The following is a 141,985-nucleotide window of genomic DNA, read 5'->3' as shown; positions in this document are numbered from 1 at the left end:
CGAAACCCTGCCAAGAACCGCGTTCCTGGGGCTGTTTCAAAGCTGTGGAACGCTCGCCTCAGAGAACACCTTAGTTCCCGGCCCTTCCAACTGCATAGGGAGGGATGTGCCCAGAGCTGTGTATTCCTTGCTTGTGCTCAGAAGGCTTTGGGTACGCAGTGTACTTCCTTGGAAAGAAGTGTCCACGTGAGAGTCTTGAGCGCTGTGAGGCATACTAAAGCTAAAGCCGTCCACTGACTAAGACCTCCTGGAAACCGGGGCGCCCCTATCTCTGGGAATGGGAAAATGTGCACCTTACCTCGAGACTAGAGGTCACATTTAGTGGGCACCTTAGCTATAGTATGCTCCTGGGGGTGAGCTCCCCGGAAGGAATCGCAAGCACCTGGTTTCTTTTGGAAAAACTCACTGCTCCTCAGAGGAATCTGTGGAGTGAATAGTAGCAGGCATCTTGGAAGCTGCAACGAAGTGGCTTTCCAAAGGGGGAAAGTCGGGCTTCTCCCACATTCTCCCAGTGCCAACTTGAGCCCACGATGCATTTGCCAGCACTCGCTGACTGACACCTGGAGACTTTCAGCAACACTGGGCCTTTCTAGGATCCCACTTCGTTGGACGGGGGGTGTTCTGCGTGCCACGAGGAGCAGCACCCGCTTAATGACTTAGTCAGGCCGAGGGGACCTTGCCTCGTCCAAATGCCTCAGAGTCGTACCGGCTTTTCTGTACTTTCTGTCAGGCTGCACCTGCAGTGTACCTTGCGTCAAAATAGTGAGATGACAGGTTACGGGTTGCCAGGATGCACTTTAGGCTCAGGGATTCTCTCAGTGCCGTTCGGAGGGCCTCCACAGAGGGAGAGCCACGCTGAATGTAATACTGGCCAAAACTTTGTCCCGGGGCTGCCTTACAGCTGTAGACATCAAGCTCTGCAAGCGAGAAGCAGTTCACTGCCCTTCGCTCTGCGTAGCAAGAGCTGACCCCAGCAGTCTGTCCTGTGTTGTGTGGCTCGGAAAACAAAACGGGGACTCCCAGCGCACATGCTCTCCCTCAGAAGGAATTCACACGCGACTCTCTTAGGCCTACGCAAAGCCGCAGAGGAGTTAAAGCACTCTATGGAGTCAGGGTTCATGGAGGTGGCTGCCCACCCAACTTGGCTGATAGGAAGCGCTCGCACTTCCCTTGAGGCTAGGGGTCACTTTGACTTCACACTTTAGCTAGGGCAAGCGTGGGATGAGCTCCCAGCAAGGCACTGGAGACCACCTGGATTCATAGGAGAAAACTCACTGTCTTCACTGAGGCACTCCTGGAGGTGACTAGAAGACGGGTAAGGGCAGTGTCTTTCAGTCAGCCTTGAGGCCGCCACTATCGACCTTTCAAATGGGGAAAAGACTGCCCTCTGCCAGGCTTCTCAATTACCAACTGGATCACCCAGCACATACACCTATCTTCTCTGACAATCCAAGGGAGACCCGTGGAACACAGTTCGGCCTTCTGCGATGAAACTTTTGGATGCAGTGTGTGCTGCATGTGGTGAAAGGCACAAACCCCGAACTGCCCTCAGCAGGCCTACCTGGGTGACTTTGGATGTTCCCAATGCCTAGCAATGCTCGGGGTTACTCTCTGCATTACTTCGGGCTGGACCTAATGTCCAGTTTCCGCATCACCTAGAGAGACGTCGAGCAGGAGTCCCCAAACCGAATTGGAGCCCCGGTGGTTTCTTTCAGGGCCGCTTAGTTTTCCTCAACGTGGCAGACCCTCAGGGAACGAAACCCTGCCAAGAACCACGTTCCTGGGGCTGTTTCAAAGCTGTGGAACGCTCGCCTCAGAGAACACCTTAGTTCCCGGCCCTTCCAACTGCATAGGGAGGGATGTGCCCAGAGCTGTGTATCCCTTGCTTGTGCTCAGAAGGCTTTGGTTACGCAGTGTACTTCCTTGGAAAGAAGTGCCCACGTGAGAGTCTTGAGCGCTGTGAGGCATACTAAAGCTAAAGCCGTCCACTGACTAAGACCTCCTGGAAACCGGGGCACCCCTATCTCTGGGAATGGGAAAATGTGCACCTTACCTCGAGACTAGAGGTCACATTTAGTGGGCACCTTAGCTACAGTATGCTCCTGGGGGTGAGCTCCCCGGAAGGAATCGCAAGCACCTGGTTTCTTTTGGAAAAACTCACTGCTCCTCAGAGGAATCTGTGGAGTGAATAGTAGCAGGCGGCTTGGAAGCTGCAACGAAGTGGCTTTCCAAAGGGGGAAAGTCGGGCTTCTCCCACATTCTCCCAGTGCCAACTTGAGCCCATGACGCATTTGCCAGCACTCGCTGACTGACACCTGGAGACTTTCAGCAACACTGGGCCTTTCTAGGATCCCACTTCGTTGGACGGGGGGTGTTCTGCGTGCCACGAGGAGCAGCACCCGCTTAATGACTTAGTCAGGCCGAGGGGACCTTGCCTCGTCCAAATGCCTCAGAGTCGTACCGGCTTTTCTGTACTTTCTGTCAGGCTGCACCTGCAGTGTACCTTGCGTCACAATAGTGAGATGACAGGTTACGGGTTGCCAGGATGCACTTTAGGCTCAGGGATTCTCTCAGTGCCGTTCGGAGGGCCTCCACAGAGGGAGAGCCACGCTGAATGTAATACTGGCCAAAACTTTGTCCCGGGGCTGCCTTACAGCTGTAGACATCAAGCTCTGCAAGCGAGAAGCAGTTCACTGCCCTTCGCTCTGCGTAGCAAGAGCTGACCCCAGCAGTCTGTCCTGTGTTGTGTGGCTCGGAAAACAAAACGGGGACTCCCAGCGCACATGCTCTCCCTCAGAAGGAATTCACACGCGACTCTCTTAGGCCTACGCAAAGCCGCAGAGGAGTTAAAGCACTCTATGGAGTCAGGGTTCATGGAGGTGGCTGCCCACCCAACTTGGCTGATAGGAAGCGCTCGCGCTTCCCTTGAGGCTAGGGGTCACTTTGACTTCACACTTTAGCTAGGGCAAGCGTGGGATGAGCTCCCAGCAAGGCACTGGAGACCACCTGGATTCGTAGGAGAAAACTCACTGTCTTCACTGAGGCACTCCTGGAGGTGACTAGAAGACGGGTAAGGGCAGTGTCTTTCAGTCAGCCTTGAGGCCGCCACTATCGACCTTTCAAATGGGGAAAAGACTGCCTTCTGCCAGGCTTCTCAATTACCAACTGGATCACCCAGCACATACACCTATCTTCTCTGACAATCCAAGGGAGACCCTTGGAACACAGTTCGGCCTTCTGCGATGAAACTTTTGGATGCAGTGTTTGCTGCATGTGGTGAACGGCACAAACCCCGAACTGCCCTCAGCAGGCCTACCTGGGTGACTTCGGATGTTCCCAATGCCTAGCAATGCTCGGGGTTACTCTCTGCATTACTTCGGGCTGGACCTAAAGTCCAGTTTCCGCATCACCTAGAGAGACGTCGAGCAGGAGTCCCCAAACCGAATTGGAGCCCCGGTGGTTTCTTTCAGGGCCGCTTAGTTTTCCTCAACGTGGCAGACCTGCAGGGAACGAAAACCTGCCAAGAACCGCGTTCCTGGGGCTGTTTCAAAGCTGTGGAACGCTCGCCTCAGAGAACACCTTAGTTCCCGGCCCTTCCAACTGCATAGGGAGGGATGTGCCCAGAGCTGTGTATTCCTTGCTTGTGCTCAGAAGGCTTTGCGTACGCAGTGTACTTCCTTGGAAAGAAGTGCCCACGTGAGAGTCTTGAGCGCTGTGAGGCATACTAAAGCTAAAGCCGTCCACTGACTAAGACCTCCTGGAAACCGGGGCGCCCCTATCTCTGGGAATGGGAAAATGTGCACCTTACCTCGAGACTAGAGGTCACATTTAGTGGGCACCTTAGCTACAGTATGCTCCTGGGGGTGAGCTCCCCGGAAGGAATCGCAAGCACCTGGTTTCTTTTGGAAAAACTCACTGCTCCTCAGAGGAATCTGTGGAGTGAATAGTAGCAGGCGGCTTGGAAGCTGCAACGAAGTGGCTTTCCAAAGGGGGAAAGTCGGGCTTCTCCCACATTCTCCCAGTGCCAACTTGAGCCCACGACGCATTTGCCAGCACTCGCTGACTGACACCTCGAGACTTTCAGCAACACTGGGCCTTTCTAGGATCCCACTTCGTTGGACGGGGGGTGTTTTGCGTGCCACGAGGAGCAGCACCCGCTTAATGACTTAGTCAGGCCGAGGGGACCTTGCCTCGTCCAAATGCCTCAGAGTCGTACCGGCTTTTCTGTACTTTCTGTCAGGCTGCACCTGCAGTGTACCTTGCGTCACAATAGTGAGATGACAGGTTAAGAGTTGCCAGGATGCACTTTAGGCTCAGGGATTCTCTCAGTGCCGTTCGGAGGGCCTCCACAGAGGGAGAGCCACGCTGAATGTAATACTGGCCAAAACTTTGTCCCGGGGCTGCCTTACAGCTGTAGACATCAAGCTCTGCAAGCGAGAAGCAGTTCACTGCCCTTCGCTCTGCGTAGCAAGAGCTGACCCCAGCAGTCTGTCCTGTGTTGTGTGGCTCGGAAAACAAAACGGGGACTCCCAGCACACATGCTCTCCCTCAGAAGGAATTCACACGTGACTCTCTTACTCCTATGCAAAGCCGCAGAGGAGTTAAAGCACTCTATGGAGTCAGGGTTCATGGAGGTGGCTGCCCACCCAACTTGGCTGATAGGAAGCGCTCACGCTTCCCTTGAGGCTAGGGGTCACTTTGACTTCACACTTTAGCTAGGGCAAGCGTGGGATGAGCTCCCAGCAAGGCACTGGAGACCACCTGGATTCGTAGGAGAAAACTCACTGTCTTCACTGAGGCACTCCTGGAGGTGACTAGAAGACGGGTAAGGGCAGTGTCTTTCAGTCAGCCTTGAGGCCGCCACTATCGACCTTTCAAATGGGGAAAAGACTGCCCTCTGCCAGGCTTCTCAGTTACCAACTGGATCACCCAGCACATACACCTATCTTCTCTGACAATCCAAGGGAGACCCGTGGAACACAGTTCGGCCTTCTGCGATGAAACTTTTGGATGCAGTGTGTGCTGCATGTGGTGAACGGCACAAACCCCGAACTGCCCTCAGCAGGCCTACCTGGGTGACTTTGGATGTTCCCAATGCCTAGCAATGCTCGGGGTTACTCTCTGCATTACTTCGGGCTGGACATAAAGTCCAGTTTCCGCATCACTTAGAGAGACGTCGAGCAGGAGTCCCCAAACCGAATTGGAGCCCCGGTGGTTTCTTTCAGGGCCGCTTAGTTTTCCTCAACGTGGCAGACCCGCAGGGAACGAAACCCTGCCAAGAACCGCGTTCCTGAGGCTGTTTCAAAGCTGTGGAACGCTCGCCTCAGAGAACACCTTAGTTCCCGGCCCTTCCAACTGCATAGGGAGGGATGTGCCCAGAGCTGTGTATCCCTTGCTTGTGCTCAGAAGGCTTTGGGTACGCAGTGTACTTCCTTGGAAAGAAGTGCCCACGTGAGAGTCTTGAGCGCTGTGAGGCATACTAAAGCTAAAGCCGTCCACTGACTAAGACCTCCTGGAAACCGGGGCGCCCCTATCTCTGGGAATGGGAAAATGTGCACCTTACCTCGAGACTAGAGGTCACATTTAGTGGGCACCTTAGCTACAGTATGCTCCTGGGGGTGAGCTCCCCGGAAGGAATCGCAAGCACCTGGTTTCTTTTGGAAAAACTCACTGCTCCTCAGAGGAATCTGTGGAGTGAATAGTAGCAGGCGGCTTGGAAGCTGCACCAAAGTGGCTTTCCAAAGGGGGAATGTCGGGCTTCTCCCACATTCTCCCAGTGCCAACTTGAGCCCACGACGCATTTGCCAGCACTCGCTGACTGACACCTGGAGACTTTCAGCAACACTGGGCCTTTCTAGGATCCCACTTCGTTGGACGGGGGGTGTTTTGCGTGCCACGAGGAGCAGCACCCGCTTAATGACTTAGTCAGGCCGAGGGGACCTTGCCTCGTCCAAATGCCTCAGAGTCGTACCGGCTTTTCTGTACTTTCTGTCAGGCTGCACCTGCAGTGTACCTTGCGTCACAATAGTGAGATGACAGGTTAAGGGTTGCCAGGATGCACTTTAGGCTCAGGGATTCTCTCAGTGCCGTTCGGAGGGCCTCCACAGAGGGAGAGCCACGCTGAATGTAATACTGGCCAAAACTTTGTCCCGGGGCTGCCTTACAGCTGTAGACATCAAGCTCTGCAAGCGAGAAGCAGTTCACTGCCCTTCGCTCTGCGTAGCAAGAGCTGACCCCAGCAGTCTGTCCTGTGTTGTGTGGCTCGGAAAACAAAACGGGGACTCCCAGCGCACATGCTCTCCCTCAGAAGGAATTCACACGCGACTCTCTTAGGCCTACGCAAAGCCGCAGAGGAGTTAAAGCACTCTATGGAGTCAGGGTTCATGGAGGTGGCTGCCCACCCAACTTGGCTGATAGGAAGCGCTCGCGCTTCCCTTGAGGCTAGGGGTCACTTTGACTTCACACTTTAGCTAGGGCAAGCGTGGGATGAGCTCCTAGCAAGGCACTGGAGACCACCTGGATTCGTAGGAGAAAACTCACTGTCTTCACTGAGGCACTCCTGGAGGTGACTAGAAGACGGGTAAGGGCAGTGTCTTTCAGTCAGCCTTGAGGCCGCCACTATCGACCTTTCAAATGGGGAAAAGACTGCCTTCTGCCAGGCTTCTCAATTACCAACTGGATCACCCAGCACATACACCTATCTTCTCTGACAATCCAAGGGAGACCCTTGGAACACAGTTCGGCCTTCTGCGATGAAACTTTTGGATGCAGTGTGTGCTGCATGTGGTGAACGGCACAAACCCCGAACTGCCCTCAGCAGGCCTACCTGGGTGACTTCGGATGTTCCCAATGCCTAGCAATGCTCGGGGTTACTCTCTGCATTACTTCGGGCTGGACCTAAAGTCCAGTGTCCGCATCACCTAGAGAGACGTCGAGCAGGAGTCCCCAAACCGAATTGGAGCCCCGGTGGTTTCTTTCAGGGCCGCTTAGTTTTCCTCAACGTGGCAGACCCTCAGGGAACGAAACCCTGCCAAGAACCACGTTCCTGGGGCTGTTTCAAAGCTGTGGAACGCTCGCCTCGGAGAACACCTTAGTTCCCGGCCCTTCCAACTGCATAGGGAGGGATGTGCCCAGAGCTGTGTATCCCTTGCTTGTGCTCAGAAGGCTTTGGGTACGCAGTGTACTTCCTTGGAAAGAAGTGCCCACGTGAGAGTCTTGAGCGCTGTGAGGCATACTAAAGCTAAAGCCGTCCACTGACTAAGACCTCCTGGAAACCGGGGCGCCCCTATCTCTGGGAATGGGAAAATGTGCACCTTACCTCGAGACTAGAGGTCACATTTAGTGGGCACCTTAGCTACAGTATGCTCCTGGGGGTGAGCTCCCCGGAAGGAATCGCAAGCACCTGGTTTCTTTTGGAAAAACTCACTGCTCCTCAGAGGAATCTGTGGAGTGAATAGTAGCAGGCGGCTTGGAAGCTGCAACGAAGTGGCTTTCCAAAGGGGGAAAGTCGGGCTTCTCCCACATTCTCCCAGTGCCAACTTGAGCCCACGACGCATTTGCCAGCACTCGCTGACTGACACCTGGAGACTTTCAGCAACACTGGGCCTTTCTAGGATCCCACTTCGTTGGACGGGGGGTGTTCTGCGTGCCACGAGGAGCAGCACCCGCTTAATGACTTAGTCAGGCCGAGGGGACCTTGCCTCGTCCAAATGCCTCAGAGTCGTACCGGCTTTTCTGTACTTTCTGTCAGGCTGCACCTGCAGTGTACCTTGCGTCACAATAGTGAGATGACAGGTTAAGAGTTGCCAGGATGCACTTTAGGCTCAGGGATTCTCTCAGTGCCGTTCGGAGGGCCTCCACAGAGGGAGAGCCACGCTGAATGTAATACTGGCCAAAACTTTGTCCCGGGGCTGCCTTACAGCTGTAGACATCAAGCTCTGCAAGCGAGAAGCAGTTCACTGCCCTTCGCTCTGCGTAGCAAGAGCTGACCCCAGCAGTCTGTCCTGTGTTGTGTGGCTCGGAAAACAAAACGGGGACTCCCAGCGCACATGCTCTCCCTCAGAAGGAATTCACACGTGACTCTCTTAGGCCTACGCAAAGCCGCAGAGGAGTTAAAGCACTCTATAGAGTCAGGGTTCATGGAGGTGGCTGCCCACCCAACTTGGCTGATAGGAAGCGCTCACGCTTCCCTTGAGGCTAGGGGTCACTTTGACTTCACACTTTAGCTAGGGCAAGCATGGGATGAGCTCCCAGCAAGGCACTGGAGACCACCTGGATTCGTAGGAGAAAACTCACTGTCTTCACTGAGGCACTCCTGGAGGTGACTAGAAGACGGGTAAGGGCAGTGTCTTTCAGTCAGCCTTGAGGCCGCCACTATCAACCTTTCAAATGGGGAAAAGACTGCCCTCTGCCAGGCTTCTCAATTACCAACTGGATCACCCAGCACATACACCTATCTTCTCTGACAATCCAAGGGAGACCCGTGGAACACAGTTCGGCCTTCTGCGATGAAACTTTTGGATGCAGTGTGTGCTGCATGTGGTGAATGGCACAAACCCCGAACTGCCCTCAGCAGGCCTACCTGGGTGACTTTGGATGTTCCCAATGCCTAGCAATGCTCGGGGTTACTCTCTGCATTACTTCGGGCTGGACCTAAAGTCCAGTTTCCGCATCACTTAGAGAGACGTCGAGCAGGAGTCCCCAAACCGAATTGGAGCCCCGGTGGTTTCTTTCAGGGCCGCTTAGTTTTCCTCAACGTGGCAGACCCGCAGGGAACGAAACCCTGCCAAGAACCGCGTTCCTGAGGCTGTTTCAAAGCTGTGGAACGCTCGCCTCAGAGAACACCTTAGTTCCCGGCCCTTCCAACTGCATAGGGAGGGATGTGCCCAGAGCTGTGTATCCCTTGCTTGTGCTCAGAAGGCTTTGGGTACGCAGTGTACTTCCTTGGAAAGAAGTGCCCACGTGAGAGTCTTGAGCGCTGTGAGGCATACTAAAGCTAAAGCCGTCCACTGACTAAGACCTCCTGGAAACCGGGGCGCCCCTATCTCTGGGAATGGGAAAATGTGCACCTTACCTCGAGACTAGAGGTCACATTTAGTGGGCACCTTAGCTACAGTATGCTCCTGGGGGTGAGCTCCCCGGAAGGAATCGCAAGCACCTGGTTTCTTTTGGAAAAACTCACTGCTCCTCAGAGGAATCTGTGGAGTGAATAGTAGCAGGCGGCTTGGAAGCTGCAACGAAGTGGCTTTCCAAAGGGGGAAAGTCGGGCTTCTCCCACATTCTCCCAGTGCCAACTTGAGCCCACGACGCATTTGCCAGCACTCTCTGACTGACACCTGGAGACTTTCAGCAACACTGGGCCTTTCTAGGATCCGACTTCGTTGGACGGGGGGTGTTCTGCGTGCCACGAGGAGCAGCACCCGCTTAATGACTTAGTCAGGCCGAGGGGACCTTGCCTCGTCCAAATGCCTCAGAGTCGTACCGGCTTTTCTGTACTTTCTGTCAGGCTGCACCTGCAGTGTACCTTGCGTCACAATAGTGAGATGACAGGTTACGGGTTGCCAGGATGCACTTTAGGCTCAGGGATTCTCTCAGTGCCGTTCGGAGGGCCTCCACAGAGGGAGAGCCACGCTGAATGTAATACTGGCCAAAACTTTGTCCCGGGGCTGCCTTACAGCTGTAGACATCAAGCTCTGCAAGCGAGAAGCAGTTCACTGCCCTTCGCTCTGCGTAGCAAGAGCTGACCCCAGCAGTCTGTCCTGTGTTGTGTGGCTCGGAAAACAAAACGGGGACTCCCAGCGCATATGCTCTCCCTCAGAAGGAATTCACACGCGACTCTCTTAGGCCTACGCAAAGCCGCAGAGGAGTTAAAGCACTCTATGGAGTCAGGGTTCATGGAGGTGGCTGCCCACCCAACTTGGCTGATAGGAAGCGCTCGCGCTTCCCTTGAGGCTAGGGGTCACTTTGACTTCACACTTTAGCTAGGGCAAGCGTGGGATGAGCTCCCAGCAAGGCACTGGAGACCACCTGGATTCGTAGGAGAAAACTCACTGTCTTCACTGAGGCACTCCTGGAGGTGACTAGAAGACGGGTAAGGGCAGTGTCTTTCAGTCAGCCTTGAGGCCGCCACTATCGACCTTTCAAATGGGGAAAAGACTGCCCTCTGCCAGGCTTCTCAATTACCAACTGGATCACCCAGCACATACACCTATCTTCTCTGACAATCCAAGGGAGACCCTTGGAACACAGTTCGGCCTTCTGCGATGAAACTTTTGGATGCAGTGTGTGCTGCATGTGGTGAACGGCACAAACCCCGAACTGCCCTCAGCAGGCCTACCTGGGTGACTTCGGATGTTCCCAATGCCTAGCAATGCTCGGGGTTACTCTCTGCATTACTTCGGGCTGGACCTAAAGTCCAGTTTCCGCATCACTTAGAGAGACGTCGAGCAGGAGTCCCCAAACCGAATTGGAGCCCCGGTGGTTTCTTTCAGGGCCGCTTAGTTTTCCTCAACGTGGCAGACCTGCAGGGAACGAAACCCTGCCAAGAACAACGTTCCTGGGGCTGTTTCAAAGCTGTGGAATGCTCGCCTCAGAGAACACCTTAGTTCCCGGCCCTTCCAACTGCATAGGGAGGGATGTGCCCAGAGCTGTGTATCCCTTGCTTGTGCTCAGAAGGCTTTGGGTACGCAGTGTACTTCCTTGGAAAGAAGTGCCCACGTGAGAGTCTTGAGCGCTGTGAGGCATACTAAAGCTAAAGCCGTCCACTGACTAAGACCTCCTGGAAACCGGGGCGCCCCTATCTCTGGGAATGGGAAAATGTGCACCTTACCTCGAGACTAGAGGTCACATTTAGTGGGCACCTTAGCTACAGTATGCTCCTGGGGGTGAGCTCCCCGGAAGGAATCGCAAGCACCTGGTTTCTTTTGGAAAAACTCACTGCTCCTCAGAGGAATCTGTGGAGTGAATAGTAGCAGGCGGCTTGGAAGCTGCAACGAAGTGGCTTTCCAAAGGGGGAAAGTCGGGCTTCTCCCACATTCTCCCAGTGCCAACTTGAGCCCACGACGCATTTGCCAGCACTCTCTGACTGACACCTGGAGACTTTCAGCAACACTGGGCCTTTCTAGGATCCCACTTCGTTGGACGGGGGGTGTTCTGCGTGCCACGAGGAGCAGCACCCGCTTAATGACTTAGTCAGGCCGAGGGGACCTTGCCTCGTCCAAATGCCTCAGAGTCGTACCGGCTTTTCTGTACTTTCTGTCAGGCTGCACCTGCAGTGTACCTTGCGTCACAATAGTGAGATGACAGGTTAAGGGTTGCCAGGATGCACTTTAGGCTCAGGGATTCTCTCAGTGCCGTTCGGAGGGCCTCCACAGAGGGAGAGCCACGCTGAATGTAATACTGGCCAAAACTTTGTCCCGGGGCTGCCTTACAGCTGTAGACATCAAGCTCTGCAAGCGAGAAGCAGTTCACTGCCCTTCGCTCTGCGTAGCAAGAGCTGACCCCAGCAGTCTGTCCTGTGTTGTGTGGCTCGGAAAACAAAACGGGGACTCCCAGCGCACATGCTCTCCCTCAGAAGGAATTCACACGCGACTCTCTTAGGCCTACGCAAAGCCGCAGAGGAGTTAAAGCACTCTATGGAGTCAGGGTTCATGGAGGTGGCTGCCCACCCAACTTGGCTGATAGGAAGCGCTCGCGCTTCCCTTGAGGCTAGGGGTCACTTTGACTTCACACTTTAGCTAGGGCAAGCGTGGGATGAGCACCCAGCAAGGCACTGGAGACCACCTGGATTCGTAGGAGAAAACTCACTGTCTTCACTGAGGCACTCCTGGAGGTGACTAGAAGATGGGTAAGGGCAATGTCTTTCAGTCAGCCTTGAGGCCGCCACTATCGACCTTTCAAATGGGGAAAAGACTGCCCTCTGCCAGGCTTCTCAATTACCAACTGGATCACCCAGCACATACACCTATCTTCTCTGACAATCCAAGGGAGACCCGTGGAACACAGTTCGGCCTTCTGCGATGAAACTTTTGGATGCAGTGTGTGCTGCATGTGGTGAACGGCACAAACCCCGAACTGCCCTCAGCAGGCCTACCTGGGTGACTTTGGATGTTCCCAATGCCTAGCAATGCTCGGGGTTACTCTCTGCATTACTTCGGGCTGGACCTAAAGTCCAGTTTCCGCATCACCTAGAGAGACGTCGAGCAGGAGTCCCCAAACCGAATTGGAGCCCCGGTGGTTTCTTTCAGGGCCGCTTAGTTTTCCTCAACGTGGCAGACCTGCAGGGAACGAAACCTTGCCAAGAACAACGTTCCTGGGGCTGTTTCAAAGCTGTGGAACGCTCGCCTCAGAGAACACCTTAGTTCCCGGCCCTTCCAACTGCATAGGGAGGGATGTGCCCAGAGCTGTGTATCCCTTGCTTGTGCTCAGAAGGCTTTGGGTACGCAGTGTACTTCCTTGGAAAGAAGTGCCCACGTGAGAGTCTTGAGTGCTGTGAGGCATACTAAAGCTAAAGCCGTCCACTGACTAAGACCTCCTGGAAACCGGGGCGCCCCTATCTCTGGGAATGGGAAAATGTGCACCTTACCTCGAGACTAGACGTCACATTTAGTGGGCACCTTAGCTACAGTATGCTCCTGGGGGTGAGCTCCCCGGAAGGAATCGCAAGCACCTGGTATCTTTTGGAAAAACTCACCGCTCCTCAGAGGAATCTGTGGAGTGAATAGTAGCAGGCGGCTTGGAAGCTGCAACGAAGTGGCTTTCCAAAGGGGGAAAGTCGGGCTTCTCCCACATTCTCCCAGTGCCAACTTGAGCCCACGACGCATTTGCCAGCACTCTCTGACTGACACCTGGAGACTTTCAGCAACACTGGGCCTTTCTAGGATCCCACTTCGTTGGACGGGGGGTGTTTTGCGTGCCACGAGGAGCAGCACCCGCTTAATGACTTAGTCAGGCCGAGCTGACCTTGCCTCGTCCAAATGCCTCAGAGTCGTACCGGCTTTTCTGTACTTTCTGTCAGGCTGCACCTGCAGTGTACCTTGCATCACAATAGTGAGATGACAGGTTAAGGGTTGCCAGGATGCACTTTAGGCTCAGGGATTCTCTCAGTGCCGTTCGGAGGGCCTCCACAGAGGGAGAGCCACGCTGAATGTAATACTGGCCAAAACTTTGTCCCGGGGCTGCCTTACAGCTGTAGACATCAAGCTCTGCAAGCGAGAAGCAGTTCACTGCCCTTCGCTCTGCGTAGCAAAAGCTGAACCCAGCAGTCTGTCCTGTGTTGTGTGGCTCGGAAAACAAAACGGGGACTCCCAGCGCACATGCTCTCCCTCAGAAGGAATTCACACGCGACTCTCTTAGGCCTACGCAAAGCCGCAGAGGAGTTAAAGCACCCTATGGAGTCAGGGTTCATGGAGGTGGCTGCCCACCCAACTTGGCTGATAGGAAGCGCTCGCGCTTCCCTTGAGGCTAGGGGACACTTTGACTTCACACTTTAGCTAGGGCAAGCGTGGGATGAGCTCCCAGCAAGGCACTGGAGACCACCTGGATTCGTAGGAGAAAACTCACTGTCTTCACTGAGGCACTCCTGGAGGTGACTAGAAGACGGGTAAGGGCAGTGTCTTTCAGTCAGCCTTGAGGCCGCCACTATCGACCTTTCAAATGGGGAAAAGACTGCCCTCTGCCAGGCTTCTCAATTACCAACTGGATCACCCAGCACATACACCTATCTTCTCTGACAATCCAAGGGAGACCCGTGGAACACAGTTCGGCCTTCTGCGATGAAACTTTTGGATGCAGTGTGTGCTGCATGTGGTGAACAGCACAAACCCCGAACTGCCCTCAGCAGGCCTACCTGGGTGACTTTGGATGTTCCCAATGCCTAGCAATGCTCGGGGTTACTCTCTGCATTACTTCTGGCTGGACCTAAAGTCCAGTTTCCGCATCACCTAGAGAGACGTCGAGCAGGAGTCCCCAAACCGAATTGGAGCCCCGGTGGTTTCTTTCAGGGCCGCTTAGTTTTCCTCAACGTGGCAGACCCGCAGGGAACGAAACCCTGCCAAGAACCACGTTCCTGGGTCTGTTTCAAAGCTGTGGAACGCTCGCCTCAGAGAACACCTTAGTTCCCGGCCCTTCCAACTGCATAGGGAGGGATGTGCCCAGAGCTGTGTATCCCTTGCTTGTGCTCAGAAGGCTTTGGGTACGCAGTGTACTTCCTTGGAAAGAAGTGCCCACGTGAGAGTCTTGAGCGCTGTGAGGCATACTAAAGCTAAAGCCGTCCACTGACTAAGACCTCCTGGAAACCGGGGCGCCCCTATCTCTGGGAATGGGAAAATGTGCACCTTACCTCGAGACTAGAGGTCACATTTAGTGGGCACCTTAGCTACAGTATGCTCCTGGGGGTGAGCTCCCCGGAAGGAATCGCAAGCACCTGGTTTCTTTTGGAAAAACTCACTGCTCCTCAGAGGAATCTGTGCAGTGAATAGTAGCAGGCGGCTTGGAAGCTGCAACGAAGTGGCTTTCCAAAGGGGGAAAGTCGGGCTTCTCCCACATTCTCCCAGTGCCAACTTGAGCCCACGACGCATTTGCCAGCACTCTCTGACTGACACCTGGAGACTTTCAGCAACACTGGGCCTTTCTAGGATCCCACTTCGTTGGACGGGGGGTGTTTTGCGTGCCACGAGGAGCAGCACCCGCTTAATGACTTAGTCAGGCCGAGCTGACCTTGCCTCGTCCAAATGCCTCAGAGTCGTACCGGCTTTTCTGTACTTTCTGTCAGGCTGCACCTGCAGTGTACCTTGCATCACAATAGTGAGATGACAGGTTAAGGGTTGCCAGGATGCACTTTAGGCTCAGGGATTCTCTCAGTGCCGTTCGGAGGGCCTCCACAGAGGGAGAGCCACGCTGAATGTAATACTGGCCAAAACTTTGTCCCGGGGCTGCCTTACAGCTGTAGACATCAAGCTCTGCAAGCGAGAAGCAGTTCACTGCCCTTCGCTCTGCGTAGCAAAAGCTGAACCCAGCAGTCTGTCCTGTGTTGTGTGGCTCGGAAAACAAAACGGGGACTCCCAGCGCACATGCTCTCCCTCAGAAGGAATTCACACGCGACTCTCTTAGGCCTACGCAAAGCCGCAGAGGAGTTAAAGCACCCTATGGAGTCAGGGTTCATGGAGGTGGCTGCCCACCCAACTTGGCTGATAGGAAGCGCTCGCGCTTCCCTTGAGGCTAGGGGACACTTTGACTTCACACTTTAGCTAGGGCAAGCGTGGGATGAGCTCCCAGCAAGGCACTGGAGACCACCTGGATTCGTAGGAGAAAACTCACTGTCTTCACTGAGGCACTCCTGGAGGTGACTAGAAGACGGGTAAGGGCAGTGTCTTTCAGTCAGCCTTGAGGCCGCCACTATCGACCTTTCAAATGGGGAAAAGACTGCCCTCTGCCAGGCTTCTCAATTACCAACTGGATCACCCAGCACATACACCTATCTTCTCTGACAATCCAAGGGAGACCCGTGGAACACAGTTCGGCCTTCTGCGATGAAACTTTTGGATGCAGTGTGTGCTGCATGTGGTGAACAGCACAAACCCCGAACTGCCCTCAGCAGGCCTACCTGGGTGACTTTGGATGTTCCCAATGCCTAGCAATGCTCGGGGTTACTCTCTGCATTACTTCTGGCTGGACCTAAAGTCCAGTTTCCGCATCACCTAGAGAGACGTCGAGCAGGAGTCCCCAAACCGAATTGGAGCCCCGGTGGTTTCTTTCAGGGCCGCTTAGTTTTCCTCAACGTGGCAGACCCGCAGGGAACGAAACCCTGCCAAGAACCACGTTCCTGGGTCTGTTTCAAAGCTGTGGAACGCTCGCCTCAGAGAACACCTTAGTTCCCGGCCCTTCCAACTGCATAGGGAGGGATGTGCCCAGAGCTGTGTATCCCTTGCTTGTGCTCAGAAGGCTTTGGGTACGCAGTGTACTTCCTTGGAAAGAAGTGCCCACGTGAGAGTCTTGAGCGCTGTGAGGCATACTAAAGCTAAAGCCGTCCACTGACTAAGACCTCCTGGAAACCGGGGCGCCCCTATCTCTGGGAATGGGAAAATGTGCACCTTACCTCGAGACTAGAGGTCACATTTAGTGGGCACCTTAGCTACAGTATGCTCCTGGGGGTGAGCTCCCCGGAAGGAATCGCAAGCACCTGGTTTCTTTTGGAAAAACTCACTGCTCCTCAGAGGAATCTGTGCAGTGAATAGTAGCAGGCGGCTTGGAAGCTGCAACGAAGTGGCTTTCCAAAGGGGGAAAGTCGGGCTTCTCCCACATTCTCCCAGTGCCAACTTGAGCCCACGACGCATTTGCCAGCACTCTCTGACTGACACCTGGAGACTTTCAGCAACACTGGGCCTTTCTAGGATCCCACTTCGTTGGACGGGCGGTGTTCTGCGTGCCACGAGGAGCAGCACCCGCTTAATGACTTAGTCAGGCCGAGGGGACCTTGCCTCGTCCAAATGCCTCAGAGTCGTACCGGCTTTTCTGTACTTTCTGTCAGGCTGCACCTGCAGTGTACCTTGCGTCACAATAGTGAGATGACAGGTTAAGGGTTGCCAGGATGCACTTTAGGCTCAGGGATTCTCTCAGTGCCGTTCGGAGGGCCTCCACAGAGGGAGAGCCACGCTGAATGTAATACTGGCCAAAACTTTGTCCCGGGGCTGCCTTACAGCTGTAGACATCAAGCTCTGCAAGCGAGAAGCAGTTCACTGCCCTTCGCTCTGCGTAGCAAGAGCTGACCCCAGCAGTCTGTCCTGTGTTGTGTGGCTCGGAAAACAAAACGGGGACTCCCAGCGCACATGCTCTCCCTCAGAAGGAATTCACACGCGACTCTCTTAGGCCTACGCAAAGCCGCAGAGGAGTTAAAGCACTCTATGGAGTCAGGGTTCATGGAGGTGGCTGCCCACCCAACTTGGCTGATAGGAAGCGCTCGCGCTTCCCTTGAGGCTAGGGGTCACTTTGACTTCACACTTTAGCTAGGGCAAGCGTGGGATGAGCTCCCAGCAAGGCACTGGAGACCACCTGGATTCGTAGGAGAAAACTCACTGTCTTCACTGAGGCACTCCTGGAGGTGACTAGAAGACGGGTAAGGGCAGTGTCTTTCAGTCAGCCTTGAGGCCGCCACTATCGACCTTTCAAATGGGGAAAAGACTGCCTTCTGCCAGGCTTCTCAATTACCAACTGGATCACCCAGCACATACACCTATCTTCTCTGACAATCCAAGGGAGACCCTTGTAACACAGTTCGGCCTTCTGCGATGAAACTTTTGGATGCAGTGTTTGCTGCATGTGGTGAACGGCACAAACCCCGAACTGCCCTCAGCAGGCCTACCTGGGTGACTTCGGATGTTCCCAATGCCTAGCAATGCTCGGGGTTACTCTCTGCATTACTTCGGGCTGGACCTAAAGTCCAGTTTCCGCATCACCTAGAGAGACGTCGAGCAGGAGTCCCCAAACCGAATTGGAGCCCCGGTGGTTTCTTTCAGGGCCGCTTAGTTTTCCTCAACGTGGCAGACCCGCAGGGAACGAAACCCTGCCAAGAACCGCGTTCCTGGGGCTGTTTCAAAGCTGTGGAACGCTCGCCTCAGAGAACACCTTAGTTCCCGGCCCTTCCAACTGCATAGGGAGGGATGTGCCCAGAGCTGTGTATCCCTTGCTTGTGCTCAGAAGGCTTTGGGTACGCAGTGTACTTCCTTGGAAAGAAGTGCCCACGTGAGAGTCTTGAGCGCTGTGAGGCATACTAAAGCTAAAGCCGTCCACTGACTAAGACCTCCTGGAAACCGGGGCGCCCCTATCTCTGGGAATGGGAAAATGTGCACCTTACCTCGAGACTAGAGGTCACATTTAGTGGGCACCTTAGCTACAGTATGCTCCTGGGGGTGAGCTCCCCGGAAGGAATCGCAAGCACCTGGTTTCTTTTGGAAAAACTCACTGCTCCTCAGAGGAATCTGTGGAGTGAATAGTAGCAGGCGGCTTGGAAGCTGCACCAAAGTGGCTTTCCAAAGGGGGAAAGTCGGGCTTCTCCCACATTCTCCCAGTGCCAACTTGAGCCCACGACGCATTTGCCAGCACTCGCTGACTGACACCTCGAGACTTTCAGCAACACTGGGCCTTTCTAGGATCCCACTTCGTTGGACGGGCGGTGTTCTGCGTGCCACGAGGAGCAGCACCCGCTTAATGACTTAGTCAGGCCGAGGGGACCTTGCCTCGTCCAAATGCCTCAGAGTCGTACCGGCTTTTCTGTACTTTCTGTCAGGCTGCACCTGCAGTGTACCTTGCGTCACAATAGTGAGATGACAGGTTAAGGGTTGCCAGGATGCACTTTAGGCTCACGGATTCTCTCAGTGCCGTTCGGAGGGCCTCCACAGAGGGAGAGCCACGCTGAATGTAATACTGGCCAAAACTTTGTCCCGGGGCTGCCTTACAGCTGTAGACATCAAGCTCTGCAAGCGAGAAGCAGTTCACTGCCCTTCGCTCTGCGTAGCAAGAGCTGACCCCAGCAGTCTGTCCTGTGTTGTGTGGCTCGGAAAACAAAACGGGGACTCCCAGCGCACATGCTCTCCCTCAGAAGGAATTCACACGCGACTCTCTTAGGCCTACGCAAAGCCGCAGAGGAGTTAAAGCACTCTATGGAGTCAGGGTTCATGGAGGTGGCTGCCCACCCAACTTGGCTGATAGGAAGCACTCGCGCTTCCCTTGAGGCTAGGGGTCACTTTGACTTCACACTTTAGCTAGGGCAAGCGTGGGATGAGCTCCCAGCAAGGCACTGGAGACCACCTGGATTCGTAGGAGAAAACTCACTGTCTTCACTGAGGCACTCCTGGAGGTGACTAGAAGACGGGTAAGGGCAGTGTCTTTCAGTCAGCCTTGAGGCCGCCACTATCGACCTTTCAAATGGGGAAAAGACTGCCTTCTGCCAGGCTTCTCAATTACCAACTGGATCACCCAGCACATACACCTATCTTCTCTGACAATCCAAGGGAGACCCTTGGAACACAGTTCGGCCTTCTGCGATGAAACTTTTGGATGCAGTGTTTGCTGCATGTGGTGAATGGCACAAAACACGAACTGCCCTCAGCAGGCCTACCTGGGTGACTTCGGATGTTCCCAATGCCTAGCAATGCTCGGGGTTACTCTCTGCATTACTTCAGGCTGGACCTAAAGTCCAGTTTCTGCATCACCTAGAGAGACGTCGAGCAGGAGTCCCCAAACCGAATTGGAGCCCCGGTGGTTTCTTTCAGGGCCGCTTAGTTTTCTTCAACGTGGCAGACCCGCAGGGAACGAAACCCTGCCAAGAACCGCGTTCCTGGGGCTGTTTCAAAGCTGTGGAACGCTCGGCTCAGAGAACACCTTAGTTCCCGGCCCTTCCAACTGCATAGGGAGGGATGTGCCCAGAGCTGTGTATCCCTTGCTTGTGCTCAGAAGGCTTTGGGTACGCAGTGTACTTCCTTGGAAAGAAGTGCCCACGTGAGAGTCTTGAGCGCTGTGAGGCATACTAAAGCTAAAGCCGTCCACTGACTAAGACCTCCTGGAAACCGGGGCGCCCCTATCTCTGGGAATGGGAAAATGTGCACCTTACCTCGAGACTAGAGGTCACATTTAGTGGGCACCTTAGCTACAGTATGCTCCTGGGGGTGAGCTCCCCGGAAGGAATCGCAAGCACCTGGTTTCTTTTGGAAAAACTCACTGCTCCTCAGAGGAATCTGTGGAGTGAATAGTAGCAGGCAGCTTGGAAGCTGCAACGAAGTGGCTTTCCAAAGGGGGAAAGTCGGGCTTCTCCCACATTCTCCCAGTGCCAACTTGAGCCCACGACGCATTTGCCAGCACTCTCTGACTGACACCTCGAGACTTTCAGCAACACTGGGCCTTTCTAGGATCCCACTTCGTTGGACGGGGGGTGTTTTGCGTGCCACGAGGAGCAGCACCCGCTTAATGACTTAGTCAGGCCGAGGGGACCTTGCCTCGTCCAAATGCCTCAGAGTCGTACCGGCTTTTCTATACTTTCTGTCAGGCTGCACCTGCAGTGTACCTTGCGTCACAATAGTGAGATGACAGGTTAATGGTTGCCAGGATGCACTTTAGGCTCAGGGATTCTCTCAGTGCCGTTCGGAGGGCCTCCACAGAGGGAGAGCCACGCTGAATGTAATACTGGCCAAAACTTTGTCCCGGGGCTGCCTTACAGCTGTAGACATCAAGCTCTGCAAGCGAGAAGCAGTTCACTGCCCTTCGCTCTGCGTAGCAAGAGCTGACCCCAGCAGTCTGTCCTGTGTTGTGTGGCTCGGAAAACAAAACGGGGACTCCCAGCGCACATGCTCTCCCTCAGAAGGAATTCACACGCGACTCTCTTAGGCCTACGCAAAGCCGCAGAGGATTTAAAGCACTCTATGGAGTCAGGGTTCATGGAGGTGGCTGCCCACCCAACTTGGCTGATAGGAAGCGCTCGCGCTTCCCTTGAGGCTAGGGGTCACTTTGACTTCACACTTTAGCTAGGGCAAGCGTGGGATGAGCTCCCAGCAAGGCACTGGAGACCACCTGGATTCGTAGGAGAAAACTCACTGTCTTCACTGAGGCACTCCTGGAGGTGACTAGAAGACGGGTAAGGGCAGTGTCTTTCAGTCAGCCTTGAGGCCGCCACTATCGACCTTTCAAATGGGGAAAAGACTGCCCTCTGCCAGGCTTCTCAATTACCAACTGGATCACCCAGCACATACACCTATCTTCTCTGACCATCCAAGGGAGACCCTTGGAACACAGTTCGGCCTTCTGCGATGAAACTTTTGGATGCAGTGTGTGCTGCATGTGGTGAACGGCACAAACCCCGAACTGCCCTCAGCAGGCCTACCTGGGTGACTTCGGATGTTCCCAATGCCTAGCAATGCTCGGGGTTACTCTCTGCATTACTTCGGGCTGGACCTAAAGTCCAGTTTCCGCATCACCTAGAGAGACGTCGAGCAGGAGTCCCCAAACCGAATTGGAGCCCCGGTGGTTTCTTTCAGGGCCGCTTAGTTTTCCTCAACGTGGCAGACCCGCAGGGAACGAAACCCTGCCAAGAACCACGTTCCTGGGGTTGTTTCAAAGCTGTGGAACGCTCGCCTCAGAGAACACCTTAGTTCCCGGCCCTTCCAACTGCATAGGGAGGGATGTGCCCAGAGCTGTGTATCCCTTGCTTGTGCTCAGAAGGCTTTGGGTACGCAGTGTACTTCCTTGGAAAGAAGTGCCCACGTGAGAGTCTTGAGCGCTGTGAGGCATACTAAAGCTAAAGCCGTCCACTGACTAAGACCTCCTGGAAACCTGGGCGCCCCTATCTCTGGGAATGGGAAAATGTGCACCTTACCTCGAGACTAGAGGTCACATTTAGTGGGCACCTTAGCTACAGTATGCTCCTGGGGGTGAGCTCCCCGGAAGGAATCGCAAGCACCTGGTTTCTTTTGGAAAAACTCACTGCTCCTCAGAGGAATCTGTGGAGTGAATAGTAGCAGGCGGCTTGGAAGCTGCAACGAAGTGGCTTTCCAAAGGGGGAAAGTCGGGCTTCTCCCACATTCTCCCAGTGCCAACTTGAGCCCACGACGCATTTGCCAGCACTCGCTGACTGACACCTGGAGACTTTCAGCAACACTGGGCCTTTCTAGGATCCCACTTCGTTGGACGGGCGGTGTTCTGCGTGCCACGAGGAGCAGCACCCGCTTAATGACTTAGTCAGGCCGAGGGGACCTTGCCTCGTCCAAATGCCTCAGAGTCGTACCGGCTTTTCTGTACTTTCTGTCAGGCTGCACCTGCAGTGTACCTTGCGTCACAATAGTGAGATGACAGGTTAAGGGTTGCCAGGATGCACTTTAGGCTCAGGGATTCTCTCAGTGCCGTTCGGAGGGCCTCCACAGAGGGAGAGCCACGCTGAATGTAATACTGGCCAAAACTTTGTCCCGGGGCTGCCTTACAGCTGTAGACATCAAGCTCTGCAAGCGAGAAGCAGTTCACTGCCCTTCGCTCTGCGTAGCAAGAGCTGACCCCAGCAGTCTGTCCTGTGTTGTGTGGCTCGGAAAACAAAACGGGGACTCCCAGCGCACATGCTCTCCCTCAGAAGGAATTCACACGCGACTCTCTTAGGCCTACGCAAAGCCGCAGAGGAGTTAAAGCACTCTATGGAGTCAGGGTTCATGGAGGTGGCTGCCCACCCAACTTGGCTGATAGGAAGCGCTCGCGCTTCCCTTGAGGCTAGGGTTCACTTTGACTTCACACTTTAGCTAGGGCAAGCGTGGGATGAGCTCCCAGCAAGGCACTGGATACCACCTGGATTCGTAGGAGAAAACTCACTGTCTTCACTGAGGCACTCCTGGAGGTGACTAGAAGACGGGTAAGGGCAGTGTCTTTCAGTCAGCCTTGAGGCCGCCACTATCGACCTTTCAAATGGGGAAAAGACTGCCCTCTGCCAGGCTTCTCAATTACCAACTGGATCACCCAGCACATACACCTATCTTCTCTGACAATCCAAGGGAGACCCTTGGAACACAGTTCGGCCTTCTGCGATGAAACTTTTGGATGCAGTGTGTGCTGCATGTGGTGAACGGCACAAACCCCGAACTGCCCTCAGCAGGCCTACCTGGGTGACTTCGGATGTTCCCAATGCCTAGCAATGCTCGGGGTTACTCTCTGCATTACTTCGGGCTGGACCTAAAGTCCAGTTTCCGCATCACCTAGAGAGACGTCGAGCAGGAGTCCCCAAACCGAATTGGAGCCCCGGGGGTTTCTTTAAGGGCCGCTTAGTTTTCCTCAACGTGGCAGACCCGCAGGGAACAAAACCCTGCCAAGAACCGCGTTCCTGAGGCTGTTTCAAAGCTGTGGAACGCTCGCCTCAGAGAACACCTTAGTTCCCGGCCCTTCCAACTGCAAAGGGAGGGATGTGCCCAGAGCTGTGTATCCCTTGCTTGTGCTCAGAAGGCTTTGGGTATGCAGTGTACTTCCTTGGAAAGAAGTGCCCACGTGAGAGTCTTGAGCGCTGTGAGGCATACTAAAGCTAAAGCCGTCCACTGACTAAGACCTCCTGGAAACCGGGGCGCCCCTATCTCTGGGAATGGGAAAATGTGCACCTTACCTCGAGACTAGAGGTCACATTTAGTGGGCACCTTAGCTACAGTATGCTCCTGGGGGTGAGCTCCCCGGAAGGAATCGCAAGCACCTGGTTTCTTTTGGAAAAACTCACTGCTCCTCAGAGGAATCTGTGGAGTGAATAGTAGCAGGCGGCTTGGAAGCTGCAACGAAGTGGCTTTCCAAAGGGGGAAAGTCGGGCTTCTCCCACATTCTCCCAGTGCCAACTTGAGCCCACGACGCATTTGCCAGCACTCGCTGACTGACACCTGGAGACTTTCAGCAACACTGGGCCTTTCTAGGATCCCACTTCGTTGGACGGGGGGTGTTCTGCGTGCCACGAGGAGCAGCACCCGCTTAATGACTTAGTCAGGCCGAGGGGACCTTGCCTCGTCCAAATGCCTCAGAGTCGTACCGGCTTTTCTGTACTTTCTGTCAGGCTGCACCTGCAGTGTACCTTGCGTCACAATAGTGAGATGACAGGTTAAGGGTTGCCAGGATGCACTTTAGGCTCAGGGATTCTCTCAGTGCCGTTCGGAGGGCCTCCACAGAGGGAGAGCCACGCTGAATGTAATACTGGCCAAAACTTTGTCCCGGGGCTGCCTTACAGCTGTAGACATCAAGCTCTGCAAGCGAGAAGCAGTTCACTGCCCTTCGCTCTGCGTAGCAAGAGCTGACCCCAGCAGTCTGTCCTGTGTTGTGTGGCTCGGAAAACAAAACGGGGACTCCCAGCGCACATGCTCTCCCTCAGAAGGAATTCACACGTGACTCTCTTAGGCCTACGCAAAGCCGCAGAGGAGTTAAAGCACTCTATGGAGTCAGGGTTCATGGAGGTGGCTGCCCACCCAACTTGGCTGATAGGAAGCGCTCGCGCTTCCCTTGAGGCTAGGGGTCACTTTGACTTCACACTTTAGCTAGGGCAAGCGTGGGATGAGCTCCCAGCAAGGCACTGGAGACCACCTGGATTCGTAGGAGAAAACTCACTGTCTTCACTGAGGCACTCCTGGAGGTGACTAGAAGACGGGTAAGGGCAGTGTCTTTCAGTCAGCCTTGAGGCCGCCACTATCGACCTTTCAAATGGGGAAAAGACTGCCCTCTGCCAGGCTTCTCAATTACCAACTGGATCACCCAGCACATACACCTATCTTCTCTGACAATCCAAGGGAGACCCGTGGAACACAGTTCGGCCTTCTGCGATGAAACTTTTGGATGCAGTGTGTGCTGCATGTGGTGAACGGCACAAACCCCGAACTGCCCTCAGCAGGCCTACCTGGGTGACTTTGGATGTTCCCAATGCCTAGCAATGCTCGGGGTTACTCTCTGCATTACTTCGGGCTGGACCTAAAGTCCAGTTTCCGCATCACCTAGAGAGACGTCGAGCAGGAGTCCCCAAACCGAATTGGAGCCCCGGTGGTTTCTTTCAGGGCCGCTTAGTTTTCCTCAACGTGGCAGACCCGCAGGGAACGAAACCCTGCCAAGAACCGCGTTCCTGGGGCTGTTTCAAAGCTGTGGAACGCTCGCCTCAGAGAACACCTTAGTTCCCGGCCCTTCCAACTGCATAGGGAGGGATGTGCCCAGAGCTGTGTATCCCTTGCTTGTGCTCAGAAGGCTTTGGGTACGCAGTGTACTTCCTTGGAAAGAAGTGCCCACGTGAGAGTCTTGAGCGCTGTGAGGCATACTAAAGCTAAAGCCGTCCACTGACTAAGACCTCCTGGAAACCGGGGCGCCCCTATCTCTGGGAATGGGAAAATGTGCACCTTACCTCGAGACTAGAGGTCACATTTAGTGGGCACCTTAGCTACAGTATGCTCCTGGGGGTGAGCTCCCCGGAAGGAATCGCAAGCACCTGGTTTCTTTTGGAAAAACTCACTGCTCCTCAGAGGAATCTGTGGAGTGAATAGTAGCAGGCGGCTTGGAAGCTGCACCAAAGTGGCTTTCCAAAGGGGGAAAGTCGGGCTTCTCCCACATTCTCCCAGTGCCAACTTGAGCCCTCGACGCATTTGCCAGCACTCGCTGACTGACACCTGGAGACTTTCAGCAACACTGGGCCTTTCTAGGATCCCACTTCGTTGGACGGGGGGTGTTCTGCGTGCCACGAGGAGCAGCACCCGCTTAATGACTTAGTCAGGCCGAGGGGACCTTGCCTCGTCCAAATGCCTCAGAGTCGTACCGGCTTTTCTGTACTTTCTGTCAGGCTGCACCTGCAGTGTACCTTGCGTCACAATAGTGAGATGACAGGTTAAGGGTTGCCAGGATGCACTTTAGGCTCAGGGATTCTCTCAGTGCCGTTCGGAGGGCCTCCACAGAGGGAGAGCCACGCTGAATGTAATACTGGCCAAAACTTTGTCCCGGGGCTGCCTTACAGCTGTAGACATCAAGCTCTGCAAGCGAGAAGCAGTTCACTGCCCTTCGCTCTGCGTAGCAAGAGCTGACCCCAGCAGTCTGTCCTGTGTTGTGTGGCTCGGAAAACAAAACGGGGACTCCCAGCGCACATGCTCTCCCTCAGAAGGAATTCACACGCGACTCTCTTAGGCCTACGCAAAGCCGCAGAGGAGTTAAAGCACTCTATGGAGTCAGGGTTCATGGAGGTGGCTGCCCACCCAACTTGGCTGATAGGAAGCGCTCGCGCTTCCCTTGAGGCTAGGGGTCACTTTGACTTCACACTTTAGCTAGGGCAAGCGTGGGATGAGCTCCCAGCAAGGCACTGGAGACCACCTGGATTCGTAGGAGAAAACTCACTGTCTTCACTGAGGCACTCCTGGAGGTGACTAGAAGACGGGTAAGGGCAGTGTCTTTCAGTCAGCCTTGAGGCCGCCACTATCGACCTTTCAAATGGGGAAAAGACTGCCCTCTGCCAGGCTTCTCAATTACCAACTGGATCACCCAGCACATACACCTATCTTCTCTGACAATCCAAGGGAGACCCTTGGAACACGGTTCGGCCTTCTGCGATGAAACTTTTGGATGCAGTGTGTGCTGCATGTGGTGAACGGCACAAACCCCGAACTGCCCTCAGCAGGCCTACCTGGGTGACTTCGGATGTTCCCAATGCCTAGCAATGCTCGGGGTTACTCTCTGCATTACTTCGGGCTGGACCTAAAGTCCAGTTTCCGCATCACCTAGAGAGACGTCGAGCAGGAGTCCCCAAACCGAATTGGAGCCCCGGTGGTTTCTTTCAGGGCCGCTTAGTTTTCCTCAACGTGGCAGACCCGCAGGGAACGAAACCCTGCCAAGAACCGCGTTCCTGAGGCTGTTTCAAAGCTGTGGAACGCTCGCCTCAGAGAACACCTTAGTTCCCGGCCCTTCCAACTGCATAGGGAGGGATGTGCCCAGAGCTGTGTATCCCTTGCTTGTGCTCAGAAGGCTTTGGGTACGCAGTGTACTTCCTTGGAAAGAAGTGCCCACGTGAGAGTCTTGAGCGCTGTGAGGCATACTAAAGCTAAAGCCGTCCACTGACTAAGACCTCCTGGAAACCGGGGCGCCCCTATCTCTGGGAATGGGAAAATGTGCACCTTACCTCGAGACTAGAGGTCACATTTAGTGGGCACCTTAGCTACAGTATGCTCCTGGGGGTGAGCTCCCCGGAAGGAATCGCAAGCACCTGGTTTCTTTTGGAAAAACTCACTGCTCCTCAGAGGAATCTGTGGAGTGAATAGTAGCAGGCGGCTTGGAAGCTGCAACGAAGTGGCTTTCCAAAGGGGGAAAGTCGGGCTTCTCCCACATTCTCCCAGTGCCAACTTGAGCCCACGACGCATTTGCCAGCACTCGCTGACTGACACCTGGAGACTTTCAGCAACACTGGGCCTTTCTAGGATCCCACTTCGTTGGACGGGGGGTGTTCTGCGTGCCACGAGGAGCAGCACCCGCTTAATGACTTAGTCAGGCCGAGGGGACCTTGCCTCGTCCAAATGCCTCAGAGTCATACCGGCTTTTCTGTACTTTCTGTCAGGCTGCACCTGCAGTGTACCTTGCGTCACAATAGTGAGATGACAGGTTAAGGGTTGCCAGGATGCACTTTAGGCTCAGGGATTCTCTCAGTGCCGTTCGGAGGGCCTCCACAGAGGGAGAGCCACGCTGAATGTAATACTGGCCAAAACTTTGTCCCGGGGCTGCCTTACAGCTGTAGACATCAAGCTCTGCAAGCGAGAAGCAGTTCACTGCCCTTCGCTCTGCGTAGCAAGAGCTGACCCCAGCAGTCTGTCCTGTGTTGTGTGGCTCGGAAAACAAAACGGGGACTCCCAGCGCACATGCTCTCCCTCAGAAGGAATTCACACGCGACTCTCTTAGGCCTACGCAAAGCCGCAGAGGAGTTAAAGCACTCTATGGAGTCAGGGTTCATGGAGGTGGCTGCCCACCCAACTTGGCTGATAGGAAGCGCTCGCGCTTCCCTTGAGGCTAGGGGTCACTTTGACTTCACACTTTAGCTAGGGCAAGCGTGGGATGAGCTCCCAGCAAGGCACTGGAGACCACCTGGATTCGTAGGAGAAAACTCACTGTCTTCACTGAGGCACTCCTGGAGGTGACTAGAAGACGGGTAAGGGCAGTGTCTTTCAGTCAGCCTTGAGGCCGCCACTATCGACCTTTCAAATGGGGAAAAGACTGCCCTCTGCCAGGCTTCTCAATTACCAACTGGATCACCCAGCACATACACCTATCTTCTCTGACAATCCAAGGGAGACCCGTGGAACACAGTTCGGCCTTCTGCGATGAAACTTTTGGATGCAGTGTGTGCTGCATGTGGTGAACAGCACAAACCCCGAACTGCCCTCAGCAGGCCTACCTGGGTGACTTTGGATGTTCCCAATGCCTAGCAATGCTCGGGGTTACTCTCTGCATTACTTCGGGCTGGACCTAAAGTCCAGTTTCCGCATCACTTAGAGAGACGTCGAGCAGGAGTCCCGAAACCGAATTGGAGCCCCGGTGGTTTCATTCAGGGCCGCTTAGTTTTCCTCAACGTGGCAGACCCGCAGGGAACGAAACCCTGCCAAGAACCGCGTTCCTGAGGCTGTTTCAAAGCTGTGGAACGCTCGCCTCAGAGAACACCTTAGTTCCCGGCCCTTCCAACTGCATAGGGAGGGATGTGCCCAGAGCTGTGTATCCCTTGCTTGTGCTCAGAAGGCTTTGGGAACGCAGTGTACTTCCTTGGAAAGAAGTGCCCACGTGAGAGTCTTGAGCGCTGTGAGGCATACTAAAGCTAAAGCTGTCCACTGACTAAGACCTCCTGGAAACCGGGGCGCCCCTATCTCTGGGAATGGGAAAATGTGCACCTTACCTCTTGACTAGAGGTCACATTTAGTGGGCACCTTAGCTACAGTATGCTCCTGGGGGTGAGCTCCCCGGAAGGAATCGCAAGCACCTGGTTTCTTTTGGAAAAACTCACTGCTCCTCAGAGGAATCTGTGGAGTGAATAGTAGCAGGCGGCTTGGAAGCTGCAACGAAGTGGCTTTCCAACGGGGGAAAGTTGGGCTTCTCCCACATTCTCCCAGTGCCAACTTGAGCCCACGACGCATTTGCCAGCACTCTCTGACTGACACCTGGAGACTTTCAGCAACACTGGGCCTTTCTAGGATCCCACTTCGTTGGACGGGGGGTGTTTTGCGTGCCACGAGGAGCAGCACCCGCTTAATGACTTAGTCAGGCCGAGGGGACCTTGCCTCGTCCAAATGCCTCAGAGTCGTACCGGCTTTTCTGTACTTTCTGTCAGGCTGCACCTGCAGTGTACCTTGCGTCACAATAGTTAGATGACAGGTTAAGAGTTGCCAGGATGCACTTTAGGCTCAGGGATTCTCTCAGTGCCGTTCGGAGGGCCTCCACAGAGGGAGAGCCACGCTGAATGTAATACTGGCCAAAACTTTGTCCCGGGGCTGCCTTACAGCTGTAGACATCAAGCTCTGCAAGCGAGAAGCAGTTCACTGCCCTTCGCTCTGCGTAGCAAGAGCTGACCCCAGCAGTCTGTCCTGTGTTGTGTGGCTCGGAAAACAAAACGGGGACTCCCAGCGCACATGCTCTCCCTCAGAAGGAATTCACACGCGACTCTCTTAGGCCTACGCAAAGCCGCAGAGGAGTTAAAGCACTCTATGGAGTCAGGGTTCATGGAGGTGGCTGCCCACCCAACTTGGCTGATAGGAAGCGCTCGCGCTTCCCTTGAGGCTAGGGGTCACTTTGACTTCACACTTTAGCTAGGGCAAGCGTGGGATGAGCTCCCAGCAAGGCACTGGAGACCACCTGGATTCGTAGGAGAAAACTCACTGTCTTCACTGAGGCACTCCTGGAGGTGACTAGAAGACGGGTAAGGGCAGTGTCTTTCAGTCAGCCTTGAGGCCGCCACTATCGACCTTTCAAATGGGGAAAAGACTGCCTTCTGCCAGGCTTCTCAATTACCAACTGGATCACCCAGCACATACACCTATCTTCTCTGACAATCCAAGGGAGACCCTTGGAACACAGTTCGGCCTTCTGCGATGAAACTTTTGGATGCAGTGTGTGCTGCATGTGGTGAACGGCACAAACCCCGAACTGCCCTCAGCAGGCCTACCTGGGTGACTTCGGATGTTCCCAATGCCTAGCAATGCTCGGGGTTACTCTCTGCATTACTTCGGGCTGGACCTAAAGTCCAGTTTCCGCATTACCTAGAGAGACGTCGAGCAGGAGTCCCCAAACCGAATTGGAGCCCCGGTGGTTTCTTTCAGGGCCGCTTAGTTTTCCTCAACGTGGCAGACCCGCAGGGAACGAAACCCTGCCAAGAACCACGTTCCTGGGGCTGTTTCAAAGCTGTGGAACGCTCGCCTCAGAGAACACCTTAGTTCCCGGCCCTTCCAACTGCATAGGGAGGGATGTGCCCAGAGCTGTGTATCCCTTGCTTGTGCTCAGAAGGCTTTGGGTACGCAGTGTACTTCCTTGGAAAGAAGTGCCCACGTGAGAGTCTTGAGCGCTGTGAGGCATACTAAAGCTAAAGCCGTCCACTGACTAAGACCTCCTGGAAACCGGGGCGCCCCTATCTCTGGGAATGGGAAAATGTGCACCTTACCTCGAGACTAGAGGTCACATTTAGTGGGCACCTTAGCTACAGTATGCTCCTGGGGGTGAGCTCCCCGGAAGGAATCGCAAGCACCTGGTTTCTTTTGGAAAAACTCACTGCTCCTCAGAGGAATCTGTGGAGTGAATAGTAGCAGGCGGCTTGGAAGCTGCAACGAAGTGGCTTTCCAACGGGGGAAAGTTGGGCTTCTCCCACATTCTCCCAGTGCCAACTTGAGCCCACGACGCATTTGCCAGCACTCTCTGACTGACACCTGGAGACTTTCAGCAACACTGGGCCTTTCTAGGATCCCACTTCGTTGGACGGGGGGTGTTCTGCGTGCCACGAGGAGCAGCACCCGCTTAATGACTTAGTCAGGCCGAGGGGACCTTGCCTCGTCCAAATGCCTCAGAGTCGTACCGGCTTTTCTGTACTTTCTGTCAGGCTGCACCTGCAGTGTACCTTGCGTCAAAATAGTGAGATGACAGGTTACGGGTTGCCAGGATGCACTTTAGGCTCAGGGATTCTCTCAGTGCCGTTCGGAGGGCCTCCACAGAGGGAGAGCCACGCTGAATGTAATACTGGCCAAAACTTTGTCCCGGGGCTGCCTTACAGCTGTAGACATCAAGCTCTGCAAGCGAGAAGCAGTTCACTGCCCTTCGCTCTGCGTAGCAAGAGCTGACCCCAGCAGTCTGTCCTGTGTTGTGTGGCTCGGAAAACAAAACGGGGACTCCCAGCGCACATGCTCTCCCTCAGAAGGAATTCACACGCGACTCTCTTAGGCCTACGCAAAGCCGCAGAGGAGTTAAAGCACTCTATGGAGTCAGGGTTCATGGAGGTGGCTGCCCACCCAACTTGGCTGATAGGAAGCGCTCGCGCTTCCCTTGAGGCTAGGGGTCACTTTGACTTCACACTTTAGCTAGGGCAAGCGTGGGATGAGCTCCCAGCAAGGCACTGGAGACCACCTGGATTCGTAGGAGAAAACTCACTGTCTTCACTGAGGCACTCCTGGAGGTGACTAGAAGACGGGTAAGGGCAGTGTCTTTCAGTCAGCCTTGAGGCCGCCACTATCGACCTTTCAAATGGGGAAAAGACTGCCTTCTGCCAGGCTTCTCAATTACCAACTGGATCACCCAGCACATACACCTATCTTCTCTGACAATCCAAGGGAGACCCTTGGAACACAGTTCGGCCTTCTGCGATGAAACTTTTGGATGCAGTGTGTGCTGCATGTGGTGAACGGCACAAACCCCGAACTGCCCTCAGCAGGCCTACCTGGGTGACTTCGGATGTTCCCAATGCCTAGCAATGCTCGGGGTTACTCTCTGCATTACTTCGGGCTGGACCTAAAGTCCAGTTTCCGCATCACCTAGAGAGACGTCGAGCAGGAGTCCCCAAACCGAATTGGAGCCCCGGTGGTTTCTTTCAGGGCCGCTTAGTTTTCCTCAACGTGGCAGACCCGCAGGGAACGAAACCCTGCCAAGAACCACGTTCCTGGGGCTGTTTCAAAGCTGTGGAACGCTCGCCTCAGAGAACACCTTAGTTCCCGGCCCTTCCAACTGCATAGGGAGGGATGTGCCCAGAGCTGTGTATCCCTTGCTTGTGCTCAGAAGGCTTTGGGTACGCAGTGTACTTCCTTGGAAAGAAGTGCCCACGTGAGAGTCTTGAGCGCTGTGAGGCATACTAAAGCTAAAGCCGTCCACTGACTAAGACCTCCTGGAAACCGGGGCGCCCCTATCTCTGGGAATGGGAAAATGTGCACCTTACCTCGAGACTAGAGGTCACATTTAGTGGGCACCTTAGCTACAGTATGCTCCTGGGGGTGAGCTCCCCGGAAGGAATCGCAAGCACCTGGTTTCTTTTGGAAAAACTCACTGCTCCTCAGAGGAATCTGTGGAGTGAATAGTAGCAGGCGGCTTGGAAGCTGCAACGAAGTGGCTTTCCAAAGGGGGAAAGTCGGGCTTCTCCCACATTCTCCCAGTGCCAACTTGAGCCCACGACGCATTTGCCAGCACTCGCTGACTGACACCTGGAGACTTTCAGCAACACTGGGCCTTTCTAGGATCCCACTTCGTTGGACGGGGGGTGTTCTGCGTGCCACGAGGAGCAGCACCCGCTTAATGACTTAGTCAGGCCGAGGGGACCTTGCCTCGTCCAAATGCCTCAGAGTCGTACCGGCTTTTCTGTACTTTCTGTCAGGCTGCACCTGCAGTGTACCTTGCGTCACAATAGTGAGATGACAGGTTAAGGGTTGCCAGGATGCACTTTAGGCTCAGGGATTCTCTCAGTGCCGTTCGGAGGGCCTCCACAGAGGGAGAGCCACGCTGAATGTAATACTGGCCAAAACTTTGTCCCGGGGCTGCCTTACAGCTGTAGACATCAAGCTCTGCAAGCGAGAAGCAGTTCACTGCCCTTCGCTCTGCGTAGCAAGAGCTGACCCCAGCAGTCTGTCCTGTGTTGTGTGGCTCGGAAAACAAAACGGGGACTCACAGCGCACATGCTCTCCCTCAGAAAGAATTCACACGCGACTCTCTTAGGCCTACGCAAAGCCGCAGAGGAGTCAAAGCACTCTATGGAGTCAGGGTTCATGGAGGTGGCGGCCCACCCAACTTGGCTGATAGGAAGCGCTCGCGCTTCCCTTGAGGCTAGGGGTCACTTTGACTTCACACTTTAGCTAGGGCAAGCGTGGGATGAGCTCCCAGCAAGGCACTGGAGACCACCTGGATTCGTAGGAGAAAACTCACTGTCTTCACTGAGGCACTCCTGGAGGTGACTAGAAGACGGGTAAGGGCAGTGTCTTTCAGTCAGCCTTGAGGCCGCCACTATCGACCTTTCAAATGGGGAAAAGACTGCCCTCTGCCAGGCTTCTCAATTACCAACTGGATCACCCAGCACATACACCTATCTTCTCTGACCATCCAAGGGAGACCCTTGGAACACAGTTCGGCCTTCTGCGATGAAACTTTTGGATGCAGTGTGTGCTGCATGTGGTGAACGGCACAAACCCCGAACTGCCCTCAGCACCCTACCTGGGTGACTTTGGATGTTCCCAATGCCTAGCAATGCTCGGGGTTACTCTCTGCATTACTTCGGGCTGGACCTAAAATCCAGTTTCCGCATCACCTAGAGAGACGTCGAGCAGGAGTCCCCAAACCGAATTGGAGCCCCGGTGGTTTCTTTCAGGGCCACTTAGTTTTCCTCAACGTGGCAGACCCGCAGGGAACGAAACCCTGCCAAGAACCACGTTCCTGGGGCTGTTTCAAAGCTGTGGAACGCTCGCCTCAGAGAACACCTTAGTTCCCGGCCCTTCCAACTGCATAGGGAGGGATGTGCCCAGAGCTGTGTATCCCTTGCTTGTGCTCAGAAGGCTTTGGGTACGCAGTGTACTTCCTTGGAAAGAAGTGCCCACGTGAGAGTCTTGAGCGCTGTGAGGCATACTAAAGCTAAAGCCGTCCACTGACTAAGACCTCCTGGAAACCGGGGCGCCCCTATCTCTGGGAATGGGAAAATGTGCACCTTACCTCGAGACTAGAGGTCACATTTAGTGGGCACCTTAGCTACAGTATGCTCCTGGGGGTGAGCTCCCCGGAAGGAATCGCAAGCACCTGGTTTCGTTTGGAAAAACTCACTGCTCCTCAGAGGAATCTGTGGAGTGAATAGTAGCAGGCGGCTTGGAAGCTGCAACGAAGTGGCTTTCCAAAGGGGGAAAGTCGGGCTTCTCCCACATACTCCCAGTGCCAACTTGAGCCCACGACGCATTTGCCAGCACTCTCTGACTGACACCTGGAGACTTTCAGCAACACTGGGCCTTTCTAGGATCCCACTTCATTGGACGGGGGGTGTTCTGCGTGCCACGAGGAGCAGCACCTGCTTAATGACTTAGTCAGGCCGAGGGGACCTTGCCTCGTCCGAATGCATCAGAGTCGTACCGGCTTTTCTGTACTTTCTGTCAGGCAGCACCTGCAGTGTACCTTGCGTCACAATAGTGAGATGACAGGTTAAGGGTTGCCAGGATGCACTTTAGGCTCAGGGATTCTCTCAGTGCCTTTCGGAGGGCCTCCACAGAGGGAGAGCCACGCTGAATGTAATACTGGCCAAAACTTTGTCCCGGGGCTGCCTTACAGCTGTAGACATCAAGCTCTGCAAGCGAGAAGCAGTTCACTGCCCTTCGCTCTGCGTAGCAAGAGCTGACCCCAGCAGTCTGCCCTGTGTTGTGTGGCTCGGAAAACAAAACGGGGACTCCCAGCGCACATGCTCTCCCTCAGAAGGAATTCACACGCCACTCTCTTAGGCCTACGCAAAGCCGCAGAGGAGTTAAAGCACTCTATGGAGTCAGGGTTCATGGAGGTGGCTGCCCACCCAACTTGGCTGATAGGAAGCGCTCGCGCTTCCCTTGAGGCTAGGGGTCACTTTGACTTCACACTTTAGCTAGGGCAAGCGTGGGATGAGCTCCCAGCAAGGCACTGGAGACCACCTGGATTCGTAGGAGAAAACTCACTGTCTTCACTGAGGCACTCCTGGAGGTGACTAGAAGACGGGTAAGGGCAGTGTCTTTCAGTCAGCCTTGAGGCCGCCACTATCGACCTTTCAAATGGGGAAAAGACTGCCCTCTGCCAGGCTTCTCAATTACCAACTGGATCACCCAGCACATACACCTATCTTCTCTGACAATCCAAGGGAGACCCGTGGAACACAGTTCGGCCTTCTGCGATGAAACTTTTGGATGCAGTGTGTGCTGCATGTGGTGAACGGCACAAACCCCGAACTGCCCTCAGCAGGCCTACCTGGGTGACTTTGGATGTTCCCAATGCCTAGCAATGCTCGGGGTTACTCTCTGCATTACTTCGGGCTGGACCTAAAGTCCAGTTTCCGCATCACTTAGAGAGACGTCGAGCAGGAGTCCCCAAACCGAATTGGAGCCCCGGTGGTTTCTTTCAGGGCCGCTTAGTTTTCCTCAACGTGGCAGACCCGCAGGGAACGAAACCCTGCCAAGAACCGCGTTCCTGAGGCTGTTTCAAAGCTGTGGAACGCTCGCCTCAGAGAACACCTTAGTTCCCGGCCCTTCCAACTGCATAGGGAGGGATGTGCCCAGAGCTGTGTATCCCTTGCTTGTGCTCAGAAAGCTTTGGGTACGCAGTGTACTTCCTTGGAAAGAAGTGCCCACGTGAGAGTCTTGAGCGCTGTGAGGCATACTAAAGCTAAAGCCGTCCACTGACTAAGACCTCCTGGAAACCGGGGCGCCCCTATCTCTGGGAATGGGAAAATGTGCACCTTACCTCGAGACTAGAGGTCACATTTAGTGGGCACCTTAGCTACAGTATGCTCCTGGGGTGAGCTCCCCGGAAGGAATCGCAAGCTCCTGGTTTCTTTTGGAAAAACTCACTGCTCCTCAGAGGAATCTGTGGAGTGAATAGTAGCAGGCGGCTTGGAAGCTGCAACGAAGTGGCTTTCCAAAGGGGGAAAGTCGGGCTTCTCCCACATTCTCCCAGTGCCAACTTGAGCCCACGACGCATTTGCCAGCACTCTCTGACTGACACCTGGAGACTTTCAGCAACACTGGGCCTTTCTAGGATCCCACTTCGTTGGACGGGGGGTGTTTTGCGTGCCACGAGGAGCAGCACCCGCTTAATGACTTAGTCAGGCCGAGGGGACCTTGCCTCGTCCAAATGCCTCAGAGTCGTACCGGCTTTTCTGTACTTTCTGTCAGGCTGCACCTGCAGTGTACCTTGCGTCACAATAGTGAGATGACAGGTTAAGGGTTGCCAGGATGCACTTTAGGCTCAGGGATTCTCTCAGTGCCGTTCGGAGGGCCTCCACAGAGGGAGAGCCACGCTGAATGTAATACTGGCCAAAACTTTGTCCCGGGGCTGCCTTCCAGCTGTAGACATCAAGCTCTGCAAGCGAGAAGCAGTTCACTGCCCTTCGCTCTGCGTAGCAAGAGCTGAACCCAGCAGTCTGCCCTGTGTTGTGTGGCTCGGAAAACAAAACGGGGACTCCCAGCGCACATGCTCTCCCTCAGAAGGAATTCACACGCGACTCTCTTAGGCCTACGCAAAGCCGCAGAGGAGTTAAAGCACTCTATGGAGTCAGGGTTCATGGAGGTGGCTGCCCACCCAACTTGGCTGATAGGAAGCGCTCGCGCTTCCCTTGAGGCTAGGGGTCACTTTGACTTCACACTTTAGCTAGGGCAAGCGTGGGATGAGCTCCCAGCAAGGCACTGGAGACCACCTGGATTCGTAGGAGAAAACTCACTGTCTTCACTGAGGCACTCCTGGAGGTGACTAGAAGACGGGTATGGGCAGTGTCTTTCAGTCAGCCTTGAGGCCGCCACTATCGACCTTTCAAATGGGGAAAAGACTGCCCTCTGCCAGGCTTCTCAATTACCAACTGGATCACCCAGCACATACACCTATCTTCTCTGACAATCCAAGGGAGACCCTTGGAACACAGTTCGGCCTTCTGCGATGAAACTTTTGGATGCAGTGTGTGCTGCATGTGGTGAACGGCACAAACCCCGAACTGCCCTCAGCAGGCCTACCTGGGTGACTTTGGATGTTCCCAATGCCTAGCAATGCTCGGGGTTACTCTCTGCATTACTTCGGGCTGGACCTAAAGTCCAGTTTCCGCATCACCTAGAGAGACATCGAGCAGGAGTCCCCAAACCGAATTGGAGCCCCGGTGGTTTCTTTCAGGGCCGCTTAGTTTTCCTCAACGTGGCAGACCCTCAGGGAACGAAACCCTGCCAAAAACCACGTTCCTGGGGCTGTTTCAAAGCTGTGGAACGCTCGCCTCAGAGAACACCTTAGTTCCCGGCCCTTCCAACTGCATAGGGAGGGATGTGCCCAGAGCTGTGTATCCCTTGCTTGTGCTCAGAAGGCTTTGGGTACGCAGTGTACTTCCTTGGAAAGAAGTGCCCACGTGAGAGTCTTGAGCGCTGTGAGGCATACTAAAGCTAAAGCCGTGCACTGACTAAGACCTCCTGGAAACCGGGGCGCCCCTATCTCTGGGAATGGGAAAATGTGCACCTTACCTCGAGACTAGAGGTCACATTTAGTGGGCACCTTAGCTACAGTATGCTCCTGGGGTTGAGCTGCCCGGAAGGAATCACAAGCACCTGGTTTCTTTTGGAAAAACTCACCGCTCCTCAGAGGAATCTGTGGAGTGAATAGTAGCAGGCGGCTTGGAAGCTGCAACGAAGTGGCTTTCCAAAGGGGGAAAGTCGGGCTTCTCCCACATTCTCCCAGTGCCAACTTGAGCCCACGACGCATTTGCCAGCACTCGCTGACTGACACCTGGAGACTTTCAGCAACACTGGGCCTTTCTAGGATCCCACTTCGTTGGACGGGGGGTGTTCTGCGTGCCACGAGGAGCAGCACCCGCTTAATGACTTAGTCAGGCCGAGGGGACCTTGCCTCGTCCAAATGCCTCAGAGTCGTACCGGCTTTTCTGTACTTTCTGTCAGGCTGCACCTGCAGTGTACCTTGCGTCACAATAGTGAGATGACAGGTTAAGAGTTGCCAGGATGCACTTTAGGCTCAGGGATTCTCTCAGTGCCGTTCGGAGGGCCTCCACAGAGGGAGAGCCACGCTGAATGTAATACTGGCCAAAACTTTGTCCCGGGGCTGCCTTACAGCTGTAGACATCAAGCTCTGCAAGCGAGAAGCAGTTCACTGCCCTTCGCTCTGCGTAGCAAGAGCTGACCCCAGCAGTCTGCCCTGTGTTGTGTGGCTCGGAAAACAAAACTGGGACTCACAGCGCACATGCTCTCCCTCAGAAGGAATTCACACGCGACTCTCTTAGGCCTACGCAAAGCCGCAGAGGAGTTAAAGCACTCTATGGAGTCAGGGTTCATGGAGGTGGCTGCCCACCCAACTTGGCTGATAGGAAGCGCTCGCGCTTCCCTTGAGGCTAGGGGTCACTTTGACTTCACACTTTAGCTAGGGCAAGCGTGGGATGAGCTCCCAGCAAGGCACTGGAGACCACCTGGATTCGTAGGAGAAAACTCACTGTCTTCACTGAGGCACTCCTGGAGGTGACTAGAAGACGGGTAAGGGCAGTGTCTTTCAGTCAGCCTTGAGGCCGCCACTATCGACCTTTCAAATGGCGAAAAGACTGCCTTCTGCCAGGCTTCTCAATTACCAACTGGATCACCCAGCACATACACCTATCTTCTCTGACAATCCAAGGGAGACCCGTGGAACACAGTTCGGCCTTCTGCGATGAAACTTTTGGATGCAGTGTGTGCTGCATGTGGTGAACGGCACAAACCCCAAACTGCCCTCAGCAGGCCTACCTGGGTGACTTCGGATGTTCCCAATGCCTAGCAATGCTCGGGGTTACTCTCTGCATTACTTCGGGCTGGACTTAAAGTCCAGTTTCCGCATCACCTAGAGAGACGTCGAGCAGGAGTCCCCAAACCGAATTGGAGCCCCGGTGGTTTCTTTCAGGGCCGCTTAGTTTTCCTCAACGTGGCAGACCCGCAGGGAACGAAACCCTGCCAAGAACCGCGTTCCTGAGGCTGTTTCAAAGCTGTGGAACGCTCGCCTCAGAGAACACCTTAGTTCCCGGCCCTTCCAACTGCATAGGGAGGGATGTGCCCAGAGCTGTGTATCCCTTGCTTGTGCTCAGAAGGCTTTGGGTACGCAGTGTACTTCCTTGGAAAGAAGTGCCCACGTGAGAGTCTTGAGCGCTGTGAGGCATACTAAAGCTAAAGCCGTCCACTGACTAAGACCTCCTGGAAACCGGGGTGCCCCTATCTCTGGGAATGGGAAAATATGCACCTTACCTCGAGACTAGAGGTCACATTTAGTGGGCACCTTAGCTACAGTATGCTCCTGGGGGTGAGCTCCCCGGAAGGAATCGCAAGCACCTGGTTTCTTTTGGAAAAACTCACTGCTCCTCAGAGGAATCTGTGGAGTGAATAGTAGCAGGCGGCTTGGAAGCTGCTACAAAGTGGCTTTCCAAAGGGGGAAAGTCGGGCTTCTCCCACATTCTCCCAGTGCCAACTTGAGCCCACGACGCATTTGCCAGCACTCTCTGACTGACACCTGGAGACTTTCAGCAACACTGGGCCTTTCTAGGATCCCACTTCGTTGGACGGGGGGTGTTCTGCATGCCACGAGGAGCAGCACCCGCTTAATGACTTAGTCAGGCCGAGGGGACCTTGCCTCGTCCAAATGCCTCAGAGTCGTACCGGCTTTTCTGTACTTTCTGTCAGGCTGCACCTGCAGTGTACCTTGCGTCACAATAGTGAGATGACAGGTTAAGGGTTGCCAGGATGCACTTTAGGCTCAGGGATTCTCTCAGTGCCGTTCGGAGGGCCTCCACAGAGGGAGAGCCACGCTGAATGTAATACTGGCCAAAACTTTGTCCCGGGGCTGCCTTACAGCTGTAGACATCAAGCTCTGCAAGCGAGAAGCAGTTCACTGCCCTTCGCTCTGCGTAGCAAGAGTTGACCCCAGCAGTCTGTCCTGTGTTGTGTGGCTCGGAAAACAAAACGGGGACTCACAGCTCACATGCTCTCCCTCAGAAGGAATTCACACGCGACTCTCTTAGGCCTACGCAAAGCCGCAGAGGAGTTAAAGCACTCTATGGAGTCAGGGTTCATGGAGGTGGCTGCCCACCCAACTTGGCTGATAGGAAGCGCTCGCGCTTCCCTTGAGGCTAGGGGTCACTTTGACTTCACACTTTAGCTAGGGCAAGCGTGGGATGAGCTCCCAGCAAGGCACTGGAGACCACCTGGATTCGTAGGAGAAAACTCACTGTCTTCACTGAGGCACTCCTGGAGGTGACTAGAAGACGGGTAAGGGCAGTGTCTTTCAGTCAGCCTTGAGGCCGCCACTATCGACCTTTCAAATGGGGAAAAGACTGCCCTCTGCCAGGCTTCTCAATTACCAACTGGATCACCCAGCACATACACCTATCTTCTCTGACCATCCAAGGGAGACCCTTGGAACACAGTTCGGCCTTCTGCGATGAAACTTTTGGATGCAGTGTGTGCTGCATGTGGTGAACGGCACAAACCCCGAACTGCCCTCAGCAGGCCTACCTGGGTGACTTCGGATGTTCCCATGCCTAGCATTGCTCGGGGTTACTCTCTGCATTACTTCGGGCTGGACCTAAAGTCCAGTTTCCGCATCACCTAGAGAGACGTCGAGCAGGAGTCCCCAAACCGAATTGGAGCCCCGGTGGTTTCTTTCAGGGCCGCTTAGTTTTCCTCAACGTGGCAGACCCGCAGGGAACGAAACCCTGCCAAGAACCGCGTTCCTGGGGCTGTTTCAAAGCTGTGGAACGCTCGCCTCAGAGAACACCTTAGGTCCCGGCCCTTCCAACTGCATAGGGAGGGATGTGCCCAGAGCTGTGTATCCCTTGCTTGTGCTCAGAAGGCTTTGGGTACGCAGTGTACTTCCTTGGAAAGAAGTGCCCACGTGAGAGTCTTGAGCGCTGTGAGGCATACTAAAGCTAAAGCCGTCCACTGACTAAGACCTCCTGGAAACCGGGGCGCCCCTGTCTCTGGGAATGGGAAAATGTGCACCTTACCTCGAGACTACAAGTCACATTTAGTGGGCACCTTAGCTACAGTATGCTCCCGGGGGTGAGCTCCCCGGAAGGAATCGCAAGCACCTGGTTTCTTTTGGAAAAACTGCTCCTCAGAGGAATCTGTGGAGTGAATAGTAGCAGGTGGCTTGGAAGCTGCAACGAAGTGGCTTTCCAAAGGGGGAAAGTCGGGCTTCTCCCACATTCTCCCAGTGCCAACTTGAGCCCACGACGCATTTGCCAGCACTCTCTGACTGACACCTGGAGACTTTCAGCAACCCTGGGCCTTTCTAGGATCCCACTTCGTTGGACGGGGGGTGTTCTGCGTGCCACGAGGAGCAGCACCCGCTTAATGACTTAGTCAGGCCGAGGGGACCTTGCCTCGTCCAAATGCCTCAGAGTCGTACCGGCTTTTCTGTACTTTCTGTCAGGCTGCACCTGCAGTGTACCTTGCGTCACAATAGTGAGATGACAGGTTAAGGGTTGCCAGGATGCACTTTAGGCTCAGGGATTCTCTCAGTGCCGTTCGGAGGGCCTCCACAGAGGGAGAGCCACGCTGAATGTAATACTGGCCAAAACTTTGTCCCGGGGCTGCCTTACAGCTGTAGACATCAAGCTCTGCAAGCGAGAAGCAGTTCACTGCCCTTCGCTCTGCGTAGCAAGAGCTGACCCCAGCAGTCTGTCCTGTGTTGTGTGGCTCGGAAAACAAAACGGGGACTCACAGCGCACATGCTCTCCCTCAGAAGGAATTCACACGCGACTCTCTTAGGCCTATGCAAAGCCGCAGAGGAGTTAAAGCACTCTATGGAGTCAGGGTTCATGGAGGTGGCGGCCCACCCAACTTGGCTGATAGGAAGCGCTCGCGCTTCCCTTGAGGCTAGGGGTCACTTTGACTTCACACTTTAGCTAGGGCAAGCGTGGGATGAGCTCCCAGCAAGGCACTGGAGACCACCTGGATTCGTAGGAGAAAACTCACTGTCTTCACTGAGGCACTCCTGGAGGTGACTAGAAGACGGGTAAGGGCAGTGTCTTTCAGTCAGCCTTGAGGCCGCCACTATCGACCTTTCAAATGGGGAAAAGACTGCCCTCTGCCAGGCTTCTCAATTACCAACTGGATCACCCAGCACATACACCTATCTTCTCTGACCATCCAAGGGAGACCCTTGGAACAGAGTTCGGCCTTCTGCGATGAAACTTTTGGATGCAGTGTGTGCTGCATGTGGTGAACGGCACAAACCCCGAACTGCCCTCAGCAGGCCTACCTGGGTGACTTCGGATGTTCCCAATGCCTAGCAATGCTCGGGGTTACTCTCTGCATTACTTCGGGCTGGACCTAAAATCCAGTTTCCGCATCACCTAGAGAGACGTCGAGCAGGAGTCCCCAAACCGAATTGGAGCCCCGGTGGTTTCTTTCAGGGCCACTTAGTTTTCCTCAACGTGGCAGACCCGCAGGGAATGAAACCCTGCCAAGAACCACGTTCCTGGGGCTGTTTCAAAGCTGTGGAACGCTCGCCTCAGAGAACACCTTAGTTCCCGGCCCTTCCAACTGCATAGGGAGGGATGTGCCCAGAGCTGTGTATCCCTTGCTTGTGCTCAGAAGGCTTTGGGTACGCAGTGTACTTCCTTGGAAAGAAGTGCCCACGTGAGAGTCTTGAGCGCTGTGAGGCATACTAAAGCTAAAGCCGTCCACTGACTAAGACCTCCTGGAAACCGGGGCGCCCCTATCTCTGGGAATGGGAAAATGTGCACCTTACCTCGAGACTAGAAGTCACATTTAGTGGGCACCTTAGCTACAGTATGCTCCCGGGGGTGAGCTCCCCGGAAGGAATCGCAAGCACCTGGTTTCTTTTGGAAAAACTGCTCCTCAGAGGAATCTGTGGAGTGAATAGTAGCAGGTGGCTTGGAAGCTGCAACGAAGTGGCTTTCCAAAGGGGGAAAGTCGGGCTTCTCCCACATTCTCCCAGTGCCAACTTGAGCCCACGACGCATTTGCCAGCACTCTCTGACTGACACCTGGAGACTTTCAGCAACCCTGGGCCTTTCTAGGATCCCACTTCGTTGGACGGGGGGTGTTCTGCGTGCCACGAGGAGCAGCACCCGCTTAATGACTTAGTCAGGCCGAGGGGACCTTGCCTCGTCCAAATGCCTCAGAGTCGTACCGGCTTTTCTGTACTTTCTGTCAGGCTGCACCTGCAGTGTACCTTGCGTCACAATAGTGAGATGACAGGTTAAGGGTTGCCAGGATGCACTTTAGGCTCAGGGATTCTCTCAGTGCCGTTCGGAGGGCCTCCACAGAGGGAGAGCCACGCTGAATGTAATACTGGCCAAAACTTTGTCCCGGGGCTGCCTTACAGCTGTAGACATCAAGCTCTGCAAGCGAGAAGCAGTTCACTGCCCTTCGCTCTGCGTAGCAAGAGCTGACCCCAGCAGTCTGTCCTGTGTTGTGTGGCTCGGAAAACAAAACGGGGACTCACAGCGCACATGCTCTCCCTCAGAAGGAATTCACACGCGACTCTCTTAGGCCTACGCAAAGCCGCAGAGGAGTCAAAGCACTCTATGGAGTCAGGGTTCATGGAGGTGGCGGCCCACCCAACTTGGCTGATAGGAAGCGCTCGCGCTTCCCTTGAGGCTAGGGGTCACTTTGACTTCACACTTTAGCTAGGGCAAGCGTGGGATGAGCTCCCAGCAAGGCACTGGAGACCACCTGGATTCGTAGGAGAAAACTCACTGTCTTCACTGAGGCACTCCTGGAGGTGACTAGAAGACGGGTAAGGGCAGTGTCTTTCAGTCAGCCTTGAGGCCGCCACTATCGACCTTTCAAATGGGGAAAAGACTGCCCTCTGCCAGGCTTCTCAATTACCAACTGGATCACCCAGCACATACACCTATCTTCTCTGACCATCCAAGGGAGACCCTTGGAACACAGTTCGGCCTTCTGCGATGAAACTTTTGGATGCAGTGTGTGCTGCATGTGGTGAACGGCACAAACCCCGAACTGCCCTCAGCACCCTACCTGGGTGACTTTGGATGTTCCCAATGCCTAGCAATGCTCGGGGTTACTCTCTGCATTACTTCGGGCTGGACCTAAAATCCAGTTTCCGCATCACCTAGAGAGACGTCGAGCAGGAGTCCCCAAACCGAATTGGAGCCCCGGTGGTTTCTTTCAGGGCCACTTAGTTTTCCTCAACGTGGCAGACCCGCAGGGAACGAAACCCTGCCAAGAACCACGTTCCTGGGGCTGTTTCAAAGCTGTGGAACGCTCGCCTCAGAGAACACCTTAGTTCCCGGCCCTTCCAACTGCATAGGGAGGGATGTGCCCAGAGCTGTGTATCCCTTGCTTGTGCTCAGAAGGCTTTGGGTACGCAGTGTACTTCCTTGGAAAGAAGTGCCCACGTGAGAGTCTTGAGCGCTGTGAGGCATACTAAAGCTAAAGCCGTCCACTGACTAAGACCTCCTGGAAACCGGGGCGCCCCTATCTCTGGGAATGGGAAAATGTGCACCTTACCTCGAGACTACAGGTCACATTTAGTGGGCACCTTAGCAACAGTATGCTCCTGGGGGTGAGCTCCCCGGAAGGAATCGCAAGCACCTGGTTTCTTTTGGAAAAACTCACTGCTCCTCAGAGGAATCTGTGGAGTGAATAGTAGCAGGCGGCTTGGAAGCTGCAACGAAGTGGCTTTCCAAAGGGGGAAAGTCGGGCTTCTCCCACATTCTCCCAGTGCCAACTTGAGCCCACGACGCATTTGCCAGCACTCTCTGACTGACACCTGGAGACTTTCAGCAACACTGGGCCTTTCTAGGATCCCACTTCATTGGACGGGGGGTGTTCTGCGTGCCACGAGGAGCAGCACCCGCTTAATGACTTAGTCAGGCCGAGGGGACCTTGCCTCGTCCGAATGCATCAGAGTCGTACCGGCTTTTCTGTACTTTCTGTCAGGCTGCACCTGCAGTGTACCTTGCGTCACAATAGTGAGATGACAGGTTAAGGGTTGCCAGGATGCACTTTAGGCTCAGGGATTCTCTCAGTGCCTTTCGGAGGGCCTCCACAGAGGGAGAGCCACGCTGAATGTAATACTGGCCAAAACTTTGTCCCGGGGCTGCCTTACAGCTGTAGATATCAAGCTCTGCAAGCGAGAAGCAATTCACTGCCCTTCGCTCTGCGTAGCAAGAGATGACCCCAAAAGTCTGCCCTGTGTTGTGTGGCTCGGAAAACAAAACGGGGACTCCCAGCGCACATGCTCTCCCTCAGAAGGAATTCACACGCGACTCTCTTAGGCCTATGCAAAGCCGCAGAGGAGTTAAAGCACTCTATGGAGTCAGGGTTCATGGAGGTGGCTGCCCACCCAACTTGGCTGATAGGAAGCGCTCGCGCTTCCCTTGAGGCTAGGGGTCACTTTGACTTCACACTTTAGCTAGGGCAAGCGTGGGATGAGCTCCCAGCAAGGCACTGGAGACCACCTGGATTCGTAGGAGAAAACTCACTGTCTTCACTGAGGCACTCCTGGAGGTGACTAGAAGACGGGTAAGGGCAGTGTCTTTCAGTCAGCCTTGAGGCCGCCACTATCGACCTTTCAAATGGGGAAAAGACTGCCCTCTGCCAGGCTTCTCAATTACCAACTGGATCACCCAGCACATACACCTATCTTCTCTGACAATCCAAGGGAGACCCGTGGAACACAGTTCGGCCTTCTGCGATGAAACTTTTGGATGCAGTGTGTGCTGCATGTGGTGAACGGCACAAACCCCGAACTGCCCTCAGCAGGCCTACCTGGGTGACTTTGGATGTTCCCAATGCCTAGCAATGCTCGGGGTTACTCTCTGCATTACTTCGGGCTGGACCTAAAGTCCAGTTTCCGCATCACTTAGAGAGACGTCGAGCAGGAGTCCCCAAACCGAATTGGAGCCCCGGTGGTTTCTTTCAGGGCCGCTTAGTTTTCCTCAACGTGGCAGACCCGCAGGGAACGAAACCCTGCCAAGAACCGCGTTCCTGAGGCTGTTTCAAAGCTGTGGAACGCTCGCCTCAGAGAACACCTTAGTTCCCGGCCCTTCCAACTGCATAGGGAGGGATGTGCCCAGAGCTGTGTATCCCTTGCTTGTGCTCAGAAGGCTTTGGGTACGCAGTGTACTTCCTTGGAAAGAAGTGCCCACGTGAGAGTCTTGAGCGCTGTGAGGCATACTAAAGCTAAAGCCGTCCACTGACTAAGACCTCCTGGAAACCGGGGCGCCCCTATCTCTGGGAATGGGAAAATGTGCACCTTACCTCGAGACTAGAGGTCACATTTAGTGGGCACCTTAGCTACAGTATGCTCCTGGGGGTGAGCTCCCCGGAAGGAATCGCAAGCACCTGGTTTCTTTTGGAAAAACTCACTGCTCCTCAGAGGAATCTGTGGAGTGAATAGTAGCAGGCGGCTTGGAAGCTGCAACGAAGTGGCTTTCCAAAGGGGGAAAGTCGGGCTTCTCCCACATTCTCCCAGTGCCAACTTGAGCCCACGACGCATTTGCCAGCACTCTCTGACTGACACCTGGAGACTTTCAGCAACACTGGGCCTTTCTAGGATCCCACTTCGTTGGACGGGGGGTGTTCTGCGTGCCACGAGGAGCAGCACCCGCTTAATGACTTAGTCAGGCCGAGGGGACCTTGCCTCGTCCAAATGCCTCAGAGTCGTACCGGCTTTTCTGTACTTTCTGTCAGGCTGCACCTGCAGTGTACCTTGCGTCACAATAGTGAGATGACAGGTTAAGGGTTGCCAGGATGCACTTTAGGCTCAGGGATTCTCTCAGTGCCGTTCGGAGGGCCTCCACAGAGGGAGAGCCACGCTGAATGTAATACTGGCCAAAACTTTGTCCCGGGGCTGCCTTACAGCTGTAGACATCAAGCTCTGCAAGCGAGAAGCAGTTCACTGCCCTTCGCTCTGCGTAGCAAGAGCTGACCCCAGCAGTCTGTCCTGTGTTGTGTGGTTCGGAAAACAAAACGGGGACTCCCAGCGCACATGCTCTCCCTCAGAAGGAATTCACACGCGACTCTCTTAGGCCTACGCAAAGCCGCAGAGGAGTTAAAGCACTCTATGGAGTCAGGGTTCATGGAGGTGGCTGCCCACCCAACTTGGCTGATAGGAAGCGCTCGCGCTTCCCTTGAGGCTAGGGGTCACTTTGACTTCACACTTTAGCTAGGGCAAGCGTGGGATGAGCTCCCAGCAAGGCACTGGAGACCACCTGGATTCGTAGGAGAAAACTCACTGTCTTCACTGAGGCACTCCTGGAGGTGACTAGAAGACGGGTAAGGGCAGTGTCTTTCAGTCAGCCTTGAGGCCGCCACTATCGACCTTTCAAATGGGGAAAACACTGCCCTCTGCCAGGCTTCTCAATTACCAACTGGATCACCCAGCACATACACCTATCTTCTCTGACCATCCAAGGCAGACCCTTGGAACACACTTCGGCCTTCTGCGATGAAACTTTTGGATGCAGTGTGTGCTGCATGTGGTGAACGGCACAAACCCCGAACTGCCCTCAGCAGGCCTACCTGGGTGACTTCGGATGTTCCCAATGCCTAGCATTGCTCGGGGTTACTCTCTGCATTACTTCGGGCTGGACCTAAAGTCCAGTTTCCGCATCACCTAGAGAGACGTCGAGCAGGAGTCCCCAAACCGAATTGGAGCCCCGGTGGTTTCTTTCAGGGCCACTTAGTTTTCCTCAACGTGGCAGACCCGCAGGGAACGAAACCCTGCCAAGAACCGCGTTCCTGGGGCTGTTTCAAAGCTGTGGAACGCTCGCCTCAGAGAACACCTTAGTTCCCGGCCCTTCCAACTGCATAGGGAGGGATGTGCCCAGAGCTGTGTATCCCTTGCTTGTGCTCAGAAGGCTTTGGGTACGCAGTGTACTTCCTTGGAAAGAAGTGCCCACGTGAGAGTCTTGAGCGCTGTGAGGCATACTAAAGCTAAAGCCGTCCACTGACTAAGACCTCCTGGAAACCGGGGCGCCCCTATCTCTGGGAATGGGAAAATGTGCACCTTACCTCGAGACTAGAGGTCACATTTAGTGGGCACCTTAGCTACAGTATGCTCCTGGGGGTGAGCTCCCCGGAAGGAATCGCAAGCACCTGGTTTCTTTTGGAAAAACTCACTGCTCCTCAGAGGAATCTGTGGAGTGAATAGTAGCAGGCGGCTTGGAAGCTGCAACGAAGTGGCTTTCCAAAGGGGGAAAGTCGGGCTTCTCCCACATTCTCCCAGTGCCAACTTGAGCCCACGACGCATTTGCCAGCACTCTCTGACTGACACCTGGAGACTTTCAGCAACACTGGGCCTTTCTAGGATCCCACTTCATTGGACGGGGTGTGTTCTGCGTGCCACGAGGAGCAGCACCCGCTTAATGACTTAGTCAGGCCGAGGGGACCTTGCCTCGTCCGAATGCATCAGAGTCGTACCGGCTTTTCTGTACTTTCTGTCAGGCTGCACCTGCAGTGTACCTTGCGTCACAATAGTGAGATGACAGGTTAAGGGTTGCCAGGATGCACTTTAGGCTCAGGGATTCTCTCAGTGCCTTTCGGAGGGCCTCCACAGAGGGAGAGCCACGCTGAATGTAATACTGGCCAAAACTTTGTCCCGGGGCTGCCTTACAGCTGTAGATATCAAGCTCTGCAAGCGAGAAGCAGTTCACTGCCCTTCGCTCTGCGTAGCAAGAGATGACCCCAAAAGTCTGCCCTGTGTTGTGTGGCTCGGAAAACAAAACGGGGACTCCCAGCGCACATGCTCTCCCTCAGAAGGAATTCACACGCGACTCTCTTAGGCCTACGCAAACCCGCAGAGGAGTTAAAGCACTCTATGGAGTCAGGGTTCATGGAGGTGGCTGCCCACCCAACTTGGCTGATAGGAAGCGCTCGCGCTTCCCTTGAGGCTAGGGGTCACTTTGACTTCACACTTTAGCTAGGGCAAGCGTGGGATGAGCTCCCAGCAAGGCACTGGAGACCACCTGGATTCGTAGGAGAAAACTCACTGTCTTCACTGAGGCACTCCTGGAGGTGACTAGAAGACGGGTAAGGGCAGTGTCTTTCAGTCAGCCTTGAGGCCGCCACTATCGACCTTTCAAATGGGGAAAAGACTGCCCTCTGCCAGGCTTCTCAATTACCAACTGGATCACCCAGCACATACACCTATCTTCTCTGACAATCCAAGGGAGACCCGTGGAACACAGTTCGGCCTTCTGCGATGAAACTTTTGGATGCAGTGTGTGCTGCATGTGGTGAACGGCACAAACCCCGAACTGCCCTCAGCAGGCCTACCTGGGTGACTTTGGATGTTCCCAATGCCTAGCAATGCTCGGGGTTACTCTCTGCATTACTTCGGGCTGGACCTAAAGTCCAGTTTCCGCATCACTTAGAGAGACGTCGAGCAGGAGTCCCCAAACCGAATTGGAGCCCCGGTGGTTTCTTTAAGGGCCGCTTAGTTTTCCTCAACGTGGCAGACCCGCAGGGAACGAAACCCTGCCAAGAACCGCGTTCCTGAGGCTGTTTCAAAGCTGTGGAACGCTCGCCTCAGAGAACACCTTAGTTCCCGGCCCTTCCAACTGCATAGGGAGGGATGTGCCCAGAGCTGTGTATCCCTTGCTTGTGCTCAGAAGGCTTTGGGTACGCAGTGTACTTCCTTGGAAAGAAGTGCCCACGTGAGAGTCTTGAGCGCTGTGAGGCATACTAAAGCTAAAGCCGTCCACTGACTAAGACCTCCTGGAAACCGGGGCGCCCCTATCTCTGGGAATGGGAAAATGTGCACCTTACCTCGAGACTAGAGGTCACATTTAGTGGGCACCTTAGCTACAGTATGCTCCTGGGGGTGAGCTCCCCGGAAGGAATCGCAAGCACCTGGTTTCTTTTGGAAAAACTCACTGCTCCTCAGAGGAATCTGTGGAGTGAATAGTAGCAGGCGGCTTGGAAGCTGCAACGAAGTGGCTTTCCAAAGGGGGAAAGTCGGGCTTCTCCCACATTCTCCCAGTGCCAACTTGAGCCCACGACGCATTTGCCAGCACTCTCTGACTGACACCTGGAGACTTTCAGCAACACTGGGCCTTTCTAGGATCCGACTTCGTTGGACGGGGGGTGTTCTGCGTGCCACGAGGAGCAGCACCCGCTTAATGACTTAGTCAGGCCGAGGGGACCTTGCCTCGTCCAAATGCCTCAGAGTCGTACCGGCTTTTCTGTACTTTCTGTCAGGCTGCACCTGCAGTGTACCTTGCGTCACAATAGTGAGATGACAGGTTAAGGGTTGCCAGGATGCACTTTAGGCTCAGGGATTCTCTCAGTGCCGTTCGGAGGGCCTCCACAGAGGGAGAGCCACGCTGAATGTAATACTGGCCAAAACTTTGTCCCGGGGCTGCCTTCCAGCTGTAGACATCAAGCTCTGCAAGCGAGAAGCAGTTCACTGCCCTTCGCTCTGCGTAGCAAGAGCTGACCCCAGCAGTCTGTCCTGTGTTGTGTGGTTCGGAAAACAAAACGGGGACTCCCAGCGCACATGCTCTCCCTCAGAAGGAATTCACACGCGACTCTCTTAGGCCTACGCAAAGCCGCAGAGGTGTTAAAGCACTCTATGGAGTCAGGGTTCATGGAGGTGGCGGCCCACCCAACTTGGCTGATAGGAAGCACTCGCGCTTCCCTTGAGGCTAGGGGTCACTTTGACTTCACACTTTAGCTAGGGCAAGCGTGGGATGAGCTCCCAGCAAGGCACTGGAGACCACCTGGATTCGTAGGAGAAAACTCACTGTCTTCACTGAGGCACTCCTGGAGGTGACTAGAAGACGGGTAAGGGCAGTGTCTTTCAGTCAGCCTTGAGGCCCCCACTATCGACCTTTCAAATGGCGAAAAGACTGCCTTCTGCCAGGCTTCTCAATTACCAACTGGATCACCCAGCACATACACCTATCTTCTCTGACAATCCAAGGCAGACCCGTGGAACACAGTTCGGCCTTCTGCGATGAAACTTTTGGATGCAGTGTGTGCTGCATGTGGTGAACGGCACAAACCCCGAACTGCCCTCAGCAGGCCTACCTGGGTGACTTTGGATGTTCCCAATGCCTAGCAATGCTCGGGGTTACTCTCTGCATTATTTCGGGCTGGACCTAAAGTCCAGTTTCCGCATCACTTAGAGAGACGTCGAGCAGGAGTCCCCAAACCGAATTGGAGCCCCGGTGGTTTCTTTCAGGGCCGCTTAGTTTTCCTCAACGTGGCAGACCCGCAGGGAACGAAACCCTGCCAAGAACCGCGTTCCTGAGGCTGTTTCAAAGCTGTGGAACGCTCGCCTCAGAGAACACCTTAGTTCCTGGCCCTTCCAACTGCATAGGGAGGGATGTGCCCAGAGCTGTGTATCCCTTGCTTGTGCTCAGAAGGCTTTGGGTACGCAGTGTACTTCCTTGGAAAGAAGTGCCCACGTGAGAGTCTTGAGCGCTGTGAGGCATACTAAAGCTAAAGCCGTGCACTGACTAAGACCTCCTGGAAACCGGGGCGCCCCTATCTCTGGGAATGGGAAAATGTGCACCTTACCTCGAGACTAGAGGTCACATTTAGTGGGCACCTTAGCTACAGTATGCTCCTGGGGGTGAGCTCCCCGGAAGGAATCGCAAGCACCTGGTTTCTTTTGGAAAAACTCACTGCTCCTCAGAGGAATCTGTGGAGTGAATAGTAGCAGGCGGCTTGGAAGCTGCAACGAAGTGGCTTTCCAAAGGGGGAAAGTCGGGCTTCTCCCACATTCTCCCAGTGCCAACTTGAGCCCACGACGCATTTGCCAGCACTCTCTGACTGACACCTGGAGACTTTCAGCAACACTGGGCCTTTCTAGGATCCCACTTCGTTGGACGGGGCGTGTTCTGCGTGCCACGAGGAGCAGCACCCGCTTAATGACTTAGTCAGGCCGAGGGGACCTTGCCTCGTCCAAATGCCTCAGAGTCGTACCGGCTTTTCTGTACTTTCTGTCAGGCTGCACCTGCAGTGTACCTTGCGTCACAATAGTGAGATGACAGGTTAAGGGTTGCCAGGATGCACTTTAGGCTCAGGGATTCTCTCAGTGCCGTTCGGAGGGCCTCCACAGAGGGAGAGCCACGCTGAATGTAATACTGGCCAAAACTTTGTCCCGGGGCTGCCTTACAGCTGTAGACATCAAGCTCTGCAAGCGAGAAGCAGTTCACTGCCCTTCGCTCTGCGTAGCAAGAGCTGACCCCAGCAGTCTGCCCTGTGTTGTGTGGCTCGGAAAACAAAACAGGGACTCCCAGCGCACATGCTCTCCCTCAGAAGGAATTCACACGCGACTCTCTTAGGCCTACGCAAAGCCGCAGAGGAGTTAAAGCACTCTATGGAGTCAGGGTTCATGGAGGTGGCTGCCCACCCAACTTGGCTGATAGGAAGCGCTCGCGCTTCCCTTGAGGCTAGGGGTCACTTTGACTTCACACTTTAGCTAGGGCAAGCGTGGGATGAGCTCCCAGCAAGGCACTGGAGACCACCTGGATTCGTAGGAGAAAACTCACTGTCTTCACTGAGGCACTCCTGGAGGTGACTAGAAGACGGGTAAGGGCAGTGTCTTTCAGTCAGCCTTGAGGCCGCCACTATCGACCTTTCAAATGGGGAAAAGACTGCCCTCTGCCAGGCTTCTCAATTACCAACTGGATCACCCAGCACATACACCTATCTTCTCTGACCATCCAAGGGAGACCCTTGGAACACAGTTCGGCCTTCTGCGATGAAACTTTTGGATGCAGTGTGTGCTGCATGTGGTGAACGGCACAAACCCCGAACTGCCCTCAGCAGGCCTACCTGGGTGACTTCGGATGTTCCCAATGCCTAGCATTGCTCGGGGTTACTCTCTGCATTACTTCGGGCTGGACCTAAAGTCCAGTTTCCGCATCACCTAGAGAGACGTCGAGCAGGAGTCCCCAAACCGAATTGGAGCCCCGGTGGTTTCTTTCAGGGCCGCTTAGTTTTCCTCAACGTGGCAGACCCGCAGGGAACGAAACCCTGCCAAGAACCGCGTTCCTGGGGCTGTTTCAAAGCTGTGGAACGCTCGCCTCAGAGAACACCTTAGTTCCCGGCCCTTCCAACTGCATAGGGAGGGATGTGCCCAGAGCTGTGTATCCCTTGCTTGTGCTCAGAAGGCTTTGGGTACGCAGTGTACTTCCTTGGAAAGAAGTGCCCACGTGAGAGTCTTGAGCGCTGTGAGGCATACTAAAGCTAAAGCCGTCCACTGACTAAGACCTCCTGGAAACCGGGGCGCCCCTATCTCTGGGAATGGGAAAATGTGCACCTTACCTCGAGACTAGAAGTCACATTTAGTGGGCACCTTAGCTACAGTATGCTCCCGGGGGTGAGCTCCCCGGAAGGAATCGCAAGCACCTGGTTTCTTTTGGAAAAACTCACCGCTCCTCAGAGGAATCTGTGGAGTGAATAGTAGCAGGTGGCTTGGAAGCTGCAACGAAGTGGCTTTCCAAAGGGGGAAAGTCGGGCTTCTCCCACATTCTCCCAGTGCCAACTTGAGCCCACGACGCATTTGCCAGCACTCTCTGACTGACACCTGGAGACTTTCAGCAACACTGGGCCTTTCTAGGATCCCACTTCGTTGGACGGGGGGTGTTCTGCGTGCCACGAGGAGCAGCACCCGCTTAATGACTTAGTCAGGCCGAGGGGACCTTGCCTCGTCCAAATGCCTCAGAGTCGTACCGGCTTTTCTGTACTTTCTGTCAGGCTGCACCTGCAGTGTACCTTGCGTCACAATAGTGAGATGACAGGTTAAGGGTTGCCAGGATGCACTTTAGGCTCAGGGATTCTCTCAGTGCCGTTCGGAGGGCCTCCACAGAGGGAGAGCCACGCTGAATGTAATACTGGCCAAAACTTTGTCCCGGGGCTGCCTTACAGCTGTAGACATCAAGCTCTGCAAGCGAGAAGCAGTTCACTGCCCTTCGCTCTGCGTAGCAAGAGCTGACCCCAGCAGTCTGTCCTGTGTTGTGTGGCTCGGAAAACAAAACGGGGACTCACAGCGCACATGCTCTCCCTCAGAAGGAATTCACACGCGACTCTCTTAGGCCTACGCAAAGCCGCAGAGGAGTTAAAGCACTCTATGGAGTCAGGGTTCATGGAGGTGGCGGCCCACCCAACTTGGCTGATAGGAAGCGCTCGCGCTTCCCTTGAGGCTAGGGGTCACTTTGACTTCACACTTTAGCTAGGGCAAGCGTGGGATGAGCTCCCAGCAAGGCACTGGAGACCACCTGGATTCGTAGGAGAAAACTCACTGTCTTCACTGAGGCACTCCTGGAGGTGACTAGAAGACGGGTAAGGGCAGTGTCTTTCAGTCAGCCTTGAGGCCGCCACTATCGACCTTTCAAATGGGGAAAAGACTGCCCTCTGCCAGGCTTCTCAATTACCAACTGGATCACCCAGCACATACACCTATCTTCTCTGACCATCCAAGGGAGACCCTTGGAACAGAGTTCGGCCTTCTGCGATGAAACTTTTGGATGCAGTGTGTGCTGCATGTGGTGAACGGCACAAACCCCGAACTGCCCTCAGCACCCTACCTGGGTGACTTTGGATGTTCCCAATGCCTAGCAATGCTCGGGGTTACTCTCTGCATTACTTCGGGCTGGACCTAAAATCCAGTTTCCGCATCACCTAGAGAGACGTCGAGCAGGAGTCCCCAAACCGAATTGGAGCCCCGGTGGTTTCTTTCAGGGCCACTTAGTTTTCCTCAACGTGGCAGACCCGCAGGGAATGAAACCCTGCCAAGAACCACGTTCCTGGGGCTGTTTCAAAGCTGTGGAACGCTCGCCTCAGAGAACACCTTAGTTCCCGGCCCTTCCAACTGCATAGGGAGGGATGTGCCCAGAGCTGTGTATCCCTTGCTTGTGCTCAGAAGGCTTTGGGTACGCAGTGTACTTCCTTGGAAAGAAGTGCCCACGTGAGAGTCTTGAGCGCTGTGAGGCATACTAAAGCTAAAGCCGTCCACTGACTAAGACCTCCTGGAAACCGGGGCGCCCCTATCTCTGGGAATGGGAAAATGTGCACCTTACCTCGAGACTAGAGGTCACATTTAGTGGGCACCTTAGCTACAGTATGCTCCTGGGGGTGAGCTCCCCGGAAGGAATCGCAAGCACCTGGTTTCTTTTGGAAAAACTCACTGCTCCTCAGAGGAATCTGTGGAGTGAATAGTAGCAGGCGGCTTGGAAGCTGCAACGAAGTGGCTTTCCAAAGGGGGAAAGTCGGGCTTCTCCCACATTCTCCCAGTGCCAACTTGAGCCCACGACGCATTTGCCAGCACTCTCTGACTGACACCTGGAGACTTTCAGCAACACTGGGCCTTTCTAGGATCCCACTTCATTGGACGGGGGGTGTTCTGCGTGCCACGAGGAGCAGCACCCGCTTAATGACTTAGTCAGGCCGAGGGGACCTTGCCTCGTCCAAATGCCTCAGAGTCGTACCGGCTTTTCTGTACTTTCTGTCAGGCTGCACCTGCAGTGTACCTTGCGTCACAATAGTGAGATGACAGGTTAAGGGTTGCCAGGATGCACTTTAGGCTCAGGGATTCTCTCAGTGCCTTTCGGAGGGCCTCCACAGAGGGAGAGCCACGCTGAATGTAATACTGGCCAAAACTTTGTCCCGGGGCTGCCTTACAGCTGTAGATATCAAGCTCTGCAAGCGAGAAGCAGTTCACTGCCCTTCGCTCTGCGTAGCAAGAGATGACCCCAAAAGTCTGCCCTGTGTTGTGTGGCTCGGAAAACAAAACGGGGACTCCCAGCGCACATGCTCTCCCTCAGAAGGAATTCACACGCCACTCTCTTAGGCCTACGCAAAGCCGCAGAGGAGTTAAAGCACTCTATGGAGTCAGGGTTCATGGAGGTGGCTGCCCACCCAACTTGGCTGATAGGAAGCGCTCGCGCTTCCCTTGAGGCTAGGGGTCACTTTGACTTCACACTTTAGCTAGGGCAAGCGTGGGATGAGCTCCCAGCAAGGCACTGGAGACCACCTGGATTCGTAGGAGAAAACTCACTGTCTTCACTGAGGCACTCCTGGAGGTGACTAGAAGACGGGTAAGGGCAGTGTCTTTCAGTCAGCCTTGAGGCCGCCACTATCGACCTTTCAAATGGGGAAAAGACTGCCCTCTGCCAGGCTTCTCAATTACCAACTGGATCACCCAGCACATACACCTATCTTCTCTGACAATCCAAGGGAGACCCGTGGAACACAGTTCGGCCTTCTGCGATGAAACTTTTGGATGCAGTGTGTGCTGCATGTGGTGAACGGCACAAACCCCGAACTGCCCTCAGCAGGCCTACCTGGGTGACTTTGGATGTTCCCAATGCCTAGCAATGCTCGGGGTTACTCTCTGCATTACTTCGGTCTGGACCTAAAGTCCAGTTTCCGCATCACTTAGAGAGACGTCGAGCAGGAGTCCCCAAACCGAATTGGAGCCCCGGTGGTTTCTTTCAGGGCCGCTTAGTTTTCCTCAACGTGGCAGACCCGCAGGGAACGAAACCCTGCCAAGAACCGCGTTCCTGAGGCTGTTTCAAAGCTGTGGAACGCTCGCCTCAGAGAACACCTTAGTTCCCGGCCCTTCCAACTGCATAGGGAGGGATGTGCCCAGAGCTGTGTATCCCTTGCTTGTGCTCAGAAGGCTTTGGGTACGCAGTGTACTTCCTTGGAAAGAAGTGCCCACGTGAGAGTCTTGAGCGCTGTGAGGCATACTAAAGCTAAAGCCGTCCACTGACTAAGACCTCCTGGAAACCGGGGCGCCCCTATCTCTGGGAATGGGAAAATGTGCACCTTACCTCGAGACTAGAGGTCACATTTAGTGGGCACCTTAGCTACAGTATGCTCCTGGGGTGAGCTCCCCGGAAGGAATCGCAAGCACCTGGTTTCTTTTGGAAAAACTCACTGCTCCTCAGAGGAATCTGTGGAGTGAATAGTAGCAGGCGGCTTGGAAGCTGCAACGAAGTGGCTTTCCAAAGGGGGAAAGTCGGGCTTCTCCCACATTCTCCCAGTGCCAACTTGAGCCCACGACGCATTTGCCAGCACTCGCTGACTGACACCTGGAGACTTTCAGCAACACTGGGCCTTTCTAGGATCCCACTTCGTTGGACGGGGGGTGTTCTGCGTGCCACGAGGAGCAGCACCCGCTTAATGACTTAGTCAGGCCGAGGGGACCTTGCCTCGTCCAAATGCCTCAGAGTCGTACCGGCTTTTCTGTACTTTCTGTCAGGCTGCACCTGCAGTGTACCTTGCGTCACAATAGTGAGATGACAGGTTAAGGGTTGCCAGGATGCACTTTAGGCTCAGGGATTCTCTCAGTGCCGTTCGGAGGGCCTCCACAGAGGGAGAGCCACGCTGAATGTAATACTGGCCAAAACTTTGTCCCGGGGCTGCCTTACAGCTGTAGACATCAAGCTCTGCAAGCGAGAAGCAGTTCACTGCCCTTCGCTCTGCGTAGCAAGAGCTGACCCCAGCAGTCTGTCCTGTGTTGTGTGGTTCGGAAAACAAAACGGGGACTCCCAGCGCACATGCTCTCCCTCAGAAGGAATTCACACGCGACTCTCTTAGGCCTACGCAAAGCCGCAGAGGAGTTAAAGCACTCTATGGAGTCAGGGTTCATGGAGGTGGCTGCCCACCCAACTTGGCTGATAGGAAGCGCTCGCGCTTCCCTTGAGGCTAGGGGTCACTTTGACTTCACACTTTAGCTAGGGCAAGCGTGGGATGAGCTCCCAGCAAGGCACTGGAGACCACCTGGATTCGTAGGAGAAAACTCACTGTCTTCACTGAGGCACTCCTGGAGGTGACTAGAAGACGGGTAAGGGCAGTGTCTTTCAGTCAGCCTTGAGGCCGCCACTATCGACCTTTCAAATGGGGAAAACACTGCCCTCTGCCAGGCTTCTCAATTACCAACTGGATCACCCAGCACATACACCTATCTTCTCTGACCATCCAAGGCAGACCCTTGGAACACACTTCGGCCTTCTGCGATGAAACTTTTGGATGCAGTGTGTGCTGCATGTGGTGAACGGCACAAACCCCGAACTGCCCTCAGCAGGCCTACCTGGGTGACTTCGGATGTTCCCAATGCCTAGCATTGCTCGGGGTTACTCTCTGCATTACTTCGGGCTGGACCTAAAGTCCAGTTTCCGCATCACCTAGAGAGACGTCGAGCAGGAGTCCCCAAACCGAATTGGAGCCCCGGTGGTTTCTTTCAGGGCCACTTAGTTTTCCTCAACGTGGCAGACCCGCAGGGAACGAAACCCTGCCAAGAACCGCGTTCCTGGGGCTGTTTCAAAGCTGTGGAACGCTCGCCTCAGAGAACACCTTAGTTCCCGGCCCTTCCAACTGCATAGGGAGGGATGTGCCCAGAGCTGTGTATCCCTTGCTTGTGCTCAGAAGGCTTTGGGTACGCAGTGTACTTCCTTGGAAAGAAGTGCCCACGTGAGAGTCTTGAGCGCTGTGAGGCATACTAAAGCTAAAGCCGTCCACTGACTAAGACCTCCTGGAAACCGGGGCGCCCCTATCTCTGGGAATGGGAAAATGTGCACCTTACCTCGAGACTAGAGGTCACATTTAGTGGGCACCTTAGCTACAGTATGCTCCTGGGGGTGAGCTCCCCGGAAGGAATCGCAAGCACCTGGTTTCTTTTGGAAAAACTCACTGCTCCTCAGAGGAATCTGTGGAGTGAATAGTAGCAGGCAGCTTGGAAGCTGCAACGAAGTGGCTTTCCAAAGGGGGAAAGTCGGGCTTCTCCCACATTCTCCCAGTGCCAACTTGAGCCCACGACGCATTTGCCAGCACTCTCTGACTGACACCTGGAGACTTTCAGCAACACTGGGCCTTTCTAGGATCCCACTTCATTGGACGGGGTGTGTTCTGCGTGCCACGAGGAGCAGCACCCGCTTAATGACTTAGTCAGGCCGAGGGGACCTTGCCTCGTCCGAATGCATCAGAGTCGTACCGGCTTTTCTGTACTTTCTGTCAGGCTGCACCTGCAGTGTACCTTGCGTCACAATAGTGAGATGACAGGTTAAGGGTTGCCAGGATGCACTTTAGGCTCAGGGATTCTCTCAGTGCCTTTCGGAGGGCCTCCACAGAGGGAGAGCCACGCTGAATGTAATACTGGCCAAAACTTTGTCCCGGGGCTGCCTTACAGCTGTAGATATCAAGCTCTGCAAGCGAGAAGCAGTTCACTGCCCTTCGCTCTGCGTAGCAAGAGATGACCCCAAAAGTCTGCCCTGTGTTGTGTGGCTCGGAAAACAAAACGGGGACTCCCAGCGCACATGCTCTCCCTCAGAAGGAATTCACACGCGACTCTCTTAGGCCTACGCAAACCCGCAGAGGAGTTAAAGCACTCTATGGAGTCAGGGTTCATGGAGGTGGCTGCCCACCCAACTTGGCTGATAGGAAGCGCTCGCGCTTCCCTTGAGGCTAGGGGTCACTTTGACTTCACACTTTAGCTAGGGCAAGCGTGGGATGAGCTCCCAGCAAGGCACTGGAGACCACCTGGATTCGTAGGAGAAAACTCACTGTCTTCACTGAGGCACTCCTGGAGGTGACTAGAAGACGGGTAAGGGCAGTGTCTTTCAGTCAGCCTTGAGGCCGCCACTATCGACCTTTCAAATGGGGAAAAGACTGCCCTCTGCCAGGCTTCTCAATTACCAACTGGATCACCCAGCACATACACCTATCTTCTCTGACAATCCAAGGGAGACCCGTGGAACACAGTTCGGCCTTCTGCGATGAAACTTTTGGATGCAGTGTGTGCTGCATGTGGTGAACGGCACAAACCCCGAACTGCCCTCAGCAGGCCTACCTGGGTGACTTTGGATGTTCCCAATGCCTAGCAATGCTCGGGGTTACTCTCTGCATTACTTCGGGCTGGACCTAAAGTCCAGTTTCCGCATCACTTAGAGAGACGTCGAGCAGGAGTCCCCAAACCGAATTGGAGCCCCGGTGGTTTCTTTAAGGGCCGCTTAGTTTTCCTCAACGTGGCAGACCCGCAGGGAACGAAACCCTGCCAAGAACCGCGTTCCTGAGGCTGTTTCAAAGCTGTGGAACGCTCGCCTCAGAGAACACCTTAGTTCCCGGCCCTTCCAACTGCATAGGGAGGGATGTGCCCAGAGCTGTGTATCCCTTGCTTGTGCTCAGAAGGCTTTGGGTACGCAGTGTACTTCCTTGGAAAGAAGTGCCCACGTGAGAGTCTTGAGCGCTGTGAGGCATACTAAAGCTAAAGCCGTCCACTGACTAAGACCTCCTGGAAACCGGGGCGCCCCTATCTCTGGGAATGGGAAAATGTGCACCTTACCTCGAGACTAGAGGTCACATTTAGTGGGCACCTTAGCTACAGTATGCTCCTGGGGGTGAGCTCCCCGGAAGGAATCGCAAGCACCTGGTTTGTTTTGGAAAAACTCACTGCTCCTCAGAGGAATCTGTGGAGTGAATAGTAGCAGGCGGCTTGGAAGCTGCAACGAAGTGGCTTTCCAAAGGGGGAAAGTCGGGCTTCTCCCACATTCTCCCAGTGCCAACTTGAGCCCACGACGCATTTGCCAGCACTCTCTGACTGACACCTGGAGACTTTCAGCAACACTGGGCCTTTCTAGGATCTGACTTCGTTGGACGGGGGGTGTTCTGCGTGCCACGAGGAGCAGCACCCGCTTAATGACTTAGTCAGGCCGAGGGGACCTTGCCTCGTCCAAATGCCTCAGAGTCGTACCGGCTTTTCTGTACTTTCTGTCAGGCTGCACCTGCAGTGTACCTTGCGTCACAATAGTGAGATGACAGGTTAAGGGTTGCCAGGATGCACTTTAGGCTCAGGGATTCTCTCAGTGCCGTTCGGAGGGCCTCCACAGAGGGAGAGCCACGCTGAATGTAATACTGGCCAAAACTTTGTCCCGGGGCTGCCTTCAAGCTGTAGACATCAAGCTCTGCAAGCGAGAAGCAGTTCACTGCCCTTCGCTCTGCGTAGCAAGAGCTGACCCCAGCAGTCTGTCCTGTGTTGTGTGGTTCGGAAAACAAAACGGGGACTCCCAGCGCACATGCTCTCCCTCAGAAGGAATTCACACGCGACTCTCTTAGGCCTACGCAAAGCCGCAGAGGTGTTAAAGCACTCTATGGAGTCAGGGTTCATGGAGGTGGCGGCCCACCCAACTTGGCTGATAGGAAGCGCTCGCGCTTCCCTTGAGGCTAGGGGTCACTTTGACTTCACACTTTAGCTAGGGCAAGCGTGGGATGAGCTCCCAGCAAGGCACTGGAGACCACCTGGATTCGTAGGAGAAAACTCACTGTCTTCACTGAGGCACTCCTGGAGGTGACTAGAAGACGGGTAAGGGCAGTGTCTTTCAGTCAGCCTTGAGGCCCCCACTATCGACCTTTCAAATGGCGAAAAGACTGCCTTCTGCCAGGCTTCTCAATTACCAACTGGATCACCCAGCACATACACTTATCTTCTCTGACAATCCAAGGCAGACCCGTGGAACACAGTTCGGCCTTCTGCGATGAAACTTTTGGATGCAGTGTGTGCTGCATGTGGTGAACGGCACAAACCCCGAACTGCCCTCAGCAGGCCTACCTGGGTGACTTTGGATGTTCCCAATGCCTAGCAATGCTCGGGGTTACTCTCTGCATTATTTCGGGCTGGACCTAAAGTCCAGTTTCCGCATCACTTAGAGAGACGTCGAGCAGGAGTCCCCAAACCGAATTGGAGCCCCGGTGGTTTCTTTCAGGGCCGCTTAGTTTTCCTCAACGTGGCAGACCCGCAGGGAACGAAACCCTGCCAAGAACCGCGTTCCTGAGGCTGTTTCAAAGCTGTGGAACGCTCGCCTCAGAGAACACCTTAGTTCCTGGCCCTTCCAACTGCATAGGGAGGGATGTGCCCAGAGCTGTGTATCCCTTGCTTGTGCTCAGAAGGCTTTGGGTACGCAGTGTACTTCCTTGGAAAGAAGTGCCCACGTGAGAGTCTTGAGCGCTGTGAGGCATACTAAAGCTAAAGCCGTCCACTGACTAAGACCTCCTGGAAACCGGGGCGCCCCTATCTCTGGGAATGGGAAAATGTGCACCTTACCTCGAGACTAGAGGTCACATTTAGTGGGCACCTTAGCTACAGTATGCTCCTGGGGTGAGCTCCCCGGAAGGAATCGCAAGCACCTGGTTTCTTTTGGAAAAACTCACTGCTCCTCAGAGGAATCTGTGGAGTGAATAGTAGCAGGCGGCTTGGAAGCTGCAACGAAGTGGCTTTCCAAAGGGGGAAAGTCGGGCTTCTCCCACATTCTCCCAGTGCCAACTTGAGCCCACGACGCATTTGCCAGCACTCTCTGACTGACACCTGGAGACTTTCAGCAACACTGGGCCTTTCTAGGATCCCACTTCGTTGGACGGGGTGTGTTCTGCGTGCCACGAGGAGCAGCACCCGCTTAATGACTTAGTCAGGCCGAGGGGACCTTGCCTCGTCCAAATGCCTCAGAGTCGTACCGGCTTTTCTGTACTTTCTGTCAGGCTGCACCTGCAGTGTACCTTGCGTCACAATAGTGAGATGACAGGTTAAGGGTTGCCAGGATGCACTTTAGGCTCAGGGATACTCTCAGTGCCGTTCGGAGGGCCTCCACAGAGGGAGAGCCACGCTGAATGTAATACTGGCCAAAACTTTGTCCCGGGGCTGCCTTACAGCTGTAGACATCAAGCTCTGCAAGCGAGAAGCAGTTCACTGCCCTTCGCTCTGCGTAGCAAGAGCTGACCCCAGCAGTCTGCCCTGTGTTGTGTGGCTCGGAAAACAAAACGGGGACTCCCAGCGCACATGCTCTCCCTCAGAAGGAATTCACACGCGACTCTCTTAGGCCTACGCAAACCCGCAGAGGAGTTAAAGCACTCTATGGAGTCAGGGTTCATGGAGGTGGCTGCCCACCCAACTTGGCTGATAGGAAGCGCTCGCGCTTCCCTTGAGGCTAGGGGTCACTTTGACTTCACACTTTAGCTAGGGCAAGCGTGGGATGAGCTCCCAGCAAGGCACTGGAGACCACCTGGATTCGTAGGAGAAAACTCACTGTCTTCACTGAGGCACTCCTGGAGGTGACTAGAAGACGGGTAAGGGCAGTGTCTTTCAGTCAGCCTTGAGGCCGCCACTATCGACCTTTCAAATGGGGAAAAGACTGCCCTCTGCCAGGCTTCTCAATTACCAACTGGATCACCCAGCACATACACCTATCTTCTCTGACCATCCAAGGGAGTCCCTTGGAACACAGTTCGGCCTTCTGCGATGAAACTTTTGGATGCAGTGTGTGCTGCATGTGGTGAACGGCACAAACCCCGAACTGCCCTCAGCAGGCCTACCTGGGTGACTTCGGATGTTCCCAATGCCTAGCATTGCTCGGGGTTACTCTCTGCATTACTTCGGGCTGGACCTAAAGTCCAGTTTCCGCATCACCTAGAGAGACGTCGAGCAGGAGTCCCCAAACCGAATTGGAGCCCCGGTGGTTTCTTTCAGGGCCGCTTAGTTTTCCTCAACGTGGCAGACCCGCAGGGAACGAAACCCTGCCAAGAACCGCGTTCCTGGGGCTGTTTCAAAGCTGTGGAACGCTCGCCTCAGAGAACACCTTAGTTCCCGGCCCTTCCAACTGCATAGGGAGGGATGTGCCCAGAGCTGTGTATCCCTTGCTTGTGCTCAGAAGGCTTTGGGTACGCAGTGTACTTCCTTGGAAAGAAGTGCCCACGTGAGAGTCTTGAGCGCTGTGAGGCATACTAAAGCTAAAGCCGTCCACTGACTAAGACCTCCTGGAAACCGGGGCGCCCCTATCTCTGGGAATGGGAAAATGTGCACCTTACCTCGAGACTAGAAGTCACATTTAGTGGGCACCTTAGCTACAGTATGCTCCCGGGGGTGAGCTCCCCGGAAGGAATCGCAAGCACCTGGTTTCTTTTGGAAAAACTCACTGCTCCTCAGAGGAATCTGTGGAGTGAATAGTAGCAGGCGGCTTGGAAGCTGCAACGAAGTGGCTTTCCAAAGGGGGAAAGTCGGGCTTCTCCCACATTCTCCCAGTGCCAACTTGAGCCCACGACGCATTTGCCAGCACTCTCTGACTGACACCTGGAGACTTTCAGCAACACTGGGCCTTTCTAGGATCCCACTTCGTTGGACGGGGGGTGTTCTGCGTGCCACGAGGAGCAGCACCCGCTTAATGACTTAGTCAGGCCGAGGGGACCTTGCCTCGTCCAAATGCCTCAGAGTCGTACCGGCTTTTCTGTACTTTCTGTCAGGCTGCACCTGCAGTGTACCTTGCGTCACAATAGTGAGATGACAGGTTAAGGGTTGCCAGGATGCACTTTAGGCTCAGGGATTCTCTCAGTGCCGTTCGGAGGGCCTCCACAGAGGGAGAGCCACGCTGAATGTAATACTGGCCAAAACTTTGTCCCGGGGCTGCCTTACAGCTGTAGACATCAAGCTCTGCAAGCGAGAAGCAGTTCACTGCCCTTCGCTCTGCGTAGCAAGAGCTGACCCCAGCAGTCTGCCCTGTGTTGTGTGGCTCGGAAAACAAAACGGGGACTCCCAGCGCACATGCTCTCCCTCAGAAGGAATTCACACGCGACTCTCTTAGGCCTATGCAAAGCCGCAGAGGAGTTAAAGCACTCTATGGAGTCAGGGTTCATGGAGGTGGCGGCCCACCCAACTTGGCTGATAGGAAGCGCTCGCGCTTCCCTTGAGGCTAGGGGTCACTTTGACTTCACACTTTAGCTAGGGCAAGCGTGGGATGAGCTCCCAGCAAGGCACTGGAGACCACCTGGATTCGTAGGAGAAAACTCACTGTCTTCACTGAGGCACTCCTGGAGGTGACTAGAAGACGGGTAAGGGCAGTGTCTTTCAGTCAGCCTTGAGGCCCCCACTATCGACCTTTCAAATGGGGAAAAGACTGCCTTCTGCCAGGCTTCTCAATTACCAACTGGATCACCCAGCACATACACCTATCTTCTCTGACAATCCAAGGCAGACCCGTGGAACACAGTTCGGCCTTCTGCGATGAAACTTTTGGATGCAGTGTGTGCTGCATGTGGTGAACGGCACAAACCCCGAACTGCCCTCAGCAGGCCTACCTGGGTGACTTTGGATGTTCCCAATGCCTAGCAATGCTCGGGGTTACTCTCTGCATTACTTCGGGCTGGACCTAAAGTCCAGTTTCCGCATCACCTAGAGAGACGTCGAGCAGGAGTCCCCAAACCGAATTGGAGCCCCGGTGGTTTCTTTCAGGGCCGCTTAGTTTTCCTCAACGTGGCAGACCCGCAGGGAACGAAACCCTGCCAAGAACCGCGTTCCTGAGGCTGTTTCAAAGCTGTGGAACGCTCGCCTCAGAGAACACCTTAGTTCCTGGCCCTTCCAACTGCATAGGGAGGGATGTGCCCAGAGCTGTGTATCCCTTGCTTGTGCTCAGAAGGCTTTGGGTACGCAGTGTACTTCCTTGGAAAGAAGTGCCCACGTGAGAGTCTTGAGCGCTGTGAGGCATACTAAAGCTAAAGCCGTGCACTGACTAAGACCTCCTGGAAACCGGGGCGCCCCTATCTCTGGGAATGGGAAAATGTGCACCTTACCTCGAGACTAGAGGTCACATTTAGTGGGCACCTTAGCTACAGTATGCTCCTGGGGGTGAGCTCCCCGGAAGGAATCGCAAGCACCTGGTTTCTTTTGGAAAATCTCACTGCTCCTCAGAGGAATCTGTGGAGTGAATAGTAGCAGGCGGCTTGGAAGCTGCAACGAAGTGGCTTTCCAAAGGGGGAAAGTCGGGCTTCTCCCACATTCTCCCAGTGCCAACTTGAGCCCACGACGCATTTGCCAGCACTCTCTGACTGACACCTGGAGACTTTCAGCAACACTGGGCCTTTCTAGGATCCCACTTCGTTGGACGGGGCGTGTTCTGCGTGCCACGAGGAGCAGCACCCGCTTAATGACTTAGTCAGGCCGAGGGGACCTTGTCTCGTCCAAATGCCTCAGAGTCGTACCGGCTTTTCTGTACTTTCTGTCAGGCTGCACCTGCAGTGTACCTTGCGTCACAATAGTGAGATGACAGGTTAAGGGTTGCCAGGATGCACTTTAGGCTCAGGGATTCTCTCAGTGCCGTTCGGAGGGCCTCCACAGAGGGAGAGCCACGCTGAATGTAATACTGGCCAAAACTTTGTCCCGGGGCTGCCTTACAGCTGTAGACATCAAGCTCTGCAAGCGAGAAGCAGTTCACTGCCCTTCGCTCTGCGTAGCAGGAGCTGACCCCAGCAGTCTGCCCTGTGTTGTGTGGCTCGGAAAACAAAACGGGGACTCCCAGCGCACATGCTCTCCCTCAGAAGGAATTCACACGCGACTCTCTTAGGCCTACGCAAAGCCGCAGAGGAGTTAAAGCACTCTATGGAGTCAGGGTTCATGGAGGTGGCTGCCCACCCAACTTGGCTGATAGGAAGCGCTCGCGCTTCCCTTGAGGCTAGGGGTCACTTTGACTTCACACTTTAGCTAGGGCAAGCGTGGGATGAGCTCCCAGCAAGGCACTGGAGACCACCTGGATTCGTAGGAGAAAACTCACTGTCTTCACTGAGGCACTCCTGGAGGTGACTAGAAGACGGGTAAGGGCAGTGTCTTTCAGTCAGCCTTGAGGCCGCCACTATCGACCTTTCAAATGGGGAAAAGACTGCCCTCTGCCAGGCTTCTCAATTACCAACTGGGTCACCCAGCACATACACCTATCTTCTCTGACCATCCAAGGGAGACCCTTGGAACACAGTTCGGCCTTCTGCGATGAAACTTTTGGATGCAGTGTGTGCTGCATGTGGTGAACGGCACAAACCCCGAACTGCCCTCAGCAGGCCTACCTGGGTGACTTCGGATGTTCCCAATGCCTAGCATTGCTCGGGGTTACTCTCTGCATTACTTCGGGCTGGACCTAAAGTCCAGTTTCCGCATCACCTAGAGAGACGTCGAGCAGGAGTCCCCAAACCGAATTGGAGCCCCGGTGGTTTCTTTCAGGGCCGCTTAGTTTTCCTCAACGTGGCAGACCCGCAGGGAACGAAACCCTGCCAAGAACCGCGTTCCTGGGGCTGTTTCAAAGCTGTGGAACGCTCGCCTCAGAGAACACCTTAGTTCCCGGCCCTTCCAACTGCATAGGGAGGGATGTGCCCAGAGCTGTGTATCCCTTGCTTGTGCTCAGAAGGCTTTGGGTACGCAGTGTACTTCCTTGGAAAGAAGTGCCCACGTGAGAGTCTTGAGCGCTGTGAGGCATACTAAAGCTAAAGCCGTCCACTGACTAAGACCTCCTGGAAACCGGGGCGCCCCTATCTCTGGGAATGGGAAAATGTGCACCTTACCTCGAGACTAGAAGTCACATTTAGTGGGCACCTTAGCTACAGTATGCTCCCGGGGGTGAGCTCCCCGGAAGGAATCGCAAGCACCTGGTTTCTTTTGGAAAAACTCACCGCTCCTCAGAGGAATCTGTGGAGTGAATAGTAGCAGGTGGCTTGGAAGCTGCAACGAAGTGGCTTTCCAAAGGGGGAAAGTCGGGCTTCTCCCACATTCTCCCAGTGCCAACTTGAGCCCACGACGCATTTGCCAGCACTCTCTGACTGACACCTGGAGACTTTCAGCAACACTGGGCCTTTCTAGGATCCCACTTCGTTGGACGGGGGGTGTTCTGCGTGCCACGAGGAGCAGCACCCGCTTAATGACTTAGTCAGGCCGAGGGGACCTTGCCTCGTCCAAATGCCTCAGAGTCGTACCGGCTTTTCTGTACTTTCTGTCAGGCTGCACCTGCAGTGTACCTTGCGTCACAATAGTGAGATGACAGGTTAAGAGTTGCCAGGATGCACTTTAGGCTCAGGGATTCTCTCAGTGCCTTTCGGAGGGCCTCCACAGAGGGAGAGCCACGCTGAATGTAATACTGGCCAAAACTTTGTCCCGGGGCTGCCTTACAGCTGTAGACATCAAGCTCTGCAAGCGAGAAGCAGTTCACTGCCCTTCGCTCTGCGTAGCAAGAGCTGACCCCAGCAGTCTGCCCTGTGTTGTGTGGCTCGGAAAACAAAACGGGGACTCACAGCGCACATGCTCTCCCTCAGAAGGAATTCACACGCGACTCTCTTAGGCCTACGCAAAGCCGCAGAGGAGTTAAAGCACTCTATGGAGTCAGGGTTCATGGAGGTGGCTGCCCACCCAACTTGGCTGATAGGAAGCGCTCGCGCTTCCCTTGAGGCTAGGGGTCACTTTGACTTCACACTTTAGCTAGGGCAAGCGGGGGATGAGCTCCCAGCAAGGCACTGGAGACCACCTGGATTCGTAGGAGAAAACTCACTGTCTTCACTGAGGCACTCCTGGAGGTGACTAGAAGACGGGTAAGGGCAGTGTCTTTCAGTCAGCCTTGAGGCCGCCACTATCGACCTTTCAAATGGCGAAAAGACTGCCTTCTGCCAGGCTTCACAATTACCAAGTGGATCACCCAGCACATACACCTATCTTCTCTGACAATCCAAGGGAGACCCGTGGAACACAGTTCGGCCTTCTGCGATGAAACTTTTGGATGCAGTGTGTGCTGCATGTGGTGAACGGCACAAACCCCGAACTGCCTCAGCAGGCCTACCTGGGTGACTTCGGATGTTCCCAATGCCTAGCAATGCTCGGGGTTACTCTCTGCATTACTTCGGGCTGGACCTAAAGTCCAGTTTCCGCATCACCTAGAGAGACGTCGAGCAGGAGTCCCCAAACCGAATTGGAGCCCCGGTGGTTTCTTTCAGGGCCGCTTAGTTTTCCTCAACGTGGCAGACCCGCAGGGAACGAAACCCTGCCAAGAACCGCGTTCCTGAGGCTGTTTCAAAGCTGTGGAACGCTCGCCTCAGAGAACACCTTAGTTCCCGGCCCTTCCAACTGCATAGGGAGGGATGTGCCCAGAGCTGTGTATCCCTTGCTTGTGCTCAGAAGGCTTTGGGTACGCAGTGTACTTCCTTGGAAAGAAGTGCCCACGTGAGAGTCTTGAGCGCTGTGAGGCATACTAAAGCTAAAGCCGTCCACTGACTAAGACCTCCTGGAAACCGGGGTGCCCCTATCTCTGGGAATGGGAAAATGTGCACCTTACCTCGAGACTAGAGGTCACATTTAGTGGGCACCTTAGCTACAGTATGCTCCTGGGGGTGAGCTCCCCGGAAGGAATCGCAAGCACCTGGTTTCTTTTGGAAAAACTCACTGCTCCTCAGAGGAATCTGTGGAGTGAATAGTAGCAGGCGGCTTGGAAGCTGCAACGAAGTGGCTTTCCAAAGGGGGAAAGTCGGGCTTCTCCCACATTCTCCCAGTGCCAACTTGAGCCCACGACGCATTTGCCAGCACTCGCTGACTGACACCTGGAGACTTTCAGCAACACTGGGCCTTTCTAGGATCCCACTTCGTTGGACGGGGGGTGTTATGCGTGCCACGAGGAGCAGCACCCGCTTAATGACTTAGTCAGGCCGAGGGGACCTTGCCTCGTCCAAATGCCTCAGAGTCGTACCGGCTTTTCTGTACTTTCTGTCAGGCTGCACCTGCAGTGTACCTTGCGTCACAATAGTGAGATGACAGGTTAAGGGTTGCCAGGATGCACTTTAGGCTCAGGGATTCTCTCAGTGCCGTTCGGAGGGCCTCCACAGAGGGAGAGCCACGCTGAATGTAATACTGGCCAAAACTTTGTCCCGGGGCTGCCTTACAGCTGTAGACATCAAGCTCTGCAAGCGAGAAGCAGTTCACTGCCCTTCGCTCTGCGTAGCAAGAGTTGACCCCAGCAGTCTGTCCTGTGTTGTGTGGCTCGGAAAACAAAACGGGGACTCACAGCTCACATGCTCTCCCTCAGAAGGAATTCACACGCGACTCTCTTAGGCCTACGCAAAGCCGCAGAGGAGTTAAAGCACTCTATGGAGTCAGGGTTCATGGAGGTGGCTGCCCACCCAACTTGGCTGATAGGAAGCGCTCGCGCTTCCCTTGAGGCTAGGGGTCACTTTGACTTCACACTTTAGCTAGGGCAAGCGTGGGATGAGCTCCCAGCAAGGCACTGGAGACCACCTGGATTCGTAGGAGAAAACTCACTGTCTTCACTGAGGCACTCCTGGAGGTGACTAGAAGACGGGTAAGGGCAGTGTCTTTCAGTCAGCCTTGAGGCCGCCACTATCGACCTTTCAAATGGGGAAAACACTGCCCTCTGCCAGGCTTCTCAATTACCAACTGGATCACCCAGCACATACACCTATCTTCTCTGACCATCCAAGGCAGACCCTTGGAACACACTTCGGCCTTCTGCGATGAAACTTTTGGATGCAGTGTGTGCTGCATGTGGTGAACGGCACAAACCCCGAACTGCCCTCAGCAGGCCTACCTGGGTGACTTCGGATGTTCCCAATGCCTAGCATTGCTCGGGGTTACTCTCTGCATTACTTCGGGCTGGACCTAAAGTCCAGTTTCCGCATCACCTAGAGAGACGTCGAGCAGGAGTCCCCAAACCGAATTGGAGCCCCGGTGGTTTCTTTCAGGGCCGCTTAGTTTTCCTCAACGTGGCAGACCCGCAGGGAACGAAACCCTGCCAAGAACCGCGTTCCTGGGGCTGTTTCAAAGCTGTGGAACGCTCGCCTCAGAGAACACCTTAGTTCCCGGCCCTTCCAACTGCATAGGGAGGGATGTGCCCAGAGCTGTGTATCCCTTGCTTGTGCTCAGAAGGCTTTGGGTACGCAGTGTACTTCCTTGGAAAGAAGTGCCCACGTGAGAGTCTTGAGCGCTGTGAGGCATACTAAAGCTAAAGCCGTCCACTGACTAAGACCTCCTGGAAACCGGGGCGCCCCTATCTCTGGGAATGGGAAAATGTGCACCTTACCTCGAGACTAGAGGTCACATTTAGTGGGCACCTTAGCTACAGTATGCTCCTGGGGGTGAGCTCCCCGGAAGGAATCGCAAGCACCTGGTTTGTTTTGGAAAAACTCACTGCTCCTCAGAGGAATCTGTGGAGTGAATAGTAGCAGGCGGCTTGGAAGCTGCAACGACGTGGCTTTCCAAAGGGGGAAAGTCGGGCTTCTCCCACATTCTCCCAGTGCCAACTTGAGCCCACGACGCATTTGCCAGCACTCTCTGACTGACACCTGGAGACTTTCAGCAACACTGGGCCTTTCTAGGATCCCACTTCGTTGGACGGGGGGTGTTCTGCGTGCCACGAGGAGCAGCACCCGCTTAATGACTTAGTCAGGCCGAGGGGACCTTGCCTCGTCCAAATGCCTCAGAGTCGTACCGGCTTTTCTGTACTTTCTGTCAGGCTGCACCTGCAGTGTACCTTGCGTCACAATAGTGAGATGACAGGTTAAGGGTTGCCAGGATGCACTTTAGGCTCAGGGATTCTCTCAGTGCCGTTCGGAGGGCCTCCACAGAGGGAGAGCCACGCTGAATGTAATACTGGCCAAAACTTTGTCCCGGGGCTGCCTTACAGCTGTAGACATCAAGCTCTGCAAGCGAGAAGCAGTTCACTGCCCTTCGCTCTGCGTAGCAAGAGTTGACCCCAGCAGTCTGTCCTGTGTTGTGTGGCTCGGAAAACAAAACGGGGACTCACAGCTCACATGCTCTCCCTCAGAAGGAATTCACACGCGACTCTCTTAGGCCTACGCAAAGCCGCAGAGGAGTTAAAGCACTCTATGGAGTCAGGGTTCATGGAGGTGGCTGTCCACCCAACTTGGCTGATAGGAAGCGCTCGCGCTTCCCTTGAGGCTAGGGGTCACTTTGACTTCACACTTTAGCTAGGGCAAGCGTGGGATGAGCTCCCAGCAAGGCACTGGAGACCACCTGGATTCGTAGGAGAAAACTCACTGTCTTCACTGAGGCACTCCTGGAGGTGACTAGAAGACGGGTAAGGGCAGTGTCTTTCAGTCAGCCTTGAGGCCGCCACTATCGACCTTTCAAATGGGGAAAAGACTGCCTTCTGCCAGGCTTCTCAATTACCAACTGGATCACCCAGCACATACACCTATCTTCTCTGACAATCCAAGGGAGACCCGTGGAACACAGTTCGGCCTTCTGCGATGAAACTTTTGGATGCAGTGTGTGCTGCATGTGGTGAACGGCACAAACCCCGAACTGCCCTCAGCAGGCCTACCTGGGTGACTTCGGATGTTCCCAATGCCTAGCAATGCTCGGGGTTACTCTCTGCATTACTTCGGGCTGGACCTAAAGTCCAGTTTCCGCATCACCTAGAGAGACGTCGAGCAGGAGTCCCCAAACCGAATTGGAGCCCCGGTGGTTTCTTTCAGGGCCGCTTAGTTTTCCTCAATGTGGCAGACCCGCAGGGAACGAAACCCTGCCAAGAACCGCGTTCCTGGGGCTGTTTCAAAGCTGTGGAACGCTCGCCTCAGAGAACACCTTAGTTCCCGGCCCTTCCAGCTGCATAGGGAGGGATGTGCCCAGAGCTGTATATCCCTTGCTTGTGCTCAGAAGGCTTTGGGTACGCAGTGTACTTCCTTGGAAAGAAGTGCCCACGTGAGAGTCTTGAGCGCTGTGAGGCATACTAAAGCTAAAGCCGTCCACTGACTAAGACCTCCTGGAAACCGGGGCGCCCCTATCTCTGGGAATGGGAAAATGTGCACCTTACCTCGAGACTAGAGGTCACATTTAGTGGGCACCTTAGCTACAGTATGCTCCTGGGGGTGAGCTCCCCGGAAGGAATCGCAAGCACCTGGTTTCTTTTGGAAAAACTCACTGCTCCTCAGAGGAATCTGTGGAGTGAATAGTAGCAGGCGGCTTGGAAGCTGCAACGAAGTGGCTTTCCAAAGGGGGAAAGTCGGGCTTCTCCCACATTCTCCCAGTGCCAACTTGAGCCCACGACGCATTTGCCAGCACTCTCTGACTGACACCTGGAGACTTTCAGCAACCCTGGGCCTTTCTAGGATCCCACTTCGTTGGACGGGGGGTGTTCTGCGTGCCACGAGGAGCAGCACCCGCTTAATGACTTAGTCAGGCCGAGGGGACCTTGCCTCGTCCAAATGCCTCAGAGTCGTACCGGCTTTTCTGTACTTTCTGTCAGGCTGCACCTGCAGTGTACCTTGCGTCACAATAGTGAGATGACAGGTTAAGGGTTGCCAGGATGCACTTTAGGCTCAGGGATTCTCTCAGTGCCGTTCGGAGGGCCTCCACAGAGGGAGAGCCACGCTGAATGTAATACTGGCCAAAACTTTGTCCCGGGGCTGCCTTACAGCTGTAGACATCAAGCTCTGCAAGCGAGAAGCAGTTCACTGCCCTTCGCTCTGTGTAGCAAGAGTTGACCCCAGCAGTCTGTCCTGTGTTGTGTGGCTCGGAAAACAAAACGGGGACTCACAGCTCACATGCTCTCCCTCAGAAGGAATTCACACGCGACTCTCTTAGGCCTACGCAAAGCCGCAGAGGAGTTAAAGCACTCTATGGAGTCAGGGTTCATGGAGGTGGCTGCCCACCCAACTTGGCTGATAGGAAGCGCTCGCGCTTCCCTTGAGGCTAGGGGTCACTTTGACTTCACACTTTAGCTAGGGCAAGCGTGGGATGAGCTCCCAGCAAGGCACTGGAGACCACCTGGATTCGTAGGAGAAAACTCACTGTCTTCACTGAGGCACTCCTGGAGGTGACTAGAAGACGGGTAAGGGCAGTGTCTTTCAGTCAGCCTTGAGGCCGCCACTATCGACCTTTCAAATGGGGAAAAGACTGCCCTCTGCCAGGCTTCTCAATTACCAACTGGATCACCCAGCACATACACCTATCTTCTCTGACAATCCAAGGGAGACCCGTGGAACACAGTTCGGCCTTCTGCGATGAAACTTTTGGATGCAGTGTGTGCTGCATGTGGTGAACGGCACAAACCCCGAACTGCCCTCAGCAGGCCTACCTGGGTGACTTCGGATGTTCCCAATGCCTAGCAATGCTCGGGGTTACTCTCTGCATTACTTCGGGCTGGACCTAAAGTCCAGTTTCCGCATCACCTAGAGAGACGTCGAGCAGGAGTCCCCAAACCGAATTGGAGCCCCGGTGGTTTCTTTCAGGGCCGCTTAGTTTTCCTCATCGTGGCAGACCCGCAGGGAACGAAACCCTGCCAAGAACCGCGTTCCTGGGGCTGTTTCAAAGCTGTGGAAAGCTCGCCTCAGAGAACACCTTAGTTCCCGGCCCTTCCAGCTGCATAGTGAGGGATGTGCCCAGAGCTGTATATCCCTTGCTTGTGCTCAGAAGGCTTTGGGTACGCAGTGTACTTCCTTGGAAAGAAGTGCCCACGTGAGAGTCTTGAGCGCTGTGAGGCATACTAAAGCTAAAGCCGTCCACTGACTAAGACCTCCTGGAAACCGGGGCGCCCCTATCTCTGGGAATGGGAAAATGTGCACCTTACCTCGAGACTAGAGGTCACATTTAGTGGGCACCTTAGCTACAGTATGCTCCTGGGGGTGAGCTCCCCGGAAGGAATCGCAAGCACCTGGTTTCTTTTGGAAAAACTCACTGCTCCTCAGAGGAATCTGTGGAGTGAATAGTAGCAGGCGGCTTGGAAGCTGCAACGAAGTGGCTTTCCAAAGGGGGAAAGTCGGGCTTCTCCCACATTCTCCCAGTGCCAACTTGAGCCCACGACGCATTTGCCAGCACTCTCTGACTGACACCTGGAGACTTTCAGCAACACTGGGCCTTTCTAGGATCCCACTTCGTTGGACGGGGGGTGTTCTGCGTGCCACGAGGAGCAGCACCCGCTTAATGACTTAGTCAGGCCGAGGGGACCTTGCCTCGTCCAAATGCCTCAGAGTCGTACCGGCTTTTCTGTACTTTCTGTCAGGCTGCACCTGCAGTGCACCTTGCGTCACAATAGTGAGATGACAGGTTAAGGGTTGCCAGGATGCACTTTAGGCTCAGGGATTCTCTCAGTGCCGTTCGGAGGGCCTCCACAGAGGGAGAGCCACGCTGAATGTAATACTGGCCAAAACTTTGTCCCGGGGCTGCCTTACAGCTGTAGACATCAAGCTCTGCAAGCGAGAAGCAGTTCACTGCCCTTCGCTCTGCGTAGCAAGAGCTGACCCCAGCAGTCTGTCCTGTGTTGTGTGGCTCGGAAAACAAAACGGGGACTCCCAGCGCACATGCTCTCCCTCAGAAGGAATTCACACGCGACTCTCTTAGGCCTACGCAAAGCCGCAGAGGAGTTAAAGCACTCTATGGAGTCAGGGTTCATGGAGGTGGCTGCCCACCCAACTTGGCTGATAGGAAGCGCTCGCGCTTCCCTTGAGGCTAGGGGTCACTTTGACTTCACATTTTAGCTAGGGCAAGCGTGGGATGAGCTCCCAGCAAGGCACTGGAGACCACCTGGATTCGTAGGAGAAAACTCACTGTCTTCACTGAGGCACTCCTGGAGGTGACTAGAAGACGGGTAAGGGCAGTGTCTTTCAGTCAGCCTTGAGGCCGCCACTATCGACCTTTCAAATGGGGAAAAGACTGCCCTCTGCCAGGCTTCTCAATTACCAACTGGATCACCCAGCACATACACCTATCTTCTCTGACAATCCAAGGGAGACCCTTGGAACACAGTTCGGCCTTCTGCGATGAAACTTTTGGATGCAGTGTGTGCTGCATGTGGTGAACGGCACAAACCCCGAACTGCCCTCAGCAGGCCTACCTGGGTGACTTTGGATGTTCCCAATGCCTAGCAATGCTCGAGGTTACTCTCTGCATTACTTCGGGCTGGACCTAAAGTCCAGTTTCCGCATCACCTAGAGAGACGTCGAGCAGGAGTCCCCAAACCGAATTGGAGCCCCGGTGGTTTCTTTCAGGGCCGCTTAGTTTTCCTCAACGTGGCAGACCCGCAGGGAACGAAACCCTGCCAAGAACCGCGTTCCTGAGGCTGTTTCAAAGCTGTGGAACGCTCGCCTCAGAGAACACCTTAGTTCCTGGCCCTTCCAACTGCATAGGGAGGGATGTGCCCAGAGCTGTGTATCCCTTGCTTGTGCTCAGAAGGCTTTGGGTACTCAGTGTACTTCCTTGGAAAGAAGTGCCCACGTGAGAGTCTTGAGCGCTGTGAGGCATACTAAAGCTAAAGCCGTCCACTGACTAAGACCTCCTGGAAACCGGGGCGCCCCTATCTCTGGGAATGGGAAAATGTGCACCTTACCTCGAGACTAGAGGTCACATTTAGTGGGCACCTTAGCTACAGTATGCTCCTGGGGGTGAGCTCCCCGGAAGGAATCGCAAGCACCTGGTTTCTTTTGGAAAAACTCACTGCTCCTCAGAGGAATCTGTGGAGTGAATAGTAGCAGGCGGCTTGGAAGCTGCAACAAAGTGGCTTTCCAAAGGGGGAAAGTCGGGCTTCTTCAACATTCTCCCAGTGCCAACTTGAGCCCACGACACATTTGCCAGCACTCTCTGCCTGACACCTGGAGACTTTCAGCAACAATGGGCCTTTCTAGGATCCCACTTCGTTGGACGGGGGGTGTTCTGCGTGCCACGAGGAGCAGCACCCGCTTAATGACTTAGTCAGGCCGAGGGGACCTTGCCTCGTCCAAATGCCTCAGAGTCGTACCGGCTTTTCTGTACTTTCTGTCAGGCTGCACCTGCAGTGTACCTTGCGTCACAATAGTGAGATGACAGGTTAAGGGTTGCCAGGATGCACTTTAGGCTCAGGGATTCTCTCAGTGCCGTTCGGAGGGCCTCCACAGAGGGAGAGCCACGCTGAATGTAATACTGGCCAAAACTTTGTCCCGGGGCTTCCTTACAGCTGTAGACATCAAGCTCTGCAAGCGAGAAGCAGTTCACTGCCCTTCGCTCTGCGTAGCAAGAGCTGACCCCAGCAGTCTGTCCTGTGTTGTGTGGCTCGGAAAACAAAACGGGGACTCCCAGCGCACATGCTCTCCCTCAGAAGGAATTCACACGCGACACTCTTAGGCCTACGCAAAGCCGCAGAGGAGTTAAAGCACTCTATGGAGTCAGGGTTCATGGAGGTGGCTGCCCACCCAACTTGGCTGATAGGAAGCGCTCGCGATTACCTTGAGGCTAGGGGTCACTTTGACTTCACACTTTAGCTAGGGCAAGCGTGGGATGAGCTCCCAGCAAGGCACTGGAGACCACCTGGATTCATAGGAGAAAACTCACTGTCTTCACTGAGGCACTCCTGGAGGTGACTAGAAGACGGGTAAGGGCAGTGTCTTTCAGTCAGCCTTGAGGCCGCCACTATCGACCTTTCAAATGGGGAAAAGACTGCCCTCTGCCAGGCTTCTCAATTACCAACTGGATCACCCAGCACATACACCTATCTTCTCTGACAATCCAAGGGAGACCCGTGGAACACAGTTCGGCCTTCTGCGATGAAACTTTTGGATGCAGTGTGTGCTGCATGTGGTGAACGGCACAAACCCCGAACTGCCCTCAGCAGGCCTACCTGGGTGACTTTGGATGTTCCCAATGCCTAGCAATGCTCGGGGTTACTCTCTGCATTACTTCGGGCTGGACCTAAAGTCCAGTTTCCGCATCACTTAGAGAGACATCGAGCAGGAGTCCCCAAACCGAATTGGAGCCCCGGTGGTTTCTTTCAGGGCCGCTTAGTTTTCCTCAACGTGGCAGACCCGCAGGGAACGAAACCCTGCCAAGAACCGCGTTCCTGAGGCTGTTTCAAAGCTGTGGAACGCTCGCCTCAGAGAACACCTTAGTTCCAGGCCCTTCCAACTGCATAGGGAGGGATGTGCCCAGAGCTGTGTATCCCTTGCTTGTGCTCAGAAGGCTTTGGGTACGCAGTGTACTTCCTTGGAAAGAAGTGCCCACGTGAGAGTCTTGAGCGCTGTGAGGCATACTAAAGCTAAAGCCGTCCACTGACTAAGACCTCCTGGAAACCGGGGCGCCCCTATCTCTGGGAATGGGAAAATGTGCACCTTACCTCGAGACTAGAGGTCACATTTAGTGGGCACCTTAGCTACAGTATGCTCCTGGGGGTGAGCTCCCCGGAAGGAATCGCAAGCACCTGGTTTCTTTTGGAAAAACTCACTGCTCCTCAGAGGAATCTGTGGAGTGAATAGTAGCAGGCGGCTTGGAAGCTGCAACGCAGTGGCTTTCCAAAGGGGGAAAGTCGGGCTTCTCCCACATCCTCCCAGTGCCAACTTGAGCCCACGACGCATTTGCCAGCACTCGCTGACTGACACCTGGAGACTTTCAGCAACACTGGGCCTTTCTAGGATCCCACTTCGTTGGACGGGGGGTGTTCTGCGTGCCACGAGGAGCAGCACCCGCTTAATGACTTAGTCAGGCCGAGGGGACCTTGCCTCGTCCAAATGCCTCAGAGTCGTACCGGCTTTTCTGTACTTTCTGTCAGGCTGCACCTGCAGTGTACCTTGCGTCACAATAGTGAGATGACAGGTTAAGGGTTGCCAGGATGCACTTTAGGCTCAGGGATTCTCTCAGTGCCGTTCGGAGGGCCTCCACAGAGGGAGAGCCACGCTGAATGTAATACTGGCCAAAACTTTGTCCCGGGGCTGCCTTACAGCTGTAGACATCAAGCTCTGCAAGCGAGAAGCAGTTCACTGCCCTTCGCTCTGCGTAGCAAGAGCTGACCCCAGCAGTCTGTCCTGTGTTGTGTGGCTCGGAAAACAAAACGGGGACTCCCAGCGCACATGCTCTCCCTCAGAAGGAATTCACACGCGACTCTCTTAGGCCTATGCAAAGCCGCAGAGGAGTTAAAGCACTCTATGGAGTCAGGGTTCATGGAGGTGGCTGCCCACCCAACTTGGCTGATAGGAAGCGCTCGCGCTTCCCTTGAGGCTAGGGGTCACTTTGACTTCACACTTTAGCTAGGGCAAGCGTGGGATGAGCTCCCAGCAAGGCACTGGAGACCACCTGGATTCGTAGGAGAAAACTCACTGTCTTCACTGAGGCACTCCTGGAGGTGACTAGAAGACGGGTAAGGGCAGTGTCTTTCAGTCAGCCTTGAGGCCGCCACTATCGACCTTTCAAATGGGGAAAAGACTGCCCTCTGCCAGGCTTCTCAATTACCAACTGGATCACCCAGCACATACACCTATCTTCTCTGACAATCCAAGGGAGACCCGTGGAACACAGTTCGGCCTTCTGCGATGAAACTTTTGGATGCAGTGTGTGCTGCATGTGGTGAACGGCACAAACCCCGAACTGCCCTCAGCAGGCCTACCTGGGTGACTTTGGATGTTCCCAATGCCTAGCAATGCTCGGGGTTACTCTCTGCATTACTTCGGGCTGGACCTAAAGTCCAGTTTCCGCATCACTTAGAGAGACATCGAGCAGGAGTCCCCAAACCGAATTGGAGCCCCGGTGGTTTCTTTCAGGGCCGCTTAGTTTTCCTCAACGTGGCAGACCCGCAGGGAACGAAACCCTGCCAAGAACCGCGTTCCTGAGGCTGTTTCAAAGCTGTGGAACGCTCGCCTCAGAGAACACCTTAGTTCCAGGCCCTTCCAACTGCATAGGGAGGGATGTGCCCAGAGCTGTGTATCCCTTGCTTGTGCTCAGAAGGCTTTGGGTACGCAGTGTACTTCCTTGGAAAGAAGTGCCCACGTGAGAGTCTTGAGCGCTGTGAGGCATACTAAAGCTAAAGCCGTCCACTGACTAAGACCTCCTGGAAACCGGGGCGCCCCTATCTCTGGGAATGGGAAAATGTGCACCTTACCTCGAGACTAGAGGTCACATTTAGTGGGCACCTTAGCTACAGTATGCTCCTGGGGGTGAGCTCCCCGGAAGGAATCGCAAGCACCTGGTTTCTTTTGGAAAAACTCACTGCTCCTCAGAGGAATCTGTGGAGTGAATAGTAGCAGGCGGCTTGGAAGCTGCAACGAAGTGGCTTTCCAAAGGGGGAAAGTCGGGCTTCTCCCACATTCTCCCAGTGCCAACTTGAGCCCACGACGCATTTGCCAGCACTCTCTGACTGACACCTGGAGACTTTCAGCAACACTGGGCCTTTCTAGGATCCCACTTCGTTGGACGGGCGGTGTTCTGCGTGCCACGAGGAGCAGCACCCGCTTAATGACTTAGTCAGGCCGAGGGGACCTTGCCTCGTCCAAATGCCTCAGAGTCGTACCGGCTTTTCTGTACTTTCTGTCAGGCTGCACCTGCAGTGTACCTTGCGTCACAATAGTGAGATGACAGGTTAAGGGTTGCCAGGATGCACTTTAGGCTCAGGGATTCTCTCAGTGCCGTTCGGAGGGCCTCCACAGAGGGAGAGCCACGCTGAATGTAATACTGGCCAAAACTTTGTCCCGGGGCTGCCTTACAGCTGTAGACATCAAGCTCTGCAAGCGAGAAGCAGTTCACTGCCCTTCGCTCTGCGTAGCAAGAGCTGACCCCAGCAGTCTGTCCTGTGTTGTGTGGCTCGGAAAACAAAACAGGGACTCCCAGCGCACATGCTCTCCCTCAGAAGGAATTCACACGCGACTCTCTTAGGCCTACGCAAAGCCGCAGAGGAGTTAAAGCATCCTATGGAGTCAGGGTTCATGGAGGTGGCTGCCCACCCAACTTGGCTGATAGGAAGCGCTCGCGCTTCCCTTGAGGCTAGGGGTCACTTTGACTTCACACTTTAGCTAGGGCAAGCGTGGGATGAGCTCCCAGCAAGGCACTGGAGACCACCTGGATTCGTAGGAGAAAACTCACTGTCTTCACTGAGGCACTCCTGGAGGTGACTAGAAGACGGGTAAGGGCAGTGTCTTTCAGTCAGCCTTGAGGCCGCCACTATCGACCTTTCAAATGGGGAAAAGACTGCCCTCTGCCAGGCTTCTCAATTACCAACTGGATCACCCAGCACATACACCTATCTTCTCTGACAATCCAAGGGAGACCCGTGGAACACAGTTCGGCCTTCTGCGATGAAACTTTTGGATGCAGTGTGTGCTGCATGTGGTGAATGGCACAAACCCCGAACTGCCCTCAGCAGGCCTACCTGGGTGACTTTGGATGTTCCCAATGCCTAGCAATGCTCGGGGTTACTCTCTGCATTACTTCGGGCTGGACCTAAAGTCCAGTTTCCGCATCACTTAGAGAGACGTCGAGCAGGAGTCCCCGAAACCGAATTGGAGCCCCGGTGGTTTCTTTCAGGGCCGCTTAGTTTTCCTCAACGTGGCAGACCCGCAGGGAATGAAACCCTGCCAAGAACCACGTGCCTGAGGCTGTTTCAAAGCTGTGGAACGCTCGCCTCAGAGAACACCTTAGTTCCCGGCGCTTCCAACTGCATAGGGAGGGATGTGCCCAGAGCTGTGTATCCCTTGCTTGTGCTCAGAAGGCTTTGGGTACGCAGTGTACTTCCTTGGAAAGAAGTGCCCACGTGAGAGTCTTGAGCGCTGTGAGGCATACTAAAGCTAAAGCCGTCCACTGACTAAGACCTCCTGGAAACCGGGGCGCCCCTATCTCTGGGAATGGGAAAATGTGCACCTTACCTCGAGACTAGAGGTCACATTTAGTGGGCACCTTAGCTACAGTATGCTCCTGGGGGTGAGCTCCCCGGAAGGAATCGCAAGCACCTGGTTTCTTTTGGAAAAACTCACTGCTCCTCAGAGGAATCTGTGGAGTGAATAGTAGCAGGCGGCTTGGAAGCTGCAACGAAGTGGCTTTCCAAAGGGGGAAAGTCGGGCTTCTCCCACATTCTCCCAGTGCCAACTTGAGCCCACGACGCATTTGCCAGCACTCGCTGACTGACACCTGGAGACTTTCAGCAACACTGGGCCTTTCTAGGATCTCACTTCGTTGGACGGGGGGTGTTTTGCGTGCCACGAGGAGCAGCACCCGCTTAATGACTTAGTCAGCCCGAGGGGACCTTGCATCGTACAAATGCCTCAGAGTCGTACCGGCTTTTCTGTACTTTCTGTCAGGCTGCACCTGCAGTGTACCTTGCGTCACAATAGTGAGATGACAGGTTAAGAGTTGCCAGGATGCACTTTAGGCTCAGGGATTCTTTCAGTGCCGTTCGGGGGTCCTCCACAGAGGGAGAGCCACGCTGAATGTAATACTGGCCAAAACTTTGTCCCGGGGCTGCCTTACAGCTGTAGACATCAAGCTCTGCAAGCGAGAAGCAGTTCACTGCCCTTCGCTCTGCGTAGCAAGAGCTGACCCCAGCAGTCTGTCCTGTGTTGTGTGGCTCGGAAAACAAAACGGGGACTCCCAGCGCACATGCTCTCCCTCAGAAGGAATTCACACGCGACTCTCTTAGGCCTACGCAAAGCCGCAGAGGAGTTAAAGCACTCTATGGAGTCAGGGTTCATGGAGGTGGCTGCCCACCCAACTTGGCTGATAGGAAGCGCTCGCGCTTCCCTTGAGGCTAGGGGTCACTTTGACTTCACACTTTAGCTAGGGCAAGCGTGGGATGAGCTCCCAGCAAGGCACTGGAGACCACCTGGATTCGTAGGAGAAAACTCACTGTCTTCACTGAGGCACTCCTGGAGGTGACTAGAAGACGGGTAAGGGCAGTGTCTTTCAGTCAGCCTTGAGGCCGCCACTATCGACCTTTCAAATGGGGAAAAGACTGCCCTCTGCCAGGCTTCTCAATTACCAACTGGATCACCCAGCACATACACCTATCTTCTCTGACAATCCAAGGGAGACCCGTGGAACACAGTTCGGCCTTCTGCGATGAAACTTTTGGATGCAGTGTGTGCTGCATGTGGTGAACGGCACAAAACCCGAACTGCCCTCAGCAGGCCTACCTGGGTGACTTTGGATGTTCCCAATGCCTAGCAATGCTCGAGGTTACTCTCTGCATTACTTCGGGCTGGACCTAAAGTCCAGTTTCCGCATCACCTAGAGAGACGTCGAGCAGGAGTCCCCAAACCGAATTGGAGCCCCGGTGGTTTCTTTCAGGGCCGCTTAGTTTTCCTCAACGTGGCAGACCCGCAGGGAACGAAACCCTGCCAAGAACCGCGTTCCTGAGGCTGTTTCAAAGCTGTGGAACGCTCGCCTCAGAGAACACCTTAGTTCCAGGCCCTTCCAACTGCATAGGGAGGGATGTGCCCAGAGCTGTGTATCCCTTGCTTGTGCTCAGAAGGCTTTGGGTACGCAGTGTACTTCCTTGGAAAGAAGTGCCCACGTGAGAGTCTTGAGCGCTGTGAGGCATACTAAAGCTAAAGCCGTCCACTGACTAAGACCTCCTGGAAACCGGGGCGCCCCTATCTCTGGGAATGGGAAAATGTGCACCTTACCTCGAGACTAGAGGTCACATTTAGTGGGCACCTTAGCTACAGTATGCTCCTGGGGGTGAGCTCCCCGGAAGGAATCGCAAGCACCTGGTTTCTTTTGGAAAAACTCACTGCTCCTCAGAGGAATCTGTGGAGTGAATAGTAGCAGGCGGCTTGGAAGCTGCAACGAAGTGGCTTTCCAAAGGGGGAAAGTCGGGCTTCTCCCACATTCTCCCAGTGCCAACTTGAGCCCACGACGCATTTGCCAGCACTCGCTGACTGACACCTGGAGACTTTCAGCAACACTGGGCCTTTCTAGGATCCCACTTCGTTGGACGGGGGGTGTTCTGCGTGCCACGAGGAGCAGCACCCGCTTAATGACTTAGTCAGGCCGAGGGGACCTTGCCTCGTCCAAATGCCTCAGAGTCGTACCGGCTTTTCTGTACTTTCTGTCAGGCTGCACCTGCAGTGTACCTTGCGTCACAATAGTGAGATGACAGGTTAAGGGTTGCCAGGATGCACTTTAGGCTCAGGGATTCTCTCAGTGCCGTTCGGAGGGCCTCCACAGAGGGAGAGCCACGCTGAATGTAATACTGGCCAAAACTTTGTCCCGGGGCTGCCTTACAGCTGTAGACATCAAGCTCTGCAAGCGAGAAGCAGTTCACTGCCCTTCGCTCTGCGTAGCAAGAGCTGACCCCAGCAGTCTGTCCTGTGTTGTGTGGCTCGGAAAACAAAACGGGGACTCCCAGCGCACATGCTCTCCCTCAGAAGGAATTCACACGCGACTCTCTTAGGCCTATGCAAAGCTGCAGAGGAGTTAAAGCACTCTATGGAGTCAGGGTTCATGGAGGTGGCGGCCCACCCAACTTGGCTGATAGGAAGCGCTCGCGCTTCCCTTGAGGCTAGGGGTCACTTTGACTTCACACTTTAGCTAGGGCAAGCGTGGGATGAGCTCCCAGCAAGGCACTGGAGACCACCTGGTTTCGTAGGAGAAAACTCACTGTCTTCACTGAGGCACTCCTGGAGGTGACTAGAAGACGGGTAAGGGCAGTGTCTTTCAGTCAGCCTTGAGGCCGCCACTATCGACCTTTCAAATGGGGAAAAGACTGCCCTCTGCCAGGCTTCTCAATTACCAACTGGATCACCCAGCACATACACCTATCTTCTCTGACAATCCAAGGGAGACCCGTGGAACACAGTTCGGCCTTCTGCGATGAAACTTTTGGATGCAGTGTGTGCTGCATGTGGTGAACGGCACAAACCCCGAACTGCCCTCAGCAGGCCTACCTGGGTGACTTTGGATGTTCCCAATGCCTAGCAATGCTCGGGGTTACTCTCTGCATTACTTCGGGCTGGACCTAAAGTCCAGTTTCCGCATCACTTAGAGAGACATCGAGCAGGAGTCCCCAAACCGAATTGGAGCCCCGGTGGTTTCTTTCAGGGCCGCTTAGTTTTCCTCAACGTGGCAGACCCGCAGGGAACGAAACCCTGCCAAGAACCGCGTTCCTGAGGCTGTTTCAAAGCTGTGGAACGCTCGCCTCAGAGAACACCTTAGTTCCAGGCCCTTCCAACTGCATAGGGAGGGATGTGCCCAGAGCTGTGTATCCCTTGCTTGTGCTCAGAAGGCTTTGGGTACGCAGTGTACTTCCTTGGAAAGAAGTGCCCACGTGAGAGTCTTGAGCGCTGTGAGGCATACTAAAGCTAAAGCCGTCCACTGACTAAGACCTCCTGGAAACCGGGGCGCCCCTATCTCTGGGAATGGGAAAATGTGCACCTTACCTCGAGACTAGAGGTCACATTTAGTGGGCACCTTAGCTACAGTATGCTCCTGGGGGTGAGCTCCCCGGAAGGAATCGCAAGCACCTGGTTTCTTTTGGAAAAACTCACTGCTCCTCAGAGGAATCTGTGGAGTGAATAGTAGCAGGCGGCTTGGAAGCTGCAACGAAGTGGCTTTCCAAAGGGGGAAAGTCGGGCTTCTCCCACATTCTCCCAGTGCCAACTTGAGCCCACGACGCATTTGCCAGCACTCGCTGACTGACACCTGGAGACTTTCAGCAACACTGGGCCTTTCTAGGATCCCACTTCGTTGGACGGGGGGTGTTCTGCGTGCCACGAGGAGCAGCACCCGCTTAATGACTTAGTCAGGCCGAGGGGACCTTGCCTCGTCCAAATGCCTCAGAGTCGTACCGGCTTTTCTGTACTTTCTGTCAGGCTGCACCTGCAGTGTACCTTGCGTCACAATAGTGAGATGACAGGTTAAGGGTTGCCAGGATGCACTTTAGGCTCAGGGATTCTCTCAGTGCCGTTCGGAGGGCCTCCACAGAGGGAGAGCCACGCTGAATGTAATACTGGCCAAAACTTTGTCCCGGGGCTGCCTTACAGCTGTAGACATCAAGCTCTGCAAGCGAGAAGCAGTTCACTGCCCTTCGCTCTGCGTAGCAAGAGCTGACCCCAGCAGTCTGTCCTGTGTTGTGTGGCTCGGAAAACAAAACGGGGACTCCCAGCGCACATGCTCTCCCTCAGAAGGAATTCACACGCGACTCTCTTAGGCCTATGCAAAGCCGCAGAGGAGTTAAAGCACTCTATGGAGTCAGGGTTCATGGAGGTGGCTGCCCACCCAACTTGGCTGATAGGAAGCGCTCGCGCTTCCCTTGAGGCTAGGGGTCACTTTGACTTCACACTTTAGCTAGGGCAAGCGTGGGATGAGCTCCCAGCAAGGCACTGGAGACCACCTGGATTCGTAGGAGAAAACTCACTGTCTTCACTGAGGCACTCCTGGAGGTGACTAGAAGACGGGTAAGGGCAGTGTCTTTCAGTCAGCCTTGAGGCCGCCACTATCGACCTTTCAAATGGGGAAAAGACTGCCCTCTGCCAGGCTTCTCAATTACCAACTGGATCACCCAGCACATACACCTATCTTCTCTGACAATCCAAGGGAGACCCGTGGAACACAGTTCGGCCTTCTGCGATGAAACTTTTGGATGCAGTGTGTGCTGCATGTGGTGAACGGCACAAACCCCGAACTGCCCTCAGCAGGCCTACCTGGGTGACTTTGGATGTTCCCAATGCCTAGCAATGCTCGGGGTTACTCTCTGCATTACTTCGGGCTGGACCTAAAGTCCAGTTTCCGCATCACTTAGAGAGACATCGAGCAGGAGTCCCCAAACCGAATTGGAGCCCCGGTGGTTTCTTTCAGGGCCGCTTAGTTTTCCTCAACGTGGCAGACCCGCAGGGAACGAAACCCTGCCAAGAACCGCGTTCCTGAGGCTGTTTCAAAGCTGTGGAACGCTCGCCTCAGAGAACACCTTAGTTCCAGGCCCTTCCAACTGCATAGGGAGGGATGTGCCCAGAGCTGTGTATCCCTTGCTTGTGCTCAGAAGGCTTTGGGTACGCAGTGTACTTCCTTGGAAAGAAGTGCCCACGTGAGAGTCTTGAGCGCTGTGAGGCATACTAAAGCTAAAGCCGTCCACTGACTAAGACCTCCTGGAAACCGGGGCGCCCCTATCTCTGGGAATGGGAAAATGTGCACCTTACCTCGAGACTAGAGGTCACATTTAGTGGGCACCTTAGCTACAGTATGCTCCTGGGGGTGAGCTCCCCGGAAGGAATCGCAAGCACCTGGTTTCTTTTGGAAAAACTCACTGCTCCTCAGAGGAATCTGTGGAGTGAATAGTAGCAGGCGGCTTGGAAGCTGCAACGAAGTGGCTTTCCAAAGGGGGAAAGTCGGGCTTCTCCCACATTCTCCCAGTGCCAACTTGAGCCCACGACGCATTTGCCAGCACTCGCTGACTGACACCTGGAGACTTTCAGCAACACTGGGCCTTTCTAGGATCCCACTTCGTTGGACGGGGTGTGTTCTGCGTGCCACGAGGAGCAGCACCCGCTTAATGACTTAGTCAGGCCGAGGGGACCTTGCCTCGTCCAAATGCCTCAGAGTCGTACCGGCTTTTCTGTACTTTCTGTCAGGCTGCACCTGCAGTGTACCTTGCGTCACAATAGTGAGATGACAGGTTAAGGGTTGCCAGGATGCACTTTAGGCTCAGGGATTCTCTCAGTGCCGTTCGGAGGGCCTCCACAGAGGGAGAGCCACGCTGAATGTAATACTGGCCAAAACTTTGTCCCGGGGCTGCCTTACAGCTGTAGACATCAAGCTCTGCAAGCGAGAAGCAGTTCACTGCCCTTCGCTCTGCGTAGCAAGAGCTGACCCCAGCAGTCTGTCCTGTGTTGTGTGGCTCGGAAAACAAAACGGGGACTCCCAGCGCACATGCTCTCCCTCAGAAGGAATTCACACGCGACTCTCTTAGGCCTATGCAAAGCCGCAGAGGAGTTAAAGCACTCTATGGAGTCAGGGTTCATGGAGGTGGCTGCCCACCCAACTTGGCTGATAGGAAGCGCTCGCGCTTCCCTTGAGGCTAGGGGTCACTTTGACTTCACACTTTAGCTAGGGCAAGCGTGGGATGAGCTCCCAGCAAGGCACTGGAGACCACCTGGATTCGTAGGAGAAAACTCACTGTCTTCACTGAGGCACTCCTGGAGGTGACTAGAAGACGGGTAAGGGCAGTGTCTTTCAGTCAGCCTTGAGGCCGCCACTATCGACCTTTCAAATGGGGAAAAGACTGCCCTCTGCCAGGCTTCTCAATTACCAACTGGATCACCCAGCACATACACCTATCTTCTCTGACAATCCAAGGGAGACCCGTGGAACACAGTTCGGCCTTCTGCGATGAAACTTTTGGATGCAGTGTGTGCTGCATGTGGTGAACGGCACAAACCCCGAACTGCCCTCAGCAGGCCTACCTGGGTGACTTTGGATGTTCCCAATGCCTAGCAATGCTCGGGGTTACTCTCTGCATTACTTCGGGCTGGACCTAAAGTCCAGTTTCCGCATCACTTAGAGAGACATCGAGCAGGAGTCCCCAAACCGAATTGGAGCCCCGGTGGTTTCTTTCAGGGCCGCTTAGTTTTCCTCAACGTGGCAGACCCGCAGGGAATGAAACCCTGCCAAGAACCGCGTTCCTGAGGCTGTTTCAAAGCTTTGGAACGCTCACCTCAGAGAACACCTTAGTTCCAGGCCCTTCCAACTGCATAGGGAGGGATGTGCCCAGAGCTGTGTATCCCTTGCTTGTGCTCAGAAGGCTTTGGGTACGCAGTGTACTTCCTTGGAAAGAAGTGCCCACGTGAGAGTCTTGAGCGCTGTGAGGCATACTAAAGCTAAAGCCGTCCACTGACTAAGACCTCCTGGAAACCGGGGCGCCCCTATCTCTGGGAATGGGAAAATGTGCACCTTACCTCGAGACTAGAGGTCACATTTAGTGGGCACCTTAGCTACAGTATGCTCCTGGGGGTGAGCTCCCCGGAAGGAATCGCAAGCACCTGGTTTCTTTTGGAAAAACTCACTGCTCCTCAGAGGAATCTGTGGAGTGAATAGTAGCAGGCGGCTTGGAAGCTGCAACGAAGTGGCTTTCCAAAGGGGGAAAGTCGGGCTTCTCCCACATTCTCCCAGTGCCAACTTGAGCCCACGACGCATTTGCCAGCACTCGCTGACTGACACCTGGAGACTTTCAGCAACACTGGGCCTTTCTAGGATCCCACTTCGTTGGACGGGGGGTGTTCTGCGTGCCACGAGGAGCAGCACCCGCTTAATGACTTAGTCAGGCCGAGGGGACCTTGCCTCGTCCAAATGCCTCAGAGTCGTACCGGCTTTTCTGTACTTTCTGTCAGGCTGCACCTGCAGTGTACCTTGCGTCACAATAGTGAGATGACAGGTTAAGGGTTGCCAGGATGCACTTTAGGCTCAGGGATTCTCTCAGTGCCGTTCGGAGGGCCTCCACAGAGGGAGAGCCACGCTGAATGTAATACTGGCCAAAACTTTGTCCCGGGGCTGCCTTACAGCTGTAGACATCAAGCTCTGCAAGCGAGAAGCAGTTCACTGCCCTTCGCTCTGCGTAGCAAGAGCTGACCCCAGCAGTCTGTCCTGTGTTGTGTGGCTCGGAAAACAAAACGGGGACTCCCAGCGCACATGCTCTCCCTCAGAAGGAATTCACACGCGACTCTCTTAGGCCTACGCAAAGCCGCAGAGGAGTTAAAGCACTCTATGGAGTCAGGGTTCATGGAGGTGGCTGCCCACCCAACTTGGCTGATAGGAAGCGCTCGCGCTTCCCTTGAGGCTAGGGGTCACTTTGACTTCACACTTTAGCTAGGGCAAGCGTGGGATGAGCTCCCAGCAAGGCACTGGAGACCACCTGGATTCGTAGGAGAAAACTCACTGTCTTCACTGAGGCACTCCTGGAGGTGACTAGAAGACGGGTAAGGGCAGTGTCTTTCAGTCAGCCTTGAGGCCGCCACTATCGACCTTTCAAATGGGGAAAAGACTGCCCTCTGCCAGGCTTCTCAATTACCAACTGGATCACCCAGCACATACACCTATCTTCTCTGACAATCCAAGGGAGACCCGTGGAACACAGTTCGGCCTTCTGCGATGAAACTTTTGGATGCAGTGTGTGCTGCATGTGGTGAACGGCACAAACCCCGAACTGCCCTCAGCAGGCCTACCTGGGTGACTTTGGATGTTCCCAATGCCTAGCAATGCTCGGGGTTACTCTCTGCATTACTTCGGGCTGGACCTAAAGTCCAGTTTCCGCATCACTTAGAGAGACATCGAGCAGGAGTCCCCAAACCGAATTGGAGCCCCGGTGGTTTCTTTCAGGGCCGCTTAGTTTTCCTCAACGTGGCAGACCCGCAGGGAACGAAACCCTGCCAAGAACCGCGTTCCTGAGGCTGTTTCAAAGCTGTGGAACGCTCGCCTCAGAGAACACCTTAGTTCCAGGCCCTTCCAACTGCATAGGGAGGGATGTGCCCAGAGCTGTGTATCCCTTGCTTGTGCTCAGAAGGCTTTGGGTACGCAGTGTACTTCCTTGGAAAGAAGTGCCCACGTGAGAGTCTTGAGCACTGTGAGGCATACTAAAGCTAAAGCCGTCCACTGACTAAGACCTCCTGGAAACCGGGGCGCCCCTATCTCTGGGAATGGGAAAATGTGCACCTTACCTCGAGACTAGAGGTCACATTTAGTGGGCACCTTAGCTACAGTATGCTCCTGGGGGTGAGCTCCCCGGAAGGAATCGCAAGCACCTGGTTTCTTTTGGAAAAACTCACTGCTCCTCAGAGGAATCTGTGGAGTGAATAGTAGCAGGCGGCTTGGAAGCTGCAACGAAGTGGCTTTCCAAAGGGGGAAAGTCGGGCTTCTCCCACATTCTCCCAGTGCCAACTTGAGCCCACGACGCATTTGCCAGCACTCGCTGACTGACACCTGGAGACTTTCAGCAACACTGGGCCTTTCTAGGATCCCACTTCGTTGGACAGGGGGTGTTCTGCGTGCCACGAGGAGCAGCACCCGCTTAATGACTTAGTCAGGCCGAGGGGACCTTGCCTCGTCCAAATGCCTCAGAGTCGTACCGGCTTTTCTGTACTTTCTGTCAGGCTGCACCTGCAGTGTACCTTGCGTCACAATAGTGAGATGACAGGTTAAGGGTTGCCAGGATGCACTTTAGGCTCAGGGATTCTCTCAGTGCCGTTCGGAGGGCCTCCACAGAGGGAGAGCCACGCTGAATGTAATACTGGCCAAAACTTTGTCCCGGGGCTGCCTTACAGCTGTAGACATCAAGCTCTGCAAGCGAGAAGCAGTTCACTGCCCTTCGCTCTGCGTAGCAAGAGCTGACCCCAGCAGTCTGTCCTGTGTTGTGTGGCTCGGAAAACAAAACGGGGACTCACAGCGCACATGCTCTCCCTCAGAAGGAATTCACACGCGACTCTCTTAGGCCTACGCAAAGCCGCAGAGGAGTTAAAGCACTCTATGGAGTCAGGGTTCATGGAGGTGGCTGCCCACCCAACTTGGCTGATAGGAAGCGCTCGCGCTTCCCTTGAGGCTAGGGGTCACTTTGACTTCACACTTTAGCTAGGGCAAGCGTGGGATGAGCTCCCAGCAAGGCACTGGAGACCACCTGGATTCGTAGGAGAAAACTCACTGTCTTCACTGAGGCACTCCTGGAGGTGACTAGAAGACGGGTAAGGGCAGTGTCTTTCAGTCAGCCTTGAGGCCGCCACTATCGACCTTTCAAATGGGGAAAAGACTGCCCTCTGCCAGGCTTCTCAATTACCAACTGGATCACCCAGCACATACACCTATCTTCTCTGACAATCCAAGGGAGACCCGTGGAACACAGTTCGGCCTTCTGCGATGAAACTTTTGGATGCAGTGTGTGCTGCATGTGGTGAATGGCACAAACCCCGAACTGCCCTCAGCAGGCCTACCTGGGTGACTTTGGATGTTCCCAATGCCTAGCAATGCTTGGGGTTACTCTCTGCATTACTTCCGGCTGGACCTAAAGTCCAGTTTCCGCATCACTTAGAGAGACGTCGAGCAGGAGTCCCCAAACCGAATTGGAGCCCCGGTGGTTTCTTTCAGGGCCGCTTAGTTTTCCTCAACGTGGCAGACCCGCAGGGAACGAAACCCTGCCAAGAACCGCGTTCCTGGGGCTGTTTCAAAGCTGTGGAACGCTCGCCTCAGAGAACACCTTAGTTCCCGGCCCTTCCAACTGCATAGGGAGGGATGTGCCCAGAGCTGTGTATCCCTTGCTTGTGCTCAGAAGGCTTTGGGTACGCAGTGTACTTCCTTGGAAAGAAGTGCCCACGTGAGAGTCTTGAGCACTGTGAGGCATACTAAAGCTAAAGCCGTCCACTGACTAAGACCTCCTGGAAACCGGGGCGCCCCTATCTCTGGGAATGGGAAAATGTGCACCTTACCTCAAGACTAGAGGTCACATTTAGTGGGCACCTTAGCTACTGTATGCTCCTGGGGGTGAGCTCCCCGGAAGGAATCGCAAGCACCTGGTTTCTTTTGGAAAAACTCACTGCTCCTCAGAGGAATCTGTGGAGTGAATAGTAGCAGGCGGCTTGGAAGCTGCAACGAAGTGGCTTTCCAAAGGGGGAAAGTCGGGCTTCTCCCACATTCTCCCAGTGCCAACTTGAGCCCACGACGCATTTGCCAGCACTCGCTGACTGACACCTGGAGACTTTCAGCAACACTGGGCCTTTCTAGGATCCCACTTCGTTGGACGGGGGGTGTTCTGCGTGCCACGAGGAGCAGCACCCACTTAATGACTTAGTCAGGCCGAGGGGACCTTGCATCGTCCAAATGCCTCAGAGTCGTACCGGCTTTTCTGTACTTTCTGTCAGGCTGCACCTGCAGTGTACCTTGCGTCACAATAGTGAGATGACAGGTTAAGGGTTGCCAGGATGCACTTTAGGCTCAGGGATTCTCTCAGTGCCGTTCGGAGGGCCTCCACAGAGGGAGAGCCACGCTGAATGTAATACTGGCCAAAACTTTGTCCCGGGGCTGCCTTACAGCTGTAGACATCAAGCTCTGCAAGCGAGAAGCAGTTCACTGCCCTTCGCTCTGCGTAGCAAGAGCTGACCCCAGCAGTCTGTCCTGTGTTGTGTGGCTCGGAAAACAAAACGGGGACTCCCAGCGCACATGCTCTCCCTCAGAAGGAATTCACACGCGACTCTCTTAGGCCTATGCAAAGCCGCAGAGGAGTTAAAGCACTCTATGGAGTCAGGGTTCATGGAGGTGGCTGCCCACCCAACTTGGCTGATAGGAAGCGCTCGCGCTTCCCTTGAGGCTAGGGGTCACTTTGACTTCACACTTTAGCTAGGGCAAGCGTGGGATGAGCTCCCAGCAAGGCACTGGAGACCACCTGGATTCGTAGGAGAAAACTCACTGTCTTCACTGAGGCACTCCTGGAGGTGACTAGAAGACGGGTAAGGGCAGTGTCTTTCAGTCAGCCTTGAGGCCGCCACTATCGACCTTTCAAATGGGGAAAAGACTGCCCTCTGCCAGGCTTCTCAATTACCAACTGGATCACCCAGCACATACACCTATCTTCTCTGACAATCCAAGGGAGACCCGTGGAACACAGTTCGGCCTTCTGCGATGAAACTTTTGGATGCAGTGTGTGCTGCATGTGGTGAACGGCACAAACCCCGAACTGCCCTCAGCAGGCCTACCTGGGTGACTTTGGATGTTCCCAATGCCTAGCAATGCTCGGGGTTACTCTCTGCATTACTTCGGGCTGGACCTAAAGTCCAGTTTCCGCATCACTTAGAGAGACATCGAGCAGGAGTCCCCAAACCGAATTGGAGCCCCGGTGGTTTCTTTCAGGGCCGCTTAGTTTTCCTCAACGTGGCAGACCCGCAGGGAACGAAACCCTGCCAAGAACCGCGTTCCTGAGGCTGTTTCAAAGCTGTGGAACGCTCGCCTCAGAGAACACCTTAGTTCCAGGCCCTTCCAACTGCATAGGGAGGGATGTGCCCAGAGCTGTGTATCCCTTGCTTGTGCTCAGAAGGCTTTGGGTACGCAGTGTACTTCCTTGGAAAGAAGTGCCCACGTGAGAGTCTTGAGCGCTGTGAGGCATACTAAAGCTAAAGCCGTCCACTGACTAAGACCTCCTGGAAACCGGGGCGCCCCTATCTCTGGGAATGGGAAAATGTGCACCTTACCTCGAGACTAGAGGTCACATTTAGTGGGCACCTTAGCTACAGTATGCTCCTGGGGGTGAGCTCCCCGGAAGGAATCGCAAGCACCTGGTTTCTTTTGGAAAAACTCACTGCTCCTCAGAGGAATCTGTGGAGTGAATAGTAGCAGGCGGCTTGGAAGCTGCAACGAAGTGGCTTTCCAAAGGGGGAAAGTCGGGCTTCTCCCACATTCTCCCAGTGCCAACTTGAGCCCACGACGCATTTGCCAGCACTCGCTGACTGACACCTGGAGACTTTCAGCAACACTGGGCCTTTCTAGGATCCCACTTCGTTGGACGGGGGGTGTTCTGCGTGCCACGAGGAGCAGCACCCGCTTAATGACTTAGTCAGGCCGAGGGGACCTTGCCTCGTCCAAATGCCTCAGAGTCGTACCGGCTTTTCTGTACTTTCTGTCAGGCTGCACCTGCAGTGTACCTTGCGTCACAATAGTGAGATGACAGGTTAAGGGTTGCCAGGATGCACTTTAGGCTCAGGGATTCTCTCAGTGCCGTTCGGAGGGCCTCCACAGAGGGAGAGCCACGCTGAATGTAATACTGGCCAAAACTTTGTCCCGGGGCTGCCTTACAGCTGTAGACATCAAGCTCTGCAAGCGAGAAGCAGTTCACTGCCCTTCGCTCTGCATAGCAAGAGCTGACCCCAGCAGTCTGTCCTGTGTTGTGTGGCTCGGAAAACAAAACGGGGACTCCCAGCGCACATGCTCTCCCTCAGAAGGAATTCACACGCGACTCTCTTAGGCCTATGCAAAGCCGCAGAGGAGTTAAAGCACTCTATGGAGTCAGGGTTCATGGAGGTGGCTGCCCACCCAACTTGGCTGATAGGAAGCGCTCGCGCTTCCCTTGAGGCTAGGGGTCACTTTGACTTCACACTTTAGCTAGGGCAAGCGTGGGATGAGCTCCCAGCAAGGCACTGGAGACCACCTGGATTCGTAGGAGAAAACTCACTGTCTTCACTGAGGCACTCCTGGAGGTGACTAGAAGACGGGTAAGGGCAGTGTCTTTCAGTCAGCCTTGAGGCCGCCACTATCGACCTTTCAAATGGGGAAAAGACTGCCCTCTGCCAGGCTTCTCAATTACCAACTGGATCACCCAGCACATACACCTATCTTCTCTGACAATCCAAGGGAGACCCGTGGAACACAGTTCGGCCTTCTGCGATGAAACTTTTGGATGCAGTGTGTGCTGCATGTGGTGAACGGCACAAACCCCGAACTGCCCTCAGCAGGCCTACCTGGGTGACTTTGGATGTTCCCAATGCCTAGCAATGCTCGGGGTTACTCTCTGCATTACTTCGGGCTGGACCTAAAGTCCAGTTTCCGCATCACTTAGAGAGACATCGAGCAGGAGTCCCCAAACCGAATTGGAGCCCCGGTGGTTTCTTTCAGGGCCGCTTAGTTTTCCTCAACGTGGCAGACCCGCAGGGAACGAAACCCTGCCAAGAACCGCGTTCCTGAGGCTGTTTCAAAGCTGTGGAACGCTCGCCTCAGAGAACACCTTAGTTCCAGGCCCTTCCAACTGCATAGGGAGGGATGTGCCCAGAGCTGTGTATCCCTTGCTTGTGCTCAGAAGGCTTTGTGTACGCAGTGTACTTCCTTGGAAAGAAGTGCCCACGTGAGAGTCTTGAGCGCTGTGAGGCATACTAAAGCTAAAGCCGTCCACTGACTAAGACCTCCTGGAAACCGGGGCGCCCCTATCTCTGGGAATGGGAAAATGTGCACCTTACCTCGAGACTAGAGGTCACATTTAGTGGGCACCTTAGCTACAGTATGCTCCTGGGGGTGAGCTCCCCGGAAGGAATCGCAAGCACCTGGTTTCTTTTGGAAAAACTCACTGCTCCTCAGAGGAATCTGTGGAGTGAATAGTAGCAGGCGGCTTGGAAGCTGCAACGAAGTGGCTTTCCAAAGGGGGAAAGTCGGGCTTCTCCCACATTCTCCCAGTGCCAACTTGAGCCCACGACGCATTTGCCAGCACTCGCTGACTGACACCTGGAGACTTTCAGCAACACTGGGCCTTTCTAGGATCCCACTTCGTTGGACGGGGGGTGTTCTGCGTGCCACGAGGAGCAGCACCCGCTTAATGACTTAGTCAGGCCGAGGGGACCTTGCCTCGTCCAAATGCCTCAGAGTCGTACCGGCTTTTCTGTACTTTCTGTCAGGCTGCACCTGCAGTGTACCTTGCGTCACAATAGTGAGATGACAGGTTAAGGGTTGCCAGGATGCACTTTAGGCTCAGGGATTCTCTCAGTGCCGTTCGGAGGGCCTCCACAGAGGGAGAGCCACGCTGAATGTAATACTGGCCAAAACTTTGTCCCGGGGCTGCCTTACAGCTGTAGACATCAAGCTCTGCAAGCGAGAAGCAGTTCACTGCCCTTCGCTCTGCGTAGCAAGAGCTGACCCCAGCAGTCTGTCCTGTGTTGTGTGGCTCGGAAAACAAAACGGGGACTCCCAGCGCACATGCTCTCCCTCAGAAGGAATTCACACGCGACTCTCTTAGGCCTACGCAAAGCCGCAGAGGAGTTAAAGCACTCTATGGAGTCAGGGTTCATGGAGGTGGCTGCCCACCCAACTTGGCTGATAGGAAGCGCTCGCGCTTCCCTTGAGGCTAGGGGTCACTTTGACTTCACACTTTAGCTAGGGCAAGCGTGGGATGAGCTCCCAGCAAGGCACTGGAGACCACCTGGATTCGTAGGAGAAAACTCACTGTCTTCACTGAGGCACTCCTGGAGGTGACTAGAAGACGGGTAAGGGCAGTGTCTTTCAGTCAGCCTTGAGGCCGCCACTATCGACCTTTCAAATGGGGAAAAGACTGCCCTCTGCCAGGCTTCTCAATTACCAACTGGATCACCCAGCACATACACCTATCTTCTCTGACAATCCAAGGGAGACCCGTGGAACACAGTTCGGCCTTCTGCGATGAAACTTTTGGATGCAGTGTGTGCTGCATGTGGTGAACGGCACAAACCCCGAACTGCCCTCAGCAGGCCTACCTGGGTGACTTTGGATGTTCCCAATGCCTAGCAATGCTCGGGGTTACTCTCTGCATTACTTCGGGCTGGACCTAAAGTCCAGTTTCCGCATCACTTAGAGAGACGTCGAGCAGGAGTCCCCAAACCGAATTGGAGCCCCGGTGGTTTCTTTCAGGGCCGCTTAGTTTTCCTCAACGTGGCAGACCCGCAGGGAACGAAACCCTGCCAAGAACCGCGTTCCTGAGGCTGTTTCAAAGCTGTGGAACGCTCGCCTCAGAGAACACCTTAGTTCCAGGCCCTTCCAACTGCATAGGGAGGGATGTGCCCAGAGCTGTGTATCCCTTGCTTGTGCTCAGAAGGCTTTGGGTACGCAGTGTACTTCCTTGGAAAGAAGTGCCCACGTGAGAGTCTTGAGCGCTGTGAGGCATACTAAAGCTAAAGCCGTCCACTGACTAAGACCTCCTGGAAACCGGGGCGCCCCTATCTCTGGGAATGGGAAAATGTGCACCTTACCTCGAGACTAGAGGTCACATTTAGTGGGCACCTTAGCTACAGTATGCTCCTGGGGGTGAGCTCCCCGGAAGGAATCGCAAGCACCTGGTTTCTTTTGGAAAAACTCACTGCTCCTCAGAGGAATCTGTGGAGTGAATAGTAGCAGGCGGCTTGGAAGCTGCAACGAAGTGGCTTTCCAAAGGGGGAAAGTCGGGCTTCTCCCACATTCTCCCAGTGCCAACTTGAGCCCACGACGCATTTGCCAGCACTCGCTGACTGACACCTGGAGACTTTCAGCAACACTGGGCCTTTCTAGGATCCCACTTCGTTGGACGGGGGGTGTTCTGCGTGCCACGAGGAGCAGCACCCGCTTAATGACTTAGTCAGGCCGAGGGGACCTTGCCTCGTCCAAATGCCTCAGAGTCGTACCGGCTTTTCTGTACTTTCTGTCAGGCTGCACCTGCAGTGTACCTTGCGTCACAATAGTGAGATGACAGGTTAAGGGTTGCCAGGATGCACTTTAGGCTCAGGGATTCTCTCAGTGCCGTTCGGAGGGCCGCCACAGAGGGAGAGCCACGCTGAATGTAATACTGTCCAAAACTTTGTCCCGGGGCTGCCTTACAGCTGTAGACATCAAGCTCTGCAAGCGAGAAGCAGTTCACTGCCCTTCGCTCTGCGTAGCAAGAGCTGACCCCAGCAGTCTGTCCTGTGTTGTGTGGCTCGGAAAACAAAACGGGGACTCCCAGCGCACATGCTCTCCCTCAGAAGGAATTCACACGCGACTCTCTTAGGCCTACGCAAAGCCGCAGAGGAGTTAAAGCACTCTATGGAGTCAGGGTTCATGGAGGTGGCTGCCCACCCAACTTGGCTGATAGGAAGCGCTCGCGCTTCCCTTGAGGCTAGGGGTCACTTTGACTTCACACTTTAGCTAGGGCAAGCGTGGGATGAGCTCCCAGCAAGGCACTGGAGACCACCTGGATTCGTAGGAGAAAACTCACTGTCTTCACTGAGGCACTCCTGGAGGTGACTAGAAGACGGGTAAGGGCAGTGTCTTTCAGTCAACCTTGAGGCCGCCACTATCGACCTTTCAAATGGGGAAAAGACTGCCCTCTGCCAGGCTTCTCAATTACCAACTGGATCACCCAGCACATACACCTATCTTCTCTGACCATCCAAGGGAGACCCTTGGAACACAGTTCGGCCTTCTGCGATGAAACTTTTGGATGCAGTGTGTGCTGCATGTGGTGAACGGCACAAACACCGAACTGCCCTCAGCAGGCCTACCTGGGTGACTTCGGATGTTCCCAATGCCTAGCAATGCTCGGGGTTACTCTCTGCATTACTTCGGGCTGGACCTAAAGTCCAGTTTCCGCATCACCTAGAGAGACGTCGAGCAGGAGTCCCCAAACCGAATTGGAGCCCCGGTGGTTTCTTTCAGGGCCGCTTAGTTTTCCTCAACGTGGCAGACCCGCAGGGAACGAAACCCTGCCAAGAACCGCGTTCCTGGGGCTGTTTCAAAGCTGTGGAACGCTCGCCTCAGAGAACACCTTAGTTCCCGGCCCTTCCAACTGCATAGGGAGGGATGTGCCCAGAGCTGTGTATCCCTTGCTTGTGCTCAGAAGGCTTTGGGTACGCAGTGTACTTCCTTGGAAAGAAGTGCCCACGTGAGAGTCTTGAGCGCTGTGAGGCATACTAAAGCTAAAGCCGTCCACTGACTAAGACCTCCTGGAAACCGGGGCGCCCCTATCTCTGGGAATGGGAAAATGTGCACCTTACCTCGAGACTAGAGGTCACATTTAGTGGGCACCTTAGCTACAGTATGCTCCTGGGGGTGAGCTCCCCGGAAGGAATCGCAAGCACCTGGTTTCTTTTGGAAAAACTCACTGCTCCTCAGAGGAATCTGTGGAGTGAATAGTAGCAGGCGGCTTGGAAGCTGCAACGGAGTGGCTTTCCAAAGGGGGAAAGTCGGGCTTCTCCCACATTCTCCCAGTGCCAACTTGAGCCCACGACGCATTTGCCAGCACTCTCTGACTGACACCTGGAGACTTTCAGCAACACTGGGCCTTTCTAGGATCCCACTTCGTTGGACGGGGGGTGTTTTGCGTGCCACGAGGAGCAGCACCCGCTTAATGACTTAGTCAGGCCGAGAGGACCTTGCATCGTCCAAATGCCTCAGAGTCGTACCGGCTTTTCTGTACTTTCTGTCAGGCTGCACCTGCAGTGTACCTTGCGTCACAATAGTGAGATGACAGGTTAAGAGTTGCCAGGATGCACTTTAGGCTCAGGGATTCTCTCAGTGCCGTTCGGAGGGCCTCCACAGAGGGAGAGCCACGCTGAATGTAATACTGGCCAAAACTTTGTCCCGGGGCTGCCTTACAGTTGTAGACATCAAGCTCTGCAAGCGAGAAGCAGTTCACTGCCCTTCGCTCTGCGTAGCAAGAGCTGACCCCAGCAGTCTGTCCTGTGTTGTGTGGCTCGGAAAACAAAACGGGGACTCCCAGCGCACATGCTCTCCCTCAGAAGGAATTCACACGCGACTCTCTTAGGCCTACGCAAAGCCGCAGAGGAGTTAAAGCACTCTATGGAGTCAGGGTTCATGGAGGTGGCTGCCCACCCAACTTGGCTGATAGGAAGCGCTCGCGCTTCCCTTGAGGCTAGGGGTCACTTTGACTTCACACTTTAGCTAGGGTAAGCGTGGGATGAGCTCCCAGCAAGGCACTGGAGACCACCTGGATTCGTAGGAGAAAACACACTGTCTTCACTGAGGCACTCCTGGAGGTGACTAGAAGACGGGTAAGGGCAGTGTCTTTCAGTCAGCCTTGAGGCCGCCACTATCGACCTTTCAAATGGGGAAAAGACTGCCCTCTGCCAGGCTTCTGAATTACCAACTGGATCACCCAGCACATACACCTATCTTCTCTGACAATCCAAGGGAGACCCGTGGAACACAGTTCGGCCTTCTGCGATGAAACTTTTGGATGCAGTGTGTGCTGCATGTGGTGAACGGCACAAACCCCGAACTGCCCTCAGCAGGCCTACCTGGGTGACTTTGTATGTTCCCAATGCCTAGCAATGCTCGGGGTTACTCTCTGCATTACTTCGGGCTGGACCTAAAGTCCAGTTTCCGCATCACTTAGAGAGACGTCGAGCAGGAGTCCCCAAACCGAATTGGAGCCCCGGTGGTTTCTTTCAGGGCCGCTTAGTTTTCCTCAACGTGGCAGACCCGCAGGGAACGAAACCCTGCCAAGAACCGCGTTCCTGAGGCTGTTTCAAAGCTGTGGAACGCTCGCCTCAGAGAACACCTTAGTTCCCGGCCCTTCCAACTGCATAGGGAGGGATGTGCCCAGAGCTGTGTATCCCTTGCTTGTGCTCAGAAGGCTTTGGGTACGCAGTGTACTTCCTTGGAAAGAAGTGCCCACGTGAGAGTCTTGAGCGCTGTGAGGCATACTAAAGCTAAAGCCGTCCACTGACTAAGACCTCCTGGAAACCGGGGCGCCCCTATCTCTGGGAATGGGAAAATGTGCACCTTACCTCGAGACTAGAGGTCACATTTAGTGGGCACCTTAGCTACAGTATGCTCCTGGGGGTGAGCTCTCCAGAAGGAATCGCAAGCACCTGGTTTCTTTTGGAAAAACTCAGTGCTCCTCAGAGGAATCTGTGGAGTGAATAGTAGCAGGCGGCTTGGAAGCTGCAACGAAGTGGCTTTCCAAAGGGGGAAAGTCGGGCTTCTCCCACATTCTCCCAGTGCCAACTTGAGCCCACGACGCATTTGCCAGCACTCGCTGACTGACACCTGGAGACTTTCAGCAACACTGGGCCTTTCTAGGATCCCACTTCGTTGGACGGGGGGTGTTCTGCGTGCCACGAGGAGCAGCACCCGCTTAATGACTTAGTCAGGCCGAGGGGACCTTGCCTCGTCCAAATGCCTCAGAGTCGTACCGGCTTTTCTGTACTTTCTGTCAGGCTGCACCTGCAGTGTACCTTGCGTCACAATAGTGAGATGACAGGTTAAGGGTTGCCAGGATGCACTTTAGGCTCAGGGATTCTCTCAGTGCCGTTCGGAGTGCCTCCTCAGAGGGAGAGCCACGCTGAATGTAATACTGGCCAAAACTTTGTCCCGGGGCTGCCTTACAGCTGTAGACATCAAGCTCTGCAAGCGAGAAGCAGTTCACTGCCCTTCGCTCTGCGTAGCAAGAGCTGACCCCAGCAGTCTGTCCTGTGTTGTGTGGCTCGGAAAACAAAACGGGGACTCCCAGCGCACATGCTCTCCCTCAGAAGGAATTCACACGCCACTCTCTTAGGCCTACGCAAAGCCGCAGAGGAGTTAAAGCACTCTATGGAGTCAGGGTTCATGGAGGTGGCTGCCCACCCAACTTGGCTGATAGGAAGCGCTCGCGCTTCCCTTGAGGCTAGGGGTCACTTTGACTTCACACTTTAGCTAGGGCAAGCGTGGGATGAGCTCCCAGCAAGGCACTGGAGACCACCTGGATTCGTAGGAGAAAACTCACTGTCTTCACTGAGGCACTCCTGGAGGTGACTAGAAGACGGGTAAGGGCAGTGTCTTTCAGTCAACCTTGAGGCCGCCACTATCGACCTTTCAAATGGGGAAAAGACTGCCCTCTGCCAGGCTTCTCAATTACCAACTGGATCACCCAGCACATACACCTATCTTCTCTGACCATCCAAGGGAGACCCTTGGAACACAGTTCGGCCTTCTGCGATGAAACTTTTGGATGCAGTGTGTGCTGCATGTGGTGAACGGCACAAACACCGAACTGCCCTCAGCAGGCCTACCTGGGTGACTTCGGATGTTCCCAATGCCTAGCAATGCTCGGGGTTACTCTCTGCATTACTTCGGGCTGGACCTAAAGTCCAGTTTCCGCATCACCTAGAGAGACGTCGAGCAGGAGTCCCCAAACCGAATTGGAGCCCCGGTGGTTTCTTTCAGGGCCGCTTAGTTTTCCTCAACGTGGCAGACCCGCAGGGAACGAAACCCTGCCAAGAACCGCGTTCCTGGGGCTGTTTCAAAGCTGTGGAACGCTCGCCTCAGAGAACACCTTAGTTCCCGGCCCTTCCAACTGCATAGGGAGGGATGTGCCCAGAGCTGTGTATCCCTTGCTTGTGCTCAGAAGGCTTTGGGTACGCAGTGTACTTCCTTGGAAAGAAGTGCCCACGTGAGAGTCTTGAGCGCTGTGAGGCATACTAAAGCTAAAGCCGTCCACTGACTAAGACCTCCTGGAAACCGGGGCGCCCCTATCTCTGGGAATGGGAAAATGTGCACCTTACCTCGAGACTAGAGGTCACATTTAGTGGGCACCTTAGCTACAGTATGCTCCTGGGGGTGAGCTCCCCGGAAGGAATCGCAAGCACCTGGTTTCTTTTGGAAAAACTCACTGCTCCTCAGAGGAATCTGTGGAGTGAATAGTAGTAGGCGGCTTGGAAGCTGCAACGGAGTGGCTTTCCAAAGGGGGAAAGTCGGGCTTCTCCCACATTCTCCCAGTGCCAACTTGAGCCCACGACGCATTTGCCAGCACTCTCTGACTGACACCTGGAGACTTTCAGCAACACTGGGCCTTTCTAGGATCCCACTTCGTTGGACGGGGGGTGTTTTGCGTGCCACGAGGAGCAGCACCCGCTTAATGACTTAGTCAGGCCGAGAGGACCTTGCCTCGTCCAAATGCCTCAGAGTCGTACCGGCTTTTCTGTACTTTCTGTCAGGCTGCACCTGCAGTGTACCTTGCGTCACAATAGTGAGATGACAGGTTAAGAGTTGCCAGGATGCACTTTAGGCTCAGGGATTCTCTCAGTGCCGTTCGGAGGGCCTCCACAGAGGGAGAGCCACGCTGAATGTAATACTGGCCAAAACTTTGTCCCGGGGCTGCCTTACAGTTGTAGACATCAAGCTCTGCAAGCGAGAAGCAGTTCACTGCCCTTCGCTCTGCGTAGCAAGAGCTGACCCCAGCAGTCTGTCCTGTGTTGTGTGGCTCGGAAAACAAAACGGGGACTCCCAGCGCACATGCTCTCCCTCAGAAGGAATTCACACGCGACTCTCTTAGGCCTACGCAAAGCCGCAGAGGAGTTAAAGCACTCTATGGAGTCAGGGTTCATGGAGGTGGCTGCCCACCCAACTTGGCTGATAGGAAGCGCTCGCGCTTCCCTTGAGGCTAGGGGTCACTTTGACTTCACACTTTAGCTAGGGTAAGCGTGGGATGAGCTCCCAGCAAGGCACTGGAGACCACCTGGATTCGTAGGAGAAAACACACTGTCTTCACTGAGGCACTCCTGGAGGTGACTAGAAGACGGGTAAGGGCAGTGTCTTTCAGTCAGCCTTGAGGCCGCCACTATCGACCTTTCAAATGGGGAAAAGACTGCCCTCTGCCAGGCTTCTCAATTACCAACTGGATCACCCAGCACATACACCTATCTTCTCTGACAATCCAAGGGAGACCCGTGGAACACAGTTCGGCCTTCTGCGATGAAACTTTTGGATGCAGTGTGTGCTGCATGTGGTGAACGGCACAAACCCCGAACTGCCCTCAGCAGGCCTACCTGGGTGACTTTGTATGTTCCCAATGCCTAGCAATGCTCGGGGTTACTCTCTGCATTACTTCGGGCTGGACCTAAAGTCCAGTTTCCGCATCACTTAGAGAGACGTCGAGCAGGAGTCCCCAAACCGAATTGGAGCCCCGGTGGTTTCTTTCAGGGCCGCTTAGTTTTCCTCAACGTGGCAGACCCGCAGGGAACGAAACCCTGTCAAGAACCGCGTTCCTGAGGCTGTTTCAAAGCTATGGAACGCTCGCCTCAGAGAACACCTTAGTTCCCGGCCCTTCCAACTGCATAGGGAGGGATGTGCCCAGAGCTGTGTATCCCTTGCTTGTGCTCAGAAGGCTTTGGGTACGCAGTGTACTTCCTTGGAAAGAAGTGCCCACGTGAGAGTCTTGAGCGCTGTGAGGCATACTAAAGCTAAAGCCGTCCACTGACTAAGACCTCCTGGAAACCGGGGCGCCCCTATCTCTGGGAATGGGAAAATGTGCACCTTACCTCGAGACTAGAGGTCACATTTAGTGGGCACCTTAGCTACAGTATGCTCCTGGGGGTGAGCTCTCCAGAAGGAATCGCAAGCACCTGGTTTCTTTTGGAAAAACTCAGTGCTCCTCAGAGGAATCTGTGGAGTGAATAGTAGCAGGCGGCTTGGAAGCTGCAACGAAGTGGCTTTCCAAAGGGGGAAAGTCGGGCTTCTCCCACATTCTCCCAGTGCCAACTTGAGCCCACGACGCATTTGCCAGCACTCGCTGACTGACACCTGGAGACTTTCAGCAACACTGGGCCTTTCTAGGATCCCACTTCGTTGGACGGGGGGTGTTCTGCGTGCCACGAGGAGCAGCACCCGCTTAATGACTTAGTCAGGCCGAGGGGACCTTGCCTCGTCCAAATGCCTCAGAGTCGTACCGGCTTTTCTGTACTTTCTGTCAGGCTGCACCTGCAGTGTACCTTGCGTCACAATAGTGAGATGACAGGTTAAGGGTTGCCAGGATGCACTTTAGGCTCAGGGATTCTCTCAGTGCCGTTCGGAGTGCCTCCTCAGAGGGAGAGCCACGCTGAATGTAATACTGGCCAAAACTTTGTCCCGGGGCTGCCTTACAGCTGTAGACATCAAGCTCTGCAAGCGAGAAGCAGTTCACTGCCCTTCGCTCTGCGTAGCAAGAGCTGACCCCAGCAGTCTGTCCTGTGTTGTGTGGCTCGGAAAACAAAACGGGGACTCCCAGCGCACATGCTCTCCCTCAGAAGGAATTCACACGCCACTCTCTTAGGCCTACGCAAAGCCGCAGAGGAGTTAAAGCACTCTATGGAGTCAGGGTTCATGGAGGTGGCTGCCCACCCAACTTGGCTGATAGGAAGCGCTCGCGCTTCCCTTGAGGCTAGGGGTCACTTTGACTTCACACTTTAGCTAGGGCAAGCGTGGGATGAGCTCCCAGCAAGGCACTGGAGACCACCTGGATTCGTAGGAGAAAACTCACTGTCTTCACTGAGGCACTCCTGGAGGTGACTAGAAGACGGGTAAGGGCAGTGTCTTTCAGTCAGCCTTGAGGCCGCCACTATCGACCTTTCAAATGGGGAAAAGACTGCCCTCTGCCAGGCTTCTCAATTACCAACTGGATCACCCAGCACATACACCTATCTTTTCTGACAATCCAAGGGAGACCCTTGGAACACAGTTCGGCCTTCTGCGATGAAACTTTTGGATGCAGTGTGTGCTGCATGTGGTGAACGGCACAAACCCCGAACTGCCCTCAGCAGGCCTACCTGGGTGACTTTGGATGTTCCCAATGCCTAGCAATGCTCGGGGTTACTCTCTGCATTACTTCGGGCTGGACCTAAAGTCCAGTTTCCGCATCACTTAGAGAGACGTCGAGCAGGAGTCCCCAAACCGAATTGGAGTCCCGGTGGTTTCTTTCAGGGCCGCTTAGTTTTCCTCAACGTGGCAGACCCGCAGGGAACGAAACCCTGCCAAGAACCGCGTTCCTGAGGCTGTTTCAAAGCTGTGGAACACTCGCCTCAGAGAACACCTTAGTTCCCGGCTCTTCCAACTGCATAGGGAGGGATGTGCCCAGAGCTGTGTATCCCTTGCTTGTGCTCAGAAGGCTTTGGGTACGCAGTGTACTTCCTTGGAAAGAAGTGCCCACGTGAGAGTCTTGAGCGCTGTGAGGCATACTAAAGCTAAAGCCGTCCACTGACTAAGACCTCCTGGAAACCGGGGCGCCCCTATCTCTGGGAATGGGAAAATGTGCACCTTACCTCGAGACTAGAGGTCACATTTAGTGGGCACCTTAGCTACAGTATGCTCCTGGGGGTGAGCTCCCCGGAAGGAATCGCAAGCACCTGGTTTCTTTTGGAAAAACTCACTGCTCCTCAGAGGAATCTGTGGAGTGAATAGTAGCAGGCGGCTTGGAAGCTGCAACGAAGTGGCTTTCCAAAGGGGGAAAGTCGGGCTTCTCCCACATTCTCCCAGTGCCAACTTGAGCCCACGACACATTTGCCAGCACTCGCTGACTGACACCTGGTGACTTTCAGCAACACTGGGCCTTTCTAGGATCCCACTTCGTTGGACGGGGGGTGTTCTGCGTGCCACGAGGAGCAGCACCCGCTTAATGACTTAGTCAGGCCGAGGGGACCTTGCCTCGTCCAAATGCCTCAGAGTCGTACCGGCTTTTCTGTACTTTCTGTCAGGCTGCACCTGCAGTGTACCTTGCGTCACAATAGTGAGATGACAGGTTAAGGGTTGCCAGGATGCACTTTAGGCTCAGGGATTCTCTCAGTGCCGTTCGGAGGGCCTCCACAGAGGGAGAGCCATGCTGAATGTAATACTGGCCAAAACTTTGTCCCGGGGCTGCCTTACAGCTGTAGACATCAAGCTCTGCAAGCGAGAAGCAGTTCACTGCCCTTCGCTCTGCGTAGCAAGAGCTGACCCCAGCAGTCTGTCCTGTGTTGTGTGGCTCGGAAAACAAAACGGGGACTCCCAGCGCACATGCTCTCCCTCAGAAGGAATTCACACGCGACTCTCTTAGGCCTACGCAAAGCCGCAGAGGAGTTAAAGCACTCTATGGAGTCAGGGTTCATGGAGGTGGCTGCCCACCCAACTTGGCTGATAGGAAGCGCTCGCGCTTCCCTTGAGGCTAGGGGTCACTTTGACTTCACACTTTAGCTAGGGCAAGCGTGGGATGAGCTCCCAGCAAGGCACTGGAGACCACCTGGATTCGTAGGAGAAAACTCACTGTCTTCACTGAGGCACTCCTGGAGGTGACTAGAAGACGGGTAAGGGCAGTGTCTTTCAGTCAGCCTTGAGGCCGCCACTATCGACCTTTCAAATGGGGAAAAGACTGCCCTCTGCCAGGCTTCTCAATTACCAACTGGATCACCCAGCACATACACCTATCTTCTCTGACAATCCAAGGGAGACCCGTGGAACACAGTTCGGCCTTCTGCGATGAAACTTTTGGATGCAGTGTGTGCTGCATGTGGTGAACGGCACAAACCCCGAACTGCCCTCAGCAGGCCTACCTGGGTGACTTTGGATGTTCCCAATGCCTAGCAATGCTCGGGGTTACTCTCTGCATTACTTCGGGCTGGACCTAAAGTCCAGTTTCCGCATCACTTAGAGAGACGTCGAGCAGGAGTCCCCAAACCGAATTGGAGCCCCGGTGGTTTCTTTCAGGGCCGCTTAGTTTTCCTCAACGTGGCAGACCCGCAGGGAACGAAACCCTGCCAAGAACCGCGTTCCTGAGGCTGTTTCAAAGCTGTGGAACGCTCGCCTCAGAGAACACCTTAGTTCCCGGCCCTTCCAACTGCATAGGGAGGGATGTGCCCAGAGCTGTGTATCCCTTGCTTGTGCTCAGAAGGCTTTGGGTACGCAGTGTACTTCCTTGGAAAGAAGTGCCCACGTGAGAGTCTTGAGCGCTGTGAGGCATACTAAAGCTAAAGCCGTCCACTGACTAAGACCTCCTGGAAACCGGGGCGCCCCTATCTCTGGGAATGGGAAAATGTGCACCTTACCTCGAGACTAGAGGTCACATTTAGTGGGCACCTTAGCTACAGTATGCTCCTGGGGGTGAGCTCCCCGGAAGGAATCGCAAGCACCTGGTTTCTTTTGGAAAAACTCACTGCTCCTCAGAGGAATCTGTGGAGTGAATAGTAGCAGGCGGCTTGGAAGCTGCAACGAAGTGGCTTTCCAAAGGGGGAAAGTCGGGCTTCTCCCACATTCTCCCAGTGCCAACTTGAGCCCACGACGCATTTGCCAGCACTCGCTGACTGACACCTGGAGACTTTCAGCAACACTGGGCCTTTCTAGGATCCCACTTCGTTGGACGGGGGGTGTTCTGCGTGCCACGAGGAGCAGCACCCGCTTAATGACTTAGTCAGGCCGAGGGGACCTTGCCTCGTCCAAATGCCTCAGAGTCGTACCGGCTTTTCTGTACTTTCTGTCAGGCTGCACCTGCAGTGTACCTTGCGTCACAATAGTGAGATGACAGGTTAAGGGTTGCCAGGATGCACTTTAGGCTCAGGGATTCTCTCAGTGCCGTTCGGAGGGCCTCCACAGAGGGAGAGCCACGCTGAATGTAATACTGGCCAAAACTTTGTCCCGGGGCTGCCTTACAGCTGTAGACATCAAGCTCTGCAAGCGAGAAGCAGTTCACTGCCCTTCGCTCTGCGTAGCAAGAGCTGACCCCAGCAGTCTGTCCTGTGTTGTGTGGCTCGGAAAACAAAACGGGGACTCCCAGCGCACATGCTCTCCCTCAGAAGGAATTCACACGCGACTCTCTTAGGCCTACGCAAAGCCGCAGAGGAGTTAAAGCACTCTATGGAGTCAGGGTTCATGGAGGTGGCTGCCCACCCAACTTGGCTTATAGGAAGCGCTCGCGCTTCCCTTGAGGCTAGGGGTCACTTTGACTTCACACTTTAGCTAGGGCAAGCGTGGGATGAGCTCCCAGCAAGGCACTGGAGACCACCTGGATTCGTAGGAGAAAACTCACTGTCTTCACTGAGGCACTCCTGGAGGTGACTAGAAGACGGGTAAGGGCAGTGTCTTTCAGTCAGCCTTGAGGCCGCCACTATCGACCTTTCAAATGGGGAAAAGACTGCCCTCTGCCAGGCTTCTCAATTACCAACTGGATCACCCAGCACATACACCTATCTTCTCTGACAATCCAAGGGAGACCCGTGGAACACAGTTCGGCCTTCTGCGATGAAACTTTTGGATGCAGTGTGTGCTGCATGTGGTGAACGGCACAAACCCCGAACTGCCCTCAGCAGGCCTACCTGGGTGACTTTGGATGTTCCCAATGCCTAGCAATGCTCGGGGTTACTCTCTGCATTACTTCGGGCTGGACCTAAAGTCCAGTTTCCGCATCACTTAGAGAGACGTCGAGCAGGAGTCCCCAAACCGAATTGGAGCCCCGGTGGTTTCTTTCAGGGCCGCTTAGTTTTCCTCAACGTGGCAGACCCGCAGGGTACAAAACCCTGCCAAGAACCGCGTTCCTGAGGCTGTTTCAAAGCTGTGGAACGCTCGCCTCAGAGAACACCTTAGTTCCCGGCCCTTCCAGCTGCATAGGGAGGGATGTGCCCAGAGCTGTATATCCCTTGCTTGTGCTCAGAAGGCTTTGGGTACGCAGTGTACTTCCTTGGAAAGAAGTGCCCACGTGAGAGTCTTGAGCGCTGTGAGGCATACTAAAGCTAAAGCCGTCCACTGACTAAGACCTCCTGGAAACCGGGGCGCCCCTATCTCTGGGAATGGGAAAATGTGCACCTTACCTCGAGACTAGAGGTCACATTTAGTGGGCACCTTAGCTACAGTATGCTCCTGGGGGTGAGCTCCCCGGAAGGAATCGCAAGCACCTGGTTTCTTTTGGAAAAACTCACTGCTCCTCAGAGGAATCTGTGGAGTGAATAGTAGCAGGCGGCTTGGAAGCTGCAACGAAGTGGCTTTCCAAAGGGGGAAAGTCGGGCTTCTCCCACATTCTCCCAGTGCCAACTTGAGCCCACGACGCATTTGCCAGCACTCTCTGACTGACACCTGGAGACTTTCAGCAACCCTGGGCCTTTCTAGGATCCCACTTCGTTGGACGGGGGGTGTTCTGCGTGCCACGAGGAGCAGCACCCGCTTAATGACTTAGTCAGGCCGAGGGGACCTTGCCTCGTCCAAATGCCTCAGAGTCGTACCGGCTTTTCTGTACTTTCTGTCAGGCTGCACCTGCAGTGTACCTTGCATCACAATAGTGAGATGACAGGTTAAGGGTTGCCAGGATGCACTTTAGGCTCAGGGATTCTCTCAGTGCCGTTCGGAGGGCCTCCACAGAGGGAGAGCCACGCTGAATGTAATACTGGCCAAAACTTTGTCCCGGGGCTGCCTTACAGCTGTAGACATCAAGCTCTGCAAGCGAGAAGCAGTTCACTGCCCTTCGCTCTGCGTAGCAAGAGCTGACCCCAGCAGTCTGTCCTGTGTTGTGTGGCTCGGAAAACAAAACGGGGACTCACAGCGCACATGCTCTCCCTCAGAAGGAATTCACACGCGACTCTCTTAGGCCTACGCAAAGCCGCAGAGGAGTTAAAGCACTCTATGGAGTCAGGGTTCATGGAGGTGGCTGCCCACCCAACTTGGCTGATAGGAAGCGCTCGCGCTTCCCTTGAGGCTAGGGGTCACTTTGACTTCACACTTTAGCTAGGGCAAGCGTGGGATGAGCTCCCAGCAAGGCACTGGAGACCACCTGGATTCGTAGGAGAAAACTCACTGTCTTCACTGAGGCACTCCTGGAGGTGACTAGAAGACGGGTAAGGGCAGTGTCTTTCAGTCAGCCTTGAGGCCGCCACTATCGACCTTTCAAATGGGGAAAAGACTGCCCTCTGCCAGGCTTCTCAATTACCAACTGGATCACCCAGCACATACACCTATCTTCTCTGACAATCCAAGGGAGACCCGTGGAACACAGTTCGGCCTTCTGCGATGAAACTTTTGGATGCAGTGTGTGCTGCAAGTTGTGAATGGCACAAACCCCGAACTGCCCTCAGCAGGCCTACCTGGGTGACTTTGGATGTTCCCAATGCCTAGCAATGCTCGGGGTTACTCTCTGCATTACTTCGGGCTGGACCTAAAGTCCAGTTTCCGCATCACTTAGAGAGACGTCGAGCAGGAGTCCCCGAAACCGAATTGGAGCCCCGGTGGTTTCTTTCAGGGCCGCTTAGTTTTCCTCAACGTGGCAGACCCGCAGGGAATGAAACCCTGCCAAGAACCACGTGCCTGAGGCTGTTTCAAAGCTGTGGAACGCTCGCCTCAGAGAACACCTTAGTTCCCGGTGCTTCCAACTGCATAGGGAGGGATGTGCCCAGAGCTGTGTATCCCTTGCTTGTGCTCAGAAGGCTTTGGGTACGCAGTGTACTTCCTTGGAAAGAAGTGCCCACGTGAGAGTCTTGAGCGCTGTGAGGCATACTAAAGCTAAAGCCGTCCACTGACTAAGACCTCCTGGAAACCGGGGCGCCCCTATCTCTGGGAATGGGAAAATGTGCACCTTACCTCGAGACTAGAGGTCACATTTAGTGGGCACCTTAGCTACAGTATGCTCCTGGGGGTGAGCTCCCCGGAAGGAATCGCAAGCACCTGGTTTCTTTTGGAAAAACTCACTGCTCCTCAGAGGAATCTGTGGAGTGAATAGTAGCAGGCGGCTTGGAAGCTGCAACGAAGTGGCTTTCCAAAGGGGGAAAGTCGGGCTTCTCCCACATTCTCCCAGTGCCAACTTGAGCCCACGACGCATTTGCCAGCACTCGCTGACTGACACCTGGAGACTTTCAGCAACACTGGGCCTTTCTAGGATCCCACTTCGTTGGACGGGGGGTGTTTTGCGTGCCACGAGGAGCAGCACCCGCTTAATGACTTAGTCAGCCCGAGGGGACCTTGCATCGTACAAATGCCTCAGAGTCGTACCGGCTTTTCTGTACTTTCTGTCAGGCTGCACCTGCAGTGTACCTTGCGTCACAATAGTGAGATGACAGGTTAAGAGTTGCCAGGATGCACTTTAGGCTCAGGGAATCTTTCAGTGCCGTTCGGGGGTCCTCCACAGAGGGAGAGCAACGCTGAATGTAATACTGGCCAAAACTTTGTCCCGGGGCTGCCTTACAGCTGTAGACATCAAGCTCTGCAAGCGAGAAGCAGTTCACTGCCCTTCGCTCTGCGTAGCTAGAGCTGACCCCAGCAGTCTGTCCTGTGTTGTGTGGCTCGGAAAACAAAACAGGGACTCCCAGCGCACATGCTCTCCCTCAGAAGGAATTCACACGCGACTCTCTTAGGCCTACGCAAAGCCGCAGAGGAGTTAAAGCACTCTATGGAGTCAGGGTTCATGGAGGTGGCTGCCCACCCAACTTGGCTGATAGGAAGCGCTCGCGCTTCCCTTGAGGCTAGGGGTCACTTTGACTTCACACTTTAGCTAGGGCAAGCGTGGGATGAGCTCCCAGCAAGGCACTGGAGACCACCTGGATTCGTAGGAGAAAACTCACTGTCTTCACTGAGGCACTCCTGGAGGTGACTAGAAGACGGGTAAGGGCAGTGTCTTTCAGTCAGCCTTGAGGCCGCCACTATCGACCTTTCAAATGGGGAAAAGACTGCCCTCTGCCAGGCTTCTCAATTACCAACTGGATCACCCAGCACATACACCTATCTTCTCTGACAATCCAAGGGAGACCCGTGGAACACAGTTCGGCCTTCTGCGATGAAACTTTTGGATGCAGTGTGTGCTGCATGTGGTGAACGGCACAAACCCCGAACTGCCCTCAGCAGGCCTACCTGGGTGACTTTGGATGTTCCCAATGCCTAGCAATGCTCGGGGTTACTCTCTGCATTACTTCCGGCTGGACCTAAAGTCCAGTTTCCGCATCACTTAGAGAGATGTCGAGCAGGAGTCCCCAAACCGAATTGGAGCCCCGGTGGTTTCTTTCAGGGCCGCTTAGTTTTCCTCAACGTGGCAGACCCGCAGGGAACGAAACCCTGCCAAGAACCGCGTTCCTGGGGCTGTTTCAAAGCTGTGGAACGCTCGCCTCAGAGAACACCTTAGTTCCCGGCCCTTCCAACTGCATAGGGAGGGATGTGCCCAGAGCTGTGTATCCCTTGCTTGTGCTCAGAAGGCTTTGGGTACGCAGTGTACTTCCTTGGAAAGAAGTGCCCACGTGAGAGTCTTGAGCGCTGTGAGGCATACTAAAGCTAAAGCCGTCCACTGACTAAGATCTCCTGGAAACCGGGGCGCCCCTATCTCTGGGAATGGGAAAATGTGCACCTTACCTCGAGACTAGAGGTCACATTTAGTGGGCACCTTAGCTACAGTATGCTCCTGGGGGTGAGCTCCCCGGAAGGAATCGCAAGCACCTGGTTTCTTTTGGAAAAACTCACTGCTCCTCAGAGGAATCTGTGGAGTGAATAGTAGCAGGCGGCTTGGAAGCTGCAACGAAGTGGCTTTCCAAAGGGGGAAAGTCGGGCTTCTCCCACATTCTCCCAGTGCCAACTTGAGCCCACGACGCATTTGCCAGCACTCTCTGACTGACACCTGGAGACTTTCAGCAACACTGGGCCTTTCTAGGATCCCACTTCGTTGGACGGGGGGTGTTCTGTGTGCCACGAGGAGCAGCACCCGCTTAATGACTTAGTCAGGCCGAGGGGACCTTGCCTCGTCCAAATGCTTCAGAGTCGTACCGGCTTTTCTGTACTTTCTGTCAGGCTGCACCTGCAGTGTACCTTGCGTCACAATAGTGAGATGACAGGTTAAGGGTTGCCAGGATGCACTTTAGGCTCAGGGATTCTCTCAGTGCCGTTTGGAGGGCCTCCACAGAGGGAGAGCCACGCTGAATGTAATACTGGCCAAAACTTTGTCCCGGGGCTTCCTTACAGCTGTAGACATCAAGCTCTGCAAGCGAGAAGCAGTTCACTGCCCTTCGCTCTGTGTAGCAAGAGCTGACCCCAGCAGTCTGTCCTGTGTTGTGTGGCTCGGAAAACAAAACGGGGACTCCCAGCGCACATGCTCTCCCTCAGAAGGAATTCACACGCGACTCTCTTAGGCCTACGCAAAGCCGCAGAGGAGTTAAAGCACTCTATGGAGTCAGGGTTCATGGAGGTGGCTGCCCACCCAACTTGGCTGATAGGAAGCGCTCGCGCTTCCCTTGAGGCTAGGGGTCACTTTGACTTCACACTTTAGCTAGGGAAAGCGTGGGATGAGCTCCCAGCAAGGCACTGGAGACCACCTGGATTCGTAGGAGAAAACTCACTGTCTTCACTGAGGCACTCCTGGAGGTGACTAGAAGACGGGTAAGGGCAGTGTCTTTCAGTCAGCCTTGAGGCCGCCACTATCGACCTTTCAAATGGGGAAAAGACTGCCCTCTGCCAGGCTTCTCAATTACCAACTGGATCACCCAGCACATACACCTATCTTCTCTGACCATCCAAGGGAGACCCTTGGAACACAGTTCGGCCTTCTGCGATGAAACTTTTGGATGCAGTGTGTGCTGCATGTGGTGAACGGCACAAACCCCGAACTGCCCTCAGCAGGCCTACCTGGGTGACTTTGGATGTTCCCAATGCCTAGCAATGCTCGGGGTTACTCTCTGCATTACTTCGGGCTGGACCTAAAGTCCAGTTTCCGCATCACCTAGAGAGACGTCGAGCAGGAGTCCCCAAACCGAATTGGAGCCCCGGTGGTTTCTTTCAGGGCCGCTTAGTTTTCCTCAACGTGGCAGACCCGCAGGGAACGAAACCCTGCCAAGAACCGCGTTCCTGGGGCTGTTTCAAAGCTGTGGAACGCTCGCCTCAGAGAACACCTTAGTTCCCGGCCCTTCCAACTGCATAGGGAAGGATGTGCCCAGAGCTGTGTATCCCTTGCTTGTGCTCAGAAGGCTTTGGGTACGCAGTGTACTTCCTTGGAAAGAAGTGCCCACGTGAGAGTCTTGAGCGCTGTGAGGCATACTAAAGCTAAAGCCGTCCACTGACTAAGACCTCCTGGAAACCGGGGCGCCCCTATCTCTGGGAATGGGAAAATGTGCACCTTACCTCGAGACTAGAGGTCACATTTAGTGGGCACCTTAGCTACAGTATGCTCCTGGGGGTGAGCTCCCCGGAAGGAATCGCAAGCACCTGGTTTCTTTTGGAAAAACTCACTGCTCCTCAGAGGAATCTGTGGAGTGAATAGTAGCAGGCGGCTTGGAAGCTGCAACGGAGTGGCTTTCCAAAGGGGGAAAGTCGGGCTTCTCCCACATTCTCCCAGTGCCAACTTGAGCCCACGACGCATTTGCCAGCACTCTCTGACTGACACCTGGAGACTTTCAGCAACACTGGGCCTTTCTAGGATCCCACTTCGTTGGACGGGGGGTGTTTTGCGTGCCACGAGGAGCAGCACCCGCTTAATGACTTAGTCAGGCCGAGGGGACCTTGCCTCGTCCAAATGCCTCAGAGTCGTACCGGCTTTTCTGTACTTTCTGTCAGGCTGCACCTGCAGTGTACCTTGCGTCACAATAGTGAGATGACAGGTTAAGGGTTGCCAGGATGCACTTTAGGCTCAGGGATTCTCTCAGTGCCGTTCGGAGGGCCTCCACAGAGGGAGAGCCACGCTGAATGTAATACTGGCCAAAACTTTGTCCCGGGGCTGCCTTACAGCTGTAGACATCAAGCTCTGCAAGCGAGAAGCAGTTCACTGCCCTTCGCTCTGCGTAGCAAGAGCTGACCCCAGCAGTCTGTCCTGTGTTGTGTGGCTCGGAAAACAAAACGGGGACTCCCAGCGCACATGCTCTCCCTCAGAAGGAATTCACACGCCACTCTCTTAGGCCTACGCAAAGCCGCAGAGGAGTTAAAGCACTCTATGGAGTCAGGGTTCATGGAGGTGGCTGCCCACCCAACTTGGCTGATAGGAAGCGCTCGCGCTTCCCTTGAGGCTAGGGGTCACTTTGACTTCACACTTTAGCTAGGGCAAGCGTGGGATGAGCTCCCAGCAAGGCACTGGAGACCACCTGGATTCGTAGGAGAAAACTCACTGTCTTCACTGAGGCACTCCTGGAGGTGACTAGAAGACGGGTAAGGGCAGTGTCTTTCAGTCAGCCTTGAGGCCGCCACTATCGACCTTTCAAATGGGGAAAAGACTGCCCTCTGCCAGGCTTCTCAATTACCAACTGGATCACCCAGCACATACACCTATCTTTTCTGACAATCCAAGGGAGACCCGTGGAACACAGTTCGGCCTTTTGCGATGAAACTTTTGGATGCAGTGTGTGCTGCATGTGGTGAACGGCACAAACCCCAAACTGCCCTCAGCAGGCCTACCTGGGTGACTTTGGATGTTCCCAATGCCTAGCAATGCTCGGGGTTACTCTCTGCATTACTTCGGGCTGGACCTAAAGTCCAGTTTCCGCATCACTTAGAGAGACGTCGAGCAGGAGTCCCCAAACCGAATTGGAGCCCTGGTGGTTTCTTTCAGGGCCGCTTAGTTTTCCTCAACGTGGCAGACCCGCAGGGAACGAAACCCTGCCAAGAACCGCGTTCCTGAGGCTGTTTCAAAGCTGTGGAACGCTCGCCTCAGAGAACACCTTAGTTCCAGGCCCTTCCAACTGCATAGGGAGGGATGTGCCCAGAGCTGTGTATCCCTTGCTTGTGCTCAGAAGGCTTTGGGTACGCAGTGTACTTCCTTGGAAAGAAGTGCCCACGTGAGAGTCTTGAGCGCTGTGAGGCATACTAAAGCTAAAGCCGTCCACTGACTAAGACCTCCTGGAAATCGGGGCGCCCCTATCTCTGGGAATGGGAAAATGTGCACCTTACCTCGAGACTAGAGGTCACATTTAGTGGGCACCTTAGCTACAGTATGCTCCTGGGGGTGAGCTCCCCGGAAGGAATCGCAAGCACCTGGTTTCTTTTGGAAAAACTCACTGCTCCTCAGAGGAATCTGTGGAGTGAATAGTAGCAGGCGGCTTGGAAGCTGCAACGAAGTGGCTTTCCAAAGGGGGAAAGTCGGGCTTCTCCCACATTCTCCCAGTGCCAACTTGAGCCCACGACGCATTTGCCAGCACTCACTGACTGACACCTGGAGACTTTCAGCAACACTGGGCCTTTCTAGGATCCCACTTCGTTGGACGGGGGGTGTTCTGCGTGCCACGAGGAGCAGCACCCGCTTAATGACTTAGTCAGGCCGAGGGGACCTTGCCTCGTCCAAATGCCTCAGAGTCGTACCGGCTTTTCTGTACTTTCTGTCAGGCTGCACCTGCAGTGTACCTTGCGTCACAATAGTGAGATGACAGGTTAAGGGTTGCCAGGATGCACTTTAGGCTCAGGGATTCTCTCAGTGCCGTTCGGAGGGCCTCCACAGAGGGAGAGCCACGCTGAATGTAATACTGGCCAAAACTTTGTCCCGGGGCTGCCTTACAGCTGTAGACATCAAGCTCTGCAAGCGAGAAGCAGTTCACTGCCCTTCGCTCTGCGTAGCAAGAGCTGACCCCAGCAGTCTGTCCTGTGTTGTGTGGCTCGGAAAACAAAACGGGGACTCCCAGCGCACATGCTCTCCCTCAGAAGGAATTCACACGCGACTCTCTTAGGCCTACGCAAAGCCGCAGAGGAGTTAAAGCACTCTATGGAGTCAGGGTTCATGGAGGTGGCTGCCCACCCAACTTGGCTGATAGGAAGCGCTCGCGCTTCCCTTGAGGCTAGGGGTCACTTTGACTTCACACTTTAGCTAGGGCAAGCGTGGGATGAGCTCCCAGCAAGGCACTGGAGACCACCTGGATTCGTAGGAGAAAACTCACTGTCTTCACTGAGGCACTCCTGGAGGTGACTAGAAGACGGGTATGGGCAGTGTCTTTCAGTCAGCCTTGAGGCCGCCACTATCGACCTTTCAAATGGGGAAAAGACTGCCCTCTGCCAGGCTTCTCAATTACCAACTGGATCACCCAGCACATACACCTATCTTCTCTGACAATCCAAGGGAGACCCGTGGAACACAGTTCGGCCTTCTGCGATGAAACTTTTGGATGCAGTGTGTGCTGCATGTGGTGAATGGCACAAACCCCGAACTGCCCTCAGCAGGCCTACCTGGGTGACTTTGGATGTTCCCAATGCCTAGCAATGCTCGGGGTTACTCTCTGCATTACTTCCGGCTGGACCTAAAGTCCAGTTTCCGCATCACTTAGAGAGATGTCGAGCAGGAGTCCCCAAACCGAATTGGAGCCCCGGTGGTTTCTTTCAGGGCCGCTTAGTTTTCCTCAACGTGGCAGACCCGCAGGGAACGAAACCCTGCCAAGAACCGCGTTCCTGGGGCTGTTTCAAAGCTGTGGAACGCTCGCCTCAGAGAACACCTTAGTTCCCGGCCCTTCCAACTGCATAGGGAGGGATGTGCCCAGAGCTGTGTATCCCTTGCTTGTGCTCAGAAGGCTTTGGGTACGCAGTGTACTTCCTTGGAAAGAAGTGCCCACGTGAGAGTCTTGAGCGCTGTGAGGCATACTAAAGCTAAAGCCGTCCACTGACTAAGACCTCCTGGAAACCGGGGCGCCCCTATCTCTGGGAATGGGAAAATGTGCACCTTACCTCGAGACTAGAGGTCACATTTAGTGGGCACCTTAGCTACAGTATGCTCCTGGGGGTGAGCTCCCCGGAAGGAATCGCAAGCACCTGGTTTCTTTTGGAAAAACTCACTGCTCCTCAGAGGAATCTGTGGAGTGAATAGTAGCAGGCGGCTTGGAAGCTGCAACGAAGTGGCTTTCCAAAGGGGGAAAGTCGGGCTTCTCCCACATTCTCCCAGTGCCAACTTGAGCCCACGACGCATTTGCCAGCACTCTCTGACTGACACCTGGAGACTTTCAGCAACACTGGGCCTTTCCAGGATCCCACTTCGTTGGACTGGGGGTGTTCTGCGTGCCACGAGGAGCAGCACCCGCTTAATGACTTAGTCAGGCCGAGGGGACCTTGCCTCGTCCAAATGCCTCAGAGTCGTACCGGCTTTTCTGTACTTTCTGTCAGGCTGCACCTGCAGTGTACCTTGCGTCACAATAGTGAGATGACAGGTTAAGGGTTGCCAGGATGCACTTTAGGCTCAGGGATTCTCTCAGTGCCGTTTGGAGGGCCTCCACAGAGGGAGAGCCACGCTGAATGTAATACTGGCCAAAACTTTGTCCCGGGGCTGCCTTACAGCTGTAGACATCAAGCTCTGCAAGCGAGAAGCAGTTCACTGCCCTTCGCTCTGTGTAGCAAGAGCTGACCCCAGCAGTCTGTCCTGTGTTGTGTGGCTCGGAAAACAAAACGGGGACTCCCAGCGCACATGCTCTCCCTCAGAAGGAATTCACACGCGACTCTCTTAGGCCTACGCAAAGCCGCAGAGGAGTTAAAGCACTCTATGGAGTCAGGGTTCATGGAGGTGGCTGCCCACCCAACTTGGCTGATAGGAAGCGCTCGCGCTTCCCTTGAGGCTAGGGGTCACTTTGACTTCACACTTTAGCTAGGGCAAGCGTGGGATGAGCTCCCAGCAAGGCACTGGAGACCACCTGGATTCGTAGGAGAAAACTCACTGTCTTCACTGAGGCACTCCTGGAGGTGACTAGAAGACGGGTAAGGGCAGTGTCTTTCAGTCAGCCTTGAGGCCGCCACTATCGACCTTTCAAATGGGGAAAAGACTGCCCTCTGCCAGGCTTCTCAATTACCAACTGGATCACCCAGCACATACACCTATCTTTTCTGACAATCCAAGGGAGACCCGTGGAACACAGTTCGGCCTTTTGCGATGAAACTTTTGGATGCAGTGTGTGCTGCATGTGGTGAACGGCACAAACCCCAAACTGCCCTCAGCAGGCCTACCTGGGTGACTTTGGATGTTCCCAATGCCTAGCAATGCTCGGGGTTACTCTCTGCATTACTTCGGGCTGGACCTAAAGTCCAGTTTCCGCATCACTTAGAGAGACGTCGAGCAGGAGTCCCCAAACCGAATTGGAGCCCTGGTGGTTTCTTTCAGGGCCGCTTAGTTTTCCTCAACGTGGCAGACCCGCAGGGAACGAAACCCTGCCAAGAACCGCGTTCCTGAGGCTGTTTCAAAGCTGTGGAACGCTCGCCTCAGAGAACACCTTAGTTCCAGGCCCTTCCAACTGCATAGGGAGGGATGTGCCCAGAGCTGTGTATCCCTTGCTTGTGCTCAGAAGGCTTTGGGTACGCAGTGTACTTCCTTGGAAAGAAGTGCCCACGTGAGAGTCTTGAGCGCTGTGAGGCATACTAAAGCTAAAGCCGTCCACTGACTAAGACCTCCTGGAAATCGGGGCGCCCCTATCTCTGGGAATGGGAAAATGTGCACCTTACCTCGAGACTAGAGGTCACATTTAGTGGGCACCTTAGCTACAGTATGCTCCTGGGGGTGAGCTCCCCGGAAGGAATCGCAAGCACCTGGTTTCTTTTGGAAAAACTCACTGCTCCTCAGAGGAATCTGTGGAGTGAATAGTAGCAGGCGGCTTGGAAGCTGCAACGAAGTGGCTTTCCAAAGGGGGAAAGTCGGGCTTCTCCCACATTCTCCCAGTGCCAACTTGAGCCCACGACGCATTTGCCAGCACTCACTGACTGACACCTGGAGACTTTCAGCAACACTGGGCCTTTCTAGGATCCCACTTCGTTGGACGGGGGGTGTTCTGCGTGCCACGAGGAGCAGCACCCGCTTAATGACTTAGTCAGGCCGAGGGGACCTTGCCTCGTCCAAATGCCTCAGAGTCGTACCGGCTTTTCTGTACTTTCTGTCAGGCTGCACCTGCAGTGTACCTTGCGTCACAATAGTGAGATGACAGGTTAAGGGTTGCCAGGATGCACTTTAGGCTCAGGGATTCTCTCAGTGCCGTTCGGAGGGCCTCCACAGAGGGAGAGCCACGCTGAATGTAATACTGGCCAAAACTTTGTCCCGGGGCTGCCTTACAGCTGTAGACATCAAGCTCTGCAAGCGAGAAGCAGTTCACTGCCCTTCGCTCTGCGTAGCAAGAGCTGACCCCAGCAGTCTGTCCTGTGTTGTGTGGCTCGGAAAACAAAACGGGGACTCCCAGCGCACATGCTCTCCCTCAGAAGGAATTCACACGCGACTCTCTTAGGCCTACGCAAAGCCGCAGAGGAGTTAAAGCACTCTATGGAGTCAGGGTTCATGGAGGTGGCTGCCCACCCAACTTGGCTGATAGGAAGCGCTCGCGCTTCCCTTGAGGCTAGGGGTCACTTTGACTTCACACTTTAGCTAGGGCAAGCGTGGGATGAGCTCCCAGCAAGGCACTGGAGACCACCTGGATTCGTAGGAGAAAACTCACTGTCTTCACTGAGGCACTCCTGGAGGTGACTAGAAGACGGGTATGGGCAGTGTCTTTCAGTCAGCCTTGAGGCCGCCACTATCGACCTTTCAAATGGGGAAAAGACTGCCCTCTGCCAGGCTTCTCAATTACCAACTGGATCACCCAGCACATACACCTATCTTCTCTGACAATCCAAGGGAGACCCGTGGAACACAGTTCGGCCTTCTGCGATGAAACTTTTGGATGCAGTGTGTGCTGCATGTGGTGAATGGCACAAACCCCGAACTGCCCTCAGCAGGCCTACCTGGGTGACTTTGGATGTTCCCAATGCCTAGCAATGCTCGGGGTTACTCTCTGCATTACTTCCGGCTGGACCTAAAGTCCAGTTTCCGCATCACTTAGAGAGATGTCGAGCAGGAGTCCCCAAACCGAATTGGAGCCCCGGTGGTTTCTTTCAGGGCCGCTTAGTTTTCCTCAACGTGGCAGACCCGCAGGGAACGAAACCCTGCCAAGAACCGCGTTCCTGGGGCTGTTTCAAAGCTGTGGAACGCTCGCCTCAGAGAACACCTTAGTTCCCGGCCCTTCCAACTGCATAGGGAGGGATGTGCCCAGAGCTGTGTATCCCTTGCTTGTGCTCAGAAGGCTTTGGGTACGCAGTGTACTTCCTTGGAAAGAAGTGCCCACGTGAGAGTCTTGAGCGCTGTGAGGCATACTAAAGCTAAAGCCGTCCACTGACTAAGACCTCCTGGAAACCGGGGCGCCCCTATCTCTGGGAATGGGAAAATGTGCACCTTACCTCGAGACTAGAGGTCACATTTAGTGGGCACCTTAGCTACAGTATGCTCCTGGGGGTGAGCTCCCCGGAAGGAATCGCAAGCACCTGGTTTCTTTTGGAAAAACTCACTGCTCCTCAGAGGAATCTGTGGAGTGAATAGTAGCAGGCGGCTTGGAAGCTGCAACGAAGTGGCTTTCCAAAGGGGGAAAGTCGGGCTTCTCCCACATTCTCCCAGTGCCAACTTGAGCCCACGACGCATTTGCCAGCACTCTCTGACTGACACCTGGAGACTTTCAGCAACACTGGGCCTTTCCAGGATCCCACTTCGTTGGACTGGGGGTGTTCTGCGTGCCACGAGGAGCAGCACCCGCTTAATGACTTAGTCAGGCCGAGGGGACCTTGCCTCGTCCAAATGCCTCAGAGTCGTACCGGCTTTTCTGTACTTTCTGTCAGGCTGCACCTGCAGTGTACCTTGCGTCACAATAGTGAGATGACAGGTTAAGGGTTGCCAGGATGCACTTTAGGCTCAGGGATTCTCTCAGTGCCGTTTGGAGGGCCTCCACAGAGGGAGAGCCACGCTGAATGTAATACTGGCCAAAACTTTGTCCCGGGGCTGCCTTACAGCTGTAGACATCAAGCTCTGCAAGCGAGAAGCAGTTCACTGCCCTTCGCTCTGTGTAGCAAGAGCTGACCCCAGCAGTCTGTCCTGTGTTGTGTGGCTCGGAAAACAAAACGGGGACTCCCAGCGCACATGCTCTCCCTCAGAAGGAATTCACACGCGACTCTCTTAGGCCTACGCAAAGCCGCAGAGGAGTTAAAGCACTCTATGGAGTCAGGGTTCATGGAGGTGGCTGCCCACCCAACTTGGCTGATAGGAAGCGCTCGCGCTTCCCTTGAGGCTAGGGGTCACTTTGACTTCACACTTTAGCTAGGGCAAGCGTGGGATGAGCTCCCAGCAAGGCACTGGAGACCACCTGGATTCGTAGGAGAAAACTCACTGTCTTCACTGAGGCACTCCTGGAGGTGACTAGAAGACAGGTAAGGGCAGTGTCTTTCAGTCAGCCTTGAGGCCGCCACTATCGACCTTTCAAATGGGGAAAAGACTGCCCTCTGCCAGGCTTCTCAATTACCAACTGGATCACCCAGCACATACACCTATCTTCTCTGACCATCCAAGGGAGACCCTTGGAACACAGTTCGGCCTTCTGCGATGAAACTTTTGGATGCAGTGTGTGCTGCATGTGGTGAACGGCACAAACACCGAACTGCCCTCAGCAGGCCTACCTGGGTGACTTCGGATGTTCCCAATGCCTAGCAATGCTCGGGGTTACTCTCTGCATTACTTCGGGCTGGACCTAAAGTCCAGTTTCCGCATCACCTAGAGAGACGTCGAGCAGGAGTCCCCAAACCGAATTGGAGCCCCGGTGGTTTCTTTCAGGGCCGCTTAGTTTTCCTCAACGTGGCAGACCCGCAGGGAACGAAACCCTGCCAAGAACCGCGTTCCTGGGGCTGTTTCAAAGCTGTGGAACGCTCGCCTCAGAGAACACCTTAGTTCCCGGCCCTTCCAACTGCATAGGGAGGGATGTGCCCAGAGCTGTGTATCCCTTGCTTGTGCTCAGAAGGCTTTGGGTACGCAGTGTACTTCCTTGGAAAGAAGTGCCCACGTGAGAGTCTTGAGCGCTGTGAGGCATACTAAAGCTAAAGCCGTCCACTGACTAAGACCTCCTGGAAACCGGGGCGCCCCTATCTCTGGGAATGGGAAAATGTGCACCTTACCTCGAGACTAGAGGTCACATTTAGTGGGCACCTTAGCTACAGTATGCTCCTGGGGGTGAGCTCCCCGGAAGGAATCGCAAGCACCTGGTTTCTTTTGGAAAAACTCACTGCTCCTCAGAGGAATCTGTGGAGTGAATAGTAGCAGGCGGCTTGGAAGCTGCAACGGAGTGGCTTTCCAAAGGGGGAAAGTCGGGCTTCTCCCACATTCTCCCAGTGCCAACTTGAGCCCACGACGCATTTGCCAGCACTCTCTGACTGACACCTGGAGACTTTCAGCAACACTGGGCCTTTCTAGGATCCCACTTCGTTGGACGGGGGGTGTTTTGCGTGCCACAAGGAGCAGCACCCGCTTAATGACTTAGTCAGGCCGAGAGGACCTTGCCTCGTCCAAATGCCTCAGAGTCGTACCGGCTTTTCTGTACTTTCTGTCAGGCTGCACCTGCAGTGTACCTTGCGTCACAATAGTGAGATGACAGGTTAAGAGTTGCCAGGATGCACTTTAGGCTCAGGGATTCTCTCAGTGCCGTTCGGAGGGCCTCCACAGAGGGAGAGCCACGCTGAATGTAATACTGGCCAAAACTTTGTCCCGGGGCTGCCTTACAGTTGTAGACATCAAGCTCTGCAAGCGAGAAGCAGTTCACTGCCCTTCGCTCTGCGTAGCAAGAGCTGACCCCAGCAGTCTGTCCTGTGTTGTGTGGCTCGGAAAACAAAACGGGGACTCCCAGCGCACATGCTCTCCCTCAGAAGGAATTCACACGCGACTCTCTTAGGCCTACGCAAAGCCGCAGAGGAGTTAAAGCACTCTATGGAGTCAGGGTTCATGGAGGTGGCTGCCCACCCAACTTGGCTGATAGGAAGCGCTCGCGCTTCCCTTGAGGCTAGGGGTCACTTTGACTTCACACTTTAGCTAGGGCAAGCGTGGGATGAGCTCCCAGCAAGGCACTGGAGACCACCTGGATTCGTAGGAGAAAACACACTGTCTTCACTGAGGCACTCCTGGAGGTGACTAGAAGACGGGTAAGGGCAGTGTCTTTCAGTCAGCCTTGAGGCCGCCACTATCGACCTTTCAAATGGGGAAAAGACTTCCTTCTGCCAGGCTTCTCAATTACAAACTGGATCACCCAGCACATACACCTATCTTCTCTGACAATCCAAGGGAGACCCGTGGAACACAGTTCGGCCTTCTGCGATGAAACTTTTGGATGCAGTGTGTGCTGCATGTGGTGAACGGCACAAACCCCGAACTGCCCTCAGCAGGCCTACCTGGGTGACTTTGGATGTTCCCAATGCCTAGCAATGCTCGGGGTTACTCTCTGCATTACTTCGGGCTGGACCTAAAGTCCAGTTTCCGCATCACTTAGAGAGACGTCGAGCAGGAGTCCCCAAACCGAATTGGAGCCCCGGTGGTTTCTTTCAGGGCCGCTTAGTTTTCCTCAACGTGGCAGACCCGCAGGGAAAGAAACCCTGCCAAGAACCGCGTTCCTGAGGCTGTTTCAAAGCTGTGGGACGCTCGCCTCAGAGAACACCTTAGTTCCCGGCCCTTCCAACTGCATAGGGAGGGATGTGCCCAGAGCTGTGTATCCCTTGCTTGTGCTCAGAAGGCTTTGGGTACGCAGTGTACTTCCTTGGAAAGAAGTGCCCACGTGAGAGTCTTGAGCGCTGTGAGGCATACTAAAGCTAAAGCCGTCCACTGACTAAGACCTCCTGGAAACCGGGGCGCCCCTATCTCTGGGAATGGGAAAATGTGCACCTTACCTCGAGACTAGAGGTCACATTTAGTGGGCACCTTAGCTACAGTATGCTCCTGGGGGTGAGCTCTCCAGAAGGAATCGCAAGCACCTGGTTTCTTTTGGAAAAACTCAGTGCTCCTCAGAGGAATCTGTGGAGTGAATAGTAGCAGGCGGCTTGGAAGCTGCAACGAAGTGGCTTTCCAAAGGGGGAAATTCGGGCTTCTCCCACATTCTCCCAGTGCCAACTTGAGCCCACGACGCATTTGCCAGCACTCTCTGACTGACACCTGGAGACTTTCAGCAACACTGGGCCTTTCTAGGATCCCACTTCGTTGGACGGGGGGTGTTCTGCGTGCCACGAGGAGCAGCACCCGCTTAATGACTTAGTCAGGCCGAGGGGACCTTGCCTCGTCCAAATGCCTCAGAGTCGTACTGGCTTTTCTGTACTTTCTGTCAGGCTGCACCTGCAGTGTACCTTGCGTCACAATAGTGAGATGACAGGTTAAGGGTTGCCAGGATGCACTTTAGGCTCAGGGATTCTCTCAGTGCCGTTCGGAGGGCCTCCACAGAGGGAGAGCCACGCTGAATGTAATACTGGCCAAAACTTTGTCCCGGGGCTGCCTTACAGCTGTAGACATCAAGCTCTGCAAGCGAGAAGCAGTTCACTGCCCTTCGCTCTGCGTAGCAAGAGCTGACCCCAGCAGTCTGTCCTGTGTTGTGTGGCTCGGAAAACAAAACGGGGACTCCCAGCGCACATGCTCTCCCTCAGAAGGAATTCACACGCGACTCTCTTAGGCCTACGCAAAGCCGCAGAGGAGTTAAAGCACTCTATGGAGTCAGGGTTCATGGAGGTGGCTGCCCACCCAACTTGGCTGATAGGAAGCGCTCGCGCTTCCCTTGAGGCTAGGGGTCACTTTGACTTCACACTTTAGCTAGGGCAAGCGTGGGATGAGCTCCCAGCAAGGCACTGGAGACCACCTGGATTCGTAGGAGAAAACTCACTGTCTTCACTGAGGCACTCCTGGAGGTGACTAGAAGACGGGTAAGGGCAGTGTCTTTCAGTCAGCCTTGAGGCCGCCACTATCGACCTTTCAAATGGGGAAAAGACTGCCCTCTGCCAGGCTTCTCAATTACCAACTGGATCACCCAGCACATACACCTATCTTTTCTGACAATCCAAGGGAGACCCGTGGAACACAGTTCGGCCTTCTGCGATGAAACTTTTGGATGCAGTGTGTGCTGCATGTGGTGAACGGCACAAACCCCGAACTGCCCTCAGCAGTCCTACCTGGGTGACTTTGGATGTTCCCAATGCCTAGCAATGCTCGGGGTTACTCTCTGCATTACTTCGGGCTGGACCTAAAGTCCAGTTTCCGCATCACTTAGAGAGACGTCGAGCAGGAGTCCCCAAACCGAATTGGAGCCCCGGTGGTTTCTTTCAGGGCCGCTTAGTTTTCCTCAACGTGGCAGACCCGCAGGGAACGAAACCCTGCCAAGAACCGCGTTCCTGAGGCTGTTTCAAAGCTGTGGAACACTCGCCTCAGAGAACACCTTAGTTCCAGGCCCTTCCAACTGCATAGGGAGGGATGTGCCCAGAGCTGTGTATCCCTTGCTTGTGCTCAGAAGGCTTTGGGTACGCAGTGTACTTCCTTGGAAAGAAGTGCCCACGTGAGAGTCTTGAGCGCTGTGAGGCATACTAAAGCTAAAGCCGTCCACTGACTAAGACCTCCTGGAAACCGGGGCGCCCCTATCTCTGGGAATGGGAAAATGTGCACCTTACCTCGAGACTAGAGGTCACATTTAGTGGGCACCTTAGCTACAGTATGCTCCTGGGGGTGAGCTCCCCGGAAGGAATCGCAAGCACCTGGTTTCTTTTGGAAAAACTCACTGCTCCTCAGAGGAATCTGTGGAGTGAATAGTAGCAGGCGGCTTGGAAGCTGCAACGAAGTGGCTTTCCAAAGGGGGAAAGTCGGGCTTCTCCCACATTCTCCCAGTGCCAACTTGAGCCCACGACGCATTTGCCAGCACTCGCTGACTGACACCTGGAGACTTTCAGCAACACTGGGTCTTTCTAGGATCCCACTTCGTTGGACGGGGGGTGTTCTGCGTGCCACGAGGAGCAGCACCCGCTTAATGACTTAGTCAGGCCGAGGGGACCTTGCCTCGTCCAAATGCCTCAGAGTCGTACCGGCTTTTCTGTACTTTCTGTCAGGCTGCACCTGCAGTGTACCTTGCGTCACAATAGTGAGATGACAGGTTAAGGGTTGCCAGGATGCACTTTAGGCTCAGGGATTCTCTCAGTGCCGTTCGGAGGGCCTCCACAGAGGGAGAGCCACGCTGAATGTAATACTGGCCAAAACTTTGTCCCGGGGCTGCCTTACAGCTGTAGACATCAAGCTCTGCAAGCGAGAAGCAGTTCACTGCCCTTCACTCTGCGTAGCAAGAGCTGACCCCAGCAGTCTGTCCTGTGTTGTGTGGCTCGGAAAACAAAACGGGGACTCCCAGCGCACATGCTCTCCCTCAGAAGGAATTCACACGCGACTCTCTTAGGCCTATGCAAAGCCGCAGAGGAGTTAAAGCACTCTATGGAGTCAGGGTTCATGGAGGTGGCTGCCCACCCAACTTGGCTGATAGGAAGCGCTCGCGCTTCCCTTGAGGCTAGGGGTCACTTTGACTTCACACTTTAGCTAGGGCAAGCGTGGGATGAGCTCCCAGCAAGGCACTGGTGACCACCTGGATTCGTAGGAGAAAACTCACTGTCTTCACTGAGGCACTCCTGGAGGTGACTAGAAGACGGGTAAGGGCAGTGTCTTTCAGTCAGCCTTGAGGCCGCCACTATCGACCTTTCAAATGGGGAAAAGACTGCCCTCTGCCAGGCTTCTCAATTACCAACTGGATCACCCAGCACATACACCTATCTTCTCTGACAATCCAAGGGAGACCCGTGGAACACAGTTCGGCCTTCTGCGATGAAACTTTTGGATGCAGTGTGTGCTGCATGTGGTGAACGGCACAAACCCCGAACTGCCCTCAGCAGGCCTACCTGGGTGACTTTGGATGTTCCCAATGCCTAGCAATGCTCGGTGTTACTCTCTGCATTACTTCGGGCTGGACCTAAAGTCCAGTTTCCGCATCACTTAGAGAGACATCGAGCAGGAGTCCCCAAACCGAATTGGAGCCCCGGTGGTTTCTTTCAGGGCCGCTTAGTTTTCCTCAACGTGGCAGACCCGCAGGGAACGAAACCCTGCCAAGAACCGCGTTCCTGAGGCTGTTTCAAAGCTGTGGAACGCTCGCCTCAGAGAACACCTTAGTTCCAGGCCCTTCCAACTGCATAGGGAGGGATGTGCCCAGAGCTGTGTATCCCTTGCTTGTGCTCAGAAGGCTTTGGGTATGCAGTGTACTTCCTTGGAAAGAAGTGCCCACGTGAGAGTCTTGAGCGCTGTGAAGCATACTAAAGCTAAAGCCGTCCACTGACTAAGACCTCCTGGAAACCGGGGCGCCCCTATCTCTGGGAATGGGAAAATGTGCACCTTACCTCGAGACTAGAGGTCACATTTAGTGGGCACCTTAGCTACAGTATGCTCCTGGGGGTGAGCTCCCCGGAAGGAATCGCAAGCACCTAGTTTCTTTTGGAAAAACTCACTGCTCCTCAGAGGAATCTGTGGAGTGAATAGTAGCAGGCGGCTTGGAAGCTGCAATGAAGTGGCTTTCCAAAGGGGGAAAGTCGGGCTTCTCCCACATTCTCCCAGTGCCAACTTGAGCCCACGACGCATTTGCCAGCACTCGCTGACTGACACCTGGAGACTTTCAGCAACACTGGGCCTTTCTAGGATCCCACTTCGGTGGACGGGGGGTGTTCTGCGTGCCACGAGGAGCAGCACCCGCTTAATGACTTAGTCAGGCCGAGGGGACCTTGCCTCGTCCAAATGCCTCAGAGTCGTACCGGCTTTTCTGTACTTTCTGTCAGGCTGCACCTGCAGTGTACCTTGCGTCACAATAGTGAGATGACAGGTTAAGGGTTGCCAGGATGCACTTTAGGCTCAGGGATTCTCTCAGTGCCGTTCGGAGGGCCTCCACAGAGGGAGAGCCACGCTGAATGTAATACTGGCCAAAACTTTGTCCCGGGGCTGCCTTACAGCTGTAGACATCAAGCTCTGCAAGCGAGAAGCAGTTCACTGCCCTTCGCTCTGCGTAGCAAGAGCTGACCCCAGCAGTCTGTCCTGTGTTGTGTGGCTCGGAAAACAAAACGGGGACTCCCAGCGCACATGCTCTCCCTCAGAAGGAATTCACACGCGACTCTCTTAGGCCTACGCAAAGCCGCAGAGGAGTTAAAGCACTCTATGGAGTCAGGGTTCATGGAGGTGGCTGCCCACCCAACTTGGCTGATAGGAAGCGCTCGCGCTTCCCTTGAGGCTAGGGGTCACTTTGACTTCACACTTTAGCTAGGGCAAGCGTGGGATGAGCTCCCAGCAAGGCACTGGAGACCACCTGGATTCGTAGGAGAAAACTCACTGTCTTCACTGAGGCACTCCTGGAGGTGACTAGAAGACGGGTAAGGGCAGTGTCTTTCAGTCAGCCTTGAGGCCGCCACTATCGACCTTTCAAATGGGGAAAAGACTGCCCTCTGCCAGGCTTCTCAATTACCAACTGGATCACCCAGCACATACACCTATCTTCTCTGACAATCCAAGGGAGACCCGTGGAACACAGTTCGGCCTTCTGCGATGAAACTTTTGGATGCAGTGTGTGCTGCATGTGGTGAACGGCACAAACCCCGAACTGCCCTCAGCAGGCCTACCTGGGTGACTTTGGATGTTCCCAATGCCTAGCAATGCTCGGGGTTACTCTCTGCATTACTTCCGGCTGGACCTAAAGTCCAGTTTCCGCATCACTTAGAGAGACATCGAGCAGGAGTCCCCAAACCGAATTGGAGCCCCGGTGGTTTCTTTCAGGGCCGCTTAGTTTTCCTCAACGTGGCAGACCCGCAGGGAACGAAACCCTGCCAAGAACCGCGTTCCTGAGGCTGTTTCAAAGCTGTGGAACGCTCGCCTCAGAGAACACCTTAGTTCCAGGCCCTTCCAACTGCATAGGGAGGGATGTGCCCAGAGCTGTGTATCCCTTGCTTGTGCTCAGAAGGCTTTGTGTACGCAGTGTACTTCCTTGGAAAGAAGTGCCCACGTGAGAGTCTTGAGCGCTGTGAGGCATACTAAAGCTAAAGCCGTCCACTGACTAAGACCTCCTGGAAACCGGGGCGCCCCTATCTCTGGGAATGGGAAAATGTGCACCTTACCTCGAGACTAGAGGTCACATTTAGTGGGCACCTTAGCTACAGTATGCTCCTGGGGGTGAGCTCCCCGGAAGGAATCGCAAGCACCTGGTTTCTTTTGGAAAAACTCACTGCTCCTCAGAGGAATCTGTGGAGTGAATAGTAGCAGGCGGCTTGGAAGCTGCAACGAAGTGGCTTTCCAAAGGGGGAAAGTCGGGCTTCTCCCACATTCTCCCAGTGCCAACTTGAGCCCACGACGCATTTGCCAGCACTCGCTGACTGACACCTGGAGACTTTCAGCAACACTGGGCCTTTCTAGGATCCCACTTCGTTGGACGGGGGGTGTTCTGTGTGCCACGAGGAGCAGCACCCGCTTAATGACTTAGTCAGGCCGAGGGGACCTTGCCTCGTCCAAATGCCTCAGGGTCGTACCGGCTTTTCTGTACTTTCTGTCAGGCTGCACCTGCAGTGTACCTTGCGTCACAATAGTGAGATGACAGGTTAAGGGTTGCCAGGATGCACTTTAGGCTCAGGGATTCTCTCAGTGCCGTTCGGAGGGCCTCCACAGAGGGAGAGCCACGCTGAATGTAATACTGGCCAAAACTTTGTCCCGGGGCTGCCTTACAGCTGTAGACATCAAGCTCTGCAAGCGAGAAGCAGTTCACTGCCCTTCGCTCTGCGTAGCAAGAGCTGACCCCAGCAGTCTGTCCTGTGTTGTGTGGCTCGGAAAACAAAACGGGGACTCCCAGCGCACATGCTCTCCCTCAGAAGGAATTCACACGTGACTCTCTTAGGCCTATGCAAAGCCGCAGAGGAGTTAAAGCACTCTATGGAGTCAGGGTTCATGGAGGTGGCTGCCCACCCAACTTGGCTGATAGGAAGCGCTCGCGCTTCCCTTGAGGCTAGGGGTCACTTTGACTTCACACTTTAGCTAGGGCAAGCGTGGGATGAGCTCCCAGCAAGGCACTGGAGACCACCTGGATTCGTAGGAGAAAACTCACTGTCTTCACTGAGGCACTCCTGGAGGTGACTAGAAGACGGGTAAGGGCAGTGTCTTTCAGTCAGCCTTGAGGCCGCCACTATCGACCTTTCAAATGGGGAAAAGACTGCCCTCTGCCAGGCTTCTCAATTACCAACTGGATCACCCAGCACATACACCTATCTTCTCTGACAATCCAAGGGAGACCCGTGGAACACAGTTCGGCCTTCTGCGATGAAACTTTTGGATGCAGTGTGTGCTGCATGTGGTGAACGGCACAAACCCCGAACTGCCCTCAGCAGGCCTACCTGGGTGACTTTGGATGTTCCCAATGCCTAGCAATGCTCGGGGTTACTCTCTGCATTACTTCCGGCTGGACCTAAAGTCCAGTTTCCGCATCACTTAGAGAGACATCGAGCAGGAGTCCCCAAACCGAATTGGAGCCCCGGTGGTTTCTTTCAGGGCCGCTTAGTTTTCCTCAACGTGGCAGACCCGCAGGGAACGAAACCCTGCCAAGAACCGCGTTCCTGAGGCTGTTTCAAAGCTGTGGAACGCTCGCCTCAGAGAACACCTTAGTTCCAGGCCCTTCCAACTGCATAGGGAGGGATGTGCCCAGAGCTGTGTATCCCTTGCTTGTGCTCAGAAGGCTTTGGGTACGCAGTGTACTTCCTTGGAAAGAAGTGCCCACGTGAGAGTCTTGAGCGCTGTGAGGCATACTAAAGCTAAAGCCGTCCACTGCCTAAGACCTCCTGGAATTCGGGGCGCCCCTATCTCTGGGAATGGGAAAATGTGCACCTTACCTCGAGACTAGAGGTCACATTTAGTGGGCACCTTAGCTACAGTATGCTCCTGGGGGTGAGCTCCCCGGAAGGAATCGCAAGCACCTGGTTTCTTTTGGAAAAACTCACTGCTCCTCAGAGGAATCTGTGGAGTGAATAGTAGCAGGCGGCTTGGAAGCTGCAACGAAGTGGCTTTCCAAAGGGGGAAAGTCGGGCTTCTCCCACATTCTCCCAGTGCCAACCTGAGCCCATGACGCATTTGCCAGCACTCGCTGACTGACACCTGGAGACTTTCAGCAACACTGGGCCTTTCTAGGATCCCACTTCGTTGGACGGGGGGTGTTCTGCGTGCCACGAGGAGCAGCACCCGCTTAATGACTTAGTCAGGCCGAGGGGACCTTGCCTCGTCCAAATGCCTCAGAGTCGTACCGGCTTTTCTGTACTTTCTGTCAGGCTGCACCTGCAGTGTACCTTGCGTCACAATAGTGAGATGACAGGTTAAGGGTTGCCAGGATGCACTTTAGGCTCAGGGATTCTCTCAGTGCCGTTCGGAGGGCCTCCACAGAGGGAGAGCCACGCTGAATGTAATACTGGCCAAAACTTTGTCCCGGGGCTGCCTTACAGCTGTAGACATCAAGCTCTGCAAGCGAGAAGCAGTTCACTGCCCTTCGCTCTGCGTAGCAAGAGCTGACCCCAGCAGTCTGTCCTGTGTTGTGTGGCTCGGAAAACAAAACGGGGACTCCCAGCGCACATGCTCTCCCTCAGAAGGAATTCACACGCGACTCTCTTAGGCCTATGCAAAGCCGCAGAGGAGTTAAAGCACTCTATGGAGTCAGGGTTCATGGAGGTGGCTGCCCACCCAACTTGGCTGATAGGAAGCGCTCGCGCTTCCCTTGAGGCTAGGGGTCACTTTGACTTCACACTTTAGCTAGGGCAAGCGTGGGATGAGCTCCCAGCAAGGCACTGGAGACCACCTGGATTCGTAGGAGAAAACTCACTGTCTTCACTGAGGCACTCCTGGAGGTGACTAGAAGACGGGTAAGGGCAGTGTCTTTCAGTCAGCCTTGAGGCCGCCACTATCGACCTTTCAAATGGGGAAAAGACTGCCCTCTGCCAGGCTTCTCAATTACCAACTGGATCACCCAGCACATACACCTATCTTCTCTGACAATCCAAGGGAGACCCGTGGAACACAGTTCAGCCTTCTGCGATGAAACTTTTGGATGCAGTGTGTGCTGCATGTGGTGAACGGCACAAACCCCGAACTGCCCTCAGCAGGCCTACCTGGGTGACTTTGGATGTTCCCAATGCCTAGCAATGCTCGGGGTTACTCTCTGCATTACTTCCGGCTGGACCTAAAGTCCAGTTTCCGCATCACTTAGAGAGACATCGAGCAGGAGTCCCCAAACCGAATTGGAGCCCCGGTGGTTTCTTTCAGGGCCGCTTAGTTTTCCTCAACGTGGCAGACCCGCAGGGAACGAAACCCTGACAAGAACCGCGTTCCTGAGGCTGTTTCAAAGCTGTGGAACGCTCGCCTCAGAGAACACCTTAGTTCCAGGCCCTTCCAACTGCATAGGGAGGGATGTGCCCAGAGCTGTGTATCCCTTGCTTGTGCTCAGAAGGCTTTGGGTACGCAGTGTACTTCCTTGGAAAGAAGTGCCCACGTGAGAGTCTTGAGCGCTGTGAGGCATACTAAAGCTAAAGCCGTCCACTGACTAAGACCTCCTGGAAACCGGGGCGCCCCTATCTCTGGGAATGGGAAAATGTGCACCTTACCTCGAGACTAGAGGTCACATTTAGTGGGCACCTTAGCTACAGTATGCTCCTGGGGGTGAGCTCCCCGGAAGGAATCGCAAGCACCTGGTTTCTTTTGGAAAAACTCACTGCTCCTCAGAGGAATCTGTGGAGTGAATAGTAGCAGGCGGCTTGGAAGCTGCAACGACGTGGCTTTCCAAAGGGGGAAAGTCGGGCTTCTCCCACATTCTCCCAGTGCCAACTTGAGCCCACGACGCATTTGCCAGCACTCGCTGACTGACACCTGGAGACTTTCAGCAACACTGGGCCTTTCTAGGATCCCACTTCGTTGGACGGGGGGTGTTCTGCGTGCCACGAGGAGCAGCACCCGCTTAATGACTTAGTCAGGCCGAGGGGACCTCGCCTCGTCCAAATGCCTCAGAGTCGTACCGGCTTTTCTGTACTTTCTGTCAGGCTGCACCTGCAGTGTACCTTGCGTCACAATAGTGAGATGACAGGTTAAGGGTTGCCAGGATGCACTTTAGGCTCAGGGATTCTCTCAGTGCCGTTCGGAGGGCCTCCACAGAGGGAGAGCCACGCTGAATGTAATACTGGCCAAAACTTTGTCCCGGGGCTGCCTTACAGCTGTAGACATCAAGCTCTGCAAGCGAGAAGCAGTTCACTGCCCTTCGCTCTGCGTAGCAAGAGCTGACCCCAGCAGTCTGTCCTGTGTTGTGTGGCTCGGAAAACAAAACGGGGACTCCCAGCGCACATGCTCTCCCTCAGAAGGAATTCACACGCGACTCTCTTAGGCCTATGCAAAGCCGCAGAGGAGTTAAAGCACTCTATGGAGTCAGGGTTCATGGAGGTGGCTGCCCACCCAACTTGGCTGATAGGAAGCGCTCGCGCTTCCCTTGAGGCTAGGGGTCACTTTGACTTCACACTTTAGCTAGGGCAAGCGTGGGATGAGCTCCCAGCAAGGCACTGGAGACCACCTGGATTCGTAGGAGAAAACTCACTGTCTTCACTGAGGCACTCCTGGAGGTGACTAGAAGACGGGTAAGGGCAGTGTCTTTCAGTCAGCCTTGAGGCCGCCACTATCGACCTTTCAAATGGGGAAAAGACTGCCCTCTGCCAGGCTTCTCAATTACCAACTGGATCACCCAGCACATACACCTATCTTCTCTGACAATCCAAGGGAGACCCGTGGAACACAGTTCAGCCTTCTGCGATGAAACTTTTGGATGCAGTGTGTGCTGCATGTGGTGAACGGCACAAACCCCGAACTGCCCTCAGCAGGCCTACCTGGGTGACTTTGGATGTTCCCAATGCCTAGCAATGCTCGGGGTTACTCTCTGCATTACTTCCGGCTGGACCTAAAGTCCAGTTTCCGCATCACTTAGAGAGACATCGAGCAGGAGTCCCCAAACCGAATTGGAGCCCCGGTGGTTTCTTTCAGGGCCGCTTAGTTTTCCTCAACGTGGCAGACCCGCAGGGAACGAAACCCTGCCAAGAACCGCGTTCCTGAGGCTGTTTCAAAGCTGTGGAACGCTCGCCTCAGAGAACACCTTAGTTCCAGGCCCTTCCAACTGCATAGGGAGGGATGTGCCCAGAGCTGTGTATCCCTTGCTTGTGCTCAGAAGGCTTTGGGTACGCAGTGTACTTCCTTGGAAAGAAGTGCCCACGTGAGAGTCTTGAGCGCTGTGAGGCATACTAAAGCTAAAGCCGTCCACTGACTAAGACCTCCTGGAAACCGGGGCGCCCCTATCTCTGGGAATGGGAAAATGTGCACCTTACCTCGAGACTAGAGGTCACATTTAGTGGGCACCTTAGCTACAGTATGCTCCTGGGGGTGAGCTCCCCGGAAGGAATCGCAAGCACCTGGTTTCTTTTGGAAAAACTCACTGCTCCTCAGAGGAATCTGTGGAGTGAATAGTAGCAGGCGGCTTGGAAGCTGCAACGACGTGGCTTTCCAAAGGGGGAAAGTCGGGCTTCTCCCACATTCTCCCAGTGCCAACTTGAGCCCACGACGCATTTGCCAGCACTCGCTGACTGACACCTGGAGACTTTCAGCAACACTGGGCCTTTCTAGGATCCCACTTCGTTGGACGGGGGGTGTTCTGCGTGCCACGAGGAGCAGCACCCGCTTAATGACTTAGTCAGGCCGAGGGGACCTTGCCTCGTCCAAATGCCTCAGAGTCGTACCGGCTTTTCTGTACTTTCTGTCAGGCTGCACCTGCAGTGTACCTTGCGTCACAATAGTGAGATGACAGGTTAAGGGTTGCCAGGATGCACTTTAGGCTCAGGGATTCTCTCAGTGCCGTTCGGAGGGCCTCCACAGAGGGAGAGCCACGCTGAATGTAATACTGGCCAAAACTTTGTCCCGGGGCTGCCTTACAGCTGTAGACATCAAGCTCTGCAAGCGAGAAGCAGTTCACTGCCCTTCGCTCTGCGTAGCAAGAGCTGACCCCAGCAGTCTGTCCTGTGTTGTGTGGCTCGGAAAACAAAACGGGGACTCCCAGCGCACATGCTCTCCCTCAGAAGGAATTCACACGCGACTCTCTTAGGCCTATGCAAAGCCGCAGAGGAGTTAAAGCACTCTATGGAGTCAGGGTTCATGGAGGTGGCTGCCCACCCAACTTGGCTGATAGGAAGCGCTCGCGCTTCCCTTGAGGCTAGGGGTCACTTTGACTTCACACTTTAGCTAGGGCAAGCGTGGGATGAGCTCCCAGCAAGGCACTGGAGACCACCTGGATTCGTAGGAGAAAACTCACTGTCTTCACTGAGGCACTCCTGGAGGTGACTAGAAGACGGGTAAGGGCAGTGTCTTTCAGTCAGCCTTGAGGCCGCCACTATCGACCTTTCAAATGGGGAAAAGACTGCCTTCTGCCAGGCTTCTCAATTACCAACTGGATCACCCAGCACATACACCTATCTTCTCTGACAATCCAAGGGAGACCCTTGGAACACAGTTCGGCCTTCTGCGATGAAACTTTTGGATGCAGTGTGTGCTGCATGTGGTGAACGGCACAAACCCCGAACTGCCCTCAGCAGGCCTACCTGGGTGACTTTGGATGTTCCCAATGCCTAGCAATGCTCGGGGTTACTCTCTGCATTACTTCCGGCTGGACCTAAAGTCCAGTTTCCGCATCACTTAGAGAGACATCGAGCAGGAGTCCCCAAACCGAATTGGAGCCCCGGTGGTTTCTTTCAGGGCCGCTTAGTTTTCCTCAACGTGGCAGACCCGCAGGGAACGAAACCCTGCCAAGAACCGCGTTCCTGAGGCTGTTTCAAAGCTGTGGAACGCTCGCCTCAGAGAACACCTTAGTTCCAGGCCCTTCCAACTGCATAGGGAGGGATGTGCCCAGAGCTGTGTATCCCTTGCTTGTGCTCAGAAGGCTTTGGGTACGCAGTGTATTTCCTTGGAAAGAAGTGCCCACGTGAGAGTCTTGAGCGCTGTGAGGCATACTAAAGCTAAAGCCGTCCACTGACTAAGACCTCCTGGAAACCGGGGCGCCCCTATCTCTGGGAATGGGAAAATGTGCACCTTACCTCGAGACTAGAGGTCACATTTAGTGGGCACCTTAGCTACAGTATGCTCCTGGGGGTGAGCTCCCCGGAAGGAATCGCAAGCACCTGGTTTCTTTTGGAAAAACTCACTGCTCCTCAGAGGAATCTGTGGAGTGAATAGTAGCAGGCGGCTTGGAAGCTGCAACGACGTGGCTTTCCAAAGGGGGAAAGTCGGGCTTCTCCCACATTCTCCCAGTGCCAACTTGAGCCCACGACGCATTTGCCAGCACTCGCTGACTGACACCTGGAGACTTTCAGCAACACTGGGCCTTTCTAGGATCCCACTTCGTTGGACGGGGGGTGTTCTGCGTGCCACGAGGAGCAGCACCCGCTTAATGACTTAGTCAGGCCGAGGGGACCTCGCCTCGTCCAAATGCCTCAGAGTCGTACCGGCTTTTCTGTACTTTCTGTCAGGCTGCACCTGCAGTGTACCTTGCGTCACAATAGTGAGATGACAGGTTAAGGGTTGCCAGGATGCACTTTAGGCTCAGGGATTCTCTCAGTGCCGTTCGGAGGGCCTCCACAGAGGGAGAGCCACGCTGAATGTAATACTGGCCAAAACTTTGTCCCGGGGCTGCCTTACAGCTGTAGACATCAAGCTCTGCAAGCGAGAAGCAGTTCACTGCCCTTCGCTCTGCGTAGCAAGAGCTGACCCCAGCAGTCTGTCCTGTGTTGTGTGGCTCGGAAAACAAAACGGGGACTCCCAGCGCACATGCTCTCCCTCAGAAGGAATTCACACGCGACTCTCTTAGGCCTATGCAAAGCCGCAGAGGAGTTAAAGCACTCTATGGAGTCAGGGTTCATGGAGGTGGCTGCCCACCCAACTTGGCTGATAGGAAGCGCTCGCGCTTCCCTTGAGGCTAGGGGTCACTTTGACTTCACACTTTAGCTAGGGCAAGCGTGGGATGAGCTCCCAGCAAGGCACTGGAGACCACCTGGATTCGTAGGAGAAAACTCACTGTCTTCACTGAGGCACTCCTGGAGGTGACTAGAAGACGGGTAAGGGCAGTGTCTTTCAGTCAGCCTTGAGGCCGCCACTATCGACCTTTCAAATGGGGAAAAGACTGCCCTCTGCCAGGCTTCTCAATTACCAACTGGATCACCCAGCACATACACCTATCTTCTCTGACAATCCAAGGGAGACCCGTGGAACACAGTTCAGCCTTCTGCGATGAAACTTTTGGATGCAGTGTGTGCTGCATGTGGTGAACGGCACAAACCCCGAACTGCCCTCAGCAGGCCTACCTGGGTGACTTTGGATGTTCCCAATGCCTAGCAATGCTCGGGGTTACTCTCTGCATTACTTCCGGCTGGACCTAAAGTCCAGTTTCCGCATCACTTAGAGAGACATCGAGCAGGAGTCCCCAAACCGAATTGGAGCCCCGGTGGTTTCTTTCAGGGCCGCTTAGTTTTCCTCAACGTGGCAGACCCGCAGGGAACGAAACCCTGCCAAGAACCGCGTTCCTGAGGCTGTTTCAAAGCTGTGGAACGCTCGCCTCAGAGAACACCTTAGTTCCAGGCCCTTCCAACTGCATAGGGAGGGATGTGCCCAGAGCTGTGTATCCCTTGCTTGTGCTCAGAAGGCTTTGGGTACGCAGTGTACTTCCTTGGAAAGAAGTGCCCACGTGAGAGTCTTGAGCGCTGTGAGGCATACTAAAGCTAAAGCCGTCCACTGACTAAGACCTCCTGGAAACCGGGGCGCCCCTATCTCTGGGAATGGGAAAATGTGCACCTTACCTCGAGACTAGAGGTCACATTTAGTGGGCACCTTAGCTACAGTATGCTCCTGGGGGTGAGCTCCCCGGAAGGAATCGCAAGCACCTGGTTTCTTTTGGAAAAACTCACTGCTCCTCAGAGGAATCTGTGGAGTGAATAGTAGCAGGCGGCTTGGAAGCTGCAACGACGTGGCTTTCCAAAGGGGGAAAGTCGGGCTTCTCCCACATTCTCCCAGTGCCAACTTGAGCCCACGACGCATTTGCCAGCACTCGCTGACTGACACCTGGAGACTTTCAGCAACACTGGGCCTTTCTAGGATCCCACTTCGTTGGACGGGGGGTGTTCTGCGTGCCACGAGGAGCAGCACCCGCTTAATGACTTAGTCAGGCCGAGGGGACCTTGCCTCGTCCAAATGCCTCAGAGTCGTACCGGCTTTTCTGTACTTTCTGTCAGGCTGCACCTGCAGTGTACCTTGCGTCACAATAGTGAGATGACAGGTTAAGGGTTGCCAGGATGCACTTTAGGCTCAGGGATTCTCTCAGTGCCGTTCGGAGGGCCTCCACAGAGGGAGAGCCACGCTGAATGTAATACTGGCCAAAACTTTGTCCCGGGGCTGCCTTACAGCTGTAGACATCAAGCTCTGCAAGCGAGAAGCAGTTCACTGCCCTTCGCTCTGCGTAGCAAGAGCTGACCCCAGCAGTCTGTCCTGTGTTGTGTGGCTCGGAAAACAAAACGGGGACTCCCAGCGCACATGCTCTCCCTCAGAAGGAATTCACACGCGACTCTCTTAGGCCTATGCAAAGCCGCAGAGGAGTTAAAGCACTCTATGGAGTCAGGGTTCATGGAGGTGGCTGCCCACCCAACTTGGCTGATAGGAAGCGCTCGCGCTTCCCTTGAGGCTAGGGGTCACTTTGACTTCACACTTTAGCTAGGGCAAGCGTGGGATGAGCTCCCAGCAAGGCACTGGAGACCACCTGGATTCGTAGGAGAAAACTCACTGTCTTCACTGAGGCACTCCTGGAGGTGACTAGAAGACGGGTAAGGGCAGTGTCTTTCAGTCAGCCTTGAGGCCGCCACTATCGACCTTTCAAATGGGGAAAAGACTGCCTTCTGCCAGGCTTCTCAATTACCAACTGGATCACCCAGCACATACACCTATCTTCTCTGACAATCCAAGGGAGACCCTTGGAACACAGTTCGGCCTTCTGCGATGAAACTTTTGGATGCAGTGTGTGCTGCATGTGGTGAACGGCACAAACCCCGAACTGCCCTCAGCAGGCCTACCTGGGTGACTTTGGATGTTCCCAATGCCTAGCAATGCTCGGGGTTACTCTCTGCATTACTTCGGGCTGGACCTAAAGTCCAGTTTCCGCATCACTTAGAGAGACATCGAGCAGGAGTCCCCAAACCGAATTGGAGCCCCGGTGGTTTCTTTCAGGGCCGCTTAGTTTTCCTCAACGTGGCAGACCCGCAGGGAACGAAACCCTGCCAAGAACCGCGTTCCTGAGGCTGTTTCAAAGCTGTGGAACGCTCGCCTCAGAGAACACCTTAGTTCCAGGCCCTTCCAACTGCATAGGGAGGGATGTGCCCAGAGCTGTGTATCCCTTGCTTGTGCTCAGAAGGCTTTGTGTACGCAGTGTACTTCCTTGGAAAGAAGTGCCCACGTGAGAGTCTTGAGCGCTGTGAGGCATACTAAAGCTAAAGCCGTCCACTGACTAAGACCTCCTGGAAACCGGGGCGCCCCTATCTCTGGGAATGGGAAAATGTGCACCTTACCTCGAGACTAGAGGTCACATTTAGTGGGCACCTTAGCTACAGTATGCTCCTGGGGGTGAGCTCCCCGGAAGGAATCGCAAGCACCTGGTTTCTTTTGGAAAAACTCACTGCTCCTCAGAGGAATCTGTGGAGTGAATAGTAGCAGGCGGCTTGGAAGCTGCAACGAAGTGGCTTTCCAAAGGGGGAAAGTCGGGCTTCTCCCACATTCTCCCAGTGCCAACTTGAGCCCACGACGCATTTGCCAGCACTCGCTGACTGACACCTGGAGACTTTCAGCAACACTGGGCCTTTCTAGGTTCCCACTTCGTTGGACGGGGGGTGTTCTGCGTGCCACGAGGAGCAGCACCCGCTTAATGACTTAGTCAGGCCGAGGGGACCTTGCCTCGTCCAAATGCCTCAGAGTCGTACCGGCTTTTCTGTACTTTCTGTCAGGCTGCACCTGCAGTGTACCTTGCGTCACAATAGTGAGATGACAGGTTAAGGGTTGCCAGGATGCATTTTAGGCTCAGGGATTCTCTCAGTGCCGTTCGGAGGGCCTCCACAGAGGGAGAGCCACGCTGAATGTAATACTGGCCAAAACTTTGTCCCGGGGCTGCCTTACAGCTGTAGACATCAAGCTCTGCAAGCGAGAAGCAGTTCACTGCCCTTCGCTCTGCGTAGCAAGAGCTGACCCCAGCAGTCTGTCCTGTGTTGTGTGGCTCGGAAAACAAAACGGGGACTCCCAGCGCACATGCTCTCCCTCAGAAGGAATTCACACGCGACTCTCTTAGGCCTACGCAAAGCCGCAGAGGAGTTAAAGCACTCTATGGAGTCAGGGTTCATGGAGGTGGCTGCCCACCCAACTTGGCTGATAGGAAGCGCTCGCGCTTCCCTTGAGGCTAGGGGTCACTTTGACTTCACACTTTAGCTAGGGCAAGCGTGGGATGAGCTCCCAGCAAGGCACTGGAGACCACCTGGATTCGTAGGAGAAAACTCACTGTCTTCACTGAGGCACTCCTGGAGGTGACTAGAAGACGGGTAAGGGCAATGTCTTTCAGTCAGCCTTGAGGCCGCCACTATCGACCTTTCAAATGGGGAAAAGACTGCCCTCTGCCAGGCTTCTCAATTACCAACTGGATCACCCAGCACATACACCTATCTTCTCTGACAATCCAAGGGAGACCCGTGGAACACAGTTCGGCCTTCTGCGATGAAACTTTTGGATGCAGTGTGTGCTGCATGTGGTGAATGGCACAAACCCCGAACTGCCCTCAGCAGGCCTACCTGGGTGACTTTGGATGTTCCCAATGCCTAGCAATGCT

This window comes from Mesoplodon mirus, assembly GCF_964341445.2.
Source record: "Mesoplodon mirus genome assembly, chromosome: 4".
NCBI lineage: Eukaryota > Metazoa > Chordata > Mammalia > Artiodactyla > Ziphiidae > Mesoplodon > Mesoplodon mirus.
Note: the sequence above shows the minus strand (reverse complement) of the source record.